The 144,179-nt window shown below is 38.6% G+C and overlaps 2 protein-coding genes, 1 non-coding gene and 2 pseudogenes across 6 annotated transcripts in view; 2 read left to right on the top strand and 3 right to left on the bottom strand.

The window, feature by feature from the left end:
* EIF2S3 (eukaryotic translation initiation factor 2 subunit gamma) overlaps positions 1-8,599 on the top strand; it is a 19,330-nt gene extending 10,731 nt beyond the window's left edge. Inside the window, exons 10-12 of the mRNA XM_069464298.1 lie at positions 698-867; positions 4,384-4,556; positions 6,688-8,599. Of these exons, the coding sequence (XP_069320399.1) occupies positions 698-867; positions 4,384-4,556; positions 6,688-6,751 (407 nt within the window). The 3' untranslated portion in view covers positions 6,752-8,599. The remainder of the gene's footprint in view (positions 1-697; positions 868-4,383; positions 4,557-6,687) is intronic.
* Positions 8,600-27,142: 18,543 nt separating this feature from the next.
* Positions 27,143-27,616, bottom strand: LOC138378653 (DNA-directed RNA polymerases I, II, and III subunit RPABC4 pseudogene; annotated as a pseudogene).
* A 10,236-nt stretch (positions 27,617-37,852) lies between these two features.
* LOC138379296 (U6 spliceosomal RNA) lies at positions 37,853-37,956 on the bottom strand. The gene has a single exon (XR_011232071.1). It is a non-coding gene; the product is annotated as a U6 spliceosomal RNA (small nuclear RNA).
* A 22,763-nt stretch (positions 37,957-60,719) lies between these two features.
* On the top strand, positions 60,720-112,312 carry ZFX (zinc finger protein X-linked). Of its 4 annotated transcripts, XM_069464389.1 has the most exons (9): positions 60,720-60,768; positions 81,861-81,949; positions 85,114-85,461; positions 85,564-85,683; positions 108,411-108,560; positions 108,782-108,925; positions 109,298-109,450; positions 109,980-110,120; positions 110,965-112,312. In XM_069464389.1, exons 2-9 carry the CDS (start codon positions 81,889-81,891, stop codon positions 112,146-112,148), a joined length of 2,301 nt encoding a protein of 766 aa, XP_069320490.1. In that variant the 5' UTR covers positions 60,720-60,768; positions 81,861-81,888; the 3' UTR covers positions 112,149-112,312. The 4 variants fall into 4 exon arrangements, with proteins under 4 accessions (XP_069320490.1, XP_069320489.1, XP_069320492.1 ...); XM_069464388.1 differs by having other exon boundaries at positions 85,183-85,683; XM_069464391.1 differs by having other exon boundaries at positions 85,114-85,683.
* Positions 112,313-127,618: 15,306 nt separating this feature from the next.
* LOC138377948 (histone-lysine N-methyltransferase SETMAR-like) lies at positions 127,619-128,638 on the bottom strand (annotated as a pseudogene).
* Between the last annotated feature and the right edge of the window lie 15,541 nt (positions 128,639-144,179).

The raw sequence follows: 144,179 nt of genomic DNA, 5'->3' as shown, positions 1-144,179 counted from the left end.
TATGTAATTCATTTTTTTCATTGTATCCTATAATTAACAGTTTACCATATATGATGTCATCTTTGTTATTTTTTGTTAACAAGGAAATTCTGAAAACAATTTTTAAAATTTAACTTAAGGAACTCTTCAAACATAAGAGAGAATGCTGTAATGATAACCCCCACGTAGCTACTACCACTCAGCTTCAGCAGTTATTAATATTTCACCAATCTTGGTTTATCTATATATCTTCTTTTCCCTCCTTCCCTCAAGATACACAGCTAAAATATTTTGAAGTGGATCCCAGGAATCATATGAAGTCTTTAAACTGTCGTTTTTATCATCCTCCCGGGAGGAAAATGGCATGCAAATATTCTGCAAACTACTCATTATGAATTTTGTATCTTTTCAGGCTTCATTAAGGATATTCAGACTCATTTTGAATTAGGTTATTATTTGCCCTTTGTTTAGAATTTAAATCAAGAGAATCAATCTGTTCTCAATTGCTCAATCAGCCTATGAATTAATAATTCTCCTTCCTCAGATAAACAGGTATTTTGTTATGTCTAGGTAGCTATTGTATGAGTATGAAAATATAAGTATGTATTAAAATTTATAGATAATATGCTGTACTTGTTTCACTAAGCTCTTGGGTAAATAATTTATAGGTGATTTAGGAAATAAAAGGTTAGACTATGTACATCTTATTTTATATTAGGAGTTGGAACAAAAATTGACCCCACTTTATGCCGGGCTGACAGAATGGTGGGGCAAGTACTTGGTGCTGTTGGAGCTTTACCTGAAATCTTCACAGAATTGGAAATTTCCTATTTCCTACTTAGACGGCTACTAGGTGTACGCACTGAAGGAGACAAGAAAGCAGCAAAGGTAAGTGCTTTTTATGATTCTTGTTTCAAAAAACATGACAAATGGTGATGTTAAAACCAGTTTTGAGTGTTGACTCTTTTATAGTTAACATGAAATTAAGAAAAAAAGAAAAAGTAAATAAGTTTGACTTCCCAAAAATTTAGAACTTCTATATGGCAGTCAGTTTAAGGTTAAAAAAAAATACCCAAAGAGACAAAATAAACAGGGGAAAGTATTTGTGTCATATGTGACAAAGACATGATATTCCCAATACCTGTATGATTTTTTTTAAAATGTGGCAGTAAGATTACGTTGGCAGAGATGGGAAGTTGCTGGCACCTAGTGTTGGCAAGGATGTAGGAAAATAAGTCATGCTTTCTGAGAAAGTGTAAATTGGTGGTATTTTGAGACATATTTGGTGATATTTATGAACATTTTAAATGTGCCAACACCCTATCCCAGCAAATTTTGCTGCAGCATTGTTTTTTTTAAAATAGCATAATCTTTATTATGGGACTATCCATTCAGTGGGAAAATGTACCGCTTTAAAGCTATAGCTATAGAAGGGAACTTCAAAAAGTTCATGGAAAAATGGAATTAAAAGATAAAAATTATAAATTTTATTTCTCAACATAAGCTCCATCAAGGTCAAGATACTTTTGTAAGTGATAATAGCCATTTAGTTTATCCCTAAAGAACTGAAGGTCCTGAGAATTTAACCATGTCGATGCAGTCTTTTTTTACATTATTAACTGAGGAAAAATAAATGTCCTTTAAAAATTTTTAAGATTACAAAACAGAAAGAAGTCAGAAGAAGCCAAATCAGGACTGTAAGGTAGGCTGGGCATGGTGGATCATGCCTGTAATCCTAGCATGCTGGGAGGCTAAGGCGGGAGGATCACTTGAGGTTAGGAGTTTGAGACCAACCTGAGCAAGAGTGAGACCCTATCTCTACCAAAAATCGAAAAACTTAGCTAGGTGTGGTGGCGCACACCTATAGTCCCAGATGCTCAGGAGGCTTAGGCAGGAGGATCATTTGACACTAGGTGTTTGAGGTTGCAGTGAGCTATGATGATGCCACTGCACTACTGCACTCTAGCTAGGATGACAGCTTTCCTGGGTGTTTTTCTTTCTTTTTTCTTTTTTCTTTTTTTTTTGAGACAGTCTCACTCTGTTGCCCAGGCTAGAGTGCCATGGCGTCAGCCTAGCTCACAGCAACCTCAAACTCCTGGGCTCAAGCGATCCTCCTGCCTCAGCCTCCCGAGTAGCTGGGACTACAGGCATGCACCACCATGCCTGGCTAATTTTTTCTGTGTATATTTTTTTAGTTGTCCATATAATTTCTTTCTATTTTTTTAGTAGAGGTGGGGGTCTCACTTTTGCTCAGGCTGGTCTTGAACTCCTGAGCTCAAATGATCTACCTGCCTCGGCCTCCCAGAGTGCTAGGATTACAGGTGTGAGCCACCATGCCCGGCCCCTGGATGTTTTTCTGCTCAAGCTTCACCTGACTTTCTCAAAACACTCTCATAATCACCACTCCAGAAAGTCAACAAGCAAAATGCCTTGGGCATCCCCAAAACTGTTGCTATGGCCTTTGCTCTTGACCAGTCCACTATTGCTTTAACTGGACCACTTCCACCTCTTGGTAGCCATTGCTTTCGTTGTGCTTTGTCTTCAGGATTATACTGGTAAGGCCATGTTTCATAATAGCTCTTCAAAGAAATCCTTCAGGATTTTGATCCCACTTATTTAAAATTTCCATTGAAAGCTCTGCTCCTGTCTGCAGCTGATTTGGGTACCCATCAAGTAGAAAGTTTGCTCAATTTTAATTTTTTAGTCAGGGCTATATAAGCTAAACCCATTGAAATGCCTATGGTGTTAGATATTATTTCTGCTGTTAATCATTGATCCTCTTCAATTAGTGCATGAACAAGATAAATTTTTTCCTTACAAATTGATGTGGATGATCTGCTGCTGCAGGCTTCATCTTCAGGGTCTCATCCCTTCTTAAAACTAGTTATCCATTTGTGAACTGCCAATTCTTTGGAGGATTGTTCCCATAAACTTTTTGTAAAGCAGCAGCGATTTCACCGTTCTTCAACCCAAACTTTACCATAAATTTAATGTTTGTTCTTGCTTCAGTTTTATCAAAATTCATGTTGCTGCTGATAGGGGCTCTTTTAAAACTGGTTTCTTATCCTTCTTAGTGCCTCAAACTAGATCCTGTTCAGACATGTTATAACAAGTTAGTCTGAGTTTATTTTGGTACAAAAAAAATTTGAAATCCATGCATAGTTTTTTTCTTTTTTTTTTTTTTTTTTTTGAGTCAGAGTCTCGCTCTGTTGCCCGGGCTAGAGTGAGTGCCGTGGCATCAGCCTAGCTCACAGCAACCTCAAACTCCTGGGCTTAAGCGATCCTACTGCCTCAGCCTCCCGAGTAGCTGGGACTACAGGCATGCGCCACCATGCCCGGCTAATTTTTTCTATATATGTTTTTAGTTGTCCATATAATTTCTTTCTATTTTTAGTAGAGACGGGGGTCTCGCTCTTGCTCAGGCTGGTCTCGAACTCCTGACCTCGAGCGATCCACCCGCCTCGGCCTCCCAGAGTGCTAGGATTACAGGCGTGAGCCACCACGCCCGGCCTAGTTTTTTTCATAATTTCATTTTCTATGAACTTTTTGAAGACTCCTCATACATGTTGACATAGAAAGAACTCAAAGTTACATTAACCTAGGAGAGAAAAACGTGATAGAAGAGTTATAGAATTCTTTATCAGTTATAATGCTGGGCCTTCTATTTGAAATCATGAGTCTCATGGTGAAAAATTCACAGAGCACAAATAAAATGACAGAAAAAGTTATTTTCATGAGAAAGTGATAACGAAAGAAATTTTGACTGTGAGCCACATGCCTGTAAAACTTTAGGTTTTTCATGTTTTTCAAAATTCCTTTAATATTTTTTCTCATCTGACTTTTAATAAAGATATGAAGCCATTAAAACAATGATCTGAATTTGGGCATTAGGCTTTAATTGGGGAAAGTAGCTATAATAGGAGTAGCTTAATTAATTCACTTAATATTCAAAACAACCATGTATGGTAAGTGTTAGCCAATTTTGCATAGGCTTAGAGAATTCTATTGACTTAGATGAAATTGGACCTTCAGAACCACCTTATTAACTCATGTAGCCATCGTCCTGCCCTCCCCTGCCTGCTCCCAACCCCTGCCCCACACCCAGGGAAATTTTTTACCTCATTTTTACTATACTGCTGCTTCAGAATTTTAAAAGGTTCTATGCTATGGTTACTAGCTGAATTTTTAAAAGTAGATCTTGTGTAAATTCAATGGGTACTAAAATAAACCTTCTATTTGCCACCTTTAGGCTTATATATAGTTCAAATCCCTTTACCATGAAATTTCTTTATAATTTTTTTTCTTTTATAATTTATTTCCAAAAGTATTTGGTAAATTCCCACTTATTTTTGGAAAGCATTTTCTTGATTTGGGGGTTTATTTTTCCCCAATTTATTTCCCTAGGTGCAAAAGCTGTCTAAGAATGAAGTACTCATGGTGAACATAGGATCTCTGTCAACAGGAGGGAGAGTTAGTGCTGTCAAGGCAGATTTGGGCAAAATCGTTTTGACTAATCCTGTGTGCACAGAAGTAGGAGAAAAAATTGCACTTAGCCGAAGAGTTGAGAAACACTGGCGGTAAGTTTATTAGCCTTTGCCACTGTCTAATAAAAAGACATAGTCAATTTCCTTAAGTTCTTGGTGATGTACACATAAGTGCACACTCTTTGTTGAACACAACAGTTATTGTGGCTTTCACTATCAACTAGTTATTTGGATGACTTTGAAAACTGCACTTCTAGTTTTGATTTGTAGTCCATACTTTAGTCCAAATACATTTGGCTTCCCTTCCTCTTAGGCATGACCTATGCAAAAAGCAGTGAATTTAGGTTCAGTATGTCTGTTATCTTTGACTTTGGAAATAATTTCACACTTAATGAAAGAATTGCATTGTACAGAAAACTCCTATATACCCTTTCCCCAGATACACATACACAAATGCATTTATTTACATATATAAACTTTTTTTCTGAACCATTGGAGGGGTGGGTTGTATATATCATTCTCCTTGATCTTTTACTACTTCAGTGCATATTTCTCAAAAAAGAATATTCTTATATAACCACTTCAAGAAATTTATCATTGATAACATACTGAAATCTATAGTCCATATTTCAGTTTTATCACTTATCCTCATAATGTCTTTTATGTCCCTCCAATCTGGAATCATGCATTACATTTAGTTTCATGTCTCTTTGATCTCTAATCTGGAACTTCTTCAGCCTTTCTTTGCCTTACTTGATATTGACAATTTTGAAGAATACAAGCTAGTTACTTTATAGAATGTTCCTCAATTTTTGGTTATCTGATGGTTTGGAAACCTAAGATTAGAGATTAGATTCAGATTATGTATTCTTGGCTGGAATACTTAGATAGGTGGTGGTTTCCTTCTTGGGGAATCACAACCAGAAGCATGTGATATCTGACTGCTCCTCCTTGTTAAGGTTCATTTTGATTATGTGGTCATGGTGTTGTCCAGTTTCTCTTTTATGCAGTTACTCTTTTTACCCTTGCAACTGATAAGCAATCTGTGAGGAGACCCTTTGAGCTTATGCAAATAGCCTGCTGCTCATCAAATCCCACCTGCCTGGATTTAGCATCCACTGATGATTCTTTTTTTTTTTTTTTTTTTTGAGACAGAGTCTCACTGTTGCCCGGGTTAGAGTGCCGTGGCGTCAGCTTGGCTCACAGCAACCTCAAACTTCTGGGCTCAAGCGATCCTCCTGCCTCAGCCTCCCTAGTAGCTGGGACTACAGGCATGTGCCACAATGCCCGGCTAATTTTTTTTTCTATATATTTTTAGTTGTCCAGCTAATTTCTTTCTATTTTTAGTAGAGACGAGGTCTTGCTCTTGCTCAGGCTGGTCTTGAACTCCTGACCTCGAGCAATCCTCCTGCCTCGGCCTCCCAGAGTGTCACTTAGTTTTAATGGTACATTCCCTAGATTCAAACAGATTTTAAAACAAAGAATCTTTGTGTCTGCCCACTAATATTATAAGAGGATTCTATCCAAATGAAATTTCAGACTTTGCTTCAAAATTAGCAAGTATGTTAAAATTCTTAAGAGAACATCTGAATGATCCTTACATTCTTCTGAATTGTGGTTTTTACCCATGTTTAGGTGGGTTTTGTCCTAGAAACTATGGTTGAGATAGCAGTATCCAGCCTGGTTCTTTGAAAGAGGGAGCGGAGGTCCCTTTGCTATTGAGAGTAATCTGCTTATGTAAACTGTTATGTTCCTTTAGATCTTCTCTTATTTTCCTTTACCAGCTAAGATCATGCTAAAGGCATTGTGATCTGTTGAGGTGCTATGAATGATAGGAAAGCATTTTTCAAGGAGAAAAGGGTAGAGAATGAGGCTTTTAAAAAAAAGACTGAGGTGGTTTGTGTATTGTCATGGTTCCTCAGGTGGACTGAAGGGCCCTTGTGTGATTCTGAAGGAGTAGGTATGTTTTGATAGAGTGAAGATGAGCATATTTATGGTAGCAGCTGTCTGTTTACTTTTCCTGTCATTCATGCTGGCCAGAGCCCATCTGTCTGGTTCTAAGAATCTAAGAAGATAGTGTGGGCTGTCTTCATGGCGAAGCAGGCTTTGAGAACAAATTTGAATTTAGAAGATAGGCAAATAAAACTAGTTCTATCATATGATTGTGTGGTAATGATAATGAAATGGATGTAAAATTCATGGTTTCTTTTCTTTTCATTTGCAGTTTAATTGGTTGGGGTCAGATAAGAAGAGGAGTGACAATCAAGCCAACAGTAGATGATGACTGAAGAATCCCAGTTAAATAATACATTTGGATGGAGTTGGAATTTCTCTTAACCTAGGGGTATATTTTCAAAGCAATATTAGGAAATTGAATTTCACAGCTCATTACCTTAGTAGGTAGCTAGCTGTAAGGTTATTGTCATTTTTGATGATGAGAATTTAACTTCTAGTAATAAAATAAGATCTATAATAAATATAAAAATTGGCATAATGTTGGGTTGAATATAAATTTTAGCAGAAGTTAAGCATTCCAAAGTAATATCTAATTTATAATGTCAACACAGGTTTGAAATGAAACTGCTACAACCAGCCTTTGTTGTAGCATACACACATACCACTGAACCTGTCTGAAATAAAATTTTTCTTCTTCTTTTTTATGATTTGTCTTTGAGTAGCTCTAGGCTGAAGGACTGTTGTACTATTAAAAACTTGAAGACACAAATTCTCCTTGAAGACTAGCTCCCTTTTGTTTGGCCACATATTTTATGTTGCTTTATCTTTGAAGTTTTGAGTGAAAAGGAAATTAATAGGTTAAAATGAAATTGTTCTTCAGAGCATGAGTACTTGTTCCCATGGACAAACCTTTCTCTCTCCTTACTCTTTTCCTGGACTGGAACACAGGAAACCAGAGCCAGAAGTTCTGTCCCTTTGCCTGTGCTGCCCTGGTATTATTTCTGTATTGGTTTATGCCTGAAACCTAATAGTCTTCCCCCATTGGAAAATATTGTTAAACCAAATGATTCTGAATGAGTAACAAAGATGGCCATTATTTTATGTGTTTTCTTAAATGTTTAATTGATAATAATTATGACATAGATTCTAATATTAGTAATCTTTGGACCATTCAAAAGCTCAAGAGATGCTAGAAAACGTGATTCCTTTTGATTTTTAACTTATTCTCCGTGTTCCCATACTTTTCCTATGCTGTTCGTTTTTATTTTTATTTATTTATGTTTTTGCTTCACAAAAGATTCTGTTGAGCAGTAATTCCCAACTCTGGCTGACGTTAGAATTGGTGGGGAAGCTTAAAAAAAAAGACGCTCCACAGAGATTCTGAATTGGCTTGGGGTAGAGCCTCGGTGTTGAGATTTTTAAGTACTCCCATGTTGAGAATCAAATTTAGAGATTTGAGAAGTAGATATATGAAATAATGGAATCTTACTGAGTTTTGTTAGTCTGATAATACTCTAGTTTGCTTTTCTTAAATTTGCATTGACTTGGGATTTGATGCCACAGTCATCATATGGTGCTCATTTACACATTGACACTGCCTTGTCAAAGTTTAGAAGCTGTGGCTATGGGTCATTATTTAAGCTCATATGCTTTAGGGAAGCATATTAATGTTTTAATATATACTTGGTTGACTTTGAAGGGTTGTGTTGTAGCATGAGGAACACATTTAAATAAAACAAGGTTCTAAACGAAACATTAATTTTATTTATATCTATTATATCCCCATGTGTTTTGTAAGCACCTTTTATCAGAAATTCTGGAATAAGACCCAAAGTATTTACCAATTTATTATAATTAATCTCATGTCAGAACTGAAACCATATATCTATTATAATTAATTTCAAACAACCACATGAATTTCAACAAATTTGCAAGACAATGCTTAGTGTAATTGAGTATATACAGATGAGAAAACAAGAGAGCTTATTTTCATAGAATTTGAAGCCAGTGCAATGATTCTTAGCAAAAGGTATATCTCGTTGAGATCTGCCTATAAGGTGACATTTCTGATGAAAGTATATTGCATGCATAAATCTTCTTGGCTGTGCTGTCAAGGTATTTTCAAAATCTGGCCAGTTCTCATCACCTCTAGTGCTACCACCCTGGTCAGAGGCCCCCCCCCCCCCGTGGCTCTCACCTGGACTAGCCCTTCTAACACCACCTCCCTGCTTCTATGCTTGCCCTGCTGCATTCTTTTCTCAACACAGTAGCCAGCGTTACCCTGTTTGTAAGAGAACACTGTGTACAACTCTATGATAATAAACTGTAAAGTTGGTCTCAGAAATGATGGGCACGAAGACAGTCTAACTGTGACATCATTCAAATGGTTTCCAGGCTGAGCTAGAAAGCTCTCTACATTTTACTCCTTATATGTTATCTCCAGAGATGATGTGTATGTGTGTGTTTGTGCTTGTTTTTGCAAAGGAAAAAGAACTAATATGAGTGTGCAAATAACTGCACACCCAAAACTTCTGAAATCGCATTTCTAGAAAAACTTAATGTGGTGATGCTTCCAGTGAGATGGATGCTTTTCTGGAAATTTGTAATTTTTAAAAATTACCAAAAACAAAGCAGATACTCTTAGGAGATTGATAACCATAAAACTGAGGTTATTACATTATATCTCCAAAAATCTCCACAGACTCACACATTCTGCCCAATTTTAAGAAATAGATAATTGTTATGTTATTTAAATTGCTCCAGAATATAGGAAAAGAAAGGGGGAAAAAAGACATCCTAACTCATTGTTCAAGATTATTGTATTCCTGCTACCCAAACCTGGAGAGAATACTACAAATAACAACAACAACAAAAAAAACTAGAGACCATTCTCATATATAGATGTAAAATCTGTACTAAAATTTAATAAATCCAGCAATGTACTAAAAGAATAATGTATTCTTGTGCATACACAGATTGTTTTATAGGTTGAACAAAAAAAAAGCTCCTTGGAGATGTATTTAATACAATTCAAAGTAATTTTTAAAATGTAGGTAAATGTGAAGAAGGAAACTATGGACGTCATGTAGTGTACTAAGCAAAGAATTACCATAATCATTGTTTTTAATGATGAAACATTGGAGCACAGTAACATCCTGCCATAATTGCCATAGGTGGGGTAAAAATCTCAGTTGGGTAAAATACAGGGTTATTGTGAAGTTAATGAAATAACTAGAATGAATCTCCCAGAGTGGAAGCAATCATCGATTGCATTATGTCAGAATTCATATTGTATGATTTCTCTATATTCTCATTAAGGCCTGAAACAAGAATGTCAGCTACTGCTTCAGTTCTACAACATTGTTCTCTGGGGCTTAGGAGATGAGATATAAATATTGGGAATGGAAGAGACAACATTTTTTACAAGGTATAAAATTTTCCACCTAGAAAATAACCCAGAAACTGAAAAACTGAAACTGGTAAGAGAGTTAAATAAGGTGACAGTTCAAGATAAACATGCAAAGTTTTTAGTTTATATATTCACCACATATACACAAATTGAAATGCAATGGATATAAACTGTCCAGGTATACATTTAACAAGAATATGTGAGATATGTATGAATAAAGCTAACATTTTGCTAAAGGACAAAAGGAGATATGAATCATAAGAAAGATAATCTTGGATGGGAACATTCAATATTCTACAGATGACTGTGTCTTCCATTTTTTCCTACAAATTCAGTGCAATCTCAATCAAAATTTCAGTAAGGCTTTTAAAAGAACTTGTTGAGCTGATATTAAAGATTTGGAAAAGTAAATTCACAGGAATAGTATATAAACATTTGAAAAAGAATTGTGATTAGCGAGTAAACATAACATTTTAGAACATATAAAGCCACAGTATTTATAAGAAGTATGGTATTGATGTAGGAACAGATCAATCATTGGAACAAAGTTTACAACCAGATATAAAATTTTAGTAATTTATGCTGTAGGCATTGTTTGATGTCAGTGAGGAAAAGTATTTTGTAGTCAAAATGGCTAGCCATTTGGGGATTAAAAATCTTTTATTTAAAATTGTATTTAAGATTTAATTTTATTGAGAGAAAATTTTGAACAGAGAAAATGTAGGAGGTTGTTTTAATAATTCAGGTGAAGAAGGCAAAACAAGAAACCCAAAAGCTGTAAGGGAAAAGTTGACAGATCTGATATGTAAAAGTTCAAAACTTCTTATGGCTAAAGATATCACAGATTTAAAAGTGAAAATACCTAAAAAATTTACATGAGGATTCATATCTGTGGTACAAATCAGTAAGATAAGGAAATAGAATAGAAATGGAGTTAAAATATATATTGCATCCCTTTAGTAGGCTAAAGACTGGCAGGAAGAGAAGCCTCATGTATACACACACACACCGAATGCTACGATTGATTTGTGATTTGGGCAAAAATACACAAGTTAGTGGCAGTGAAATGGTTCTACACATTATCAGTATGGAGTTTTTGTGCCCCAGACTAACAGGGAAGGGTTGTGCTGCTGCCAGTGACTTTATTACAAGGTAGGGTCTTGCTGGACCAGAGAAGATGGGTTTTATGCTGGGGACATTGTATTTCTGTACTCAAGGATTATATCTCTGTTCCGGAAGAATTTAGACAAATTTAATGTTTCCATTTAAGGGGATATATGCAAACATTGGCCATCAGGGAAATCACACTGTGTTCTGGGAAATAAAGCAGCATTATTGAATGATACATCTGACTTCAGCTTTTCGGCAACAAGAAAAATACATCTCTTGCAAATATGTGTAGGCAATTTATAGAAGAAACACAAGTCCCAACACACATTTGTGAAGCGCTCAGCCTAGCTAGTAATAAGGAACAGGAAAACTAACAATGATGTGATATCATGTCCACTCAGAATTTGCAAACGTTTAAAAGATTTATAATGAATGTTGAGGATATATTATTGGTGACAAGTGTAAACTACATTCTAAAGAGGGCAGTTTGAGTATATCTATCAAGATTTAAAATGTCTCACCCTTTGACCCAGAATTCCATCTCTGGGAATGAATCATAAAGAAGTATTTACTCATGTTCACCAAAACTTATGTAGAAGGGTGTTCAATCCAGTATTGTTTATTATAACAACTATTGTAAGGCATCTAAATGTTAGAGGGAATGATTAAAAACATTTTGTGGTATGTTTATTCTAATATGAAAAAAAGCTATTCAGCTACCTTTGATTTAGCCCTGGTTAAAATTAAAGGTGCAAATACTGGTCCCAAAGATATTTTACGGAAATCACTGAGAGGAAATAATCTTTTCGATGTACGGTGATTTGAGAATTCAAAATACAGTACTGGTTCTTGCTCACTCAACAAAAAGAAGGAAGAGGAGTGTCAGAGGAAGAAGTTCCACATCAGTGTTAATATTGACTCTGTCAGAATCACAACTTTTTTGCTCTTAAACACCTTTATAGGGAGAAAGCCAAGACTAACGAATTTATGCCACTTTTATATTAGTGAAATTATACATTAATCACTATTGGGTTAGTGTGTCCATTACAATTTATTTTCCTACAACAAATATTTTCAAATATAGTTTCCTATTGCAAATGAACAGTGAATAATATATTCCCCACAACAAATATATAAGAAGACTTAGCAGGAACCATACTTTGAGTATTACACTCCAAAAGAGATAACAATAGGTCCACAACAGTGGCTCATGCCCTGTAGTCCTAGCACTTCAGGAGGTTGAGGCAGGAGGATTGCTGGAGGCCAGGAATTCGAGACCAACCTGGGCAACATAGGGAGATCCCATCTCTACAAAAAATAAAAACAATAGCCAGGCATGGTAGCATGTGCCTATAATCCCAGCTATTCAGGAGGCTGAGGTGGGAGGATCTCTTGAGCCTAGGAGTTCAAGGCTGCAGTGAGCTATGATCATGCCACTGTACTCCAGCCTGGGTGACAAAGCAAGACTCAGTCTCTAAAATAATAATAATAAAAAAAGACCAACACTATGGTTTGAATGTCCCCTCTGAAACTCATGTTGAAATTAAATTGCCGTTGTAACTGTGTTGAGAGGTGGGACCTTTAAAAGGTGATTATGGCCATGAGGGCTCTGCCCTCATGAATGGATTAATGCTATCATCTCTAGAGTGGGTTAGTTATTATGGAAGTGGGTTCCTGATAAAAGGATAAGTTTGGCCCCATTTTCTCTCTCTGTCTTGTGCATGCACTTCTTTGCCATGTAATGGCTTCCACCATGTTATGACATGGCAAGAAGGTCCTCACCAGATGCCAACCAGATGCTGGTGCTATGCTCTTGGATTTCTCAGCCTCCAGAACCATGAGCCAAATGGATCTTTTTTCTTGATAAATTACTCAGACTGTGGTATTCTGTTATAGCAGCAGAAAACAAACTAAGGTAACCAATTTTTGACTTTGTTAAGTCTATTGTACTTTTAATTTCATTGATTTCTTACCTTTATTATTTCCTTCTACTTTCTTTGGATTTATGCTATTTTTAAATTTTATTTTAATATTTTTCTTTTTTTTAGGTTTCCTTTATTATTATGCTATTGTAAATTTTATGTATATATATATATTTTTTTTATTTTTTTATTTTTTTTTTTGAGACAGAGTCTTGCTCTGTTGCCCAGGCTAGAGTGCCGTGGAGTCAGCCTAGCTCACAGCAACCTCAAACTCCTGGGCTCAAACAATCCTCCTGCCTCAGCCTCCCGAGTAGCTGGGACTACAGGCATGCGCCACCATGCCCGGCTAATTTTTTCTATATATATTTTTAGCTGGCCAGATAATTTCTTTCTATTTTTAGTAGAGATGGGGTCTCGCTCTTGCTCAGGCTGGACTCGAACTCCTGAGCTCAAACGATCCGCCCACCTCGGCCTCCCAGAGTGCTAGGATTACAGGCGTTAGCCACCGCGCCCGGCCTATAGTATGTTTTTTTAATTTGATAACCAAGATGGGGAAGTGACTGATGGGCAGATAGTATATACAGCATGGATACACTGGACAAAGGGATGATTCACATGCCAGGGAGGTCAGAGTGGGATGGCATGAGATTTTATCATGCTATTCAGAATGGCACACAATTTAAAATTTATGAATTGTTTATTTCTGGAATTTTCCATTTAATGTTTTTGGACCACAGGGAGGCCGAGGTAGGAAGATCGCTTGAGGTTGGGAGTTCGAGACCAGCCTAAGCAAGAGCAATACCCTGTCTCTACTAAAAATAGAAAAATTAGCCAGGCATGGTGGTGCACGCCTGTAGTCCCAGCTACTCAGGAGGCTGAGGCAGGAGGATCGCTTGAGTCCAGGAGTTTTAGGTTGCTGTGAGCTATGATGATGCCATTGCACTCTAGCCAGGGTGACAGAACAAGACTCTGTCTCAAAAAAAAAAAAAATTTTTTTTGGACTATGGTTGACTGCAGGTAGCTGAAACCACAGAAAGTGAAACCATGTCCAAACTTTCAGTGTGTTTACTAAAATAAAAATAAAAAAGAAAGTGAAACCACAGATAAGGAAGACTACTGTATAACCCTTCTAGAGGGTAAGTAGTAGTATTTTATTGTGGTTTTCCTAATGACTAATGATGTTGAGCATCTTTTCATGTGCTTTTTAGCCATTCATATTTCTTCTTGAGTTAAATGTGTATTTAAATCTTTTGCCCATTTTTTTTAGAGGTAGGGTCTTGCTCTGTTGCCCAGGATGGACTGCAGGCTGGGCTCAAGTGATCGTCCTGACTCAGCCTCCTGAGTAGCTGAGACTACAGGTGCGCACCACCATGCCCAGCTAATATTTTTTGTTGTTGTTGAGATGGGGGTCTTGCTATGTTGCCCAGGCTGGTCTTGAATCTTCTTCTTAAGCGATCTGCCTGCCTCAGCCTCAAAAAGTGCTGAAGTTATAGGTGTGGTGTGAGCCACTGTGCCCAGCCTCAGTTTTTTAAAATGATATCCACTAGCCATTGAGCAGAGAGTTTATTTTTTAAAATAGATGTACATAGTTTTGGGGTATGTGTGATAATTTAATACATTCATCTAATTTGTAAAGATCAAATCAGTGTACTTGGGATCTCTATCACCTTAAATATTTGTCTTTATGCTAGAAACATTCAAATTATTCTCTTCTAGCTATTTTGGAATGTACAATAGATTATTGTAAACTATAGTTTTGCCCTGCTGATCTATCAAACACTAGATCTTATTTCTTCTATCAAATGGTATATTTGTACTCATTGATCAACTTATTTTTATCCCCCCTCCCTCCACCCTTCCTGGCCCCTGGTAACCACCAATCGATTCTCTATCTCCATGAGATTCACTTTTTCAGCTCCCACATATGAGTGAGAACATGTGATATCTGTCTTTCTGTGCTTGGCTTATTTCATTTAACATAATAATCTTCAGTTCCATCCCATTTTTTAATTGGGTAGTTTGTTTTATTATTGAGTTGTAAGAGTTCTTTACATATTCTGGATATAAGTCCTGTATCAGATAAATGATTTGCAAATATTTTCTTTTATTTTGTGGCTTATCTTTTCATTTTTTAATGATATCTCTTGAAGTTCAGAAGTTTTTAATTCTGGCCAAGTCCAGTTTATTTTTTTTCTTTTATGGATTGCACTTTTGGTGTCATATCTAAGAACTCTTTGCTTACCCCAAGGTCCCAGAGACTTTCTCCTATGTTTTCTTCTAGAAGTTTTATAGTTTGGACTCTTATATTTAAGTCTATGATCTATTTTTAGTTGATTTTTTTATGGTATGAGGTAAAGGTCTAAGTTCATTTTTTTTAATATGGATATCCAATTGTCCCAAATGATTTGTTAAAAAGACTGTCCTTTCCCCACTGGGTTGTCTTTGCCCCTTGATGGAAAATCAGTTTGCAAAGGTGTAGAAGCTCATTTCTTGAATTCTATTCTATTGACCTATATGCCACACTGTCTTGATTACTGTGGCTTTACAGTGAGTTTTGAAATTGTGTAATTTAAATCCTTCAACTTTGCTGTATTTTTCTCAAAACTTTTTTGGCTATTTTAAGTCTTTTGAATTTCCTTATAACTTTCAGAATCAGCTTGTCAGATTTTTTTCCCAAAAAATCCTGCTGGAATTTTGATAGGGATCATATTAAATTTCTAGATCCAGTTTGGAGGGGAATTGCTATCTTGACAATATTGATTCTTTCAATTCACAAACATGGAATGTCTCTCTATTAATTTAGATTTTCTTTAATTTTTCTCAGTAATGTTTTGTTAGTATTCAGTGTGTAAGTCTTCCACTTCTTTTGTTAAATTTATTCCTCTTTAGTTATTACTATTATTATTTTTTGTAGAGACAGAGTCTCGCTCTATCACCCAGGCTGGAGTGCAGTGGCTTGATCATAGCTCACTGTAACCTTGAACTCCTGGGCTTGAGCAATCCTCCCACCTCAGCCTCCCCAGTAGCTGGGACTACAGGTGTGCACCACCATGCCCAGCGAATTTTTAATTTTTTTGTAGATGTGGGATCTTGCTATGTTGCCCAGGCTGGTCTTGAATTCCTGGCCCAAGCAATCCTGCCACCCCTGCCTGCCAAAGTGATGGGATTACAGGTGTGAGCCACCAGGGCTGCCTGTTTATTTCTTTCTGTCTCTCTCTCTTTCTTTCTTTCTTTCTCTTTTTTTTTTTTTTTTTTTTTTTTGTGACATGGTAGCACTCTGTTACCCTAGGTTGGAGTGCACTGGTGCAATCATAACTCACTGCAACTTCAAACTCCTGGGCTCAAGCGATCCTCCTGCCTCAGCCTCTCAAGAAGCTAGGACTACAGGTGAGTACCACCATGCCTGGCTAAGTTTTTTCATTTTATGTAGAGATAGGGTCTTGCTATGTTGCCCAGGCTCTTCTCAAACTCCTGACCTCAAATGATCCTCCAACCTCAGCCTCCCAAAGTGCTGGGATTGCAGACATAAAGCACTGCACCTGGCCTGGAAGTTCTCTTCTGTTTCTTCTTTTTTGAGAGTTTTTATCATGGATGGATGATGGATTTTGTGAAATATTTTTTTCTGCATCTATTGAGATGATCATGTGTTTCTTTGGTCATTTATTCTTTTAAACATGATATATTAATTGATTTTCAAATGTTACATCAACTTTGTATTCTCTAGTTAAATCTCACTTGATCATAGAATACATTATTTTTATGTGTTGCTTAATTCAGTTGGTTAATATTTTGTTAAGGATTCTCACATTTATATTAATGAGGGATGATGATTTTTAGTTTTCCTTTCTTGTGATGGTTTTTTCTAGCATAGGTATGGGGCCTGACCTCATAGAAATAGTTCAGAAGTGTTCTATACTCTTCTACTTTCTGAAAGAGTTTTTGAAGGATGGGTAATACTTATTCTTTAAATATACATTTACATTTTGGTGAAGTTTAACGTATCCATTTTTCCTTGTATGGTACTTTGGGTGGTTAAGTCTAAGAACACTTTACCTGGCCCGAGATCAGGTGATCTCCTGGTGGTCTGCTGTTTTTTTCATTTTTCTAAAAGTTTTATAGTTTTATGTTTTACATTTTAGACCACAGTCCATTTTGAGTTAGTTTTTCTATGAGGTGTGAGGTTAGGTTGAGTTTCATTTTTCTGTCTATGAATGTATAATTGCTACAGCACCATTTATTGAAAGGGCTATCTTTCCTCCATTGAATAACTTTTGCGCTTTTGTTAAAAATCAGTTGGGTATATTCACGTGGGTCTGTTTCTGTCCTATTCCATTGATCTATGTCTATCCCTTTGCCAATATCGCACAATCTGTATTACTGTAGCTCTATTGTAAAGCATGAAATCAGGTTGACTGATTGCTTCCATTTTTTTCTTTTTTTCCCCAAAAATTAATTTAGCTAATCTAGTTCCTTTTTCTTTCCATATAAATTTTAGAATAAGCTTGTCTATATCAATAACATCTTGCTGGAATTTTGATAGGAATTATATTAAAGTTGTATATCAGTTTGGAAGAGATGGATCACTTGAGCCCTGGAGTTTCAGGTTGCAGTGAGCTGTGATTGCACCACTGCACTCCAGCCTGGGTGACAGAGGGATATCTTGTCTCAAAAAAAAAAAAAAGTCCTTTTTCTTTAGAGAGAATTGATATCTTTTCTATGTTGAGTCTTCCAATCCATGAACACAGAATGTCTCTCCATTTGTTTAGATTTTCTTTTATTTTTTTAATGAGTGTTTTGTAGTTTTCCACACATAACTCCTATACGTGTTTTGTCAAATTTACATCTACGTATTTCATTTTTTTGAGCAATAGTAAATGGTATCTTATTTTAAATTTTAGAATCCATGTATTCATTGCTAATATATAGAAATACAATTGAATTTGTATGTTTATTTTTATTTGTTTATAAATTTTGTTTTAGAGATGGAGTCTTGCTCTGTTGCCCAGGCTGGAGTGCCATGGTACGGTCATAGCTTATTATAAGCTCGAACTCCTGGGCTCAAGCAATCCTCCCAGCTCAGCATCCCGAGTAGCTGACTACAGTCTCGTGGCACCACATCTGGGTCATTTTTAATTTTTTGTGGAGATGGGGGTCTCACTATGTTGCCAAGGCTGGTCTCAAATTCCCAGCACCTCAAGTGATCCTCCCACCTTGGCCTCCCATAATGCTGGCATTACAGGTAAGCCACCAGGCCTGGCCAATTTTGTATGTTTGTATCATATCCTGTGACCTTGAGGAACTCACTTATTAGTTCTAGGATTTCTTTTAGGTATTTTCTACACAGACAATTATGTCATCTGCAAACAGGGACAGTTTTATTTCTTTCTAATCATGATGCTTTTTCTTTTCTTTTCTTTCTTTCTTTTTTTTTTTTTTTTGAGACAGAGTCTCACTCTGTTGCCCGGGCTAGAGTGAGTGCCGTGGCGTCAGGCTAGCTCACAGCAACCTCAAACTCCTGGGCTCAAGCGATCCTCCTGCCTCAGCCTCCCGAGTAGCTGGGATTATAGGCACGCGCCACCATGCCTGGCTAATTTTCTATATATTTTTAGTTGTCCAGCTAATTTCTTTCTATTTTTAGTAGAGATGGGATCTCGCTCTTGCTCAGGCTGGTCTCGAACTCCTGAGTTCAAACAATCCACCCGCCTCAGCCTCCCAGCGTGCTAGGATTACAGGCGTGAGCCACCCTGCCCAGCCATTATGCTTTTTCTTTTCTTGTTTTTCTTTTTTTTTTTGCCTTGCTACCCACTCTCTGGGAGGCCGAAGCGGGAGGATCGCTCGAGGTCAGGAGTTCGAGACCAGCCTGAGCAAGAGTGAGACCCCCGTCTCTACTAAAAATAGAAAGAAATTAGCCGGGCATGGTGGCACATGCCTGTAGTCCCAGCTCCCCAGGAGGCTGAAGTGGGAGGATCACTTGAGCCCAGGAGTTCAAGGTTGCAGTGAGCTATGATGACGTCACTGCACTCTAGCCGGGATGTAAGTTTTTTTGTAGATATTCTTTAGCAAGTTGGTGAAGTTACCCTCTAATTTCTAGTTTTCTGAGGATTTTTATCAGGAATGGGTGTTGAATTTTGTCAAATGCTTTTCTTTGCATAAATTGATATGATTATGTGAGCTTTCTTCTTTAGCTTGTTAAGGGGGTGGATTATATTGATTGATTTTTGAATATTGAACCTGATTTGCACGTGAACAAACCTCACTTGGTCATGGTGTATGATTCTTTTTTTTACAAAAAATGTTACTGTAGTGAAATACACATAGCATAAAACTTCCCATGTGAGCCACTTTAAAGTGTACAATTTATTGACATTAAGTACTTTCACAATGTTGTGAAACCATTACCACGATCTAATTCCAGAACATTTTCATCACTCCAAAAAGAAACCCTAAACCCCTTAAGCAAGTTAATCCCCATTCCCATTCCCCCCAGCCCCTGGAAACCACTAATCTGCTTTCTGTTTATATGAATTTGCCAACTCAGGATAATTCATATAAATGGAATCATACAATATGTGGTCTTTTGTGTCTGGTTTCTTTCACTGAGCATAATGTTTTCAAGGTTCATCCATGTTGTAGCATGTGTCAGTACTTCATTTCTTTTTATAATTGAATAATATGCCATATTTTGTTTATTCATCTGTTGATGGACATTTGGGTTGTTTCCATGTTTTGACTATTGTGAATAATGGTACAATGAACATTCATGTACAAGTTTTTGTTTGAACACCTGTTTTCAATTCTTTTGGGTATATAGCTAAAAGTAGAATTGCTAGGTCATGGTAATTAAATGTTTTAACTTCTTGAGGAACTGCAAAACTATTTTCCAAAGCTGCTACACCATTTTATATTGGATTTTTAAGAGTAGGAATTCAATTTCCTTAAGAGATATAGGACTATTCAAATTATGTATTTCATATTTGGTGCATTGTGGTAGTTTGTGTCTTAGAGGAATTGGTGTGTTTCATCTTAGTTGTCAAGTTTTCATTTGTACAGTTGTTTGTAGTATTCCCTTATTATCCTTTGATGTCTACAGGGTCCATGGTGACATCCCCTGTTTCATTCCTAATATTGGTAGTTTGTGTCTTCTCTCTCTCCCCCTCTGTCATCTGTCTTGCTAGAGGTTTGTCACTTTTATTGATCTTTTTCAAAGAACCAGCTTTTTGTTCCATTGATTTTTCTCTGTTATTTTTCTGTTTTTACATTAGGTTGTGCTCTTATCTTTATTATTTCCTCCCCTGCTTTGATGGGATTTATTTTGCTCTTCTTTTTCTAGATTCTTCTATTGGGAGCTGAGATTATTGCTTTGAGATTTTTTCTCTCAGCACTGCTTTAGTTAGTGTTCTGAAAATGTTGATATGTTATATTTTCACTTTCATTCAGTTCACTGTATTTGTTTTTATTCTAGTAATAGGTGATATATTTTTTCTTTCCGGTTTTTCTAAAATATGTAAATGTGTTTACATTTTAATTGTGATAAAAATATATAAAATTTTCTACTTTAATCATTTCTAAGCATACAGTTCAGTAGTGTTAAGTATATTCACATTGTTGTGAAACAGACCTCCAGAACTTTTTCATCTTACAGATCTGAAACTGTTTACCCATTAAACACAACTCCCCTTTATTCCTTTCTCTTAGCCCCTGGTAACTACCATTCTACTTTCTGTTTCTATGAATTTGACTAATTTAGATATGCCATAAAAGTAGACTCATACAGTATTTGTCTTTTTAAATTCACTGTATTTTAGAAATTTCTCTTCAGACTTCGTCTTTGACTCATGAATTATTAGAAGTATGTTTAGTTCCCATGTGTCTAGAAATTTTGATTTTTAGTTTGATTACATTGTGGTCAGAGAACACATTGTGCATGATTTCAATTCTTCTTTCCTTTCTTTTGAGACAGAGTCTCGTTTTGTCACCCAGGGTAGAGTGCAGTGGCCTCATCATAGCTCACTACAACCTCAAACTCTTGAGCTCAAGTGATCCTCCTGCCTCAGCCTCCTGAGTAGCTGTGACTACAGGCGCACCCACCTCACCCAGCTTCGCTTCGCTTCGCTTCTTTTCTTTCTCTTTCTCTTTCTCTCTCTCTCTCTTTCTCTCTTTCTCTTCTCTCTTTCTCTCTTTCTCTCTTTCTCTCTTTCTTTCTTTCTTTCTTTTTGAGACAGCATCTCACTCTGTTGCCCAGGCTAGAGTGCCATGGCATCAGCCTAGCTCACAGCAACTTCAAACTCCTGGGCTCAAACAATCCTACTGCCTCAGCCTCCCGAGTAGCTGGGACTACAGGCATGCACCACCATGCCCGGCCAATTTTTTCTATATATTTTTAGTTGTCCAGTTAATTTCTTTCTATTTTTTAGTAGAGATGGGGTCTTGCTCTTGCTCAGGCTGGTCTCAAACTCCTGACCTCGAGCGATCCTCCCGCCTCGGCCTCCCAGAGTGCTAGGATTACAGGTGCGAGCCACCGCACCTGGCCTCAATACTTTATTTATGTATCTATTTATTTTTAGAGACAAGGTCTCACTCTGTTGCTCAGGCTAGAGTTCAATGGCACCATCATAGCTCACTGCAACCCCGGACTCCTGGCCTCAAGCAATCCTCCCAGCACAGCCTCCCAAAGTGTGCTAGGATTACAGGTGTGAGCCACCACAACAGGCCTTTTATTTATTTATTTTTTTGGAGACAGAGTCTCGCTCTGTTGCCTGGGCTAGAGTGCTGTGGCATCAGCGTAGCTCAGCAACCTCAAACTTCTGGGCTTAAGGAATCCTTCTGCCTCAGCCTCCCGAGTAGCTGGGACTACAGGCTTGTGCCACCATGCCCGGCTAATTTTTTCTATATATATTTTTAGTTGTCCAGCTAATTTCTTTCTATTTTTAGTAGAGATGGGAGTCTCACTCTTGCTCAGGCTGGTCTCGAACTCTTGACCTCGAGTGATTCTCCCACCTCGGCCTCCCAGAGTGCTAGGATTATAGACGTGAGCCACTGTGCCTGGCCCACAACAGGCCTTTTAAACTTATTTTTATTAAAATATATATATCTTTTAAAGCCAGGGGTCTCACTGTGTTGCCCAGGCTGGTTTTGAGCTCCTGGCCTCAAGGGATCCTCCCGCCTTGGCCTCACAAAGTGCTAGGATTACAGACATGAGCCACTGCACCTGGCCAATTTCAATTCTTTTAAATTTAATGAGACTTATTTTATAACTTAGAATATGGTCTATCCTGGAGAATGTTTTATGTGTGCTTGAAAAGAATGTGTATTCTGAAGTGGTTGGGTGGAATGTTCTAAAAATATCAACTAAATTAAGTTAGTTGACAGTTGTATTAGTTTTTTATTGCTGCTGTAACAAATTACCACACATTTAGTGGCTTAAAACAACACAAATTTATTATTTTGCAGTTCTGGAGGTGAGAAGTCTGAAATGTGTTTCACTGGCTGATGGTGAAGGTGTTGGCAAGGCTGCATTCTTTTCTGTAGGCTCTAGGGGAGTAACCATTTTCTTGCCATTTCAGCTTCTACAGGCTGCCCACATTCCTTGGCTCATGGCCCCTTTCCATGTTCAAAATCAGCAATGGGCTGGTTGTGTCTTTCTCATATCACATCATTCTGACACTCTTCTTCCTCCCTCTTTCACTTAGAAGGACCTTGTGATTATATTGGGCCCACCCAGATAATGCAGGATAATTTCCCCATCTCAAGATCTTTAATTTAGGCCGATCACCGTGGCTCACATCTGTAATCCTAGCACTCTGGGAGGCCGAGGTGGTAGGATCGCTTTAGGTCAGGAGTTCGAGACCAACCTGAGCAAGAGCGAGACCCCATCTCTACTAAAAATAGAAAGAAATTAGCTGGACAACTAAAAATATATATAGAAAAAATTAACCGGGCATGGTGGCGCATGCCTGTAGTCCCAGCTACTCGGGAGGCTGAGGCAGAAGGATTGCTTGAGCCCAGGAGTTTGAGGTTGCTGTGAGCTAGGTTGATGCCACGGCACTCTAGCCTGGGCAACAGAGTGAGACTCTGTCTCAAAAAAAACAAAAAACAAAAAAAAAAACCCATCTTTAACTTAATCACATCTGCAAAATTCCTTCTGTCATGTAAGGTAACACAGGTAACATGTTCATGGCTTCTGGGGATTAGGATGTGGACATCTTTAGGGGAGATTATTGTGCCTACCACAGTAGTGTAGTTCAAGTTTTCTCTCTAGTTCTATCAATTTTTGAGAGTAGGGTGGTGAAGTCTTTGCCTATTATTGTTGAATTATCTATTTCTCCTCTGAATTCTTTCATTTTTTGCTTCATGTATTTTGAGGCTCTCATTAGGTTTATATATAATTTATAACTGTCATATCTTCCTGATGTATTGACCCTTTTATCACTATGAAATGTACCTCTTTGTCTCTAGTAATATTTATTATCTTAAAGTCTATTTTGTCTGATATTGCTGTATACACAGCCTCGGCTAGGAGTGTGCTTGCCCCAATTACTATGGCAGGAGAGATGTTTATCATCCTCTTTCACCGTTTGCTGAAATTGTCACTTCCTCTGACAGTGCTACTGTGCACAGGCATCACCCACTTTTCCAAATTGAGTGAGACTGCTTGGACTGTGGCAACAAAGCCACCAGTCCTCATGGCAAACCCAGCCCTAGCAGAACCTCCATGCTAACTGAGCTGGGGGAATCTGGGAGCAGCCCCAGGGAAGAATGCCACGGACCCCCATTGTTCTTCCATATAGTTTAGCAATTATTCAAGCATAAACACTTCTTAGATTGCCGTATGGTTGTTTTGTCAATTTTGTCCAACTTTATAGTTACTTTTCTGGGAGAGGTTTTGCCTTCTGTCTTTGCTGGAAGTCTCACCTCTACTATAGTGTTGTTTTTTAAGTAGATTTCTTTTTCCAGATTAAGGAAGTTTCCTTTTAATTCTAGTTCTCTTGTGTTTTTGTTTTGTTCTATTTTAAATAATAATTAAATATTTATTGTCTCTTCTGTATGTCATGAGATGATTATATTTTTTCCTTTATAAAATATTATATTACTAGATTTTCTGATGTTGAACCCTTCTTGATACATTCCTCATAAAATTATGCTTAGTCATATCACATTACTTTTTTAATACATTGCTAAAATTTGGTTTGTTATTTATTTAGAAATTTTATATGCATATTAATAAGTAAGGTTACCCTAAACTGTTATTTTTTTTTACTGTTTTATGGGTTTGGCATCAAGTTTATATTAGCCCATAAAATGGGCTGAATAGCTTTTCCACTTCTTCTGTTTTCTGAAATATATCGTTTAATATAGAGAGATTATCTTGCCTTTGAAGGTTTAATAAGACTTTTAATAAAACTGTGTGTGCTTGTTATTTCTTATCATGAGAGACATTTGATTGTGAATTCCTATTTTGCTAATTTATATTTTTCTTGAAATCTTTCCATGTCATTTTAATTTTCAAATGTACTAGAATAAAGTTGGTTATAGTATTCTCATACGTTATTAAAAATCTCTACTATTACTCTTCATTATATTTCTTTTTCTGTTCCTAATATTTTCTATTTTCTCCACCCCCCCTTCCTGATGATCATACTTGCTGGAATTTTTTTTTCAGCATTTTTATCTGAGAACAAGATTTTGATTGTATTGATTGCCTTTTTCTTTGTTTTCTGTTAATTTCTGCTCTTATATTTTTTATCTTCCTACTTCTTTTGGGTTTATTTTTTCACCACAGGGTCCTGAACTGAATATATCTCACTTATTTTCAGGCTTTCCTATATTTGTTTTCACAACTTTTTTTTTTTTTTTTTTTTGAGACAGAGTCTCGCTCTGTTGCCCAGGCTAGAGTGCCATGGTGTCATCATAACTCACAGCAACCTCAAACTCCTGGGCTCAAGCAATCCTCCTGCCTCAGCCTCCCGAGTAGCTGGGACTACGGGCATGTGCCACCATGCCCGGCTAATTTTTTTCCATATATATTTTTAGCTGTCCAGATCATTTCTTTCTATTTTTAGTAGAGACTGGATCTCGCTCTTGCTCAGGCTTGAACTCCTGAGCTCAAGCGATCCACCTGCCTCAGCCTCCCAGAGTGCTAGGATTACAGGCGTGAGCCACTGCGCCTGGCCCTGATTTCACAACTTTTATTTTTTTAATCAAGCCCCTTGTCCAGGAGCCAGCAGGTTCAACATCTGACCACAACAGGGGGGGCCACTGGGCCCCGTCCTGTTACTTGAGGCTTGAGGTTGTTTTATTTTAATTGAAATACAATTTACATGCCATAAAACTCACCCTTTCAAAATATATAATTCAGTGATTCTTAGTATATTCACAAAGTTGTGCAACCATCACCACTATTAATTCTAAAACATGAAACCCCATATCCATTAGGCAGTCATTCCCAATCCTCCGTCATACACACATACCCACCCCCTGGCAACCATTAATCTACTTTCTGTTTCTATGGATTTGCCTATTCTAGACATTCGTGTAATGGAATCATCTAATATGTGGCCTTTTATACCTGGCTTCTTTCATTTTGCATAATGTTTACAAGGTTCACCCATGTTGTAGCATGTATCAGTACTTGTGTTAGTTTTCTAGGGCTGCCATAACAAAGTACCACAAACTGGGTGGCTTAAATAACAGAAATTTATTGTCTCACAGTTCGGGAGGATAGAAGTCAGAGCTCAAGGTGTCATCAGGGTTAGTTCTTTCTGAGGGCTGTGAGGGAGAATCTGTTCCAGGCCTCTCTCCTAGCTTCTGGTGGTTTGCTGGCAATCTTTGGCATTCCTTGGCTTGTAATAGATGCATTACCCTTATCTCTACTTTCATCTTCACATGGCATTCTCCCTGTATGTGTCTGTCTGTGCATCCAAGTTTCCTTTTTTTTTTTTATGTTTTCAATACATTTTCTTAATCTTTTTTTTTTATTTCATCTTATTATGGGGGTTACAGACCAAGTTTCCTTTTTTTATTTTTTTGAGACAAAGTCTCACTCTGTCACCCAGACTGGAGTGCAGTGGGGTGATCACAGCTCACTGCAACCTCAAACTCCTGGGCTCAAGCCATCCTCCTGCCTCAGCCTCTCAAGTAGCTAGGACTACAGGTGCATGCCACCACACTCAGCTAATTTTTTTATTTGTAGAGATGGGGTCTGGCTGTGTCACCCAGGCTGTTCTTGAACTCCTGGCCTCAAGTGATCCTTCTGCCTTAGCCTCGGAAAGTTCTGGGATTACAGGTGTGAGCCACTGCATCTAGCCTAGATTGTTTTTTTTACTTTCTTCATGGCATCATTTGCAGCTAAAAAGTTTTTAATTTTGCTGAAGCTCCGTTTATTTTTTCCTTTGTTGCCTATGCTTTTGGTTTTGCATCTAAGAAGTCACTGCCATATCTAAGGTCATAAAGAGTTACTCTTATGTTTTCTTCTAAGAGTTTTATCGTTTTAGCTCTTACATTCAAGCCTATGATCATTTTGAATTCATTTTTGTGTGTTGTGTAAGAGTTCCAACTTCATTCCTTTGCATGTTGATTTCCAGTTGTCTCAATGCTGTTTGTTGAAGAGACTATTCTTTCCCCATTGAATGGCAATTGGCATTCAATGGGGAAAGAATTGGCACCCTTCTCAAAATCAATTGACCACAAATGGAATGGTTTATTTCTAAGCTCTTAATTCTGTTTCACTGATCTAGATGGCTATCCTTATGAAAGTACTTCACTCTAATTTTGTAGTGAGCTTTTTTTTTTTTGCAAAATGACACTAGAGTTTATTAACAGTTGGTGATAAAGAAGAGTGGTTTCCAAGGAACTTATATAATCAGACTTTCAAAGGGCTCTAGAAATCTGCACTTTTAACGAGGACAGCAGATGACTTAGGTTTTGATTAAAAGTGTGGTTTGGGGAAGCACTTTTAACCTTTATTGTGTGTCAGATTACATATACAATAAAATTAAAAATCATGTAATTGAACAAAAACTTTCTTTATACAAAATATTGATACCTAAATACAATATGGTTTTAAAAACAAAATATGTATATAATTGTATTCATAAGTACAGTAGTCCCCCCTTATCCATAGTTTCATTTTCTGTGGTTTCAGCTACTCATGGTCAATCACAGTCCCCAAATAGATGGGTACAGTACAATACCATATTTTGAGAGAGACCAGTCACGTTCACATAACTTTTATTACAGTATATTGTTATAATTGTTTTATTTTTATTAGTTATTGTTGTTAATCTCTTACTGTGCCTAATTTATAAATTAAATTTTATCATAGCTATGTACATATAGGAAAAACATAGCGTATGTAGGGTTTGGTACTATCTGAGGTTTCAGGCATCCACTGGGGGTCTTGGAACATATCCCCTAAGGGTAAGTGGGGAGTATTACTATATGTCAAACCAAAAGCTATACAACTATGAGAAACATTAATGGGCAAATCCAAGTATAAATGAAGACAATCCTCTGAATTCACAGGTTTCATCTGGCATCAAAACCCACCAATCTTTTAGTCCTTTTCTTGTACATTATTCTGTATCCACACTCTCTGCATCTGATCGGATCCCTGGATTTTATTTCATTTTCTGTGTGACATTCTCCACAGATATATATCATTGGCTGGCTGCTGCTTTGGTGGTTGAACGTCTTTCTGGGTGTCCATTGTTAGTCCCTAAGCAGCACAGAGAAACTTCTCACTCCGCGATTCCAAACAAAACCCAAGTTTGAAGCTGTCTGTAGTAAGCTTTGAAATTGGGACATCTGAGTCCTCCAACTTTGTTCTTTCTCAAGATTTTTTTTTTTTTTTTTTTTTGGCTATTCTGGGTCCCCTGCTTTTTCTTTTCTTTTTTTTTTTCTTTTCTTTCTTTCTTCTTCTTTCCTTTCCTTTTCTTTTCCATTCTTTTCTTTTTTTTAAATGATACACCAATTGTGTTTATTCGTTGTAACCCTAAATTAGTTTCTGTTAAAACAGTAACATTTCATTTTTACTGTTTTATTTCCATTAAAGTAACACCATTGCACTGCAAAATTAACTATAGGCAATTAAGTACCTGATGCATGTTTTGCTATTTTGTTAACAAGTGATAGAAAAGATTACATCATCTCATTAAGAAAACATTTTCCTTAGACACCTTGTTTCATTTTGGTTTCCTTTAAAAGAGTTGTAGCAAAGGGCTATTTCAAAGGTTGGTTCTTTCTCCTTTCACCAGTCGAGCCCGGAACTTCCAAATGTCCTTCAAGGTGATGCTGTCATTGAGCCCATAGGCTCCAACTGTTATCCCCTTAAGTTCCTTCTTGATGTTTTCTTGCGTGGTGCCCTTCACATCGATGTAGTAGCCATCAGCACTGGTAAAATGGCAGGAAACTGCCTTCCGGAATCCTTTTGTTTTGTTTTGACCAGACCCATGGATCAGCAAAGGATGAAAGAAAATCTCCATCTCCATGTGCACATGGGCATCGTAGTCCTTGAAGTTCTGGATCCCGTGGGACATTATGTTAACTCCCCCCTAGAAGAAGAAGCAAGGCCAAGTCTATATTTGAGGAAACGCCATAGTTAAAAACCCATTCTTTTCTTTTTTGTTTTTTTGAGACAGCATTTTGGCCGGGTGTGGTGGCTCACACCTGTAATCCTAGCACTCTGGGAGGCCGAGGCGGGAGGATCGCTCAAGGTCAGGAGTTCAAGACCAGCCTGAGCAAGAGCAAGATCCTGTCTCTACTAAAAATAGAAAGAAATTAGCTGGACAACTAAAAATATGTAGAAAAAATTAGCCGGGCATGGTGGCGCATGCCTGTAGTCCCAGCTACTCAGGAGGCTGAGGCAGAAGGATCGCTTGAGCCCAGGAGTTTGAGGTTGCTGTGAGCTATGATGACACCACAGCACTCTAGCCCAGGCAACAGTGCAAATTACTGTCGCTTTTTTCTTTCTTTATTTTTTTTTTTGAGACAGAGTCTCACTCTGTTGCCTGGGCTAGAGTGCCGTGGTGTCATCATAACTCACAGCAACCTCAAACTCCTGGGCTCAAGTGATCTCCTGCCTCAGCTTCCTAAGTAGCTGGGACTACAGGCACGCACCACCGTGCTTGGCTAATTTTTCTATTTCTTGTAAAGATAGGGTCTCACTATGTTGCTCAGGCTGGTCTCAAACTCTTGACCTCAAACAATCCTCCCCTTCAACCTCACAAAGTGCTGGGATTATAGATGTGAGCCACCGTACCCAGCCACCATGCATTTTCATATGCATTTTATGACTAATTTGTCTATTTATGCAAAACAAAACAAACCAACCTGAGATTTTGATAGGGATTGTGTTGAATCTGTAGATGAATTTGGGGAGTATTGGCATCTTGACAGTTTGTTTTCCAATTTATGAATATATATGTTTTTCCATTGATTTAAATCTTTCTTAATTTCTTCCAAGTGTTTCATAGTTTCAGTATACATATCTTGTATTTTTTCCTTAAATGTATTCCTAGATCTTTTATTCTTTTTGCTGCCATTATAAATGGGATTGTTTTCTTAATTTGGTTTTTGGATTGTTCATTGCTAGTATATAGAAATACCACTGATTTTTGTGTACTGATTTTGTATCCTGCCACATTGCTGAACTTGTTCATTAGTTCTAATTGTTTTTTAGTGGATTCCTTAAGATTTTCTATATTTGAGACTGGGTCATCTGTAAATAGAGATAGTTTTGCTTCTTACTTTTCAATCCAGGTACCTTTTAATACTTTTTTTTTTTTTTTTTTGAGACAGAGTCTTGCTCTGTTGCCCAGGCTATAGTGCTGGGGCATGAGCCAAGCTCACAGCAACCTCAGACTCCTGGGCTCAAGTGATCTTCCAGCCTCAGCCTCCCGAGTAGCTGGGACTACAGATGTGCGCCACCACACCCGGCTAATTTTTTTCTATTTTTAATAGAGTCAGGGTCTCGTTCTTGCTCAGGCTGGTGTCAAACTCCTGACCTCAAGTGATCCTCTGGTCTCAGCCTCCTAGAGTGCTAGGATTACAGGCATGAGCCACCGTGCCTGGCCTTTTTAATTCTTTTTCATGCCTGATTGCCCTGGCTAGAAAGAACCTCTACTACAATGTTAAATCAAAGTTAGGAGAGCAGACACCCTCTGCTTGTTTCTGATCCTAGGGGGAAGGCATTTAATCTTTCTGCAACAATCATGATGTTAGCTGTGTGGTTTTCATAGAATCTCTTTATTTATCCCACTTTTAATGGGTGAAAATTGGCTATTGGGTTCAGGTATTCTCAGTGTGTGATCCCTCTGTTATAAAATTCCCTTTTCACCTTTCATCTAGAGGTTTTAACATCCTTTGATAATTGTAACTTAAATTCATAACCTCATTAGGAGTGGCAAAGTGTAGATTTCTGCACTTTTTGGGTTGGAATTCTTGCTTGTATGAAGAAGAAATTTTCTCCATTAATTATTTGGCAACCTTAGAGTTCTGCCTAGGGACAGGAATGCCATGGTAAATGTTTGATTCTTTTCACTTATCAGTTTGCAGAGTTATGAGATGGTGCTATAGGACAGTGACGTTTGTTAAAATCTCTGTGGGCTGTTGTATGTTATATATTTCATATATTTCAGCTGATTACAGTCATTATTATTTCCGTTGCTCAAGTTATGCCTTGTTTGGCCAGTGGGAGCCCCTTCAAGGTGACTCCTGTGCCTTCCTGATAGCATCTTTGCAAGTTGTTCCAGGTTTGTCTTGTACATTTCCTGTTCCAGATTTGGAATCAGCTGCAGTAGGGCTTTTCTTTTTTAAAAAATTAATCCATTTAAAAATAAAAAGTTACATCAAAATACTGATTTTGCTATATCCGATAAGTTTTGGTACATAGCACTCACATTCCAGTTGAGGTGTATTTTGTAATTTCTATTTTGAGTTACTCTTTTTAACAAAACAGCTTCATTGAGATGTAATTCACATACTATACAACTCACCCATTCAAAGTGTACATTTCAATGGTTTTTAGTATATATGCAACCATCACGACAATTAGAACATTTGAATCACTTCAAAAAGAAACCCCATACCCTTTGGAAATCACTCCCCTATTCCTCCATCCCTCAACCTCCAACCCTAATAACCACTAATCTACTTTCTGTCTCTATAGATTTTTCTACTCTGGATTTTTGTATGAATAGAATAATATAATATGTAGTCTTTCATGTCTGGCTTCTCAGCATCATGTTTTCAAGGTTCATCCATGTTGTATTGGTAGTTCATTCCTTGTTAAAAAACAATTTTATTGGTTGGGCGCGGTGTCTCACGCCTGTAATCCTAGCGCTCTGGCAGGCCGAGGCGGGCAGATAGTTTGAGCTCAGGAGTTCGAGACCAGCCTGAGCAAGAGCAAGACCCCGTCTCTACCAAAAAAATAGAAAGACATTATCTGGACAACTAAAAATATATAGAAAAAATTAGCCGGGCATGGTGGCACATGCCTGTAGTCCCAGCTACTTAGGAGGCTGAGGCAGAAGGACCGCTTGAGCCCAGGAGTTTGAGGTTGCTGTGAGCTAGGCTGACGCCATGGCACTCTAGCCCAGGCAACAAAGTGAGACTCTGTCGCAAAAAAAAAAAAAAAAAAAAAAACACTTTAAAAAACAGTTTTATTGAGATATTATATACCATATACCATTATACCATACAATTCATCCACTTAAAGTATACAATCCAATGGTCTTTAGTATATTCATAAGAGTTGTGCAACCATCACCATAGTCAATTTTGGAACATTTTTATCACCTCAAAAAGAAACCCCATGCCCTCTAGCTATCACCCCCTACTTGTCAGCACCCTCCCCCCACCCAGTCCTAAGCAACCACTGCTCTACTTTCTGTCTCTATAGATTTCCATGTTCTAGACTTTTGTATGACTAGAATCACTCAATGTGTGGTCCTTTCTGACTGGCTTCTTTCACTTAGCATAATGTTTTCAAGGTTCATCCAAGTTGTAGCATCTATTAGTACTTCATTCCTTTTTATTGCTGAATAATATTCCATTGTATGGCTAGAACACATTTTGTTTATCCATTTGTCTGTTGATGGACATTTGGGTTTCCACCTTTTGGCTACTATGAATAATGCTGCTGTAAACATTTGTGTACAAGTTTTTGTGTGGACATATGTTTTCATTTCTCTTCAGTATATACCTAGGAGTGGAATTGCTGGGTCATATGGTAACTCTATATTTAACCATTTGAGGAGCTGTCAGACTGTGTTCCAAAGTAGCTGCACCATTTTACACTCCCACCAGCAATGTATAAAGGTTCTAATTTCTCCACATTCTCATCAACACTTGTTATTATGACTTCTTTTATTATGATTATCATTATTATTTTTGAGACAGAGTCTCACTCTGTTGCCTGGGCTAGAGTGCCCTGGTGTCAGCCTAGCTCACAGCAACCTCAAACTCCTGGGCTCAAGCAATACTACTGTCTCAGCCTCCCGAGTAGCTGGGACTACAGGCATGCGCCACCATGCCCGGCTAATTTTTCTCTATATATTTTTAGCTGTCCATATAATTTCTTTCTATTTTTAGTAGAGACGGGGTCTCGCTCTTGCTCAGGCTGGTCTCAAACTCCTGACCTCGAACGATCCTCTTGCCTCGGCCTCCCAGAGTGCTAGGATTACAGGCGTGAGCCACTGCACCCGGCCATTATGACTTTTTTGGCTGCATTTTTTTTTTTTTAATTTTACTCTTCAGCAGGCTTTTTTTTTTTTAACTGATGTCTGTAATTTACATTAAGATTCACTTTTTGTTGTACATTCTATAGGTTTTGACAAATGTATAATGACTTGTATTCACCATTACACTATCATACAGAATAGTTTCCCTGCCCTAAAAATCCCTCCTTTCCTTTCTTCCCTCAAACCCCTGGCAACCATTGGTCTTTTTAATGTCTCCATAGTTTTGCCTTTTCCAGAATGTCATATATTAATAGTTGGAATAAAACAGTATGTAGACTTTGTAGTTTGGCTTCTTTTACTCGGCAATAGGCATTTAAAGTTTCTTCATGTCTTTCTGGCTTGATAGCTCATTTATTTTTATCACTGAATAACATTCCATTGTATGAATGTACCACAGTTTGTTTATCTATTCACCTATTTTAGGACATCTTGGTTACTTCCACATTTTGGCAATTATGAATAAAGCTGTTGTAAACATTCATGTGCAGGTTTTTATGTAGACATAAGTTTTCAATTCATTTGGGTAAATACTAAGGAGTGTGATTGTTGGATCATACAGTAAGAGTATGTTTACTTTTGTAAGAAACTGCCAAACTGTTTTCCAAAGTGGCTGTACCATTTCGCATTCCCACCAGCAATAAATGAGAGTTCCTGTTGCTCCACATTGGGTTGTGAGATTTGGGCTGTAGATCTGCAATTTCTCTTGATCTCAAAAGCCATTGTCATTTCAGTTTTCAAAGCCTTTACTCTGCTATTTTGGGCTTATTTCACAAATGGCCTATGTAGAGGTTAGCTTGAGTAGTGTTTTATATTGTAGTTCAGTTCTCAAAGTCTTTGCTATATTGCTTTGGGTCTGACCTCTGCATGCTCAGCTCAGAGGTAAACCTGGGATTTGTGTCATGTTCATACACACAATTAAAGGATCCCCTCTCTAGTTCTTTCCGCTTTGTGATTCCCTCCACACTTTCCAGTTTTGGGGGGCCCATTTTCTCAGTCCTCTGGCCAGAAAGATGAGGTTCTTTGGAGTTTTTCTCCTTGCACTGCCTGCATCTGCTCTGCTGGAGATCTTCTCTCTGATCAATGTTGGAAGAGAAAGTGGGGGAAAAAATATAGGTAAACTCATCCCTGTAAGAGTCACTTCAAGTTTTGACTTTCCTTCCCAATGCACCTGTTCTTGCTTACTTTTCAGAGTTCTCAGGTAGTTGCTTTTTGTGTTTTCTCCAGAGATTTTAGTTGTCATAAGTGGGAGAAATGGGCTATAGTGGGCTTACTGCATCTTGGCTGGTGACAGAAATCAGTATATCCACAATTTTCTTTTAGTGAGTCTGTGAGTGGTAACCTCTGCTACTTTGTGTATCTGTAACTGTCTCTATTTTGTCTTTACTCTAGAAAGATAATTTACCTAGGTATAAAATCCTAGGTTACTAATAACTTCCTTTTTTCACTTTGAAAATATCATTCCGCTGTCTTCTGGCATCAGTTGTAAGCGGATGCAAAATCTGCTAATGATCTTCTCATATCTTAGTGGTAATGCCTTTTTTCTCTTGTGGGTTTTAAGATTCTCTTTATCGTTGATATTTTTTAGCTTCACTCCAATACGGCAAAAAAAAAAAAAAAAAAAAAAAAAAAAAGTACGCACAAACTCCTAAAACACTCCCTGGAGGGCAGTATTGTCCCTGTTGAGCCCATAGCACTTCAGAGACAATTACTGTCTCTTGACTGAGGTTGATTTTTGAGCCAGAGACTGGTTGGGTTGTGAGATTTGGGCAGTAGATCTCCAGTTCCTCATGATCTCAAAGGCCAGACTAAACCCCATTTTATGGGCAAAATGACATTGATTGCAAATTTTTAAATAGGATTTGCACCCACAGTTCTTATAGTTCTCATTTCTGGGCTTATATCCTCTCAATACCTATTTCTTTCATTGATTCATGGAAATCTGCAGCTTTCATGAAGATTTTTACTAACTTTCTTCATTTCCTCATTACTTTGCATTTCTTTGTTTCTTTTAAGGTATTTAAATATATTTCAGAGTAACTTAAAGCCCCTTAAATCCATCTCATTGGATCCTTTGCAGGCACTTCCTCCCTCCCTTCCTTCCTTCCTTCCATCCTCCCCTCCTTCCTCCCTCCCTCCCTCCCTTCCTTCCTTCCTTCCTCCCTCCAATTATCCAATCATTTATTTAACATTAATTGAGTTAATATGCCAGTTAATAGGCCTGTGGACAGAGAGAGAAATAAAGCCCAGACTCTTTCCTCAAGGTTTCTCTCAGCCTCCTCAATGCATTATTAATCCAGAGAAAATAGTTTCATGACATAGAACAGAATTTTAAGGAACATGTGAAGCTATGCTAAAAAGTTTTTGATTTAAGTTAATCTCTTACTTGTGGGTATGATATTTTTGTTTAGAAGAACTTCCTCATTTTCTTCAAGCTTCTATAAAGCCAACTCAGCTACTTTCCAAAAAATACATTACAGTAATATTTATTGACCCTGTGCAGGGTGGTTGTGAGATATTTCACAATATTTGCTGTCAAGTATCATTCAATAGAGAAATTGTTACTGGAAATATTACTTTTGGGAAATGCTATTTTGTCAGGCTGAATTATTTGTTCTATTATATAACATCTTGTGCTAAATTATGTACTTGAAAGTAATAGAAGAGTATTCAAAATGAATCTGAATAATTTTTCTTTTATCAGTATTAATAACACAATTTCAAGTGGACATTTGAAAACAAATTTTTGAGCAGAAATATTAAAAATATAATTTTACTTGTATAATATTTTTAAATCATTACATATTTTTAAAAAGAAGTGATTGGTGTAGACGAGAGACGCCTTTGTTCATTATAAGTGGTTATCCAGCATTAGACTTTGAATTTCCATTTCATAAGTTTACCAAATATGAGAAAAAACAAATTATATATTTAATTTTTTTATTTGTATCAATTTAGGGGACACAAGTGCAGTTTTGTTACATGGATATATTGCATAGTGGTAAAGTCTGGGCTGTTAGTGTAACCATCACCTGAATAATGTACATTTTATCCATTAAGTAATTTCTCATGCCTCACCCTCCCAAGTCTCCAATGTCTATTATTGTACACTCTATGCCCATATGTACATGTTATTTAGCTACCACTTGCAAGTGAGAACATGAGGTAACTGACTTTCTGATTCTGAGTTGTTTCAGTAAAGATAATGGCCTCCAGTTCCATCCACGTTGCTGTAAAAGACATGATCTCATTCTTTTTTATGGCTGAATAGTATTCCATTATATACACACACACACACACACACACACACTACTTTTTCTTTGTATTTAACTGTTTTTTAAAAAAACATTGCAAAAGCATATGTTTATAGGAATAAATACAGTTAGTGGAAAGCAAACAATTTGTATAATTTTGCCTAAATCAAATTTCTGTTAATTAAATGCTATTCCAAAAATTTTTAGAGAAACTTTACATGAAAAATTCTTTTTAAACCATAAAGTACTACATGAACAGGAAATATTACAATTTAAAATAACAATTTAAAGGATTTCTAGGGCTAAAATTATTATGAAGTGCTTCCATAGACATAGTTTACATTTAAGTAAAGAGCAAGCCTGTAAGAGAATAAATATGAATGAATAAATGTTCCCCTTCAAAGAGGGGCAAGAATGGAAAAATATAAAAGAGAGGAGATCCCTCATTTTCAGTTTTTATATTCACAATCTGGTGTGTGGTCCTCCAGGGGAGAGCCCCAGTAGTTCCATTATTTATAAAAATATTAAGATAAAATTCAAGAAATTAAGGAAAACACTGTAATATTAAAATTGAGTTGAAAATATTCATATAAACCCATGATTAAGAATCATATTAAGGCCGGGTGTGGCAGCTCACTCCTGTAATCCCACCACTCTGGAAGACTGAGCTGGGAGGGTTGCTTGAGGTCATGAGTTCAAGACCAGCCCAGGCAATATAAAGAGACCCTCTCCCCACAAAAAATAGAAAAATTAGCCAGATGTGGTGGTGGCACACACCTGTAGTCCCAGCTACTTGGGAGGCTGAGGCAGGAGGATCACTTGAGCCCAGCAGTTGGAGGTTACAGTGAGCTTTGATGACACCACTGCACTCTAGCATGGGCAACAGAGTGAGACCCTGTCTCAAAAAAAAAAAGTCTGCAGTGAGTTTTACGGGACTAAAATCAAGGTATCAGCAAAGCTGGTTCCTTCTGGAGGCTCCAGGGGAGAATCCATTCCTTCCCTCTTCTGGCTTCTAGGCTGCTAGTGTTCCTTGGCGCAAGGCTGTATCACTCCAATCTCTGCTTCTACCATCACATCAACTTCTCTGCCTTCTGACCCTCATGCTTCCCTCTTATAAGGGTACTTATGATTACATCAGGTCCACTCACATAATCCATGATAATCTCCTCATCTCAAAATCTGTAATTTAGTCACACCTGCAAAATCCCTTTTGCCATGTAAAAGTTCCAGGGATTAGGTTATGGACATCTTTAGGGAGCCATTATTCTATCTACTACAGAATGTGTTTTTATATCTTATTTTTGTTTCTGCATTTGCTAATTTTATGTAATGTGCATGAATTACTTAAGATGCATAAGTTAAAAATAGAAAAATGTTACAGTTTAATTTCAAGTGACATGAAATGTGGTTATTTATAAACGTCTATACAGCTCAGTGTGAAGCTTGAGCTTCATGTCTAGTCAGTTATTTTCTTACTTTTTCTTTATGCTAAATCAGAAAATTCCAATTCACAATTATACATTGCCAGAAATGGCAGCAAGTGTTTGGTAGCTGGATCAGAGACTTCTTTCTGTACAGCCGATTGGACAGAGACCCATAAAATTGAGAAGTCATTTCTTCCATTCAGTGTTGCCCCAGATACTAAGTAGATGAAATATTATACTCAAATTCTCCAAAGTTGAATGTTTCACCTTAGGAGGGCAGTTCCCACCCAGGGGTGTGCTTTGAAAACATGTGGGGTTTTGTGGTTGTTATGGTGATTGACAGGAATCTCCTGGCAGGGATTTCCTGGGATTTAGTGGGCAAAAGCCAAGAATGTCATATGTCCTTCAATACATGTGACATTCCTGCAAGGAAGAATTTTCCTACATCTTACATAATTTTCAAATGTCCCCTTAGATATCGATGTATATGAAAAATCTATTTACAATTATTTGAGCCCAAACCTAACCTCATTTTAGATGTAAACTCAAAGTACTTTTTTCTTTTTATAAAATTTATTATTTTAATATTGAGTGTTTTCACAAATTTGCATGTCATCTAGCACAGGGGCCATACTTAGCTTCTTTGTATAATTCCAATTTTAGTCTATTGCTGCTGAAGCAAGCATAATAACTCGAAGTATTTTTTGCATGGTTTTAATATACATGGAATTTTCCAGGAATGGAACTGCTGTGTAAATTGAAAGGAGTGTGTGTTGTTTTGTTTGGAACTTTACCAAGAATGGCTTAATGTCTTAGAAAATCACACCAATGACATCAATGCCATTTATGGGCTGTGCTGGATATCTTCCATTTGCCCTTCCACACTCACTCCGCCCTTCTCTACCTGCTCTGTGCCCTGGGAAGGGAACATATCAACAGGTTTCCTTGTCCTCCAGCTTCTGGGTGGGTTCGCTCAATGGGAAACGTAGGCAGGAGGTCTGGAAGGTGAAAGGAGAGTGAGGTATGCCACTTGAAATGACCATTAGGAGCTAGGTTGAATGTGCACATCAGTATTCCATTAGAAAATGATAATGCCGTATATAAGTTTGGATCCAAGCTGGTTGGAAGGCACAAGTAAACTGTGTGAAGAGATGGTTCAGACTCCCATGGTACTTGCTCCTACTGGTTTCCTTCTTTAATTCACATCTGTAGCTTCCTAGAGAGTTCCCTATGGCCAGTTAGCAGAGAAAAAGCACAGGCCTAGTTTATGCACAGTTTCCTGGCACCGCCTAAAAGTGGGTGGTAGCTGCATTCTAGCCCCTGAAAGACAGTGATTGAAGGAAAATAGTCCTAGGGGCAACACTTTGGGCAGTACATCTTGGTGTCCACTTCATGTGGAAGGAGAGGGAGCCTGTTTTCTCTCTGGGCATACTGTTGTTGGGAGATGCGAGCCCTCACAGCCTGGAGCATCCCTCCTTGTTCTTGCTGGGCAAGAACACAGGGCCCTGACTGCTCTTTATCTGGGCCATTTCTCAGGGCTGTATTGCAGGGAACTGCCTTGAGGGATGAGGTGATATCTCCCTCTGGGACAAAGAGCAGAATTGCTTTCCCCAAGGCCAGTATTCCTTGGCTGCGGTGCACACATGCACCGTGTACATAGCACATCCACCTGGGCCCCTCCGAGTGGCCCTGTGGGACTTGGAGACTTGGGGAACCGAGGCAAATATGCTGTTGCTCATGCTGCTTGCTGTGCCCCTGGCATCCATGAAATGGATAAATGGATCCATAAAAGGCTAACATGTAAGCAGGGGGAAACCACAGACCCTGACAAATATTCGTTATAAACTTTACAGTCGGTTTTACAAGCTTTTGGACATTATGTGACTTGTACCTGATTTCACATTGAGGGGTGCAACTCAATTATTCCTCTAGTTTTGGTCCCTTGGAGAAAAATTTTGCCACTTTTGTGTTTGAATGACTTCTTTTATTTTTTTATTTTTTTTTGAGACAAAGTCTCACTCTGTTGCCCGGGCTAGAGTGCTGTGGCATCAGCCTCGCTCACAGCAACCTCAAACTCTTGGGCTCAAGCGATCCTGCCCCAGCCTCCCGAGTAGCTGGGACTACAGGCATGTGCCACCATGCCTGGCTAATTTTTTCTGTATATATTTTTAGCTGTCCAGATAATTTCTTTCTATTTTTAGTGGAGATGAAGTCTCGCTCTTGCTCAGGCTGGTCTTGAACTCCTGACCTCGAGCGATCCTCCTGCCTCGGCCTCCCAGAGTGCTAGGATTACAGGCGTGAGCCACCGCACCCGGTCATGACTTGTTTTTTCTTTGTTCAGGCAAAACTCCTGAGGCTTCACTGCACATCTGTTGGGAAAAACAAGTAAGTTTTAATGGCTTCTTGAAGGCATTTGACAAAGTTTCATAGCAAACAGTACTAAGGACTAAGGGTGAATGGCCAATATAATAAACCAGAAATTCAAATATTTATTGTCATATTTTTCTACTCATACTATAAATGGATAATGTTACATGCCTCATATTCCAATTGTTTATAAAACTATTTTGCTCCTCTCCTTTCCATAGTAAGTTTTAAGCTTCTCAGGTCTGTCTTTATTTCTCTCAGTTCTAAATAATGGAATTCCAGCATTTGGTCTGGAAAACTACAGTCCCTCCTGACTGGTGTAAGAAATCCCAGCAACAGAATAAGGAAAAGGTGATTTTCTGGTTTCTTAAAATGTCCTTGAAAATGTTATTTCTAGCAAAGGGGTCTTACAAGACATCTGGAACTTGGAGCCTGTGGCTTGTTCTATGAATGTAACCTTGGCCTTAAAAAGCCTGTAATTCCTTTGGTTTGTATTACCTAATAATTTGTTTCCCTGATAATAATATTTAAATTGACATCTCCACATCCTAAAGGCTATGAATACCTATGAATTTTCTTTAATAGCCAAATGAATTGAAAATTTATGGGCAGACAAAAACCTGTATGCAAATGTTTATAGCAGCTTTGTTTATCAATAATTGGAAACAACCAAGATATCATTCAACAGGAGAATGGATAACCAACTGTGGCACATGTATATAGTAGAACACTAGTCAGCGATAAAAAGGATCTATTGATTCACTCAACAATATGGGTGAATCTTTTTTTCAGTGGTAAAATATACATAACATAAACATGGATGAACCATAAATGCATTTTTTCAAGTGAAAGAAGCAGACCCCAAAGACCCAAAAGTATTGTATGATTCTGTGTATATGACATTTTGAATGAGGCAAAACTATAGGGATGTGTATTTAGTTTTCTATTACTGCTGTATCAAATTACTAAAAACTTATTAATAGTAGCTTACAATGACACAAATTTATTCTCTTCTATTTCTGGAAGCCAGAAGTCTGAAATCACTTTCATTAGATGAAAGTCAAGGTGTCTGCCAGGAGCGGTGGCTCACATTTGTAATCCTAGCACTCTAGGAGGCCGAGGAGGGAGGATCACTCGAGGTCAGGAGTTCGAGACCAGCCTGAGCAAGAGGGAGACCCCGTCTCTACTAAAAATAGAAAGAAATTAGCTGGACAACTAAAAATATATAGAAAAAAATTAGCCGGGCATGGTGGTGCATGCCTGTAGCCCCAGCTACTCGGGAGGCTGAGGCAGGAGGATCGCTTGAGCCCAGGAGTTTGAGGTTGCTGTGAGCTGGGCTGACGCCACGGCACTCTAGCCTGGGCAACAGAATGAGACTCTGTCTCAAAGAAAACAAAGAACAAAAACAATGTATTTTATTGTTGAAAATTGCTGAGAGAATAGATTGTAAGTCTTCTCATCACAAAAAAAAGATAAGCATGTGAAGTACTATATATATTAATTAGCTCAGTTTAGTCATTCCACAATGTATACATATTTCAAAACAAAATTTTGTACAGGATAAACATATACAATTTTCATTTGTCAATTAAAACTTAATACATAAAAAAATTTAATTGTATTAAAAATGTATGACATACGGGGAATGGACATGCTCGAAGCTCTGACTTGGGTGGGACAAACACAATATATGTAACCTAAACATTTGTACCCCTGTAATATGCTGAAATAAAAAATAAAAATAAAATAAATAATAAAAAAATGTATGACATAACTTTACTGAAGTGGATGGGGAAAAGTTGTTGATTAACTTTGAAAAAAAATGTTTCGACTAGATAGTATTAAGGCTAAAGACAAAAAGAACTATACTCTAGTTGGGAGTGTCAAAGGAAAAATTACAACAATTTTAAGATTTTAATTTGCTTTATTTCGAATTCTACAATCGGGCAACATTTTATTCTATAGAATAGAATAAGTGTTCCAGTGAGCTGAGCAGAGAAAGTTGGTTTTATAGACAGAAAAGAGTTGAAAAAAGCAGGAACAAAGAACAGATAGGTCATTTCAAAGTTACTTTCCTCATAAGGCAGGAACTCGAAACAGAACAATAGACAAATAACTGATTTGGTTGACATCAGGTTACTTTGTGTTACAAGAAGTAAAGCCGGGGGCAAGAAAATAAAACAAAAGAACTAAAGCCAGAGGGAACTTCATTATCAAGCCGATTGAAACTGGCTTGTTTGGGAAATTTGGCTGTTATGTCTTTTTCCTGATTTCTCAGAAGGACAGATAACAGCTCACTTGTGGTTTGGTGATGTGGAGCTTTAGTATGAGTGACTCCATTTTGGTTTCTAGTCTTCTCTGTTGGGGCCTACTGCAGGAGCTTAGTCCACAACAATGCCCCCCCCCATAATTTTTATTTAACAGGAGATAGATACAGAAATATAGACATATATGTGTACATAGGTTAGTATACATAGACATATTTCCTAGCTCTGACTGCTGAGATGGCCTAGAAGCAGTGACGCTCCAGCAGCAATGAGTACACCTAGTACCCAGATCTTTGTTTCCAAATACCATCCTCCAATAAATAAAACCAGAGCTCCTTGAAGAAATGGCTGACTCTAGGGTGAGGGCAGGAAAAATAGAAGATGCACATGGAACATATAGTAGTACCTGAAATATAGGACAGTAGGTCAGGTGCAGTGGCTCACTTTAAGCAGTGGATTAAAATATTATACATGACAAGATCTATGAGTTCATAGTAATACTTAAACTAAATAAAACTGTAGAATATGAAAAAGAAAAATTCACTAGAGGGGCTTAATAGTACATTTGAGCTGGCAGAAGAAAGAAACAGTGAACTTGAAGATTGATAGAGATTATGCAATCTTAAAAACAGAGTGAAAAAAAAGAATGAAGAAAAATTAACAGAGCCTCACAGAAATGTGGGACACCATTAAGCACACCAATACACATGTAATGGAAATGCCAGAAGGAGAGGAAAGACAGGAAGGAGAAGAAAAAATATTTGAAGAAAGAATGGTTGAAAACCACAAAACACTGTTGAAAGAAATTAGGCCCGGCTTCGTGGCTCACGCCTGTAATCCTAGCACTCTGGGAGGCTGAGACGGGTGGATCGTTTTGAACTCAGGAGTTTGAAACCTGCCTGAGCAAGAGTGAGACCCTGTCTCTACTAAAAATAGAAAGAAATTAGCTGGACAACTAAAAATATGTATAGAAAAAATTAGTCGGGCATGGTGGCACATGCCTGTAGTCCCAGCTACTTGGGAGGCTGAGGCAGAAGGATTGCTTGAGCCCAGGAGTTTGAGGTTGCTGTGAGCTAGGCTGACGCCATGGCACTCTAGCCCAGGCAACAGAGTGAGACTCTGTCTCAAAAAAAAAAAAAAAAAAAAAAGGAAAAGAAATTACAGAGAAGACCTGATGGAAAGACAGACATCCTGTGTTCTGAGATCAGAGAAGTTCCCAGCATGGGCTCAGAAGATCAGACTTACCTGGGCTCAATCATGGCTCTTAGATAAGTTACCTAACCTCCCTGGGCTTCAGTTTTCTCATCTGTAAAATGAGGATAAGAATTCCTGTCTTACAGAGTTGTTCATGGAGTCAATGACTCAAGATACATATATAAAGTACTTGGGGTGGGGGGCAAAAAAAATAAAGTACTTAGAACAGTGCCTTTCACATGGTGTGTGTTTAATACATGTTAGCTATTGTGAAATTGTGAAAGATTGTTTGGCAGAGTGTAAGAATCTCTTCAGTTATAATCATTTTCTCCAAAAAGTCTAGCTGTTCCTCCATTTTCTTCTGAAAGCTAATGTTGCAGAGACATCTGAAACCAAACTGGCTTTGTTCCCTTACAGCAGAGTGGTTGGGAGCTCTGGGGTTAGACTGCCTTGGTTTGTATTCTGGCTCCCCCACTGACTAGATGTGCAACCTTGGGCAAGTTACTTAACCTCTCTGATCCTTACTATTGTCATCTGTAATGTGGGGCAACCCATAGACCCTCCTTGTTGTGGATCCTTTGCATTTGTTGGCCAAACCATCCTTCCTCCCTTTTATCTGTTTGTTGTTTCTTTCCACTACAACCTTTGAACTCTGCTGGGACTTCCAATCACAGGAGCCTCACCCCCTGACCAATGATCTTACTCCATTCCCATGGCCACTGTGCCGGATCGAAGTGTTGAGCACGTAGCATGGAGACAGCCAGAGTCCTTCTCTGGGGAAACCAGGAGGGAGACTCTCTGTCTCTCTCTGTCTCTCTCTCCCTCTCTCCCCCCTCCCTCTCCTGGGGTTCCTGAGCTAGGATAAGTTGAGCCCAGGGCTGCCAGTGCCACATGTGGAGGAGGAAGCCTGTCTGCAGTAGGAGAGGCTCAAGTAGGTGCCGAACACCAGGCAAGCCTCAGAAAAGGATGATTTGTTTTCTCCCGTCTTAATGATTGCAGGACTTTTGGTTCTCCTGGCTGGGAACAGCGAGTGTCTGTATGTTGGCGCTCCATTCGCTGTTCTCCGTGTCTGTCATCTCTGATAACTGTCTCTCTCCTTCACTCTGAATGTTGGAGTCCCTCGGGGCTTGGCCGCGGGAGGAAGTACTGATCACAGCAGCAGCTGACTCCTTGTGCTACTCCCACCCCTCCTGGGCCATACAAGGCACAGGGGAGTCTTAAGCCACTGGCTGCCCCGAGCCCAGCCGCTTTCTACAGGCCACCCGAGGGAAGGGGTTTCTGCCCTTTCCGGGTCCCCTTTGTCTCGCTAGCAGCGGTGCTGGCAGGTACACGCGATATATGACTTATCGGTGACACGGACTTCATGCAAAGCCAGCGGGAGAAGCAACAGCTCTGCAGCGTCCCAGAGCCCCTGCTGTGGGACCAGCAGTGTCCAAAGGCATCACCTGGGAGCTTGCTGGAAGGCGGACTCTCAGGTCCCGTCCTGGAGCCCCATCAGAATGAGCATTTCCGCAACATCCCAGGGTGATTTGTGTGCTCATAGTTTGAGAAACTCTGCTTCAGAGCACAGCCTCAGTTCAACCCTTTTATTCTTAATCCATTTTTTTCCCACCCACAAAATAAGTCATTCTTTACGGTAAAAACCCCGGAAGTTCTCAGAAGACCAGTTCATGTAATGCTCTGACTCTCTTTACTGCTTATTTCGTTATCATATGACATTTTGCCTCAATACAATGTTATTGCCACAAAACGGGGGCTCTGTTGCCAGGGCACTTTGAAGTTTTGTATGCCCAAGTCAGACTTCACTGAAACTTTAATTTTACTCCGTCAGATTCCTGCTGTGTCCTTGGCTTGCCTCACCTTTGTGAGAATTACAAAACTTTCCACAGTTCTGCCAGCTGCTTCTTCCTGTTTTGTTCTCAATTTGGGATGTTTATTTCTTTTGCTTGATGCCTGTATGCTAAAAGAAATAAATAAGCAGAAAACATTTGTGGTTCATTCAAGCACAGGGAACAGTCCAAATTTGTTCCATATGATATTCTCTGACTAGGATTTCTTATGTCCTATAATTGTTGAGTATAGTTTTGCCTTAAACTGTTATGTTGAATTATCACTTCTTTGAGCAGATTTATTTAAATATATTTTGGGGGTGAAAAGTCATTATGTCATAAAAAAGGAGTCTGTTCAAAAAGTGGTAAAATTTTCAAGAGCTGCTTTGGCAAATGTTAACTGAAGGGTCATTATGTGGGGTACTTATGTATTATGTTATATGTTATATATATTGTATAAACCAGGGCTATTATAAATATGGTTTGTGGAGTGGTGCCAGTCAATGAATTGTTTGTTACTCATCTGTGACAAGATAAATACAGAAATTGAGAGTGTTTAGAGACTTTTATAACATTTGGCTGAGTAATTTTTATGTCTGCTGCCTCTAGCAGTAAAAAATTTGGCTTTGTTGTTTTATATGTCATTTAAAATTTTATTTTTCTAGTAATCTATTTTTATTATATTTTATAGAAATATCAGTGTACAATAGATTGGAAGTTTTTTAAGCTGGTCTTTCACTGAAGATGGTTTGAGCAGCCCTTATATAGAGCACGTTCTCTGATTTCAAGAAATCAAATTTGATATAAATAATATAATGAAGGCATAACCTTCCTCCACCCCCATTTCTAAATAATTACTGGGTTACAAAAGAAACTGAAATGAAACTTGCAAAATATTTACAACTGAACAGCAATAAAACAGAATCTATCAAACCTAGTGTGGTATAGCTAAGGTGGTATTTAGAAGGAAATTAACATTTTAAATGCACATATTAAAGAAGAAAAATATTTATAATTAATGATCTAATTGTTCAGAAATGGTAGAGAATAGTTAGGGTACAGGCTCAGTACTTTTATCAATGAGTCTCCAAAATATAAATACTTAAATAAGACAGAACTCTTTTTTCTACCCACAAAATAGTCCTGTGTTGGGTGGAAGATCCAGGGTTGGCAGGCATTCATGCCAAACTCAACATAAGTCTTTCATTTGCATTTCCAAAGCAGTAGTATCTGGTTGTCATCACCTTGCAGCCATCAGACAGTGAGAAAGAGTCCAAGAAGGTGCACACACAATTTTTTTAAAAATGCAAGACCCTGTAGAATCACACAATACCTCTTCCCCCATTCCGTTGGTCAGAACTTGGTCATGTGGTGACAGCTAGTGGCAAAGGGGATTGGGAAATGTGGACTTTAGCTGTGAAGCCATGTGTCCAGTTAAAATTCCTTTACTCTGAAGGAAAGGGAGAAAGATATTGGGGAATAATTACTAATCTGCCACAACCAACGTATTAATAAACTCAAAGAAAATTGAAGGAAGAAAACAGTAAGTATAAAAACAGAATGTTATAAACAAAGAAAACAAAGAATGATAGATGATAAACAAAACTAAAAGTCAATTAATTTAAAAGAATTAAAAATAGGCTAATCACTTGAAAGACTGAGAAAAATAAGATGCACAATAGACAATGGTATGAATGAAAAAGGGGATATTATGATAGAAATGGTAGTTTCCAAAACTCACAGGAGAGCATTATGAACCAATTATAGAAATACATTAGAAAACTCACAATGAAATAGACAATTTTCTAGAAAAATATAAACTTCCTAAATGAATTCAAGAGGAAATAGAAATCAGACACAGACCATTAATGAATTGACACAATAGAAAAGAGATTTAATCATCTAAAACACATACACCTAAACACACACACAAAATACAAGCAAGCCCAGAGTTTTTAGGAGAGTGTTACTCAACCCATAAGTAAACAGAAAATCCTTATCTTAATTATTCAAATAACATTAACAATAATAATAAAAGAGAATGCTACCCAACTCATTTAAGAGGCTACTTTAACTTTGTTTTTTTTTTTTTTTTTTTTTTTGAGACAGAGTCTCACTCTGTTGCCCAGGCTAGAGTGAGTGCCGTGGCGTCAGCCTAGCTCACAGCAACCTCAAACTCCTGAGCTCAAGGGATCCTCCTGTCTCAGCCTCCCGAGTAGCTGGGACTACAGGCATGCACCACCATGCCCGGCTAATTTTTTCTATATATATTTTTAGCTGTCCATATAATTTCTTTCTATTTTTAGTAGAGATGGGGTCTCGCTCTTGCTCAGGCTGGTCTCGAACTCCTGAGCTCAAACGATCCGCCCACCTCGGCCTCCCAGAGTGCTAGGATTACAGGCGTGAGCCACCGCGCCCGGCCGGCTACTTTAACTTTGATATGAAAATTGTAAAAAGACCTTGGAGAGAAATGGAAAGAAAATATAAGATAATATCACTTACAAACATAGATGCAGGGGTCACCATATAGATTAGTAGTTGAATACAAAAGTGTATTCAAAAATTATGACCAAGTAGAGTTTATCCCAAAAATGTATGGATGGTTTAACTAGGAAAGTAAATCCCTACAAGTACAGATTAGACGAGAAAAAGTATGATTATCTTTTTTTATTTTACTTTTTTTTATTTTTTATTTTTTGCGGGGGCTAGTCCTCTTCTGCAGGGAGAACTTGCCTCTGTTCTAACTTTCTATAGTTTCTGAATACATTTTGCTTTCACTTTATTTTGTTGGCTTGCTCCTGAATTTTTTCTTGCGTGAACCCAAGGACCTACTTGGACTTCAAGAGGCTCCCAGCGTTAGGAATCACTTTCCTGTGTCACCAGCATTCGATTGGCTGACCTCCAATGTATCCGTCTCCAAAGAATGGAAACAGGGGGATTAGGGGGAAGAAAAGCTGAGTGTCCCAAAGAATTACATTTTTAGATAAAGAGTATACCAGGAGACTCCTCCCCCACCCCCGCCCCGGCATCCAGCTGCTCCCCGGAGAGGCCCCACTCTGCTACCTCAGGCTGTCCTCTGGGAGGAATGACCCAGGGGCTGATGGTCACTAGACCCTCCAAGAGACTTGGCAGCTGTGGTTATATTGGGTCATCCCGAGGCAGTTATGAAACCCAAGACCAGGAAAAGATAGAATGTGGGCTGAGGACACATCACCCTGTAAAGTTTCCAAAGGGGAACCTCAACCCAAAGACATTTTTATAAGGAGTCTGTGCCTACAAAAGATAAAAGGAGAGGCACAAAGATTTTTTTACAGCAGATCGTCAGGTGGTTTTCTCTGCTTTCCTCTCATCTGAATTGTTGACAAGCAAAATAAGTCTTTTTGAAAAGACAACTATTGATCTGTGGAAAAATGATAAACAATATATCACAGTTGAATGAAATGTAGTATGGAGGATGACTAGTTGATAACAATGTTGCTTACTAGAGAGAAGTTGATGTTTGGGAATGCAGGGAGGGGTCTGGAAATTTAAGGATTTATTCCCAGTGCTAGGAAGCGCTAGGCTAGGGGACAGGCTGTGGGTTTGAGACCCTGCCTCATGTGTTTGGAAGACTCTTTGGAAAAGGGTCTCCCTCGAGGAGAACGGAGGGGATGGGGACCTCCCGCATTTCACAGGCCCTTCCACGCACGACCCCCACACACGGAGTTGGGACCCTCCCCTGAGGACCCTCCCGCCATCCGCACACAATCTGGGGACACGTGGGGCCGTGGCTGCGGAACTACCCAGAGAGGGCGCCGGGGCGAGGTCGCCACGCAGGGATGGCACAGGATGCCTGGGGGCCTGGCTGCGGCCCAGCCCCACCCGGCTGGCCAGAGAGACCGAGAGCCAAGCTTTGCCAGCCGCGGTGACTCGGGTAGCCCACTCTGGAGTGGATGGCTGGGAGGCCCGGGTACCGCCACAGCCGGTTCCGGCCGGTTACAACCAGCCCCTTCTCCAAAGTGTCGGGACCCCTACTCCACACACGCACCATTTTTCAGCTTCTGGGTTGTCCCTAGGTCTCCCTACAACTTTTGCAGTCAGTCAGGTCACAGCTCGAAAGCGCCTGCAGCGGAGCCACACTTCCAAGAGCACCGCAGATGCAACACCCAGCACACGTGATTATCTCAATTCAACATTAATTCCTGATGAAAGTTGTTTGCAAACTAAGGATAGAGGAACCTCCTTATGTTGATGAAATTTAGCTACCAAACTTTAGAGACTTTAGAAGTATTCCTGATAAATTCAGAAACAGGTCAAGGATGCCACCATCATTACTTTCATTCAACATCGTCCTGGTCAGGGCAATCAAACCACCCACCCAACAAATAAACATACAAACACAAAACAGATTTGAAGGCCGGGCGCGGTGGCTCACGCCTGTAATCCTAGCACTCTGGGAGGCCGAGGCGGGTGGATTGCTGAAGGTCAGGAGTTCGAGACCAGCCTGAGCGAGACCCCGTCTCTACTAAAAATAGAAAGACATTATATGGACACCTAAAAAAATCTATATAGAAAAAATTAGCCGGGCATAGTGGCGCATGCCTGTAGTCCCAGCTACTCGGGAGGCTGAGGCAGTAGGATCGCTTAAGCCCAGGAGTTTGAGGTTGCTGTGAGCTAGGCTGACGCCACGGCACTCACTCTAGCCTGGGCAACAAAGTGAGACTCTGTCTCAACAAAAAAACAAAAAAAAAAAAAAAACAGATTTGAAATGAAGAGTTAAAATTGTCATTATTTTCAGGGGATATGATTGTCTTCATAAAAATGGAGAGAATGTTCAAACTTTGCTACTGATAAGAGAAATCAACAAGGTTGAAGGATACAGTGTCAACCTGTAACAATTAATATAGGCTCATAATCCCTCAGTTACAAATCTAAAATAACAAAGCTCTGAAAGTAAAAGTTTTTTTCCTTGCACATTTAGTGCCAATATTCCTTTGGCAGTGAAACTCTGAGTCTATCTACAGTTGTAATTGATCCCATTTAATAAAATGCTTATAAGTTTCACTACAGAAATGTTAATGTATTTGATTCTAGGGCATGGCCCCAGACTCTGGCAGTATTACATAATATATGGTAAATGCACTGTATTTTTTTAATAAAATTTGAAAATCTGATTTTTTTTTTTTTTGAGACAGAGTCTCACCCTGTTACTCCAGTTAGAGTGCAGTGGCATCATCATAGCTCACTGCAACCTCAAAGTCCTGGGCTTGAGCAATCCTCCTGCCTCAACATCCCCAGTAGCTGGGAATACAGATGCTCGCCACCATGCCCAGCTAATTTTTCTATTTTTAGTAGAGACAGAGTCTTGCTTAATCTTGCTCACTCTTGCTCAGGCTGGTCTCAAACTCCTGATCTCAAGAGATTCTCCCATCTTGGCCTCCCAAAGTGCTGGGATTACAGGCATGAACCACCACACCTGGACTAGAAAATCTGAATTTTGAAACACATCTGGACTAAGAGTTTTGGATAATGGATTCTGGACCTTATCCTATACATTAGCAATACCTGTTAGAAAATATTACAGAACAAAATCCCTCATCCTTAACAAATCTATAAGGTACATAGAAATAAATCTAACCAAAGATGTTGGAGACTTACAAAGAAAATCATTATGAAGCATTATTATGAAGCATATATATATATATAAGAAGAAAAGAATAAATGGAGAGATATATTCATGGATGGAAAGACTCAATAAAGATAACACTTATTTTTGAGTAAATCTATAAATTCAGTGTAGTTTAAAAAATATCATCAGTGGCTCATGCTTGTAATCACAGTGACTCAGGTGGTTGAGTTGGGAGATTGCTTGATGCCAGGAGTTAGCTGGGCGTGGTAGTGCACAGCTGTAGAAAGAGCATAGAAACATTCTCATGCATGTATAAAACATATTATATGGCAGAGTGGGCACCACAAATCCATAGAGAAAGAACTCACTGTTTAACAATGATTTTGTACAATTGCTTTTACATATAGAAACAAATGAAATGAAATCCTTACCTCAGACCATACACAAAATAGATTCAAGATGGTTTAAAGAACTAAATGAAAAAATTTAAATTTATTAGTATGAACCCTAAGAGTCAATATTTGTGATCTTGAGAAAGATACGGATTTCTTAGGCAAGGCATAAAAACACAGGCTATAGAGGAAAAACTACAGAGCTGTAAATATAAAAAGTAAAGACTGCACAACCTACCATAAAGGTTTTTTTTGGTCAGCTTTATTGAGGTATAATTGACAAATAAAATTATATGTGCTTAAGGTGTATAATGTGATGCCTTAATATACATGTATGTATAAAGTTAGTTAATACATCCATCACCTCAAATATTTACTCTGTATGTGTGTGTGTGTGTGTGTGCTGAGAACACCTACTCTCTTACCAAAGTTCAATACAGTTTTAAAACTATAGTCACCACTATAGTCACCAGGCTGTACAGTAGATTCTCAGAACTTATTCATCTTATAGCTGAAAGTTTGTACCCTTTGACCAGCATGTCCCTATAACCTTCACCCCCAATCCCCTGGCAATCACCATTCTATTCTCTGTTTCTGTGTTCAACTTTTTTAGATTCCACCTATATGTGAGATCATAAAGTATTTGTCTTTCTGTCTGACTTATTTCACTTAGCATAACGCCCTCCAGGTTCATGCATGTTGTCACAAATGGCAGGATTTCCTTCTTTTTTATGGCTGAATAAATAATATTACATTGTGTGATATACATATACACTACATTTTCTCTATCCATTCATCTGCACCATAGATTTGCAGGTTTGACCTCTACCCATGGTAAGAAAGAAATTTTACACTGTGACCTGTTACAGCTCTCTATATATGAAATAAAACAATAACTTCACCAAAAAATACCCTTACTACCTGTGATGTACTCTATTTTCTATTTTATTTTATTTTATTTTAGAGACAGAGTCTCACTCTGTGGCTCTGGGTAGAGTGCAGTGGCATCATCATAGCTCACTGCAACCTCCAACTCCTGGGCTCAAGTGATCCTCTTGCCTCAGCCTCCCAAGTAGCTGGGACTACAGGCATGTGCCACCATGCCTGACTAATTTTTCTATTTTTTGTAGAGATGGGGTCTCGATTTTGCTCAGGTTGGTCTCAAACTCCTGAGCTCAAGCAATCCTCCCACCTTGGCCTCCCAGACTGCTAGAATTACAGGCATGAGCCATGGTGCCCAGCCTCTGTTTTATTTTATTTTAAGGAGAAGGAAAAGGGAGTTTATTAATGTCCAGCAAATGAGGAGGTTGGCAGACTCCTGTCTCAAAGTAGTAAGGTCCTGTTTCCGAGCATAAGTACAGAGTTTTTAAAGGTTCTGATTAATCCCATAATCTCATCTTTGGCTAAGAAAATATCATGACCTCCACCCAGATTCATCCCATCTTCAGCTAAGACAATCTCCTGATCTCCACCTGGACAATTTCCTTGAGCCATCTCTCATGGCACAAAGAACAAAGGACACTCTCCTGCCCCTCCTGACCTGAGGCAAGGATGTAGGTTTTTTTTTTTTTTTTTGAGACAGAGTCTCACTCTGTTGCCCAGGCTAGAGTGAGTGCCGTGGCATTAGCCTAGCTCACAGCAACCTCAAACTCCTGAGCTCAAGCGATCCTCCTGTCTCAGCCTCCCGAGTAGCTGGGACTACAGGCATGCACCACCATGCCCGGCTAATTTTTTCTATGTATATTTTTAGCTGTCCATATAATTTCTTTCTATTTTTTAGTAGAGATGGGGTCTCGCTCTTGCTCAGACTGGTCTCGAACTCCTGAGCTCAAATGATCCATCGGCCTCGGCCTCCCAGAGTGCTAGGATTACAGGCGTGAGCCACCGCGTCCGGCCAGGATGTAGGTTTTAATTCTCAAAAAGGGTGAGGGGGTTTTGAAGAGCGAGAAAACATTTTTACCCTTTTTTTTTTTTTTTTTGAGACAGAGTCTTACTCTGTTGCCTGGGCTAGAGTGCCGTGGCATCAGCCTAGCTCACAGCAACCTCAAACTCCTGGGCTTAAGGCGATCCCCCTGCCTCAGCCTCCTGAGTAGCTGGGACTACAGGCATGTGTCACCATGCCCAGCTAATTTTTTCTATATATTTTTAGTTGTCCGGCTAATTTCTTTCTATTTTTTTAGTAGAGACGGGGTCTCACTCTTGCTCAGGCTGGTCTCGAATTCCTGAGCTCAAATGATCCACCGGCCTCGGCCTCCCGGAGTGCATTTTTACCCTTTTATTTATGCCATTTTCTCTGTTACATATTCCTCTCTGTCAATTTTTACCCTTCCATATCTATGGGAGGAAGGGCAATGTAGTCATGGAGCTACTTCCTGCTGAATTGGGGCAGTGTTTTAGATCTGTGGTCCTCAACTCCTGGGCTGCAGACCAGTACCGGTCTGTGGCCTGTTAGGAAATGGGCCACACAGCAGGAGGTGAGCGGCAGGAGAGCAAGTGAAGCTTCATCACTTGCATCGCTGCATAACCTCCGCCTCCTGCCAGATCATTGGAGGCATTAGATTCTCATAGGAGTGTGAACTGTACTGTAAATTGCGCATGCGAGGGATCTGGGTTGCATGCTCGTTATGACAATCTAATGCCTGATGATCTGAGGTGGAGCTGAGGCAGTGATGCTAGTGCTGGGGAGCGGCTGCAAATACAGATTATCATTAGCAGAGAGGTTTGACTGCAAAATGAATGTAATGTGCTTGAATCATCCCCAAACCATCCTCCCCCCCCCCACCCCAGGTCTGTGGACAAACTGTCTTCCATGAAACCAGTTCTTGGTGCCAAAAAAGTTGGGGACCACTGTTTTACATGGAAAGTACAGATTATCAGGTGAAAAAGGGCATAGGCAGTAACTACAACCGTGAGTACTGACAAGGTGAAATGGACTGTTGCTTTGCACACAATGTCCAATCCAGGGCTGGGTTAGAAAAGAAACTTGGGACCTTTGAGTGCAGAGCTATTAGCTGTATACTGTAGGTGATCTGAGAGACCAGCTTCTGCAAATTCAGACCAAACAAGGTTTAGGATAACACACCCAGAAGCAAGACAGATCATCAGAAGAGGTGATAGCCCAGGGAAATCCTCACTGAGGAGTTGTCCCTCTATCTTATAGACAGAACCAAAAAAGATTAGTGAAAATATCAACATTTTCTTTTTTTAAAAAAACTGATACTTTAGATCACCTAAGGCTGGCCCCTCTACTCGGGGCTACACCTCTTTACTTTGCTATGATGAACCCAAGCTTTCACTCTGACAATTTTAATGAGGTGTGAGTTGTTAGAGGCACTTCTTAGGGTCCCTTCCACTTCTCTGCTTCCAAATGGGGCAGGGACCTGAAAGAGGCAAACTCATGCATAGTGGTTAGCACCTGACCCACTCATTTGACATGCTGCTCTATTTGCTTTTACTCATGGTTATATTACCATACTTACCTTGGGGTGCTAGGAAGGGTCTCTCATAAACTATTTGTTTAGGGGTTTAACTTAAGCCTTCTTCTAAAGAGCTACCCTTATCCAGAGGAGGGCAAGCAGCAACGCCTTATCCCACTTTAGGTGGGTTCCATGAAATTTCCATTCTAGCTGTAGGGCTTTGCTTACTTGTTGGGTTACTTCCACTACAAAGGAGGGTCCATCATTGCTCTGTATGGAGGAAAGGAGCCCACGAACACTTTGATGATGGTGGAGTCCACTGTGTCCAGCTTCTTGGAGAAATGGTTCACCAGGTTCCCACTGGGGGTCCACTCGAAGAAGTTTATGGGCAACCACAGGACACTGTGCAGTAGATCCAGGTGTAGACGGCAGGAAGCAAAGATTCCCCTGATGGGCACTGTCATCTAGTAGCCAAAGACGGTGATACCTTGAGCTGTTGAGCTGTCTCTGTAGTCGTCTATCCACAGCCTCCATCACCAGCATATTATTATTTTTTATTTTTTTGCCTTGTTAACAAGGTGTTTTTTTTTTAATTTCAGCATATTATGGGGGTACAAAAGTTTAAGTTACGTATATTGCCCTTGTCTCCCCCAACTCCCCTGACCAGCATGTTATTTTCCACTTGCTTGGCCTCTTTCCCTTGACTGTTGATGCCCGTCATCCCATCGTCCTCCGAGGCCTGTTCCTGTACATGTGTAGGAACTTGGCGAAGGTCCTGTCAACTCCTGATAGCAGCCCATCTTGGAGTGAGTTCCTTCAGAAGGATTCCGGTAACCTCAGATCCTCCTTTCTTTCCTTTGGGTAGGACAAGCCTATTCAAGTCGGCACATTAAAATTAACCATAACATCTACCAGATCAGAATATCTAGGAGTTGGGCTCCAGGAATCTGCATTATTGCCAAGGTGTTCCCTTGCAAATTTGAAAACAATTGCTATTATCTTAATCATACGGGGTCTAGTTTTACTTATTTCATTGCTTAATTATCCTAATCGTTTTGAAAATAAGTGGTGTTATATGGTCCACAGAAAAGTGAAAAAGGAAGCCATTTATATCTGTCATGCTTGCCCCACTCCAAAGATTCTTTGAAATTTGAAGGTAATTTTTTCTTTGTATATATACATATATATTTAAAACTTGCTATGGAACATTTTGAATATATACACAAAGAGAATAATCAACAAACCCCCACAGGGCCATCACCCAGCTTCAATAATTGTCTGCTCATAGCTAATCTTGTTTTGTTTATATCCCCCACCCACTTCACTCTCAACCCTATTCTACCCTCACTCCACCTCCTCCATGTTATTTTGAAGGCCATTTCTGATATCATATCATTTTGCCTGTAAATATTTTGGTTGTGTATCTCTAAAAGATAAGGACTCATTTTTAGACATAATCACAACACTATCATTACACCTAAATGAATTAACAATAATTTGTATATTTCAGCACATATCCAGTGAGGATTGACAAAAAATTCAATGTTCACATTTCTCCAATTGTCTGATCATTTTTTTACAGTTGTTTGTTTAAATGAAGTTCATACATAGTTATTGATTGACATGTCTTTTAAGTCTTTTCTAATCTATTGGTTTCCCCCCTAATTTTTTTCCTTATAATTTATCTGTAGAAAAAAGCAGCTCATTTGTCCTGTAGAGTTTCCCACCAACTGGATTTTGTCAATCACATCCCTGTGGTTTCAATGATACCTTTCTCTGTCCCCTGTATTTCCTGTAAATTGGTAGAGTTAGAAGGTTGATCAGGCTCAGGTTTGATATTTTTGGCTAGTGGCATCGTGTACTTCCATCCTGAGGTGTATGTCCTGTTGTCTTTCTGCTTAGCAGCAATTGATGGTCATTGCCAAGATCCATTAATTCATTAGGGGTTGTAAAATGGTGATACTCTAATTTTACCAGGCCTTCTTTTTATATTAGTTGGAATACTTCTATTAAAAGAAAGTTCCCCTCATCAACTATTTAGTTAGTCTGAGGAACAGTTCTTACAGAATAAATGCTTCATCTTTCCCTTTACTAGTTTTCAAAATAATGAGTTGGTTCCCTAGCATTGTCCAAAAGTGATAATTTTTAAAAATTGAGATAAAATTCTCATACTATCAAATTCACCCTTGTAAAGTGTACATACAATTCACTAGTTTCTAGTACATTTATAAAGTTGTGCAACCATCACCACTAGTTGATCATTTTTAAAGTCTTATAACTTCACAAACATATCCATTGTGTTTCAATCCATAGCAATTATTATTGTTTTGTTTTTTTTTTTTTTTGAGACAGAGTCTCACTCTGTTGCCCAGGCTAGAGTGAGTGCCGTGGCGTTAGCCTAGCTCACAGCAACCTCAAACTCCTGAGCTCAAGGGATCCTCCTGTCTCAGCCTCCCGAGTAGCTGGGACTACAGGCATGCACCACCATGCCTGGCTAATTTTTTCTATATATATTTTTAGCTGTCCATATAATTTCTTTCTATTTTTAGTAGAGATGGGGTCTCGCTCTTGCTCAGGCTGGTCTCGAACTCCTGAGCTCAAACGATCCGCCCACCTTGACCTCCCAGAGTGCTAGGATTACAGGCGTGAGCCACCGCGCCCGGCCAATTATTATTGTTTTGACATTTAATTTTTCTCAACTTTAGCTAACTGGAGCTTCTTCAAACTGGCTCCTGAGACCTTTTGATACATTGCTAGTAAGCTTTGATACTTTATTTTTTTGCTTGCAGCTACAAGGAGATGTTCCTGGCTCATCTTGTACTTTTCTGCTCCAGTCCAGCAATCAGTCATTTCTCCGAGGAGCCCTGGTGCCTTTGGTGGAAAATTGTAGAGGCCCCAGTCTGGGCACCAGGGGTGCTTATTGTTTCTAGGCCTTTATATTGATTTTTTTCTCTTTAGTGGAGCTAGTTTGTTTGCTGTGTCCTGTGATTTATAATTCATGAGGTAGAACTTGGCTATTGGTGATTTTCAGGAATTAAACAATGTCTTATTCAACTGATGACTCATGTGAAAAATAGTGCTTGAAAATCACCTATCAGTCATTGTTTATTTTAAAATTATTTTCCTTGGGGAGGGTGTACAGCTTAAAGACTCAGACTAAACATTCTTACTTGGCATTAATTATAGTCAACTGAATTCTGACAGAAGGTGCAATTTGCTCGTGTTAAGTGTAATCTAAGTATCAAGTATCAGATAAATGATTAATTTTTATAGGGCATGCTTAGTTCAATAAAACTAGGGCCTTTCTAAGGGAAGGTAAAATTTTTTTAACCTTTGGGATATAAAATAATGAATCACCACAACTTTATTTAAGAAGATCTATATTTGCTCATAAGCCAATAATTTATCGTTTCTTATTTGAATTCCCATCAGTCAGTGATGTGGAGTGAAAACCAACAGCTTCTTTTCTGACTAATCTTTCTCTAGAAAAATGATTGAAAGGTCTTCTATCGTTTCTGGCTCAAGGACCTATAAACATGTCAGAGATTTTTAGTTAAGTTATTAAAACACTGTCAAAACGTTGAGTAGATGCTTTTAACTATCTGATATACATTAACGGCTCTGAAGGAACAAATAAATTTTAGCACATAATCAAAATTCCTTTGACTGCTTTGAAACCAGTTATTTTGTATTCATAGCATATGCTTTTGAAATGTTCTGCTCTCAATCTCCCTAGATAAACTTTCCTTTTATTATGTGTTTATTTAAGTGAGAAAATGAAAGCACTTAAGAATGTTTTTATTCGCCATACACAGCCTCCTTATTTGAGTTCCCCAAGGGCAAGCACCACATCTTTGTTACTTACTCCCTGTGCCCAGAATTCTATAGGTCCCTAATGCTAAAACAATGATCAAAAGTATCAAGGCAAGATAGGCTGTAATAGGTCCTTTAAGTACAAGATGCCTGGTGCTTAATCACCCAGTGCTTGATTACCAAATGCTTTCAGTGATCTTAGGTGTTCTCAAGGTCCCATTGTGAGTACATTGTGTATTCATAAATTACATTTCGTATTTTATTAGAACATCAAACCGTTTCTGATCTCTGCTGTTTATACCTCCTATTCTAGTAAAATGATTTTTATCATTGCTCTTTTAACAGTTAACGCTGTTCTTTACAGGCTTCCATAAATGGATTTGAAGAACAAATTACTCTCCCTTTTTTTAAAACTCAAAAAAATCTAGTTAACTTTTTCTGTACAGTCATCTATAATCTGTTGTACTTTAATAAAAGTTTATCTAACATAAGTCATAGAACCAGGCCATCCTTTCCTTGTTTCCCACCAAAGTTAACAGTCTCTTTATGTATGAAAAGTAATGACAAGGGGCTCTTTGAAGGTATCAACACCTAAACTACTTTCTCTTTTAAATTGAGAAAACATCTTTTTCCTTTATGCTCTTTGGACATTTTTTTCTTAAGTGCTTTACACTGTTGGACTTATTTGATGGTAATTATGGAAAAACTAGTAAGAATGCTGACATTAGGTTTTTATGTTCTGAACATGCTTACGGTTGCCTGGACGATGTGAGTCCCATTCTTGACATACCATAGCATTAAACGGAGGCCCTTGGAAAATACTTAAACGCTGGTTATCAATTTTTTGAAATATGAATGTGGGTACACAAGTGATTTCTCATTTTTTTGCTTGAAACAATATTGCTTAGTTTTATTTACCTTTCTGTAAATACAGTCTATAGCACAGCCTGATGGCATTTTCTATAAACAATGAAGACATGTTGTCATTTATTATTTTTGAAAGGAAATTTAATCGCTTGGAAAAAAAAATCAAAGCTAAAGCCATGACAGGAAAATTACCATCCAGTACATTCTCTGAGATTTTTTCTTACTCTACGTTTGTTTTTCCTTTTTGAAAGCATTTTATGATTGTAAGATGTCTGAGGGAAAGGACAAATTGCACTCTGGGAGTTTAAAAGAGTTATGACAGTCAACTAAAATACATGGCCTCTGGATTTAAAGAGATTTCACACCAATATACTATTTGCTTTATAATTTTTGTGTTCTTTAATGTTTAAGAAAGTCTAATATTTAGTGCTATGTTGAAGAAGTATAGCATGTCAGATTTCAGATTAACGTGACGACTGCACTATTTAATTTTTTCCTAGTAAATTTTAAACATAGTTTGGGTCCCAAGTTCAGTATGGAAAGATAGCATAAAAATTTCAACTAGGAAAATGCAAAGTACACATTTTTGAAGTTTGTAGGTGCTGTTAATAAAATACATTTTCCCCTTCTCTCGCAAGTCTTTTTAAACTTTAAAAGGCTTCTTTAAGCAGTTTGTAAAAAAAATCCATACCCAATTCTGCTACTATTTATTAAAGAATGTGGAAAATTCATTATTTATGAGTAATTACCCAAGACTTACATTTCACAGGCTCCCAAGCAGTGAAACACAGGTATATACAAAGTATACATGAAAAATTCTTATTGACTGCAACACGCCAGGCCAGTTTCAAAATGTAACCTTTTTCTCAACTCCACCCCCTCGCCCCCCGCAAGCTAATAAAATCAGTTTGGCTCTCTTGTCTGCTTATTATTTTTAAAAAATTAAACAGCTTGGTAGTTGCTCTACGGATAACCCTTCTCCCCCCTCCTCTTGCCCGCACACCCATTTAGACTGGCAAGCCCGTTTTCATTTTATTTCAAAGATTTTTTTTTTTTAAGCAAAGGCAGGGGACGACGGGGGTTGCTAAATTTATCTTTCTCCCCGGCTACGGGGATGAAGAAAACACATTTACTGCGGGCGGGGGTCTGAGGGCCTGCAAACAACTCGAACTGGCGCCTCGGCCAGGACCGGCGCGGAGAGGCGGTAGGTCTCCGGGGAGGCCCCCAGGGGCGGCCGCGGCCCACGGGAGATGGTGGGGGGTGGCCCGGCCGCCTGGCTCTCCGCGGGGTCTGCGGACCGCGGCCCCGCGCGGGCTTTACGGCCGAGGCGGCAGCGGCGCGTGTGTGGCGGCGGCGGCGGCGGGCGGGAGCGCGGAGGAGGTGGAAAGAAGGGGGGCGCTGTCACGGAGACTCCGGCCGCCGGAGACCCCGCCGCAGCGAGGCCACTGGGCTCCCCGGTCGCGGGGCGTGAGCGGCGCCGACCCGGGGCGCCAGGGAGACCCACCGGGCGGAGGAGGGGGCCCATCTACCCTTCCGCATTTTCCTGGGTCTCTCTCCCGGGCGGTGACGTGACGTGCTGACGGCGGGCCCGTGCCGGGGAGCTGGGCCGCTTTTTGTCAGCTCCGAGCTCGGCCCCTCCTCCCTCCCTCCGCCCGCCCCACCAGCCGGAGCCCGGCCCAGTGCTCCAGAGAAAGGCCGGCCTGCAGCACCCGCCACCGTCGCCGACCGCCCGCACGCCCGTCCGGTGAGTCCCGGGTGCCGCCGCGGCCGTGGGGCCTAGCGCGCGCGCGGCGGCCTGGTCTCGGCCTGGTCGGCGGCCCGCAAGGCGCCCTTCCGCGCTAGGCCGGGCGGCGTGGTGCGCCGCGCCGAGCAGGCCCCGAGGAGGCCGCAGTTAGGCCCGGGGAGGAGCCCGGCTGCCCCGAACGGCGGCGGAGGCGCGCTCCGTATGCGGGCGGGGATTGGGGGAGGGTCGCCCGGCGGTCCGTGAGGCGGCTGAGGGGCCGCGGGTCTGCGTCGCGGCCGACCTGGGGCACCGCGCGGGGGCGAGGCCTGGCGAGGAGGCGAAGGCTGCAGGCATGAGGTGAAGGCCGCAGGCCGGCCGGGCCGATTTTCGCTATGTAAATATCGGCGAGGGGGGGAGGGACGGGGGACAAGATGGCGGCGGCTCGGCGTCTGCTGCAGGGGACGATTGAGGGGGTTGCCGGGAGGGGGAGCCGCCATCTTGAAGGCGGTGTCTGGAGAGAAAATTCCGCTACAGCCCGTGAGAGGGGGTGGGAGAGCGGGCGGCGGCAGCAGCGGCGCCGGTGACGGGTCCCGGAGGCCCGGCGCGGCCGCGTGTGCGCGCGGAGGGGCGTGCTCGCTCCCCACAGCGGCCATTGCCCTTGCCGCCATGATGCGCGCTCGGGCTACTGGCGCTCGGCGGCAGCGCCACCTTCCTGCCTTGCCTCCTGTAGCCCCGTGACTGGCTGCTGTTTCCGCTGCATTTCAGCTGAACTGCCGCAGGCGGCCAGCGCCGCCGCCCGGGCGTAGGGGCCATTTCGCCCCTCAGCGCCCCCGCGCCTTTCTCCAGCGCTTGTAGCCTCCCGGGGGCCATCGGGGTGGGTTGGCAGTCCGGGGACCTGGGCTCACCAAGGCAAATGGGACCCTAGGAAGTTTTATTTTTGCTTAAATAAAATCTTACCTGGCTTAGGGTACCTTCGGTGCGGTTGTTTTCCAACAATCATTGCCTCCTCGAGTATCTGAATAAAGAACTAAAGATAAAAATTGATGGGAAAGTTCTCACCACTCTTTTGTCCAATAGGGAAAAAAGTGCAAATTGTATAGCATAAAAGTGGAGGAATAAAATTTCGAAGGAGTCATTTGTATTTATTTATGTGGAAACAGTTTTCTTGAAAAACTGTATTTAAGCTATTAGTGATCTGTTTGTGGTATTTGCTTTTTTTGAGGAATAAGAAAAGGGCAGATTTTTTTTTTCATTTTCTTATTGGAGGACAACATAATGTGCATATTTATTGTGCATTTGTCTGTGTTTAGATATTTTATTTGTGAAGTTTTAAGGTGGAGTTCCATCCCCTAAAGTACTTTCGATTGCATACTGTACAATTGTCCTGGTAAATGGGAACTCAAGTGTTAGCGATGCTCCGTGGTAGATGCTAAGAAAGATTAAAAAGGTTCTTGTAGTGCCAGCGATGGCTGCAAGAAGTTCATTGTTCCGAGCCAGGTAGATGGGACAAGGTGAAATGAACTAAGTGCTGCGGGCAAGGTACAACTAATGACCAGTGTCAGAGGAGGGCAAGATTTCCATTTGGAGGATCCAGAAAAGATACTTGAAGTAGGTGGCATTTTGAGAAGGTTACTGAAGGATAGGTAGGACTTTAGGTGTAGCTGTGGAAAGGGCATTTCAAGGGTGAAGCTTCTTCAGAAAACGGTAAGTATAGGCCTGGCGAGGTGGCTCACCCCTGTAAGCCTAGCAGTCTGGGAGGCTGAGGCGGGTGGATCGTTTGAGCTCAGGAGTTCGAGACCAGCCTGAGCAAGAGCGAGACCCCATCTCTACTAAGAAAATAGAAAGAAATTATATGGACAACTAAAAATATATAGAAAAAATTAGCCGGGCATGGTGGCACATGCCTGTAGTCCCAGCTACTTGGGAGGCTAAGGCAGGAGGATCCCTTGAGCCCAGGAGTTTGAGGTTGCTGTGAGCTAGGCTGACACCACGGCACTCTAGCCTGGGCAACAGTGTGAGACTCCGTCTCAAAAAAAAAAAAAAAAAAAAAAAAGAAAGAAGGAAAACGGCAAGTATTTACAGTTTGGTGGAAGTGGATGGTTTAGGTAGGGGAGTAGTGAGAATTCAGACTAGAAAAGGTGGATTGCAGAAGAGCTGGCTTGTCAGTGGAGGGGCTTTATACTCCATGGGCAGGCAGCAGGGGTGCCCTTAATTAGCAGAGCAATGACACCCCCAGCTGTGTTTTATAGTCACTTAGCAGTTCCATTGGACTAGGAAAAGTTTTAAAGTTGAGAGATAACGACAATATTAAGTTGATCAATATTTTCACTATCAGAACGATTAAAAGAATGCCCAGAAGTTAAGCAAATGTTGCTACTTTTTGAACGGTCCATCTCTAAAAGACAGCTGCTCCTTTTTTTCTATCCTAATTCCTCACCCCAAATAACCTTTTGCTCAGGGTTATTCTAATTTCTATAGTAAACAAATAGGGAGAGGTTTCTAACATTTCATTTACCATGGTTGAAAATTACAGGACTAGTGCTGTGGGTTACTTGACGAAAATGAGAAATGAACCTATCAGTATTACCATGGTAATTTCTTAAGAAGTCAGTTTTGAAAAATAGGTTGGAAGAGCGATTGTTAAAAAGGCAGTGGCCTTCAGATGGCCTGTTGCAATCTGGTTTCTTCCCCCTGGTGAAAGTAACAGCCGTTTTGTTTGAGAGGGTAACTAAGGCTGTTAGCTAAGCCTCACCTTCCAGCTTGTGTTTTGATTAATATTTGGCTAACCTAGATATGTGTCGGGGGAATGTTTCCTAGAATTTTATGTCGTAAACCTTGAGGTAGCATAGGTATTCACTTTCAGTTTTTCCGTTTTTCTAAACTGCAACAGGTCAGTGCTGCAATGTTCCATGAAAGGACTGGAGGGAATGAGAGCCTCGTGTTTGTTATAAGGGGCTATGGTTTAGAAAAGTTTCAAGAAACCGTGCATTGCGTGAGGCCGGCTAGAAAGCAAGTTAAGTTGTTAAGGTGGGCTGTGGTTGTTGAGGTGTTAAGGGTCAACAAAGACTTAGAAGAACCAGTTGCTTTTATATCTTGACAGCTGGGAAAGATATAGAAAAGCTATAAAAAAAGATAGAATTGTATTGCTGCACAGTACAGCAACAGTGGATGATCAAGATTAAGATTAAATTAGACTCAAGTTTTATAGTTAACACAGATATGTGTATAGTTTGGTTTCTAGTAGAAATGGTTAAATATAAAATTCTTTTTGTCTGAAAGGATAGACCTTGATACTCTGGAATAAAGTATTCCATTTGGGTAAGTGGAATACCTTACAACCCAAATATTTTGGATTTTAAAAGAGGTGTTAGTTTTTAAATAATGTATTTTTTAGATAGTTGCAAATTTCCTTTTTCAAAAAACATACGCATTAAAATTTTTTTTCCACCTTTTTGTAAATGCTTACTTTTTAACCCCATTTAGACTGGTATTGTCACTGATGATCATCTTTGTATTATTTGTGCTTGTGTACACTGTCAACTCCAAACTTGCTTTTTCACTCTTAAAGTCCTCAATCAGTCCTTGAAATCTGTCACCCTGAGCAAAGATGACCTAATCTTTTACTTCACTAAGAGTGGTGGATGGCCATCTGATTTAAACAGCTGAGTCTCCCTCCTTGTGCTTCATGCCTTTCCTCTGTCCCCACCTAGGCCTTCCTCTTCTTCCTTTTGCCGCAGGAAGGATTGCTCTCCTTCAAGCCCCACTGCTCTGCTCCTCACCCTGGTCTGCCTCCTTAGGGACTGAGCTCTGGCAGCCATGGCCGTCTCTTGCATCATTACCCTTGCCTTATAAATATTCCTAGGTTTGCTCATCTTACAAAAACCTCATCTGCCTTCTCTTTCCTTTTACCAGTAGTTTTATTTCTTTTCACCCCACTTATTCCTAAATTCAGTATTTCTTGGGAAACTTGCACAGCATGTTAATAATGGGTGTGTCATATAAAAGTGTTCCGTTTCAGAAACTTTGTATACCTTCTCTGTCCTCTATGGTGAGATTTCCCTCAAGGTCAGGCCTCTATCCTTTCTTCTCTGGAATCTTCTCCCCTAGCTTTGTAGTCCCTTACCATGCCCGCCCTCTCTTCTAGTTTCTCATCTAGCAGCATTTCCAGTTGCCTACTGACCATCTCCACCCAGATGTCTTAACTGTCTCAACATGGCTGAAACCAAATTTATCTGGCACATAGTAGATGCCCAATATTATTTATTGAATTTTTTATTATTACCCAGAGCCCCTAAAACAACTCCTGCTTCTCCGTTTTTTTTATGTTAATGGTGCCATCGTTTTATCAGGCACGTTCTTTCTTTTCTGTCCAGTAGAGCAATGTGGACATCTTTAGCATTTAATCAATTATATTTTAACTGGGTGTTTATATTTTGGTCTTCCAAACTGTGAATATAGAGACAAGTTCTCATTTATCTTTGTTCCCAAGCAGTACCTGGTACATGGTCCGTTATCTCCCCAATTATTTCAATTGTTGGGTGCAGAGAATTTTATATAGTTGAATAGTTTTCAGCTATTCAAAATCAAACATCCAGTCAGTGTGTTCTTTTGACCAAGGAATATACATATAAAGGCACACCTACCTCGTTAGGGCACCAGGTCAAGAGGAGGAGCTGAGTCACCTCCTCCCTTATCTGATTGGAATATGGCCCACCTTTCTTGCGCATGTCAAATTATTTTTCCAGACAGCATTTTATAAAATCCAGGTGTCTTATAACTATTTTATTCAAATGGAAATATACTTTAAGGAAACTGGCCTTGATATACGGCCATTATTAGACTTTAAAAAAGTATATTTAAGAAGTTTAAAATTATGAAATATTTCAGAATTACTGAAAAGCAGATATCACTTAGATTTAACAGATCCGAATATTTTGTTATGTATTTGCTTCATCTTTTTTGTTATTATTGTTTAAAGAAATAGTCTCACAGATCCAGTTAAAGGATGAGCCCCCCCATTCCTGATTTTTCTTTGCCAGAAGTAAGCAGTATCCTAACATGTACGTACCAAAACAATATCAAATATTGCTTTGTATGTTTTAACTTTACGTAAACAATGTTAGAACTGTGTGTTTCATTTTATATATTATTTTCACTTAATGTATTTTTGAGATTTATGTATATGTTTATCTAGTTTAGTGGATTTCAAAGTGTGCCCCAAGGATTTTTGGTGATCCTTAAGATTCTTTGAGGGGGTCCATGAGGTCAAAACTATTTTCATAATACTTTTCCCCTTTCACCTGCATTCTCCTATACACTGAGTACTGTACATAGGCTATATGATACATGATGTCATAATAGCTGCAGTGTAGAAACAGTTACTGGAATCCAGCTGTCCTCTATTAAGCCAGACATTAAAGAGATGTTTAAAAATGTAGAACGATGCTACTCTTTTCCCTAATTTTTTGTTTTGAAAGTTATTTTAAAATAAATATTTATGTTTATGTGTAGTAGGTTTATTATTTTTTATGAATTAATAAATGTTTTTAAATGTCTCAGTTTTAATTTCTAATATGGTAAGTATCTATAAGTATGACCTCCATAAAAACTCTTTGTGGTCCTTAATTTTTTTTTTTTTTTTTGAGACAAATTCTCGCTCCATTGCCCTGGGTAGAGTACAGTGGCCTCAGTATAGCTCACTACAACCTCAAACTCCTGGGCTCAAGCAATCCTTCTGCCTCAGCCTCTCGAGTAGCTGGGACTATAGGCGTCCACCACCACACCCAGCTAATTTATTTATTTTTTCTATTTTTAGTAGAGAGAGACAGGATCTCACTCTTGCTCAGGCTGGTCTCAAACTCCTGAGCTCAAGTGATCTTTCTACCTCCATCCTCCCACCTCGGGCTCCCAGAGTGCTAGGATTACAGGTGTGAGCCAACGCGCCTGGCCTGTGGTCCTTAATTTTTAAGAGTGCAAGGGGTCCTGAGACCAAGAAGTTTGAAAACTACTGATCTAGTTCATTCATTTTACTTGTATTTCAACATATAAATATGCTTTGGCTTACTTATCTATTCTTATGGGGGGACCAGTAGGCTATTTGCAATTTTCTGTGATTTCAAACAATGCTGCTGTGAACATTGTTATACAGGGTTCTTCTCTCTTGGGATTATAGTAGAAGTAGAATTGCTTCGTTGAAGTCTGTGCATTGTCAGCTTTACTGGGAATTGCCAAAATGCCAAATTGTTTTCCATTTGACACTCCCACCAGCTGTGTATGAGCCTGTTTCTCCAGACCACTGCCAAAAGATTAGATTTTGCAATTTTTTCCGAACTGTTCAGCATAAATGGTATCTCATTGCTGTTTTCATTGTGCATTTCTTAGATTATTAGTGAGGCTGACCGTTTTTTCCCATGTATTTTATTGGCTATTGTGAGTTTTCTATGAATTGCTTTTGTGTATCCTTGGTCTGTTTTTTTCTGTTGGATCATTGTCTTTTTCTTATTGGTTTATGGATATTTTTATATTCCAGATACTAATGATTTGTGATTATATATCTAAAAATACCTTTTCCTAGTCTGTGGCTTAGCTTTTAGCTTTGTCTATAGAAAATTTTTTATGTAGGCCTTCTTAATGTGATGGTAGCCAGTTTTCTCAGTTTTTTTCATTTATGGCTTGTGTTTTCTAGTGTCTTCAAGAAGTTCTTCCCTTACCCCAAGGTCATAATTGTACTGTGCTTTTTCATATTTAGGTCATTAATTCATCTGGATTTTTTTTCTCTGTTGTGTAATGTAGGGATCTAATTTTATATTTTTCATATGGATTTATCAAATGGTTCTGCCTTTCCCCCCACTGATTCATAATGCAACTCCTGTGGTATATCGTATTCCCACATATACACATCTGTTTTCAGTTTCTCTCTTCTGGTTTCATTGGTCTGTTTGCCTATCTATGTCACCCTGATTTAATGTAAGCTTTCTAATTAAATCAATATATATTTTTCTTCAGTATTGTTTTAGCTATTTTCCTCTTTTTGCTTATTTTAGGGTCAGTTTGTCAATTTCTATGAAAACTGTTGGATTTTTGTTGTATTTGCATCAAATTTATAGATTAAATATATAGATTCATATGGATATATACTAAGTAGTAGAGCAGGGATTTGAATCTGGGTATGTGCAACTGCTTTTCATAAAGTTCTTGTACAACTTTTGTTAGTTTTTTTTTTTTCTAGATACCATGTAATTTTTGTTATTGTAAATAGGATTTTTAAAAGGATAATTTTTATTTCAAAATATTAGGGGGTACAAGTATTCTTGTTGCATGGATGAACCATATAATATTGAAGTCAGGGCTTTTAGTGTGCCCCTCACCAGAATTGTATAAATTGGACCCAATAGGTGGGTTTTTATCCTTCTGTTCTCACCCACCCTCCCCATTTCTTAGCTTCCAATGTCCTTTACAGCACTTTATGATCATGTCTACCCATTGTTTAGCTTCCACTTATTAGTGAGAACATGTGTTTATTTTTCCATTTCTGAGATACTTTGCTTAGGATAATGTTTTCCAGTTCCATCCAAGTTGCTGCAAATGACATTATTCCATTCCTTTTTATGACTGAGTAGTATTCCATGGTGTGTGTGTGTGTATGTATGTGTATACACACACCACATTTTCTTTATCCACTCAGCAATTGATGGGCACTTAGGTTAATTCCGTATCTTTGCAATTGTGAATTGAGCTGCAATAAACATTCAGGTACAGGTGTCTTTTTGATATAATGATTTGTTTTCTTTTGGGTGAATACCCAGTTGTGGGATTGCTGGATTGAATGGTAGGTCTACTTTCAGTTCTTTGAGGAATCTCCAAGGATTTTTCTTTTAGTTATAATTTTTATTTAATTATCACAGATGTATAGGGAAAACTATTGACTTACATGTATTGATCATGTAACCTTGCTGTACTCTCATATTACCATATTTCATAGATTCTGAGGTAGCCCCCCCCCCATTTTTGACATCTCTGAAATCAAAATAGATCTCCAGTTGATGGTGTCCTGTAATCACTGTTGTTCAGGCAGCAGTCATGATATAGTTATCAGTGCTTGCACATCCACAAACTTGGTCAGGGCTCTTCATTTTGTCATGGCTTTAAATGAGAATGTGTATTATTATATTGTTATTTCATGCCAAACGATACAACTGAAGGCAGAAGAAATTGCAAAGTGTGTGCCTGCCTTTGAAAGAAAATCCAATAGATAATAATGGAGCATTTTAAGAAATGCTGCATCGCCAACACTTTTGTTGGTAGAGGGCAGTATTGTTAGGAACAGTTGAACAACTTTGAGTAGAAAAGCCATCTACAGTAGGAGCCTGAATGTGAAGTTTTAGGAATACCCTACCGATTTCTGTTGCTTCTGTTTTTCTTTATACATTCACAAGATACTATAAAAATGTGTCTAAATAAGTCTGAAAGAATTGTTCTGACTGGGCACGGTGGCTGGGCACGGTGGCTCACGCCTGTAATCCTAGCACTCTGGGAGGCCGAGACCGGAGGATTGCTTGAGCTCAGGAGTTCGAGACCAGCCTGAGCAAGATTGAGACCCTGTCTCTACTAAAAATATAAAAATTGGCTGGGCATCATGGTGTGTGCCAGTAGTCCCAGCTACTCGGGAGGCTGAGGCAGGAGGATCACTTGAGCCCAGGAGTTTGAGGTTGCTGTGAGCTAGGCTGATGCCACGGCAAGCTACTCAGGGCAACAGATTGAGACTCTCTCTTAAAAAAAAAAAAAAAATTGTCTTGATAAGTCTAAAATGAAAATCCTAGATAATGAGAAAATATGGTATCATTGGCAGTGTTTTTTTCTTAGTTGTGTGTAAAATAAGGGTGTATCTTAAAATTGGTGGTATCTTTAGAGTCAGTGAAATGTGGGAGTAAGTAATATCAGTTTATAATTATTTTGTATTTTCCAAGTAGTTATCATGTCTCTGAATAATGCATTTTTTTTTTCTTTTCTTGTTTTTTTGAGACAGAGTCTCGCTCTGTTGCCTGGGCTAGAGTGCCGTGGTGTCAGCCTAGCTCACAGCAACCTCAAACTCCTGGGCTCAAGCGATCCTCTTGCCTCAGCCTCCCGAGTAGCTGGGACTACAGGCATGCGCCACCATGCCCAGCTAATTTTTTCTATATATATATATTTTTTAGCTGTCCAAATCATTTCTTTCTATTTTTAGTAGAGACGGGGTCTCGCTCTTGCTCAGGCTGGTCTCAAACTCCTGACCTCTAGCGATCCTTCCACCTCGGCCTCCCAGAGTGTTAGGATTACAGGCGTGAGCCACCGTGCCCGGCCAATAATGCATTTTTATTTCTTCTTTTCCATTCTTTTTGCCTCCTGTTTCCTATTCTGATCTGTACTGCATCGACTGATGCCTCGAGTAAAGTGTTGAGTAGAAGCATTGATAATGGGCATCCTTGTCTAGGTACTTTAATGGAGTGCTTCTGATGTTTTATCATTAAGTATGATATTGTAGTGGGCTTTTTGCGGGGGAGTACAGATATTGTTTTTTAGTTTAAGTTCTCTTCTATCATTTTAGAGTTTTTACCTTGAACAGGAGTTGAATTTCTAATGCTTTTGCTGCATCTATTGGTGTGATGAAGTACATTAATGGATTTTCTATTTTAAACTGTCTTTGGATTCTCTGGTTATCTGCATCCCTTTGTTGTTGCCATGTACTTTTCCTTTTTTATGTAATCTTTGTCATGTTTTGGTAACAATGTTATGTTAACCTCATAAGGTGAATTGGGGAATATTCCCTCTTATTAAAAAACAGTTCTGTTTGATCGAGATGATCTGTGTCTTCAAAGTTAGAATCTGTGTGAGTCTGTCTGTAATTGGTGTCTTTTTTGTGGATAGAGTTTTGGTTTTTGATTTATTAATAGTTTATTTCATGGCGATCAGTCTTTTTGGCTTTTCTTGAGGTTTTTTGTCATTTATACAAAATGAACAATTTTCTAGAAAGATACAAATTTTCAAATGCATTAGTATAAAATATGGGTTTCACTGATGACCTTATAAAATCTTTATTTTATTAATTTGCTCCTTTTTTTCTGATCAGTATTGCCAGTAACTTGCCTATATTATTAGGCTTTTAAAATAGTTCTTTTTATTGATTCTGTCTGCCCCTATGGTTAATATTTCTTTCCTTCTGCTTTATTTGCATTTATTCTGACATTTTAAAATTTAAATTGGAGGCTTAGCTCATTAGTACTTAATCTCTATTTCTATGATATATACATTTAAAACTATAAAATTTCCTCTAAACTATAACTTAAGGCTATGATTTTTTTTAAATTGACATGTAATAATTATACATATTTATGGGTACAGAGTGATTTTCATACATGTATATAATGTATAGTGATCAAATCAGGATAATTAGTTTATCCATTGCCTCAAACATTTATCATTTCTTTGTGTTGGGAACATTCAGAATCTTCTAGATATTTGAATATATACAGTAAATTATTGTTAACTATAGTCACCCTACAGTGCTATAAAACACTAGAACTTATTCCTCCTTTCTACCTGTACTTTTGTATCTGTTAACTAGCCTCTCTCCCTATCCTGGATACTGTGATTTTGACATGAATTGATTTTTGTTATTACTTCTAAATATATTACGATTGCCATAATTTTCCTATTGTGCATTAACTTATTTAGAACTTTGTTTTCAAATTTATGGGATTTTGTTTTGTTTTGCCGTTGTTATCTCTTTGACATTTATTTCTAATTTTATTGCGTTATAGTAGGGGAACATTGAGATGCAGAAATTAATTATATTTCTCTATACCAGCAACAAACAATTTGAAAATCAAATTTAAAAACTAGGACAATTTATAATAAGGTCAAAGAACATCTAATACCTTGAAATAAAACCAACAAAGCATACTATAAGACCTTTAGTAAAAAACCTTGCTAAGAAAATTGAAAGAAGACCTAAATTATTGGAAGAAGGTAACAGTGTTCGTTGGACTGGAAATGTCAGCGTTGTAAATTGATATATAGAGATTCAGTGCAATCCCAATCAGAATCCCACTGGACTGCTCCTTCTTTCTCTTCCTTCCCCATCTTTTTTGGTAGACTAGTTCTCAAATTTATATGGAAATACACAGAGCCAAGAATGACAATGGCAGTCTTGAAAAAAAGTTGGAAGACTTACACTACGATATATCAAACCTTATTATAAAGCTACAGTGATTAAAACAGTGGGCACAAAGCCAGATTGACCAATGGCACAGAATAGAGTCTGAAAGCAGATCTATCCTTATAAGGTCAATTGATTTAAAACAAAGGTGTATTGGGATTTTGATTGAATGTAGAGGTTAATTAAGGAAGAATTGATACTGCTGATCCAACGTATTCAAGAGCAAGATTGGTTTCTGTATTTATTTGTCTTTTTTTAAAAAAAGAAAATCCCACATAGTAGAATTTTCAGTTACTCTTCCCAGTGTGATTTTCCATTCTTAAGTGTTATATAAGAAAGCTTTTGTCTTCAAGTATATTGATTTTGTACGAGCACACTTTTTGAATTCATACTGATTTTAGTTTTTCAGTTGATTCTCTTGGATTTCCTAGATATATATATATAAGTTTAAGTTTTTTCAAGTAATAATTATATCTTACATTTCATTATCTTACCTAATTGCATTGGCTGGCAATTCTCATACAGTCTTAAATAATAATAGTGTTAATGGGGATTCTTGTCTTAATTGTGATTTTAGAGGGAATACTTCTAGTGTTTTACCTTAGGTTTAATAGGTGTCTTTTTGTCTTTTTGTTATAAAGTGATACTAACATCATTCTTATATCCCAAAACATATGTTCTGACATGAACTGATTTAAGATTGCATATACTTGTGTATTTTTTCAACAGCTTTAATGAGATAAAGCTGTTATTATAATAAATGTACCCTTTCAAATGTACAATTCAGTGGTTTTTAGTAGGTTCAGAGTTGTGCAACCATCACCACTAATTAGAACATTTTCATCACCCCAAAAAGAAACCCTATACCTATTAGCAGACATTCCCCTCTCCCCACTCTTCTCAGCCCCTAGCAACCACTAATCTACTTTCTGTCTTTGTGGATTTGCTGCTTCTTGACATTTCATATAAATGGGATCCTGTAATATGTGGTCTTTTGTGTCTGACTTCTTTCACTGAACATAATGTTTTCAAGGGTCATCCGTGTTGTAGCATGTGTCAGTACTTCATTCCTATTTATTGTGTTTTTTAACTGTTAAGAAAATACCTGTCTATTCCAATTTGAATAGTTTGTTTTAAATCAAAAGTAGATAGTGAATTTCAACTTTTCAGCATCTATTGAGAATATCAGGGGTTTCCTTTTGACCTATTGATTTGGGCCATTATTTGGCTCCATCCTTGGATTCTAGAATAACCATACTGTGTCAAGGTCTATGTGTGTGTGTGTGTGTGTATGTTTGTGTACATGGGTGTGTATTTTTTTTTTTTTACACGATGAATCACATTTGCAAATACTTGACTTGAGATTCATAATTAAGTTTGCAGCTTGGTTAAATTATTTTTGTTAGGTTTTGTTTTAAATGGTAAATGAGTTTTGTAAAAGGAATTGAATAAGCTTTCTTCTTTATTCAGATAGCTTTGGGGAAAGCCTAGAGCTTTTTGAAAGGGGTAACATTAGATAACTTTTCTCCTTTTTTGTTTTTCTTTTTAAAATTTCATGGTGATTGGGTTTTCTATCTCTTACTGAGTTAATGCTAGTAATTTACATTTCCCTCAATGTGCTAGCATAGAATTATAGACTCTTTTCTTAGAAGTTTTTTTCATATTTTTTTTTGTATCTGTGTTTTTCTTTCTCGTTGCAAATTATGTATGCTTGTGCTTTCCCTCAGTCCCCCCCCCAACCTTAGATTATTATCTAGTGGTATTTTATTGTCTCTCCAACCCCCTGAAAAAAGCCATGTTTAGAGATTTTTTTTTTTGGTAAAAATTAGCTGGCTCCTTAGCTTTGCTCCAGAGACTGATCATGAAATTAATGCTTGCTGATGCTCAACCTGGAGTCATGCCTATTGTTGGTCTTGTGAGAAGCAGGTAAATTTATTACAAACCAGCCCCTGCATTGCCCAGCCTGTTCTTTTTTTTTTTTTTTAATGATTAAAGGATTTATTAAGTTATATGTGCAAAAGCACATTGCTAATTGTGTTAGCAAAAGAGCAATGTAAAAACACTCCTCAGTTCTGCAACTGGCAATTTAAAAAATTTGTTCTAGTTGTTGAAAGGTCAAATGTTATATTCTTTCGAGTGCTGCACTGAGTTTACAGAACCTCACAGACCCAGAGTAATGTATTTTGGAAAAGCAACAATAGGAAGCATGTATTTATGTAGGTAGGATAAAGAATAGGGTCAGTATTAGTCAAGTTAGCGTTGGTGATCTGGCAAGACAGTGACGTTAAGAAAGTTTGTAGTTTAAGAACATTTAAAATGTTTAAAAAACTATAAAACTGTAATACATGATTTTTACAACTGGTTGCCAGAAAACTAAGGAAAACACTTAATGGCTTGAATAAAGTAACATGAAAGCGAGAATGTACTAATAAAAAAAAAACCCCCAAATTCTAATACATTATCAGAAAGATTTTCTAATACAAGGAGACATACTGCTCATTGAGAAGGAGTTTGATAAGAAAAAGCACTTACTAACAACTATAGGAATGACCAGTTCAGAGATGAATTAAATGCCCAATTTTGGGAAAGATGTCAGGTGCAAGAAAAAGGAAAAGTGTAAGAAAGTAGTTTCTGATAAGATTGACCTTTCTTCATCATATACTACATTTGACAGAAATTAATCTTTTAAAAATTTTACCTGTGACAGTTTTATTTCGTTTATTTCATGTACAATGTAGTCTAAATTAATCTCCACTTCACATGTCAAAATACTGTCTTCATCCTTTGATCACATCAAGTATTTCACACACCACTCCAGTACACCTGCAGCTAAAGGCAGAATACTTCATTAGAGGAAACGTGAATAGGATTTCTGTTCAAAATTTCAGCAAAAGCTAATAAGCTATTTTTTGAAAATTTCCTTACGAAATAAAAAATGGTGATCCAGAGAGTTGTTATCATCTTTCCATTATGATATACAGTAGAATGTTATATAATGAGCATGGATATTGATAAATTATTGAATGCATTAAATGGCAATATTTTATTAAGGAGGCTGTACTGCTTTACACATCTCAAAACTAGATAGAAAGTGTATGCATTTCCTAACGTCAAGCTAGTCTTAATAGTTTTCATAGCTCATCAGTGCAACTAAGTTTAGAGGGTATTTTGGCAACTCCTAATCTGAGCAGGAATAGGGGCTGTGGAAAAATAAAGCCATATTTGTCATTTTAGGGCCAAATTTTAATAGATTGTGAAAGTTTGGACTCTCAGACTTTAAATAAAAAAACCTTTAAATAAAAAAAACGTTGAAGTTACTGATCGGCTCAGAATGGTTTTATGGAAAAACTAATCTGTAACAAAAACTTGGCATTGAAGTTTTGAGCAAAGCATACAAAAGTTCCAAGTGGGACAGGGTAAGGAAGGATGGGGTTCTGATATTTACAACAGCAGATATTTTTTCTTCCTCTTCTTGACACAGGGTGGGCAAGGTTGTTTGAAAATATTCTCTTCTTAGAGGATGGAATTTGAATTACAGCTATTAGATGATTACTATTATTATTTCAGCATATTGTGGGGGGTACAAAAGTTTAGGTTACGTATATTGCCCTTCCCCCCCCCCCCCCAGTCAGAGCTTCAAGCGTGTCCATCCCCTAGACAGTGCTCATGGCACTCATTATGTATGTATACACCCATTCCCTCCCCGCCCACATCTGTCCGACACCCGATTAATGTTATTCCTGAACGTGCTCTTAGGTGTTGATCAGTGAAACCAATTTGATGGTGAGTACATGTGATGCTTATTTTTCCATTCTTGGGATACTTCACTTAGTAGAATGGGTTCCAACTCTATCCAAGAGAACATAAGAGATGCTATATCCTCATTATTTCTTACAGCTGAGTAATACTCCATAGTATACATATACTACATTTTATTAATCCACTCATGTATTGATGGGCACTTGGGTTGTTTCCACTTCTTTGCAATTATGAATTGTGCTGCTGATTAATATTATTAATTATACACATCTTCTCTTTCCTTACTTTTTGAGTATTTAATCTGGCATTGATAGAGTTGTAGCCTTCTACGATTGATTTTTTCCCCCCAATTTCTGTCTCATAGGTCTTTTTTGTTTGTTTTTTTGTTTTTACATATTTCCATGCTGTTTTATTGGGCACATAAAAATTCATAATGACTTCAAATTCAACATAAACTAGAGAACACAAACATTTACTTTTCCTTTCTCCCAAAATCACATTGAGGAAGAAATAACAAAAATCCAGAGAAGCAAGAAAACCTAAGAGGTATGAATCAGAATATGATGAATTTCTGGTTGAATAAAGCAATTGGGAGTCGATTAATGGCAAAACCCAAGATAGCTTAGCGAACCTGTGGCCCTATTCAGAAAAGTAGGAAGGCCCATCCAATAATTGGCATCCTGCAGTACTGCCAGCGTCAAAAGCTGGGAGGTCCCTGGAGAATGAGCAAGCTGTGGGCACAGCCAGATAATTAAAGCTATGGAAAGCTAAGCCGTTTACCTGTCAGTATAGATGTCTCTAGTGGTTTTTCTGCTAGGATAATGCCCAAAATTCAGCTCTCTGAATTGCACATTTGTCCATAGGAAATTGCAAAGTGAGAAAGTTAAGGATAGAGCTTTTGGTAGCTTGCAGCTATCCTGAGGGATAGTGAACCTCCAGCACCTGGAAGGTGGGATACTCTCCATTGTTAAAGCAGAGCCTGGCTGGGTTACATGGTTTCTTTCCTATGGATTCATTCTAGGCAGGACTCCTGTGGTGACAATTCAAGTTCATTGTTAGGCAAACAGGGATTCTCACTTGGGGTGAGGAAATTCACCCCAGCTGTGGGAATGCAACTCTAGTCTACACCCTCATTTACAAATGTGAATGGACCAGCCCAGAAGAACCATGCTTTTGAGGAAAACCTGCAGTGTGAAAGAGTGGCACCAAATTCCACCAACTGAATAATGAAACATCAGAGGAGATAGTTTAATATGGGGTACAGAATAAACTCAATTCCCAGAGATATTTGGGAAGATACCATGTCCACCAAAAAGACAAAAGATTGCTGTGAAAAAAGTACTAAGTTTATTTTGGGATTAAAATATCTTTTAAATAAAAATTAATTAGGTGGGGTGAAGATCAAATTAACTGGCTTCGAAGAAAAAATTCAGGGATTCTTTTAGGATATAGTAGAAAGACAAAGTTAAAAAAATAAGAGAGAAAAGTTAAAGCGGTATAGAGGCTAGATTTAGGAGTCTTTACATCCTGGCATAGAAATGCTAATAAGAATGAAAGAAAGTATAGAAACAACAGAAGAAACCTAAGTTCAAGAAGGGCTCAAGTCTTTTGATTGAAAGGGCTCACTGGGTCTGCATGTGAGAGAGGTGAGCTTGTTAGAGTGGTAGCAGTGAGAATAAAGAAATGATGAATTTTACGGGCCGACATGGTAAGAGAAGTAAAATATGACTCCAGATTTGAAAATGAGACATCTGGAGAAATGACGGCTAACATTGAACAACATAGGGAAAGAATTGGGAAAGAAACGTAGCTTAAGAGGGAAGATATTAATTAGCTTTTAAATGTAAATTTCCACCAGTTCCAATTTCTCCCTAAGAACAATTCTATTATATTAATAGATTTGTTTTTGTTTGCCTTTACTGCAGCTTGAGCAATTCCATCTACCATGTATAATCAAATTTGGTTCTTTGAGCGTGACTTAGGGAGAAGAATTAGAGTTGAGTCATAGAATTAAAAGGCATTGAGTTTTTGGAAGACTAAAGGCAGAAAAGTGATCTTTCTTTGCATATCAGCTGCAAAAAGGCAAGTGAATATACAAGCATCCTGTTAACTTGTTCAAGAGGGAGATCTTGGAAGTGTATAGGCATTAAGAGATATAAAACAAATTATCCCTAATTTAGGATAGATACAATGCCATTGCTATACCTGTTAACTTTTATTGCTTTATTTTAAAGAATGGAAGGAAGTTCTTATGAATTTACTGGGTTTCTCCCAGCACATTATTTCCCTTAAAACTGTATGTTTTTCCACTATGAATTCTTTCGGAAGTATTTTCAGGATCATGACTCTTGCAGCTGAGAAGGGAATATTTTATTGAGTTTGAGGTATTAGTGGAATCCCAGAAATATTTTGAGGGTATTTGGTAATTAGACTAAATATTAATGTTAGCACTTGTTCACCCAAATTCTTAGATTCTTGGTTCTCTCAACCATTCTGCTTATTTGTCTTTAGGTTAAGCTGGTCTCTGAGCCTGATTCCTACTGCAAAGGCATGGACACTTTCAGTTACATTAATAGCGTACCTTCTTCCAGCCTTACTTTATCACAGTCTGAGAACTCTTTTCCAAGTAACTTCCATTCTAAGAACATGGTTTCATTCTGATTGCCAGAGGGAATTAGCAGTTCTAACTCCAGAGGAGTCTCTGCTTGGAAGTAAAAAAATGTTTGAGTTTTTATAATGACAAAATAGAAGGGAAAATAACGAGTCAAAACAATTCTTTGTTGAACAATTAGTGTTCACTTAAGTCAAGATAAGTGAGTAGGCACCCCCCATGTAGGCCAGAATATCTGCTAGGAAATGCACCTGATGTAAAAGGATGGGAAGAACAACAAATAAGTTTGTTATGGTAGTTTGGGTTAATATTGTAGAGCCCCCTGAATATTGGGGAACTGCTGAAGTGTTCTGAGAAGGGGAGTACCATGATCAAACAGTGCTTTAAAAGGATTAATCTGCCTGCAGATTGCAGGAATGCCTTAGTACTTGGCACCAGCCCTTACTTCTGATAGGGTTTCTAGTCATTTGTTGTGGGAGTGGCAGAAAGCAGCAAGGCCAGCCCAGAGGCCATTTTCATCCCCCGGGGACCAGGAAATAAGAAGCTGAGAAGGAATGGTGACTGGGAATAAACAGAAGGGGACAGATTCCTGAGAAGTTGAAGAGAAGCAATTGAAGAGATCTGCAACCTGACTAAATGTAAGCAGGGAAGAAGAAAAAGGCTAGAGCAGGCACATCAGGAGAAAGCTGGGTTTTATCCAGATGAAAATATTCAACAGATAGTCCGGTAGACGTGTTAGGTTGGTTTTGGGAATCATCTTTATGTAAATAGTAGTTGAAACCATGAGAATAAAGGGAAAGCAGAAGAGAAGTGGGCTGAGTGCACAACCCTGGGACAAGGCTGCAGGAAGAGGAGGCAGCAGATAGGAAGGTGGGAAGAGAACTAGGATGTCACTTAAAGAAACGGAGGAAGGAGAGAACTTCAAGACTGAGGGAATTGATTGTCTGTCAAACTCTAATAGAAAAAGCCAAGGGGGATGAATGCCAGGAGGAAGAGTTGTTCTGTAGGATGATAATTCTTAGAGCTGATGGCATTAGGTTTTTTTTTTTTTTTTTTGAGACAGAGTCTCATTCTCTCACCCAGGCTAGAGTGCAGTGTGGCCTCCTCATAGCTCACTGCAACCTCAAACTCCTGGGCTCAAGGGATCCTCCTGCCTCCGCCTCCCCCTGAGTAGCTGCTGGGACTACAGGCATGCGTCACCTGGCTAAGTTTTCTTTTTCCTTTTTTTAAAAAAATTTTATTTATTTATTTTTGAGACAGAGTCTCACTCTATTCCCTGGACTACAAGTGCATTCCACCACACCTGTAGTCCGGCTTATTTTTTCTACTTTGTTTTAGTAGAGATGGGGTCTTGCTCTTGCTCAGGCTGGTCTCGAACTCCTGACCTCAAGTGTTTGATCCTCCCTCCTTGGCCTCCCAGAGTGCTAGAATTACAGGTATAAGATACTGTGCCTGGTAGGATTAGGTTTATGTAGGGAAATTTGAGGGGTGACGGGCTTAAATACCTTAATGAATAACCTTTATTGCTTTTTTAATTGGCTTAATTTCATGTAGTAGTATTTTATTATGCTCAGAAGATTAATTTACATTTATCATTTTTAAAGGGGGAAAAAGAATTGTATAGCCAGAGGTGGTTTTGGGGAGGGTGAGGACAGTGACAACTTATTCAGAGCGTGTACGCTTTCCGTTTTCATGGTTGAAATTTTTTTCATTAATCTAGCCATCATTTGTTTTAATTTGAAGCATTTTGAATAAATAACATGAAACATGCTATTTCTTGAAAATGAATAGACTATGTTTCAGAGTTGACATGTTGACAATCCATTTGTTTACTTTATAAATGTTGATTGAATTTCTCATGGATCTTTAAGGACTGTATGTAATTTAGTATCTGAAAATAAGACAGATGTAAATAACCATAATATATGACAAACCAGTATAATAAGAGAAGAAAGATAAAGAGCTGTGGCAATTCAGAGGAGGGAGAAATTCTTTCCAGCTGTTTCTTTTTTAGTGGGGAAGGAGATTTAGGAGAAAGAGCAGAGATAATAGGGGAAAAGTGTTCCAGGTAGAATGAACCCTGAACTAAATATAGAAATGGGGTTTTAAAAGGGACATTGGGCATTTTTGTTTGGCTGAAGTGTGTGTTTATGTGTGTGTGCACAAGTGTGGTCGTAGAAGGAGGTGCTTGAAGGAAGGTAAGGGGAGATAATGATGGAAAGGTAATTTGGGGCTGGAACTTAGATGACAGGAGTTTGAACTTTATTTGGAGGCAGCAGGGAGCCATTAAACGTTTTTGAAAAGAGGAATGATGTCACCTAGCTGATGCTTTAGAAAAATGACTCGTATTTCTGTTATGTGAAATTTTAATAAGAGGCATGTAGCATTTGTATCATCAGCAAAAAAAAATGATAAAGGTAACATTATTGGTTAATGTTCTTTTTAATGTAAGTTTTTGGCGTAAGTAGAAAAGGGAAAATTAAGGTCATTGGGAATTCTTGCAAAAACCCAAGGCAGGAATATAGCTGGAATATAGCAGGAATATAGATCTAGAACCAGGAGCTAAAAAGCTGTTGATAAGCCTCCCCTCCCTGCTTCCGCTACTGTTTCTCAAGGCATTCATTGTATTCTTTTTATTTTTTCTTTGTAAGTTTTATCTCACTAGTTAAAGCCGAAGTTGGAAAATGACCTTCCTCAGCTCCTATGATGCAGCCCCCAGGAGGGGGAGTGGCGGGGAGGAGGATGGGGAGGCGATGGGGAGGCGATGGGGAGGCAGAGAGAGAGAGAGAGAGAGAGAGATTGCTTTTTGTTCATTGTTTCAGATTCTCAAGGATGGGACTTTGATTTTATTGTGCTTAAAGATGAACTTATTTTTACCATTTTATAGCTAGTGTCAATCAGCTATGGCCAGGAGAGTATAAATACACTGTGGGAATTTACTTCTGTAGATGAGAGGCTTAGTTAAAGAGAGGTTAGGCAGAAATCCCAAAGGGTGTTTACTACTAGAATTATGCATTTTGAATTTTTAACATTATTTAATTTATTGTTTGAAAGATAGCAGATTACGTTAAATTTAGAGAAGCAATATAAAAATCATGCAGAAATTTCTCCCAGTAAGCTACAGAATGTGTTTTTAAGTTGAACATTAACCAGTTGCCCTTATGGGAGCATGGAAATTACAGACTGAGAGGAGACATGAGTGCTGGAGTCCTGGAAATGTTCTCTATCTCGATCTGGGTAGTGATTACAAAGGTTTATGTCTGTGTCAAAATTCATCAAGATACGTACACTTGATGTATGTAAGCAATACATTTATTGCTTCAGTTTAAAAAGAAATCTAGGCAAAGTTGACTTGTTTGATTTATCTACCTTGCCTTGTCATATAGATGCCCATATATCATTGTAAATCAATTAAGTTCCCATTTATTTTAGATAGATACATTTTTGATAGATGTTCATCTCTGAGTGTCTCAGACATGAAAATATGATATTTTTAATGCATGATATAAAAAAAATTAATGACTTGGTTTACTTTTTCCTCTGATTTAGGAGCTGTGACTGATGAGAATTAAAGGCCATGGATGAAGATGGACTTGAATTACATGCACAAGGGCCAAACTCATTTTTTGATGCAACAGGTATAACTACTTGGATTGTTCCACTTACATCTACCAAATTTGGAGTTGGTTATCATATAGATGAATTGCTAGACTGTCACATTGATAGTCACACTTAGATTATCTTGTTATCCTGTCAAAATCTACAGATACTAAAGTGAGCACTTTAGTACTCCCCTCCTCAAAAATTTGGTTCCCTCACAACCAACTCTCATGTTCTTGTCAGTAACAGAAGCAATATCAAAACCTTAGTGTTATCAGTTATTCTCATCTTGACCAGTTATCCCACTAAAAATATTCTCCCTTTGAAAACACTCCATGTTTATATTTGTTTATCTTCATTCTACCTCCTACCACATAGACAGGCCCTGTCATCTCATTCTTAGTCTGCAATAACTTTTGCGTAATTTTCCTTATCCTTAGTTTCTTTTATCTGGCCCACCGATCAGATTATTCCTTGCAAAAGAACATGTGGATCTTGTCATTTCTCTGTTCTGCATCACCCAGCAGATAAAGAAAGTCCTTGACATTCTGTCCCTGTCCTACTTTTATAACCATCTCTCTCACAAGTTCCTAAAAGGGGCCTTCTGCTTCAGGAAGATGAAGTCTTACCTCATTCTACAAAGTATACAAGGAAAATTGTATTCATGAAGTTCTAAAAATAGGAAAAAAAATATTCACAATTTTAGATTACCCATGTTTCTAATTATATAACATTGTAAATTGATTACACTTGGTTTTATAATGTAAAATGGTTTTATGTCATACTAGCTACCTTTATAAATAAAATGCTAACAAGTTTTCCATTGGACTATAAATGATCAGATTGTAGTATATTAAAGAAACAGCCGTTAACTTTTTTTTTTTTTTTTTTTTTTTGGGGACAGAGTCTTACTCTGTTCCCCGGGCTAGAGTGCCATGGCGTCAGCCTAGCTCACAGCAACCTCAACCTCCTGGGCTCAAGCAATCCTCCTGCCTCAGCCTCCTGAGTAGCTGGGACTATAGGCATGTGCCACCATGCCCAGCTAATTTTTTTTTCCTTATATATTTTTAGTTGTCCAGATCATTTCTTTCTATTTTTAGTAGAGACGGGGTCTCGGTCTTGCTCAGGCTGGTCTCGAACTCCTGAGCTCAAACGATCCTCCCGCTTCGGCCTCTCAGAGTGCTAGGATTACAGGCGTGAGCCACTGTGCCCAGCCTTGGAATATCTTTTAACTCAAGTTTGGTAATTTCAGTTTGATAATGATAAATGCAAAGTTTGTAATTCTTTCTTCATTGGAACATGAAATATAATTAATGTGCTTGAAAGAGAGACTAAGCTCTTTGGAGAAAAATGTACAGTATTTATTCACTTAATCTTGCCACAAACATGCCTGGGTCATGGGCTAAGTGGTAGATTGAAGGGCTATTGCATTTTAGTCCTGGTCGTTAACACTTATGGTATTTGTTTATCTTTGAGCAAGTCACTTAATCTGCCAGGGCCTCCGTTTTCATATGTCATAATAATAATGAAACCTCTCATTACAGTTTTTCAGAACACTTCCCATATATTCCCATTTGATCATCACCACAGTCCTGTGAGGTATGCATGGCAGATACTACTGTCCTCATTTTACTGATGAGGAACCTGAAACTCAGAGGTTAAATGACTTGCCCAAGGTCACAAAACTAATAAGTGTCAAACCCTGTTCTCTGATTTAGATTTTTTAACTGGTGCTCTTGCCACTAAATGCTTTCATCTATCTTCATGTCTGCAAAATGGAGATTATAGTGATCTATTGCTTGATGGTAATATTGAGAATATTGAAAACAAATACGTATAAAGCATTTTATAGAAGTTCTACAGAAAGTAAACATACTCTTTTTATTATTTCTAGATGTAATTAAAATGGATATTAATTGACTTTAAAGACTTCCTATCATTTTTAATATTCTTTGGCCCTCAATCATTTTGGTTGGTTGACAAAGCCATGTGTTTCTCTGAGGGCCTGGCCAGTGACACACAGGTATTGAGTTAGGCATCTGCTTGGATTCAGCCTGGTCTGAGTCACAACGAGAAGCACTAATCTACTGAATAGCTTTTTAGGTAAGACTTTTATAAAACTTTCTTTGTAGGAGCCAAGATACTAGATTTATTTCGTTTTATCTTGTTTTTGGTAAGGACATATGATTTCTATTCCCATTTGTGGCATTCATTCAGAATAATATTTACTGAGCACCATACACTATACAAACTGTGTGATCTTGGTTAAGTCATTTAATCTCACTGGGCTTCAATTGATTCAATCCTCTACCTTCATTCCTTAACTGCAAAATGGACTAGAGTAGGGTTTCCTATATTCTGAGAAACTGCCTTGGGGGGGTGGGGTCTTGGGGGACGGGAGGAGGCTAGATGGAGGCAGAGTACCCTGGTGAAGTTGGGGCAGGCCCTGCTCCAAATACCTCCACCTTCTGCCACCCCAGTGCAGCTGTAGTTTTATTTATTCATCTTGTTTAGCCCTAGAGCCACCCCAACCAATTGTCTTTCATCCTTAACTGTGGCTTTCTCTCCCTCTTTTCATTTATGTGCTGATCCTTTTACATCCTAGATTCAGAAGATGATTTCTAAATTTTCATAGTCATAGATGGAGGATATTGGTGGTATATTGCACCAGAACTAAGGGAGAAGAATGTGAAGGGAGAAAGGGAAAAAAAATGGAAGGGAAGTAAAAGAAATACATGGGAGAAATGGAAAGAAGAAAAAATATGAGTTGAGCAGAGGGAGATGGAGCAAGAAGGAAAAACACACGATGAAGGAAAATGATATATTTGCCATCTGAAGTTGCATTACTCACTTAATTTTTACAGTCCTCCCTGAAGTACCTATGTATATGAGTTTAATTTTAGTGTGCCTAGAATTTTACTTTTATGAATATATTTCTTCTGTGATTGCCTCAATTGCTTTGTTCTCCTAGTATTTTTTTAATCTATTAATTGATTTGGGATGAGTACAAAAGTTCTTGTGTTAAAAATGTCTTTCAAATATGATTCAAAAATAGATTCTCTATTTCTTTAATCTGTCTTAATGTTTGAGAAAACTGTGAGGAGCTAGACTGTTTTCCTGGTAGAAATTAAGTAATATTTACATTAATTGAGGTAGTCATGCATGCCTACCTGAAATTTGTCATTTTAATTTTTTTTTAAAGGAGCTGATGCTACACACATGGATGGTGATCAAATTGTAGTGGAAGTACAAGAAACTGTTTTTGTTTCAGATGTTGTGGATTCAGACATAACTGTGCATAACTTTGTTCCTGATGACCCAGACTCAGTTGTAATCCAAGATGTTATTGAGGACGTTGTTATAGAAGATGTTCAATGCCCAGACATCATGGAAGAAGCAGATGTAACCGAAACGGTCATCATTCCTGAGCAAGTGCTGGACTCAGATGTAACCGAAGAAGTTTCTTTAGCACATTGCACGGTCCCAGATGATGTTTTAGCTTCTGACATTACTTCAGCCTCAATATCTATGCCAGAACACGTCTTGACAAGTGAATCTATACATGTGTCTGACGTTGGGCATGTTGAACATGTGGTTCATGATAGTGTAGTAGAAGCTGAAATCGTCACTGATCCTCTGACCACTGATGTAGTTTCAGAAGAAGTATTGGTAGCAGACTGTGCTTCTGAAGCGGTCATAGATGCCAATGGGATCCCTGTGGATCAGCAAGATGATGACAAAGGCAACTGTGAAGACTACCTTATGATTTCCTGTAAGTCTTGGGGTACAGTGATGGTCAAAGGTGTTTTTGAAGGCTACCTTTGCTAACTTACATCAGGGGTGAAATTTTCTTGACTTAAACGTTTATAAAATGAAAGTAAAACTCATAGACCTACCTGAATTGTTTCAGTTTGGAGTCCATAAGATAACTCAAAATTAAGAAAAGTGAAATTGTGCAGAGTAAAGAGTTGATTTTATGTAAGGACTCAATAGGAAGATGAGATTTCTTCAGTTTAGAAAGACAAAGGCTGGAAGGAATAGAACTGAACTTTGTGAAATCATGAAGGATGTGATTAGGCTGTTACCAGCCTTTATTAGAAGTAAAAACCGTTCCTCTTTGAAACTTGAAAGGAGTTCAACTTGGGGAAAACACGGATAACCAAGCTACTTATATTCTTGTATATGGATACACAGTACTGATTATGTAATACTTATGTACTCACTCTACTTATATAATATGTAAAATACTACTTATATAAGAGATAGCATGAAAAAGAGCTCTGGCATAGTATTGAAACATGATTCTAAAACATGATTTCAAGTATGATGGATTCATATTAGGTTATTGAAGAAAAGTAAAGTGTTTCGGGACACACTTCTAAATGTTTATCTTAGCATCTGGGAGGACAGCTGTGTCTTCTTACAACATATTTCTTGGTACCACTTTCAGAGATAAAATTCTGGGTTGAATAGACCACAGTTCTGACCCAGTATGGAAGTTTTTATACTTTAAGGAACTAAACTTCAAATAAGTAAAGACTTAGAGACTATTTATAAATTTACAAGAATATTTGCTTTACTGAAATACCTGTTTTAATACAGGAATTTATTATAACATATTGGAGTCCACCAGCATTTTAGGAAATACCTTTTAAAAAGGTTCTTGAGATTTTGAAAATCAAAGAATTCTTTGTGGAAGGAGGAAGAAAACGCCTTTATTCACCACATGTTTTTTTGGACCCTTCCTATGTATCAGATGTTGTAGGTAGTGCAGATACGGTTGTGTGCTAAATAAATACATACGTCAAACCATTGTCCCTGGAGAGTTTACAGTCTACTGTGGGAGAGAGAGATGTGATACAGAGGTGTGACTAAATTGCTGTGGAGACAGGATGGAGTAACTGACCTTTGAACTCAAGGATGAGTTCTTGTTTTACAGGATGAAGAAGGGCATGGGTGGCAGGAAGACGTTCCAGGCATTGGTATAGTCTGAAAAAAGAAAACAAAAAGGTTCTGGCCTTTTCTGGGAATGATGGGAACTTCATGATGCACTTGTATATCTTTGCGTACTTTATGTTTCATTTCTTAGAATAAATCTAGAAATAGAATTGCTGGATCAAAGAGTATACACATTTATAAGTTTGGTTATATTGCCTTGGTATTTTGCCTAATATAATTCCCCTCACCAAGTTTTTGAGATTGTCCATGTCTCTACATTCTAACCAACACAGAATATTATGTTCCTTATTAGTTTTTGCCAATCTGATAGGGAGAAGTATGGTATCCTGTTTCAATTTTGAATTTATTTTAGGAAGATAATCCAGGTAGCAGTACAGAGTAAGAATAGGTGAGGGAGAGATTAGTGGCAGAGAGTAGTTGAAATGGTTCATGTATGCAGGTCTCATTTAAAATGATGATGAAGCAGTCCTTGTTCTTTTTCTTTTCTTTTCTTTTCCTTTTTTTTTTTTTTTTTGAGACAGAGTCTCACTCTGTTGCCCGGGCTAGAGTGCCATGGCGTCAGCCTAGCTCACAGCAACCTCAAACTCCTGGGCTCAAGGGATCCTCCTGCCTCAGCCTCCCGAGTAGCTGGGACTACAGGCATGCGCCACTGTGCCCGGCTAATTTTTTCTATATATTTTTAGTTGTCCAGCTAATTTCTTTCTATTGTTTTAGTAGAGACGGGGTCTCGCTCTTGCTCAGGCTGGTCTCAAACTCCTGAGCGCAAATGATCCTCCTGCCTCGGCTTCCCAGAGTGCTAGGATTACAGGCATGAGCCACCGCGCCTGGCCAGTCCTTGTTCTTTATGATGTCATGGTAGTGTATATAAACACAAATGCTCTTTGTCACAGTATAGCTGCCTTTGAGGTCAAGATGACCTTTTTATCTAGTCTTTGCACTCTAGATGTTATGATTGCTTTTAAATTGATTGTATGTTTCTTGAGGACAGGAACTGTCCACTGTGTCTTAGCTGCTTATATATCTTTCCTATCAAACCATATGCAATATTAAGTGTGAAATAAATACTTGTTGAATAAATGAATATATATATGAGTGTTATAGCTGAAAGTTTTTGGACATCATGCCTCATCCAAGGTATCAGTGATACATTTCTTCTCTGCCAGTAGCTATTGGCTCTTACTTGGTTCTGGTCAGATTAGATATGGTGGTACTGCTTCACGGCCTTTAGGAGTTTTCTGGCTTTCTGAGAGGTGGAGAGTTTGAGTCATCTACTTGTTACTCAGGTTGCTTCTTAATTCTCCTTTAATCTGAGGCAACTGTCAGACTGTCCGTAATTTCTTTGTAAGTAGTCTTCAGCTTCCTGGGGTTTCACTTTGCAACTAGATAGTCAAGATGCCATTTTGTGCAACATCAGTTTGTACAATAGGGCAAGTTAGAGAAGATCTGGTGTGATGAGTCAGGTACTGCCTTACAACAGCTGCAGGTAACAAAATATTCTTTGAGTGCCTCTGATATTAACATGATCAGTGTCAATCATGAGAGGTATCATTTCTTAGATCTTATTGACATCTCCTATGCCTTTTAATTATTAATAGTACAGTTAGATAGAAGATGGACAGGAGTTAGGTGTTCTTTTCTAATCCTAGATTCAACTTAAGTGTTGAAATAATTTTTTTAAATATCTTTATCAAGATATAATTTAGTACCATACAATTCACCCATTTAAAGTGTGCAATTCAGTGGTTTCCAGTATATTCACAAAATTGTGTGACCATCATCACAATCAGTTTTAGAAATTTTTTCATCACCTGAAGTAGAAACCCCGTAGCCTTTAGTTGTCACTCCCACCAACCCTCTCCCTCCCCTCCAAACCTAGGCAACCACTAATCTACTTTCTGTCTTGATAGATTTGCCTGGAATTTTTGTGTAAATGGAATAATGTAATATGTGGTCTTTTGTGATTGGCTCCTTTCACTTAGCATGTTTTCAGGGTTCATCCATGTCATAGCATGTATCAGTACTTAATTCCTTTTATTATTAGATAATATTCCATTGTATGAATATATCACATTTTAGTCCATTCATCAGTTTGATGGACATTTGGGTTGTTTCCACTTTTTGGGTATTATGAATACAATATGAACATTTATGTATAGGTTTTTGTATTTTCATTTCTCTTGGGTATATGTATAGGAGTGGAATTGTTGGGTCATACGGTAATTATGTTTAGCCTTTTGAGAAGCTACTACACTGTTTTCCAAAGCAGCTGTACCAGTTTATATTCCCACCAGCAGTATATGAGGGTTCCAATTACTCTGCATTCTCTACAGTACTTGTTATTTTTTGATCGTAGTCATCCTAGTGGATATGAAATGATATCTCATTATGGTTTTGATTTGCATTTCCCTGATGTATAATTTGGACATGCTAAAGATTTATTTACGAGGTTGCCACATACAACAGGCCACTGTACAACTATAATGTAAATGGACCCCTGAAAATGTGGACCAGGGTAGCCTTGGCTATCCAGTTTACGTGTTTCAACTGATGGGTCTAATTTTAGCTCCTAATTAAACATGACGTTTGTTCTAGTAGACATCCAATAAAAAGTGGTTCAGGGAACAAATGAATACATAAAGTCCAAACTCCTATGTTTAATGCATAAACTCTGAGGGGCAACACAGTATAATAGTTTATTCATTCTAGGGGCTATTAGCACAGAAGAGATGGTAAAATATTTACTCCTTTGTTCTGTGGGCTAATTATTAGATATGTGTGCATCTTTTTATGTATGCACCCTACTAGTTTTATTTTTTAAACCATTTGATAAAACAAAGAATAAAATTTGGGAATTTAAAAAGTATATATCAATGCGGGAATATTTCTGAAATATGAGAAAAGTCTTATTTACTGAACTAAGGATGTTTTAGAGTAGATGAGTTGACATCTTTTTATTTTTTATTTTTAGTTGCCAAATAGGAACTATATATATTTATGATGTACAACATGGTGCTTTGAAATATGTGTACATTGTGGAATGGGTAAATCAAGCTAATGAACATATGCATTACCTCACATACATTTTTTTGTGGTGAGAACACTTAAAATCTACTCAGCGATTTTCAAGTGTACAGTACATCATTATTAACTATAGTCAACTTGAACATCTTTTTAGGGCTTGTTCTGATAAAATTCGAAAAGAGGTTTCTTTTAATCCATCTAAAATTAGTGTCTTTAGGCACTCTGAAATTTATTTAGAAATCAACACTAAAATTAATGAATTAAAGAGTTGTCAGTATAATGTTCAGTTTGAGTGTTGGTTAGGTTTTTATTAAGAATAAAGCAGCCAAATAAGGCAAAGGTGTTTTAGCTCTTTGTCTCCTCACCAAAAACAAGATTGGGTATCTTGAAAGCATTTTATGCAGTTGGAGCTTCGGACTAGCCTTGTGGTTAATATTTACTGTTTATCTGTTGGGACCTAGACAAAATTGTCTGTAACCTTGCCCTTTGAACAGATAATAGGATTATTTTGTGACATAATGGGGGTAGAGGAGAGCAGAGAGAGAGAGAGAGGGCAGAGAGTGCACATGCCTCTTGCAGGATCTTAGAGAAGCCATGTGATAAATGGAAACAACTGCAGCTGAAGAGTCTGACAGCCTTGGATATGAATGCCAGCTCTTCTGCTCACTAGCTGAGTGAATTTGTGCAAGTTAACTAACCTCTCACCCTTAGTTTCCATTTTTGTGAAATGGCAGTAATACTACTTGACCTGCAGGGTGGTTGTGAGAATGAGAGATCCAGTCGGTGAATAACTGCTAGCTGTTGCTATTGTTAACATCCACAAAGAGGCTTTCAGTGGATGACGCCCATTGGGCTAGCAGTGCTAATCTAGACTAGCTTCGTTTAATGACCTTTCTGTTGTCCCATCAGTGAATTCTTCTTGGGTAAGGGCAGGTACAGGGTGAGATTGTAACAGTTAAGAAATCAGTTCTTCAGCCAGGCCCAGTGGCTCATGCCTGTAATCCTAGCACTACTCTGGGAGGCTGAGGCGGGAGGATCACTTGAGCTCAAGAGTTCAAGACCAGCCTGAGCAAAAGCAAGACCCTATCTCTACTAAAATAAAAAAAAAAAAAAAATCCAGTTGCTGGTTAACTAGGTTTAGTCGACCATGTTTTAGACCAATTCAGTGCAATTTGCCAACTATTTTTCATTACTTATATCTCTGACACCATGCTACGGATCACTGTAACTTTTTTTCCTTTTCTTTGAGACAGAGTCTCACTCTGTTGCCCTGTAACTTTTTTTTTTTTTTTTTTTTTTGAGACAGAGTCTCACTCTGTTGCCCCGGCTAGAGTGGCTAGAGTGCCATGGCGTCAGCCTAGCTCACAGCAACCTCAAACTCCTGGGCTCAAGTGATTCTCCTGCCTCAGCCTCCCGAGTAGCTGGGACTACAGGCATGCGCCACCATGTCTGGCTAATTTTTTCTATATATATAATTTTAGTTGTCCAGCTAATTTCTTTCTTTTTTTTTTTTCTTTCAGTAGAGATGGGGTCTTGCTCTTGCTCAGGCTGGTCTTGAACTCCTGAGCTCAAACGATCCGCCACCTCAGCACTCCCAGAGTGCTAGGATTACAGGCATGAGCCACCGAGCCCAGCAGGATCACTGTAACTTAGGACAGGCACTTGAATGGCTGTGATCCTTTAATTCTCCATCTGCAGAATGAGGCTAATTTCATTAAACTTTAAACCTTTCCAGGAAAGTTTCAAGAATTAAAAGAGATCAGATTGCAACCAATTCTTTGAAGTCTTTTATAGGCCATGTTAAAAATAAGGTGGAATTTTAACCCCAGAAAGAAGGTTCCTAAGGAGGAAGTTAAGAGAGGAAGTTCTAAAAGTGAAATTTAAATGTATTTATCTATTGATATTAGAACACTTGCCTGCTTGACAGTATGCTTCCTGCAAGTTACTTAGTCTTTTAGGTGCTCTGGTTTCATGTGTATCAAATTGTTAGTGATTTCATAATAAAATGTAGGCAAACTACTTACCACAGTGCCTGGGACATAATCATTCCAACCATTTAGGAGCAAATACCCATCTTTGGTATCTTCATTGGGTATTAATAGCCACCCACCCACCCACACAGAAACCTTTAGGATGTTGAATAATATCAATTCCTTATTCTACAGTTTTTCTTTTGATTGGTTTTTGGATTTAGAGGTTTAATAAAAAACATTGAGGTGATTAGGTAGTAAGACTATTAGACTTGTCAGAGTAATTTAGAAGAGGCTCATGGTTCAAAGAACCTAATTTTCTCTTAAACACCAATACTACAGTGTATATTGTGAAAGGGCCTGGTTTCCCTCCTTGACATCAACCTCAAGATTCACACTTGTGAATCTTGTTAAACCTTTAGAAAAGATTTGTATGTTCAGACTGCCCCTTGAGGTAACTTATTTAGGAAGTAAAATTTGTCTTTATTTTTTTTCTCATGTTGGCCTGTTTAAAGATCTGTCAGGTAGCTCCCAGTTTTGGGATGCTGGGATTTAGTTAATGAATCCAGTTTTACCTTGTGGGTAGTGGCCATAGGTTTATAGACTTCAAGCTTAATTAGAATTGTTCTTTGAAATTGATTCTGTCCTCATAGTGTAGATTTTCCATCTTAACTATGCCTCCTGGATAATTTCAGTTGTTCTCAGGACCAGTACAAGATCTTTTAAATCTTTATTGAAATGTGGCAATCAGAATTGCAGTGTTAAGATTTTATTTGAATTTATTTTAATGACCCTGTTTAATGACTCCTAGCATTTATATAACCTTTGTTAGCTTTGGGAAGCACACTGGGCTCATATTGTATGGAAATAATATAAAAATATTCTTGAGGCCTCTTTTCTGGGTTGTAGTTAAGAGATCATTTCTCATCTTTCAGTTTTTTTTTTTTTTTTTTTTACACCTCGAAAGGCTTAGTATTTCCATATTATTCCCTGTTCCTGTCAATAGCAGATTGACACTAGTTTATCATCTTTTAAATGTAAAACCAGATGGGCTATTGAAAATGTGTTCACAGAAAAACTAGTACACAAGCATTCATAGCAGTATTATTATTTGTATTAGCCAAAAAGTGGAGACAATCCAAATGTCCATGAGCTGATGAATAGATAACTAAAATGTGGTATATCTGTATGATGGAATATCATTCAGTCGTAAAAAGGAGTTAAGTACTGTTACATGCTACAACATGGATGAACCTTGAAAATATTACACTCAGCGACAGAAGCCAGACACGACCATATACTGTTTGATTCCATTATATGAAATATCTAGAATAGGCAAATTGATAGAGATAGAATACAGATTAGTGGTTGCCAGGAGATTGGGGGAGGAACCATTTGGGCCTGACTGCTGGTGTTTCTTTTTGGGGAATTAGATAGTGGTGATGGTTGAACAACATAGTGAATATACTAAAAGTCACTTAATTGTATACTTTAAAATGGGGAATTTTATGTTATATGAATTATATCTCAATGCTAAAAGCCAAATGGGCCAAGCAACAATACCCTAGAGCCCTTATTATTAACTTTTCTATTTAGAAAAATCCCTGAATTAGTTTTTCCTTTGTAGGCAGTTACTTTTTTTGATAAAATATTCCCCAATATCACGGGGATGGGAGGGCATTTAAAAAGGGAGAGGTGATGGTTGTGAGTTGTGCCAACAACTTTAATTTTTAAAATTACATTTTAATTGTAAAATATGCATAAAATTTACCATCTTAATCATTTTTAAGTGTACGGTTCAGTGACATTAATGCGTTTACATTGTCATAACCATCACCACACTCATCTTGCAAAACAAGCTCCATACCCATTAAACACTAATTCCCGGATACCTGACCCCCAGCCCCTGGCAGCCAACCTTCTACTTTCCTTCTCTTATGAATTCGTCTACCCTGGCTGCCTCACATAAGTGGAATCATACAGTATCTGTCCTTTTGACTGGTTTATTTCACTTAGCATAATGTCTTCAAGGTTCATCCATGTTGTAGCATGTGTCAGAATTTCCTTCCTTTTAAAGGCTAAATAAGAGTCCATTGTATGGGTAGACCACATTGTGTTTATCCATTTATCTGTTGAAAAGCTTTATTTTAAAGCATTGATCTTTTGCCTTACCTACCTCCAGTCTCACCTTCCCTAGGCAGCAACAGCAGATCCTGGAACAACATCATTTTATTCAAAGTTGTTTCCTTATAACATTGATGAGAAACAAATTGATTCCAGGTGGGGGCTACTGTCTGTGTGGAGTTTGCACATTGTCCCCATGTCTGTGAGGGTGCTCTCCAGGTGCTCCGTTTCCTGCTACATCCCGAAGATGCGCATGTTTGATGCATTGGCGTGTCTACATTGTCCCAGTGTGAGCGAGTGTGGGTGTGGGTGTGTGCACGAGCACACCTTGCAACGGGATGGCGCCCTGGCCAGGGCTGGGTCCTGCCTAGTGCCCTGAGCTGCCAGGATGGGCTATGGCCACCCAAGACCCTGAACTTCAGCAGGTAAATCATTATCTTGTTTTTATTCATCTTTCTTAAATGTAGATATAGCTAACATATATTTTCATTTCCATGTTTAATATTAGAAGTGTTTTGGTCTTTATTTAGAAGTTTGGTTTTTGTGACTAGAAGTATGCCATAGGGACTTAACTCTTATTAGCCTGTGGTAAAACTGGTTTCGTTATGCATCATTTTGCTTACAGTCACAGTTTCCAAGAACCTATTGATGACACTGACTGTACTTCTCTTTTATCTATTCCTAATGGTACTTATCTACATAATTTTAAATAATATACTTTCATGATTTTTATTATTTCTGTTTTATCCTTTCCTCACACTCTGTTATGACAGATGACAATGTTGCTTACTTTTATTCTCACCTCCCTTTCCCACAACTTTTTAGGGTAGTTATGCTACAATTTTTGGTTTTTTTACCTTTCAAAGTTTAAATCATACATTAACGTGTTTATTTCTGATTCCATCAAATGTGGACAATATCTTTTGACTCCTGCTTTCTAAGATGAGGATGTCAGTACCCTTACCACCCTTCGTTAAGCTGTTCTGCTTACCTTCCAACCTGTGTTCATTTTGTTTGGTTGAGGCTAACAACATCTGTGTTCAATTCTATAACCATTAGTCTTCCAGTGAAGCTGAAAATCAATACTTGGTGATTACATTATTTTGATTGCGAAAATATCACTTGCAGCATAACTGTTGATCACTTTGATTCATTTCTGCACATAGCTTCTTTCCTCTGGAAATTCTAATTGCCCTTCCCCCGCCTTGTGTTACTTCTGAGAAGTATATCCTCAAGCTTGACTTAATTCTCTGTCTAATTAGTCCTTTCTTTGAGTCCCCTTTTCCCCAGAGACTTCCTTCTTGAAGCTGTTTGTCTTTCTGCTCCATTCTGGGGTAATTGTTTTCTAGGCTTACTGTAATACAGACATTTTTCTGAAATATTCCGTCTCTCATTTCCTGAGATTAATCTATTGTTTGCTGGATCCCCATGCCACCTTCTTTCTTGATTTACTCCCTTATTTTGCTGGACTACATGTTGAAGTAACTTCCTAAGGATTACAGATTTGTATATTAAAATCTTTTTATTCTACCCTCAAACTTGATTGATAATTTGGTTAGGTATAGAATTCTAGGTTGAAATTAATTTTCCCTGAGATTTTGTGATGGTGTGTTTCATTGTCATTTAGCATCCAGTGTTAAAGTTGAGGAACCTGATGCCATTTTGATTCTCATTCCTTTGTAGGTATTTCCACCCCCACCCCCCCACCTTCTGGAAGCTTTTAAGATCTTTTCTTTATCACTATTGGTCTGAAATATCATAGGGCTGTGCTTAGTTACATGTGGGTCTTTTTTTATGCATAGTATTTTTATGTATGGTGAGTCCTTTGAATCTGAAGATTAATGTTCTTCAGCTCTCTGAAATATTCTTTTATTTATTGCAAGAAGGATTACTAAAAGAAATAGAGCAAGAATTTATCTCAATGATTGTCTAAATCTGTGCCCTCTAGTAGCCACTAACCACATGTGGCTAAGTAAATTTAAGTTTAAATGAATTAAAATTAAATATATGGTTCCTATGTCACTCTAGCCACATTTCAAGTGCTTGATAGCCACACGTGGCTTGTGCAGATATAGATAAAGAACATTTCCTTCACTGTAGAAAGTTCTGTTGGTTAGTGCTGTTCTGTAGGCTCAACGAAATTGCAAACAACATGATCTCTTTTTTAAAACTCAGGACATACAGAGGTTCAAAGAATATATTACAAGACAATAGAGGCAGTTAGAAAGTAAACCAACAGAATTCAAAGGAGGAGCTGTAGAGAAAAATGTTATATGATCAAGGTAAAAGCCACCATAGAAGCAACAATAACATAAAAATGTACAATAAGATAACAAATATATAACCAGAGACAAAGGGACTGGGCTTTAGGAAATCACACAATAAGAAAAATATATAAAAAAGATTATAGAGAAGATGTATAGATGAGGGAGACAAATAAAGGAGAACTCCAGAAGAAGAGAACAACTAATGAACTAGAGAAACATTTAAAATGGAAGAAAATTTTCCTGAAATAAGATTAGAAGCTTCCAAGGAATTTTCCTGACGTAAAGATTGGACTCTTTCTTGTTCCAAGAAATTGACAAAATGATAAAATAACCAAATAGTAGTGAATCATAGTGAACTTTAAGGATCAAGAATAATAGAGACATTCACATAGAAATACTTAATGCTAGAAGACAATGGAACATTATCCACAAAGCTTTGAGGAAACTGTTAACCTGAAGAGTTTTATACCCGGCCAATTAGTTCTTCAAGTAAAGGCTATGGACTGACATTTTCTTTTTTTTTTTTTTTTTTTGAGACAGCGTCTCACTCTGTTGCCCGGGCTAGAGTGCCATGGCATCAGCCTCGCTCACAGCAACCTCAAACTCCTGGGCTCAAGCGATCCTCCTGCCTCAGCCTCCCGAGTAGCTGGGACTACAGGCATGCGCCACCATGCCCGGCTAATTTTTTCTGTATATATTTTTAGTTGTCCATATAATTTCTTTCTATTTTTAGTAGAGACGGGGTCTCGCTCTTGCTCAGGCTGGTCTTGAACTCCTGAGCTCAAACGATCCACCCGCCTCGGCCTCCCAGAGTGCTAGGATTACAGGCGTGAGCCACCACGCCCGGCCTGGACTGACATTTTCAAGTATTCAGGAACTCAGGGACTGTAGCAACCATTAGCCTCTCTTGACAGGGATGGGGGAACTATTTGTTAATGAATCTAGCAGACCACAGGATCAGTCAACAGAAAGAACCCTAGAATGGAAAAATTGTGGTTAAGAAAAATTAGTAGTGAGTATTGAATTCACTTAATATAAAACTAACTATGAAATATTTGGGAAGGGGAGATGTATAAATGTTAATTTCCAAATCTTTTAGAGTAGGGTGGCAGTAGATGCTGGCTATAAAATTGATTCACGTGTTTTATAAGCAAAATATGATTCTTAATGCTTTTGTAATATTTTTTCTTACTTTTAGATGGTTAAGAACTGATATCTTTTTTTTTTTTTTTTTTGAGATAGAGTGTCACTTTGTTGGCCTGGCTAGAGTGAGTGCCGTGGCGTCAGCCTAGCTCACAGCAACCTCAAACTCCTGGGCTCAAGCGATCCTACTGCCTCAGCCTCCCGAGTAGCTGGGACTACAGGCATGTGCCACCATGCCCGGCTAATTTTTTTCTATATATATTTTTAGTTGGCCATATAATTTCTTTCTATTTTTAGTAGAGACGGGGTCTCAGTCTTGCTCAGGCTGGTCTTGAACTCTTGCCCTCGAGCGATCCACCCACCTCGGCCTCCCAGAGTGCTAGGATTACAGGCGTGAGCCACCGCACCCGGCCAGAACTGATATCTTAATGACTAAACATTTAGTTGAAGATGAGCATTCTTATATTTAACAAGTTAGTGTTGCATGCTTACTATATGCCAGGCAGTGTCATAGACACTTAGGATAGATACATCAGTGAACAAAAGAGATGAAAGTTTCTTTCCCTGGTGGAGATTACATTCTAGCAGAGGTACACAGACATAAATAAGTAATAATAGTATATTACAAGGTGATGATACATGCTTAGGGAGGAAAAAAAGTGGTATATGGAGGATTTGGGTTACAAGTGTGGTCAGAGTTTGGTGAGAAGATAGTATTTGAGCAGAGACACGTACAAATCTGAGTTTGGGAGACATGTCTAGAGAGAAATAAATTTGGGGTTTGTTGACATACAGATGAAATTTAAGCCATAAGACAATCATCACTGAAGGAGTGATTGCAGATCAGCCAAGACCAAGGACTGAGCCCTGGGGTTTGCAGCATTAAGAGGTGAGAGGAGCCCCGTGTCCCCCCCCATCCTCCCCAGGGCCTGAGGAGGTGTGGCCAGTGAGGTGAGAGGAAACTAAGAGCTTGGGGCATGGAAGCCCAGTGAACAAAGAGAATCACAGAGGAGAGCAAGCACGTGTCAAATGCTGCTGCTAGGGCAAGTCACGTGAGGGCTGAGAATTGGTTGTGGTTGACTTTGATGAACAGTTTTGGTGAAGTTACAGGCAAAGAAAGGCCTGACTGAAGTGAGGTTAGAACATATGGAATCAGGCGAATTAGAGAAGTGGAGGTGGTAGAGAAAGGGGCGAGAAGTTTTTGCTTGTTTTAAGGGGGGAAAAAAGAATAGCTTGTTTGTATGCTGATGAGGATGATCCAGTAGGTGTAGGGAGAGGGGAGAGGTGCTAGAGCAGTAAAGAGGGAGGCTTCATAAAGAGGAGCTGGGCATTAGTTCAGAACACATGGCTTATGGTAACAGGTGGGGAGCCAGTGTTTGTGGGTTTAGTTGCTGGTGGGTGGATAAGAGGTGGTAGTCAGTGAATCTTCTGAGTGTTTCTCTTGTTCTCAGTGAAGTAAGGAGTAAGGTCAGCAACTGAGAGTGGGGGTGGGGAGGTGGTATTAGAGATTAGAGGGTAAGGGGAGAATATGTAAAAGAGGAGAGGGGAAAGTAGCAGAAAAGGTCCACTTTAGGTTCAGGGTCATGAATTTAAAGTGAAGCCATCAGTGGGTGTGTGTGTGTTTTTCTATGTGTTTCCAACCAGATTTAGCTACACAGGTACTGGTCAGAGGCAAATTGCCAGGTTTGTGGTTCTGCCAAGCCTGAGTGATGAAACAAAAGAGGGTAGGGCAAGGGAATCGAGGGCCAGTGCCAGGGAATGGGATCACTGTGGAGTTAAAGTTGTTTTGTTGTTGAGTTCAAGGAAATTCTAATGTAATTATTTTTGTTTAAAAAGAGCATGTTAAATATCCAATTTTCATTTAAACAATTTCTGTTTATTCTTCTTTCTATCCTTTTGTTTGTAAATATGTGTGGAGACATGTCTAATGATCTGTAAATTCTATTAATAGTTTTGTGTGGTGGGATTTTGAATACATTTAATTTCCTTTTATACTTTTTTTTTTTTTTTTTTTGAGACAGAGTCTCACTCTGTTGCCCAGGCTAGAGTGAGTGCCGTGGCGTCAGCCTAGCTCACAGCAACCTCAAACTCCTGAGCTCAAGCGATCCTCCTGTCTCAGCCTCCCGAGTAGCTGGGACTACAGGCATGGACCACCATGCCCGGCTAATTTTTTTTCTATATATATTTTTAGCTGTCCATATAATTTCTTTCTATTTTTAGTAGAGATGGGGTCTCGCTCTTGCTCAGGCTGGTCTCGAACTCCTGAGCTCAAACGATCCGCCCACCTCGGCCTCCCAGAGTGCTAGGATTACAGGCGTGAGCCACCGCGCCCGGCCTCCTTTTATACTTTTTAAATACTTAAATAATAAGCCGTATCATTTCTCCATCAAGCAGTCCTTTTTTTTACATTATTTATTTATTTATTATTTTTATTTTATTTTTTTAATTGTATCTCTTTTATTATTTCTTTTTAATTTTTCAAAACTTACTCATTGTTTTATACAATGTACTGCAAAAATGCACGTAAAGTCTAACCAAATGACAGGTATTAAAGAGAATAAATGAGGTTACAGAATATTATCAACTAATGGGATGTATTAATACTCATAATGGAAAATATTTGGCTTTGACACTGACCCGGTGAAAATGGAGGAACCATTTGCATCCCTAGAACCACTCTGTCACCCAGGCTGGAATGCAGTGGCCTCATCATAGCTCACTGTAGCCTCCAACTCCTGGGCTCAAGCGATCCTCTCCCCTTAGCCTCCTATGTAGCTGGGATTACAGGTGTGTGCCACCACACCCAGCTAATTTTTCTATTTTTTTGTAGAGATGAAGTCTCCTTATGTTGCCCAGGCTGGTCTGGAACTCCTGGCCTCAAGCAGTCCTCCCACCTTGGCCTCCCAAAGTGTTGGGGTTACAGGCATGAGCCACTGTTCCCCGCTGCCACTGCTTTTTGGGCAAAGTTGAAGAAGCATAAGGGAATGGGAATAAAAACATAATGTTTAAGTTTAGGGCACATGGGGGTCATATGGGAGCTTCTGGGAGAGATGGGACAGAAGGCAGTTTAGCCAGAGGTCAGTTGCTAAACTGTGTAAGTTGTGTTTTACTTGGTAGGAAATGGGGCATTCTTCTGTGTTAGAGAGTAAGGTGCCTGGATCTCTGCTTTACGAAGGCTGGCTGAGGGCAGTGTTTGAGGGTGTTTGGTGGGAAACCTGGGGAGAGGGAAATCAACTAAAAGGCAATTATTTTGTTCGTTTGGGAAGGTAAATAAACTTAACTACAACCTGATCTTGAGAGATTAGGCAATTTGAGTAAATGGAGAGACAACCAAGAACTTGCATGAGAAGACTGAGAATGATAAAGACATCTTTTTTTATTATGTAAATTTAGACAAAATGTGATTCCAGTGCAAATCCAATACTATATATATTTTTTATCTTGGCAAAATGATAATGAAATTTGTCTAGAAGCTTAGAGAGATGAGAATAACAGAACAGTATTTCTTATTTCATAAGGTTGTTGTGAGGAGTAAATGTATACTTCAAGGGATTGGCATTGTGTTTGGCACTTGGTATGTGCTCAGTAAATGTTTGTTGTTCTTGTTATCCATCATTCCTTATTATATAGGTTTGCCACGAGATGCTATTCTCCATATAAGAACTAGCTTTTTTTTTTTCATTAGATCACCATTCCTTTAATAATTTACTTGAAATGGTGTGTTTCCCCCCCACCCACAGCTTTCTTTGCCAAAAACTACTGGGTTTTGTGAAATCTTAATGAACTATACTTTTAGATACCACAGTATCTTTGAGCATTGCAAATAATCATTCCCTACTTTTCAGTCTTCAGGGGTGTTTACTGAAGCTTCCTTGAAAAGCAGTGTAGCATTAAATATTAACATATACCTCTATTTTGCTATAGTTTCTATTACTAATGAGATTGTTGAGAAATCAAATTTTCACTTCAGTTTTGAGGTTTAAAATGTTGGATGAGAAATAAATATTATTTAATATATAAGGCTTAAGGAAACACTGCTGCAAATTTTATTTTTTAAAAAAGAATACAAAAAGATGGGAAAGGAATTTACTAGCATAATGATGCAATATCTGGTTGGTGGGATTATTGGTAATTTTTTAATACTCAATTTTATACAGTGAACATACATTTCTTAAAAAATCAGAGAATGAAAATAAAGGTCTGGGTTCTAAAGACAGGCACCTTCTCGCTTTCTCTCCCAGCCCTCACTTGGTAGCTCATGGACTTTGGGCAAATCACATACCATCTCAGAGCCTTTATTTCTTTATCTGGAAAAGATGAGAATCAAGTGAAATAAAAAATAAGTAGAAATGCTAAGGAAATTGCAAAATGCCATGCAAATGGTAGTTATTATTAGAAGTAGTCTTAATTTCCAGAAATTATGCTCTTCTATTTTAGAGAGGCCTTATTCTAAAGCTCTAGTTCTTCATTACTACATTAGAAGAAGGCACTTATGCAGAAATCATACGTATGATGACTCAATTTTATTGAAGCCTTCTTTGTCTGTTTTTAGAAATTCATTTTTAATGGTAGCTTTAAAATCACAGTGAAATTTTGAGTACTTAACAGGACCATCAAAGTGTCTTTTTAAGAATAAATCACTTCTGTAATATTTCATATTCAGAATAATTTTATAGGTTGAGTTAGTGGGGCAAATTTTCAAGGTGAACATCTGAAGGTGAATTCTGTATTTGTCAGATAATTAATGGAATAGCTTTGCTATCAGGTAAGCCTGTATATTTGAAATGTGTTTTCCCACACATTTATGAAAACAAACAAAGGTCTTTTACTGCAAGTTACAGGGAAATGCGTGACATTTTGCAAGCTCTAAAGTGATTAGATTTTCCAGTCATAAAAGGTTTTATCTTAAGGGTACTGACAAACTGGCATATGCAAAAACAGCAAGCCTGGCCTTGTTCTTTGTAAACACAGGGACATTTGATTTTCCAGTACCTGTTAGAATCTGTTTTGACAAACCTTGCCAAAAGAGGCCAGCTTTATCAACAATATCAAACTGTTCAGAGTTATTCTCTGAAGATGTTACAGATTTATTCTGGACTCTTCTGCCTGGTTTGGTGAGCTCTTCATCCTTCTAATGCTACCTCAGTTTGAAATTCCAAACCACCTCTAAGAAAATAACCTTGGCCCAGTTAGCTGGGTGCGTCATAAAAATATTTAGCTTTGAAAAAGGGTAAGTACACATCAGGCCGGAAATAAGGACATAATGTCAACTCTTTCCCCCTACAAACCATTTTTATAAAATGTAATCAAGATACTTTAATTTAGGTGATTATGTTCAGAGTTCAGAGAACCATTTATTTGTTTGTTTTCAACTGCAAAGAGTTTAACCAGCTGGACTCTTTGAACCTTCATATCATTAAGCTTGTCCTGGAACAGCTCATTTTTTCTAGCTTTTCAAGCTCTTAACCCAGTCAGCCATTCTTTCACTGTTTACCAAAGTCCTTAGCTTCCATTTCATATCTATGATTGAAGCTACCAGCCATGAACTCTCAGTGTTCTATATTACAACCTTCCCCCTTCCCTAAACACGATGTAACTATGTTCTCACCCAAGTCTCAGAAGGATAGTGTGTTTTTCCTCCTATTTAAGGAAAACTGCTTCATCTTTGCTCATAGTCCTCTGAGATCTGGATCCAGAAATTTCACCATATCCTCTGGCTCCAGCCTCACTTTCTATTGTTTTCTCCCACAAACTGAGCATGCTTGAGTATTTTTATTAAACAGAAAAGTCCTTGAACCTGCAACCCATTATAGTCCGTGCAGCTTTGTTCACCTTTTTAAAACTAGACTTGAAGAAATTCACAGCTTTCAGTGGGTCCTCGACTCACTCCAATGTGGCCCCATGCAGCCTTCATTTCACCACTTTTCACCAAGAGCACCAGTGACCTTGGGTTACTACAGTCAGTGCAGACATTCCTTCTTGACTTATGTGCATACTGTATTATTGCCGTGGGCTTTCCTAGGGTTTCTGTGACTTTTAACTCCCTAGTTTCCCTCATGCTCTTCCACCACCCTCTCCAGCTTTCCCTTCTCAGGTTCTTTTATGAACTCTTCTTGCCTCTCCTTTAAACCGTGGCATTCCCAGGACTCTGTCCTGACACTGCAGATTCTCCATGTGTTGGCAAGTCTCAGTTAACACTGAGTTGATGGCTCCCAAATTTGTGTGTCAGCTTTCAGTTTTCAGACCCAAATATTTAGCATCTGGCTTCACATCTCATTCATTCATTGAATCATTGCTTCATCAATATTTGAAGTGTCTACTATCATCAGACTCTGTCTTAGAAGAGTAATGAAAATACAGGTTCTGCTATATCAATGGGAAAGGTAGAAAAACCCGATAGTGACAGCACAGTGAATCATGTACTCTGAGAGATGCAAGCAAGGGATCCTGTGAGCACAGAGTGGTAGGGACAAGCACTGGCTCTGAGGGTTTTGGGGGATGTTACCCTTGGGACCTTAAATTAATTAATTAAACATGGAAGAAGAGAGATCCCTTTCCTCATTTCTCTCATATTGCTTACCCCATTCAGTCACCTAAATCAAAACCCCCAGAGTTATCCTTGGCACCTTTGTTACATTTGGTTTTCAGCTGGGCACCAAGTCCTGCTCACCAAGTCCCAAGATAGGCTACAAGTCCAGCCCACTTCCCCATCTGTACCACCTCTGTCCTGATTGAAGGTCTCGCCATCTGCCACCTGCATTATTGCAGTAAGCTCACAAGTATTCTCCCAGCTTCATGTCTTGATCCCTTCGGATCCACCTTTCCAAGGCCAGCAGGGGTAGTGTAGCAAAAATGGGCATCTGACCTTGTTGCTCTGCTTAAAGGTCTCCCATCACCTGTAGCAGATGTTTTCAAACTTCTGATCAGAATCCCAGGGGCAAGGTACCTCTAAATCTGTCTCTGTATATCAGGCCCCAGCCCTGCAGATTCTGATTCTGTAGAACTGCTGGGCTGGAGCCTGTGTTTTTAAGTTCCCCAAGAGATTTTGACACCTGACCAGACTGAGAAACCTCCAGCCTACCAGGATCAAGTCTGGCCCCTTTCCCTGTGCATGAGGCCCTCCATGACCTGGCTTCAGCTTCGCAGTCAACTGCACTTCCTGCCACGTTCTGTGCCACGCTTTACCCTTACATTACAGTGATACCGAAGAATGCTTTCCCTTATTGTCACGCCCTCATTTGTCCCTGCTGTATGCTTTACCTGAGATAAATGTCCTTCTCTTTCAGCATGAACGAGGTGTCCTTCCTTTGTTCCCATGGCAGCTATCAATGCACAGTGTGATGTTTGCCAATCATCTCTGACTCCCTAATCCTCTTCCATGCTCTGTATCAATTTATTATTAAAGATTGCATTGGAGAGTTCAACTTTAATATCATCTTACAGTGTACATAAACAAGCTTTTGCTTTTTTCTCCTAAGTGACTTCATTTTAATTTACTTTAAATTATGTAAGGAAAAGTATAATTTATCAAGTGTATTTTTAGGTGACTTGTTTGGTTTCAAAACTGAAAGCACGTTAAAATGTAGTTTGCTATTTAATGAGGCTAACACTGTCAGAAATAGAGCAAAACAACTGCTTTCAGTGGCCTAGAGTTTTGGATTTTTGCACTTTGCATCTGAAGCAAGGTGATTAAATTGTATAATTTTTATGTTTGTAAATGGCAAATAAAGGTTTGGGGATGCCGTTTATGAGCAGTTCTCTGAAAGCAGTTTATTCGGGATGTGGATGAGTCTCAATAAGTCAGAAGCCAAGCTGATAAGTTATCACTATACTCTTGCTTTTTTAATTTTTTTTTTCTTAATTTTTAATTTTTTTTTTTTTTTTTTTTTTGAGACAGAGTCTCACTCTGTTGCCCAGGCTAGAGTGAGTGCCGTGGCGTTAGCCTAGCTCACAGCAACCTCAAACTCCTGAGCTCAAGCGATCCTCCTGTCTCAGCCTCCCGAGGAGCTGGGACTACAGGCATGCACCACCATGCCCGGCTAATTTTTTTTTTCTATATATAATTTTAGCTGTCCATATAATTTCTTTCTATTTTTAGTAGAGATGGGGTCTCGCTCTTGCTCAGGCTGGTCTCGAACTCCTGAGCTCAAACGATCCGCCCACCTCGGCCTCCCAGAGTGCTAGGATTACAGGCGTGAGCCACCGCGCCCGGCCACTCTTGCTTTTTAATGTTGGCTTTTGAAATACTAGGTTCATCTTGATGTTCTATATAAGAATTTTGGTTAGATAAATTCAGATTTTGGATTTGATGGAGCATGTGACAGGACTTTACAGAATTATCATTTCAAAGATGTCAGAATCTGAGTTCTATCTTAGTATAATGGGTGCAAATTACGTAAGGGATGACGGAATTTAAACAGTTATAGTGATCAAAACCACCACCACCTAGCCATGGTTGCAGTACTATGCCTGCCTAAGTCATGAGCACATTCATCTGATTTCCATGAAAAGCATCTTTAGATAGTTATATAATTTTTTGATTTTTCAAAAATTACAGTTGCCTCTACCAATTTAAACCCCATTCTCCAAACTCCAGAAGTTGACAAACTCTGGGACTCACGTGGCTTGAGATTTGAATTCTGTGTGACTCCAGATAAGTTACTCAACAGTTTCCTCTATTTTAAAATGTAGATAATACTGTACCACCTCCCTCACAGGGTTGTTGTGTTAAGTAGTACTTACCACAAGCACTTTATGAATGAATGGTAGCTGCATTATTATTACTACATTTAAAAATAATCATCTGTTTATTTGTCCAATTTCCCACTAGATTGTAAACTTCTGGAGTCCTTGACTTTTTCATACTTGTATTAATATCTCCACTAGCCAAGAGTCTAATATATAGCTGTGATTTACTGTTTGCTGAATTCAATAAAACATAAATGTCCAACCAAAAGGAAAACAAATATATCCAGCCGAGGAACATGAGAAAGGGAACTTAAAGGGACAAGGGAAAATGAAAAGGCTCATTGGGGGTATTAAAGGCAAGCTAAATGAGCCTTCTTTTGTGGGCCTCGGTCCTGCTCCATTCTGGTGGATCTTCACTGCCAGATAGGCCAGCTGGGCCTGCAGCAGAGAGAACATTCCTTTAGTGTTTCTCTAATGGGCTCAACATTGATAAATCCAACTTTTGTGATAAATTAAATTGTACTGGGTGATAAGCTCTCATCATTCTTGGCCACACTTTCTGTTGTGCTAGAGATATCAGTCAATGCCAATAAGTGATGTGTAATGTAAAGTTACATTATATGGGGATTATATTTTTGATATTTATGCAAATCCAGAGTCTGTTATTTTAAGACATAATTCTTCTTGTTTTATTTTTCAAGTCTTATGCCTAATAGCACACTTATTTCCTTGGCTACTTTTATAAAGCTTTAAAAAATGTGATCTTTGTTGTATATCCCCTGAGTTTCTACTACTGGAAATCATGTACACCTCTCTTTTCTTTTCTTTTGTTTTCTTTTCTTTTCTTTTTCTTCTTTTCCTTTTCCTTTTCCTTTTTTCCTTTCCTTTCCTTTCCTTTCCTTTCCTTTCCTTTCCTTTCCTTTCCTTTCTTTTCTTTTCTTTTCTTTTCTTTTCTTTTCTTTTCTTTTCTTTTCTTTTCTTTTCTTTTCTTTTAACATAGGCTGCCTTCATTAAGGAGGGCAGTGGGAATATGAAAATATGTTTGAATTTACATATTGCTGCATTTGCCAGCAAGGACCTAGACTCATTACTGTCATAAACTGAAGTTGTGTGTGTATATTATATATATATAGATAGATAGATAGATAGATTATGTGTGGGTGTAGTGTTTTGTTTTTTGTTTTTTTTCTTTGAGGCTGAGTCTTGCTCCGTTGCCCTGGGTAGAGTACAGTGGTGTCATCATGGCTCACTGAAACTTCAAACTCCTGGGCTCAAGCAATCCTCCTGCCTGAGCCTCCTCAGTAGTTGGGACTACAGGCCTGTGCCACGACGGGGTCTCACTCTTGCTCAGGCTGGTCTCAAACTCCAGAGCTCAGGCAGTCCTCCCATCTCAGCCTTCTAGAGTGCTAGGATTATAGACGTGAGCCACCACTCCTGGCCGTGTGTGTGTAGTTTTAAGTTTAAACAGATTGAATTAAAATTTCCACTGGCCATCTCACTGCAGTGTACCTTTCTGGCAATTGTGATTTGATTATTTTTAAATGGATTATTCTAATGAAAATAGATCAGATGATACTCAAGAATCATGGCCATGAAGTAGTGCTTATGAAATATTTATATGAAGATTGTATTTTTTACTGTATATTTTACTACTAGGACATTCTTTTAAGCTCTTCACTTAAAGTATTAAAAGAATATCGTTGGCCAGTCGCAGTGGCTCATGCCTGTAATCCTAGCACTTTGGGAGGCTGAGGCAGGAGGATTGCTTGAGGCCAGGAGTTTGAGACCAGCCTGAGCAATATAGTGAGACTCGGTCTCTACAAAAAATAGAAAAATTAGCCAGGTGTGGTAGCATGCGCCTATAGTCCTAGCTACTCTGGAGGCTGAGGCAGGCAGATCATTTGAGCCCAGGAGTTTGAGGTTGCAGTGAGCTATGATGATACCACTGTACTCTAGCCCAGGCAATAGAGTGAGACCCTGTCTCAAAAATAAATAAATTAATTAATAAATAAAAATAAATAAGAATATCTTTAATGTAGGAATGCTTCTACCTTATGGCTTAGCAAAGGCTAAGTCTATTATTCTGTTACTTATAGTTTTCTAGGCTATATCAGTTTTCTCTATATAGTATTTTTCACTTATGTGACCCCATTTTTAGAAGTCTTTAGAAATATATTTATTGAATCTTGTACTTGTTTAGGTAGAATCATCCAATTTTATGTGAATCAAGTTATAGATTATATTTTTAAAAAGGACTTTTGAAAATGGTATCATTTTATTTAAGTTATTTGCTGTTATTATTTTTGACATGTTTCCTTCCTTTTTAGTGGATGATGCTGGCAAAATAGAACATGATGGTTCTTCTGGAATGACCATAGATGCAGAGTCAGAAATCGATCCTTGTAAAGTGGACGGCACTTGCCCTGAAGTCATCAAGGTGTACATTTTTAAAGCTGACCCTGGAGAGGATGACTTAGGTAAGAGGAAACATTAGCACATTACACATCCTCATCTAAATGCTTCAACCTGATTACTTTTGGGTTATTTAGATTGAGAACATTTGAAATCTTTTCCGAAGATAACTTTCATACAAGGATTCTAATGTAGTAATAGAAAAGTATGTGGAAAGTATATAAAAAGAAACAGGTGGAAATGAAGTTTTCAAATACATTCATGGAGCTGTCTTCTTCCCTGATAGGTGGAACGGTAGACATTGTGGAGAGTGAGCCTGAGAATGATCATGGAGTTGAACTGCTTGATCAGAGCAGTAGTATTCGTGTTCCCAGGGAAAAGATGGTTTATATGACTGTCAATGACTCTCAACAAGAAGATGAAGAGTTAAGTAAGTAGGTGGCCATTTTGTGGGAGAAAATTTATGTGTCTGTAACTTTTTTTTTTAATGGCCAGTATTTGGAGGAAATAAGTAGCATTATTTTAGAGATTACTGTGCTACCATATTCCAAGGGAAACATCAGTGACTCTTTCTATACGCTGAGAGTGTTGTTTTAAAACCAAATTATGGTGATGAAAGCCAAGAAGTTAATGAATCATTCAACAAATATTTATTGAGTGCTTACTACGTGAAAACTGTGTTCTGGGTATGTAATGTTTGGACCTTCTTTCTTTTTTGTCTATTAACTGAATTCAAATAAAAACATCTTTCCCATCATCTCTGTAAACCTGGTCACAAAAGTTTTTATAACTTTCTATTTAGATGTTGCCGAAATTGCTGATGAAGTTTATATGGAAGTGATCGTAGGAGAGGAGGATGCTGCAGCCGCAGCTGCAGCTGCAGCCGTTCACGAGCAGCAAATGGATGACAATGAAATCAAAACCTTCATGCCGATCGCATGGGCAGCCGCTTATGGTAAGTCGCCCAGCAGTTCTTAGGATTGATCGAGTTGGCTCATGAACATGAATTCATGATTGAAAAATGGTTTCTGTGGTCTTAGGTTTCAGAATCTGAAATTCCAGTACCCTGTAAGGATTACTTGATTTAAACAAGAGTAGAGGAAGATTATAAAGTCTACTTTTTGTCTTTAACAGGATTTTCCTTCATGTGTATATTACATAGAAGGAAGTACTACAAGAAGTACACAGGCTTTCAAGCTGCAATTTTTCATCTTGATTATATCTGGCCCATGACTTTACAGTTTTGGGAGACAACAAGGGAGGCCATGGGGCAAAATGCTGACATGTGTTTGTTGGCTTTGGAAGCTAGGCGTTTCCTATGTTCTATAATAAATGTGCTCATAAAACCCATTACCTAGAATGGGGAATTTCTGTCATTCATGAGTATCATGGCTTACTTTTCGTTGTTATTAGTTAATAAAGAACTCCTAATTCTTTAGAATTTATAATACTGTATAATTTTGTTTTTTAATACGCATTGTTAGGTAATAATTCTGATGGAATTGAAAACCGGAATGGCACTGCAAGTGCCCTCTTGCACATAGATGAGTCTGCTGGCCTCGGCAGACTGGCTAAACAAAAACCAAAGAAAAGGAGAAGACCTGATTCCAGGCAGTACCAAACAGGTGAGGGCGCACGAGTTCCACGGCGCAGCGTGCTCTGCGAGCTCTCAGATGAAACTCTAGCATGTATCCACAGGGGTGTCATGATGGCATTTTAGCTGCTAGACCACATGTAGCTTTTGTGTATTGAATTTGAAAATATAATTTTCAGAATTCAGTGATATTCATGAATGATTTCCTTAGATAAAAAGAAACAGGAGATGAATCAAATGTGGATAAAAAAAATTCAAAACTCGAGTGATTTTTATAGGGAAATGAAGTCCCTGAAATATGTTATAAGCGTTAACTTTTTAAATAAATAAGTTAATATATTTAGAGAATCTAATTATGTCAGCATAAAGCAGGCATAATTTACAGAGCAGCAGGATAAGTACTTCAGTTCATATGACATATTCCTGTCTATTCTTGTATAATGATTAGCATATTAAAAATTTTATGGGTATATTTAAGCTTTACTGAAAATTAACATAAATTATGTTTTTTGGCATAACTAGCAGAAATTTTGATTACAAAACTTTATTTTTATGAATAAATTTTCACCAATTTCTAAATTGCTATAGCTTTAATCACTACTTGATAGAAGTTACATATTTATTCATTAATTTTTTTAAACTGGAGGGAGTGAGGTTGGTACAGTACTACTGAATGACGTTTCCAGACCAGTTTCTCCTTATGACTAGGTTGCTGTGTCTCTCATGTTGAAAAATGGTAAAAGAGATGTTAAGTAGCAAATAGCCTAACTTAGGAGTCCTTGGCCAACAGTGGTCAGAATATACACTTTAAATGCTTGAAGAAACCAGAAAGAACTTGGTTTGATGACTCACACTTCTTTCTTTTCCTTTCTTAGCAATAATTATTGGCCCTGATGGACATCCTTTGACTGTCTATCCTTGCATGATTTGTGGGAAGAAGTTTAAGTCAAGAGGTTTTTTGAAAAGGCACATGAAAAACCATCCCGAACACCTTACCAAGAAGAAGTACCGCTGTACTGACTGTGACTACACTACCAACAAGAAGATAAGTTTACACAACCACCTGGAGAGCCACAAGCTGACCAGCAAGGCAGAGAAGGCCATCGAATGCGATGAGTGTGGGAAGCATTTCTCTCACGCTGGGGCTTTGTTTACTCACAAAATGGTGCATAAGGAAAAAGGAGCCAACAAAATGCACAAGTGTAAATTCTGTGAATACGAGACAGCTGAACAAGGGTTATTGAATCGCCACCTTTTGGCAGTCCACAGCAAGAACTTTCCTCATATTTGTGTGGAGTGTGGTAAAGGTTTTCGTCACCCATCAGAGCTCAAAAAGCACATGCGAATCCATACTGGGGAGAAGCCGTACCAATGCCAGTACTGCGAATATAGGTCTGCAGACTCTTCTAACTTGAAAACGCACGTGAAAACTAAGCATAGTAAAGAGATGCCATTCAAGTGTGACATTTGTCTTCTGACTTTCTCAGATACCAAAGAGGTGCAGCAACATGCTCTTATCCACCAAGAAAGCAAAACACACCAGTGTTTGCATTGTGACCACAAGAGTTCGAACTCAAGCGATTTGAAACGACACATAATTTCAGTTCACACGAAGGACTACCCCCATAAGTGTGACATGTGTGATAAAGGCTTTCACAGGCCTTCAGAACTCAAGAAACACGTGGCTGCCCACAAGGGTAAAAAAATGCACCAGTGTAGACATTGTGACTTTAAGATTGCAGATCCATTTGTTCTAAGTCGCCATATTCTCTCGGTTCACACCAAGGATCTTCCGTTTAGGTGTAAGAGATGTAGAAAGGGATTTAGGCAACAGAATGAGCTTAAAAAGCATATGAAGACACATAGTGGCAGGAAAGTGTATCAGTGTGAGTACTGTGAGTATAGCACTACGGATGCCTCAGGCTTTAAGCGGCACGTTATTTCCATTCACACAAAGGACTATCCTCACCGGTGTGAGTACTGCAAGAAAGGGTTCCGACGACCTTCAGAAAAGAACCAGCACATAATGCGACATCATAAAGAAGTTGGCCTGCCCTAACAGTACTTCTGCAGACATTTATAGAGATGTTGGCCTTGAAACCGAAAATTAATTTTAAAGCCAGTCTTGTTCACATACAATACTGTATATTGATTTATGCTGTGTACAAATAGAATTATTGCTTCTAGTTGACTTTTTTTTTTTACATTTTGTTCAATAGTGTGTTCTGAATTCTATTCAGTTTGTTTAATAAATGGGGAAAACGGCAACAAGCTAGTTGCTTTTAATAAAGTAATCTCTTATTCTATACTGAAGTTTTCTATCTTAGAAGTTTTATATTTATTTAAATATTTACCTGGCTTACCTTGATGGTACTCTTCTAAGACCATTTAACTTAAGGTAACTTTAGATTGGTAACTCTGAAAGTATTCATGTTGACTCATTTTGTTTCCCATAAATTTCTCACAATAAAATTGTCAGAGACATCTAATATAAACGGGAGATTTTTTGGTCAGGTCTAATTATCATAACATGGAAGTCATTTATTTGTCTTAATATTTTCAGACCACATGACAATGAAAGTTTCCATTTGAGCTTTTGCGTCCCTGGCGTTGCTGAGTAAAGAACAGTGGCTGGGTTCGTGTTTACTTCTCATTTTGTTTAGCAGACAAAATATACTTCTTTTGGCTTTCTTTGGACTATTTACATCTTTTGTCAGTGTAGCAAACTTTAAGAAAACCTTGTTGAAAAATTTTGCTTGATCCTGTTGTATTTTGATTATTCTGTCCGTGCTGCTTTGTCTTGGAATGGTTGTGTGCTACAAATGAGACTTATTGAGGACTGCGTTTTGGAATCTCCTAGAGGTAACTCGTGGCTTATAGGATCTTTTGCAACTTTATATATGTAAATGTACCCTGAATTATATATATACACATATATATATAACATGTATCTGTGTGTATTGCTTATTTTACATATTTATACACACAACCCCAAGTAGTAGTTGTTTAAAATCTATAATGAAAAGTATTAAATTTACAATAACATGAAAGATCCAGGGATGCATGAGAGAGCATTTTGTAAGTCATGCTCTTCAGAGAGACTACTCAGGTGAAGAATTAGAAGGAAAATAAGGACACTAGTATTTTTGAAGAGTAAAGGTATTTTCTTTTAAATATCTTTGGTAATTAAAAGATAGAAATTAAGATGTTTCTAGATAGAATGTTTTCGTACAATTTCAGCTCCATGCCTTTATATTTTTCTGAAAAACTAATGAGTATCCAGACATAACTCTCACAGTTCTCTCTGAGACAACTCTGTCTCACCAAGTGAGGGGGACAGAGAGGAAGCGATGGCTCTGTGGACCAGAGAATGGGTGCTAATTACGACTTACACGTGGCAAGTTCAGCCTGCTCTGTTATTTCTGAATCACAGTCAGCAAACTTTAAAATCTTAACCTCAAGTTGGCTTTGATTAGAAGATAAAAGCATGTTTTAAGTGCATAAGGAAAGTGTGAGGCCTTATTTGGAACATCACCAAGTCTTTCATAGTTTTGTCTTTGAGAGTTGGCATTTTTTAACAGATAGGTCTGAATCAGAGTCATAAATTCGTAAAATGAAGTTGGTTGATTAGAATTTGGTAATGTTAAGTTGAATCTTGGAGAACAGAAACAGTTTTGGGGATCCCGTAAATTGGCTCTTGGCCCTTATGTATCTGGCACAATGTGGGAGATTTAGAAGTTTTCTTCCCACTTGATAGCTGCCTTGCCACCGCCTTATGGTGCTCCGTTCCCTTTGGGCTGTTAGGTTTTTACCTTTCGTCTTTCTCTTTGCCATCAATTTTTTTTTTTTCTTTTTCAGCTCCTATTGAAACAGAATTTGGCATTGATTTTTGTATTCAAGAGTTATATTTTTGGGCTAGCAATCAAAATATTCGGTGTTTGGCAAGCCTCTGAAGTGCTAGATTGATTTAGTCTAGTTCTAAATCAAATGCTTTATTAGGCTGGTGTGAACTCCGGCCTACATGCCAGTCAAAGCAAGGCATGGGTTTTCCTAGCCTATCCCATTGGGAATTCCTGTGTCTTCTTGGCCCTCATAATGTACTTCTCTTTTTCTCCTTTAAAGTACTTACACTTGGTGTGATTCATTGCCCTGCTACTCTTGAAAGCTCTGTCTGTTTTTTTGTGAGAACCTTTAAAATCTCCCTTAATTTTTATTTTTCCCAGAAAAAAATGTAAAAGAAAACACTTAAATGAAAATGGAAATTTATTAATTTTAAAACATCATGTAAAATTAATACAGAAAAGATAAATGATTGGGTCATTAACTATATTTTTTTAAATAAACTGAAAGATAAAGAACACAACACTTTACACACTTTATATTTCTCTTACATACTCTGGAATCATACACAGTTCTTTTCTTTTTAAAGCACAATATTGAAACCTTTAAAAGGTATTTAAGGGTTTGGTCAAGTGAATATGATAAAATGTATTTGTCTGTATAAAGAGAAAATGAAATTGTAGTCACTGTTATGTACTGACATTAGTTACAACCTAGTTTTAATTCTTAAAACAATTTTGATTAGCAAAGCTAAAAAAAATGGATGTTTCAGTTAAATGTTTTAAAGAGGTACAGATTTTTACAAGGACATAATATAAGTTATTGTTCTGTAGAAATATCCTATTAAATATTGTATGTCCCTCCCTCTGTATACTTTGTAAAAAAAGTAAAATACATAAAAAGAAAATCATATAGGGATGTGTGACATTATTGTAATTGTGTACTTGAGAATAACGTGCAAAAATAAAAATCAGAATATTTTCCTGTTAATGAATGTTTAGTCTATTTGATACCAGTACTAAGTTAAAGCTTTTTCTTAAGAAAAAGAAATGTACAGTTTTTGTAAACCTAATAAACATCAAAAGCAATGGATTATTTTCATCCCCCCATTTCTTAATTCCTTTTATGCAGCAGCGGAATGCAAAATGCTTGATTGCTTTGAATTTTGTGACTCAGATGCAAATACTGATAATATTTCAGTCCTGTGAATTTGCAAGTAATATTTCAGAGAAGTTAAGAGGTGATTGGTGAGTCCTTTGATGAGCATGTCCTTGAAATTCATTTTTTTCTTTTATCTTCATAAAGGATTTGTTTTATTAGCATCTCCAATTCCTCTGAGATAAATTACCCATGCATAAAGTGGTTTTTGAGAGCACTTAAAGTTCATTTCAGGATCAATTCACTGCACATTTAATCAGTGGGGATTGCCACCGTCTCCACAGCAGAAGCCCTGTCCTCGAGTTACCCGTTTGTGCTGAGTTTGGAGGACTCTAGTAAACACTAACATATTAGAGAATGGTCATTGCCATAGTAAACATCGGAAATTAGTAAAAGTTACTGGGAGTCAAAAGAGAGCGAGTTCTGCCATCTTTGATTTTAAAGATGAGATTCTGCAGTTTAACTGTACGAATGAACAAGTGTTTGCCTAATAGTTTAAACAATCAAAATTTGAGGCAAATGATCAAGAGAATGTGGTGAATGTCAGTGTTCAGGGTCATAAATCAGAAAACCATAGCATGCTGAAAAACTTAGTTGTAATGGAAAATCCGAGACAAATGTGATGCCTACCTAGTCTGTGATGCCAACCAGGCAGATAATGTGCTACTCTGTTCTCTGAGAATCTTGGTATTAGCAATTTCATTTCCCACAATTTCTAGGATTCATGTAAGGAAAAGCATGGCCAATAAATATCTTAAAAGAGGTGACAGAGCAGTGGTTTTCAAGGTGTGGCTTGGCAGCAATGGCAGGATCATCATCACCTGGGACTTTATAAAAGATGCAAATTCTCAGTCCCACTCCAGTCCCACTGATTGGGAAACTGGGTGTGGGACCCAGCCATCTTTGTTTTAACATGTTTTCCAAGCGATTCTGATGCATGCTCAGGTTTGGGAAACACTTTTAGAGCACTTGAGGAGCTTAAAAGATTACTGGTGCAATGTTTTGTGTGGTAAGATGAGAAGAACACAAGAACAAAACAAAAAACCAGAAATGAGCAGTGAAAATAAAATAGGACCCAGGCAGTTTATACCTTCGGTTTGCCCTTTTTAAAGTGTGAGCCTGCCAGCCAATACGTATATCCTTTAGTGCACATGTACACAGCCTGCATTTCCAAAATCTTGTATGGCCGCATTCCTTAAAGAAAAACAGAGTTCAGAGGAAGATTCAACAAAGTAAAAGAGAAGGGCTGAAATGCATGTGCGCGTGTGTGTATGTGTGTGTATGTGTGTTTAATTGGCCAGGGTTACTTAAGTAATTCATACCCAAAGATCATTTTACCACATTCTACAGCTGTTTAAGGTCAAAATTAAGTTTGCCCTATGGATTTTGTTTTCTCTTTTGTTTCATGTATATATTGTTTGCCTTTTTCATAAAATAATTCTTGGATTTGTTATATATTGTTCCTGTTATTTTTGACATCTTTGCTATTGTTGTAAATAAATTCCTATTTTGTTTTAAGTTACCCTAGTGGAGTGTTGGCTATAGACAAGATACACACACATACACGGAAATGAGGAGGCTTAAATCACAGTTAATAAATCCCCAAGTCATTTTAAGTAGTTCTACACTTGTAGCACTAAGGGACGCATCACTGTTGCATATAGGCATAGCATCTATATATACCTACTTGGATTTTAAAATAATTTTCAGACCTCCGAGATGGAAATACTCCATCAAGTTTGAAGTCAAAATCAAGAATTATTTCCCTTTACTAGGTTTCTCCTGTTCAATCAGTCTCCTGTATTACTTGTGTTGCTGGTCTTGGTGAACACAAAGGATTTGGCATAGTGACCTGCTGATACTGTAAAGCCACTAGGAGACTTTGCTGCTGAAAACTTACTTAGGACTTAGATGTCATTTAGCTGTGTGAACTACCACAGAAATAGCTAAACGCATTGACCAAAGCTATAGGATAGTTAACTAGATCTGTATTATTTTGCTTTCCAAAAAAAGCCAGTTTCTGCTTGTCCTTGATGCTTGTATTTGGCTTTAAGTGCAGAACCCATTTCCTTTTGCCTGAGATTCTTTGAAATAAGAGGAAGTATTGCAAAGCCATCTGTTGGGGTTTTGGATGTTCTAATCACACCCATCCTCCCCTCTGGGTTCTAACCACGTTGAAAATAGACACAAGAAACCACCAACCGAGTGTGTGACTTATTCTAGTAAAGCTGGACTGGAGACCCAGAGGCTGAGTTGAGTCTGCCTCCCATCTAGGCCTTGACTGATGCAGCCAGTCACTTGAAGGCATGGGGCCTATCTTCTACTCCCTTGTGAGCTGCAGAGAGACCAGTTGGTCTCCCACCAGAGAAAGGAAACATCTTCCCCAGCCCTCCCAGGCTGGGATATAGGAAAAGCAGGGGAAGGGTTCCGTTTTGCCATCCTAATAAAGCTTAGTCCAATTCTGGATTGCCCTCTGGCATTAGCACACTAGCAAAATGTGAGGGTTTTCCCTTTAGCTTTGCATATTTGTGTCTGTTTTTCTTCTATTGATTTTTACTGTTCCCTCTTGAAGTGGTGACTGTGGCAGACTTTCAAAGGCCCAAGGCAGCATGCTTTAGTTGTTTTGCAGAAAAAGGATTTTTAAAGGGCAAATTTACTTACTATACAAAGATGGAAATCTTGCAAGTTATTTTTATTGCATGCTTTCATAACAAAAATCGGGAAAATGATCACCCACAATGCCAACTTCTTTATTAAAGGGATTGCTCGTCTTTGTTCTCTTCTGATCTGAGCCCATACACATAAATCCTTTATCCATCTTGTAACCACAGCATCGATTTTATTCTAGGTTCAGCGATTTTTTTTTCCAAACATCGAGTGTATTTCCATATCTATTAGCTGCCTCTAAACATTTTTTAAAATGCACATTTTGGAAAGAATATGGAAAATTCAAAGTGGTACAAAGAAGAAAGTAAAATGTCTTGCCCCCTCACTCCCATCACCTGGAACATTATTACCCCCTTTATACTGAGTTTTAATTTTATTAGATTTTTTCAATTGCAAAGTACATGTTCTTGTAACAAATGTTGTACAATACAAAATAAATATAAAGACAGATTTAATGATCTCACTCTCATACTTCCTCCAAGCTGATTTCCTTGTACTCATAGGTAACAGACTGCACACCTTTCCTCACGGTCATGTAACTTGTACAAAGATGGATACATAAAGAAAGCTAGAGGAGGCTTCGGGGGCATTTCAGGTTTTTTGACCAAAATGAGATTACCCATCTTTATAGATTCACTTAATATATCATGTCTATCCCTCCAGGACATTAGACCAAGCTCTAGCACGCTCTCTCTCTCTCGCTCTCTCTCTCTCTCTTTGAGACAGAGTCTCACTCTGTTGCCTGGGCAGTGGCATCAACTTAGCCCACAGCAACCTCAAACTCTTGGGCTCAAACAGTCCTCCTGACTCAGCCTTCTGGGTAGCTGGGACTACAGGTGTGCGCCACCACACCTGGCTAATTTTTAATTTTTTTTGTAGAAATGGGGTCTTGCTATGTTGGCCAGGCTGGCCTCAAACTCCTGGCCTCAAGCAATCCTCTCGCTTTGGCCTCCCAAAGTGCTAGGATTACAGGTGTGAGCCACTGCACCCAGCCTCTTGTTCTCTTTAATAGCTGAATAACATTCCAGAGATTGGACCTACCATAATTTAGTTAATCATTCCCTTTTGATGGACATTTAGGTTGTTTCCAGTTTTCTGACACTACAAGAATGCTGGGGTAACTATCCTTGTTACGTAATTCTTAGATACTGTGCTTTGATTTCTGTAGAATGGATTCCCTTGAGATGTGATTGCCAAGTGAAAGGTTATGTGCTATTTTAAAAATATTACTAGACATTATTGAATTATTTTCTGCTAGAATGTAAATTCCAGGAATGCAGGGATTTGTGTCTGTTTTGTTCATTGTTCACCTAGACTAGATCAGTGCATAGCAGGTGCGGAAGAAATATTTCTTGGATGGTGAAGTTTGTAGGACTGTGGCAATTCACACTCCCACAACAACATATGGGAGGGTCTGTTCCCCTCAGCCGTTCCCTTTAGCTGTAAACAGTGGGTGTTATAGCTAATCTCACAAGTTAAAAAAGGAAAGACTCTATCATCGTTTCAATTGCTTTGACCGAACTGCAGTGGAGTTTAATACCTTGATATATCTAATAGCCCTTTGAATTGTCACTCTGATAAATTACCTGTTCAAATCCTGTGCCCCATTTTCTATTTGGAGTCCTTTGTACATTAGGCCTATTAACTTTCTAATACATTTGCTGTACATTTTCATGGTCTATGATTTATCTTGTTTATATAATGTTTGACATATAAAAATCTTTAATATTTGTGTGATCAAATGTTTATTTTTTTCCTTTATGATTCTGGGGGTTTCTTGTCCTGCTTAGAAAGGTCTTTTCTACCCTAAAGTTCTACAAATATATACCTAGGTTTTCTTTTGATATTTTTATTGTTTTAATTTTTATACAATTAAAATTATTTTGGTATATATATGTTATTTGGTAGGGAGTCTGATTTCTCTTTTCGCTTGGATAGAGAGACAATTATTACAGTATTATTTATAAAGTCACTCTTTCTTCCCCCACATGAACTGAAATGACACTTTATGTGGTGATCATATATATCCTTGGATTTATTTGTGAAGCCTACTTAATATTTTGTTTTACTGATTGATTGATTTTTCTTTTACTGATGCCATATTGTTTTACTCACAATCATCTGGTGAACTTGAAGGCAAATCCCTCTTTAGTTCTATTCTTTTTCATAGTTTTTTTTGACATTTATTCTTCCACAGGAATATTAAAATCATTTTACCCAGTTGCCCTTAAAAGCCCCATTGGGATTTTTGATTCAAACTGCATGAATTTTTAATATTACATTGAGCCTGACATTTTCATCATATTGTCTTCACTTCCATGTTCCTCCATTTATTCTGGTTTTGTTTTACATTCTTTCATAAAATATTATTGCTTTCTTCATATAGGTCCCATACTTTTCATAAGTACATTATAATTTTTGTAGCTACCTAGATACTTCTAGAGTATAGAGAAAAGCTTTTGATTTTTATATATTTTTTATGTACCCTGTTAATTTACCACATTATCTTCCCAATTCTAATTGTGCTTTAGGAGTCTTGAATTTCTATGTGTGTAGTCATACCACAAAAAGATGTCAATTATTTCCTTTTCGTGTGTTATATTAGCCAGAACTTCTAAAACAATGCTGCATAATGTAATAGCAGGCATTTTTGTGTTACTTCTGATTTTAATGGCAATACTTCAGTATTTAACCATTTGAAATAATACTGGTTTTGGAAAATAGCATTTACCAGGGTCAGATACTTTCCTTCCATTATTATTTTATTTAGCAATTTTATTAGGAATGACTAATATAATTGTCTCTTACCACCTATTGAAATAATTACTTGGTTTTCCCTTTTTGTTTGTTGATATAATGAAGTACACTGAATTACACTGATAGATTTTCTAAAGTTAAACCTACCACATTTCTAGGATAAAAGTACCCTACTTAGACAATTTTAATTGTTCTTTAAATATGCTGTTGCTTAAATTGGCTAGCATTTTATTTAGAATTTTTTATCTATGTTCATAATTCTGATGTTTTTTCATTTTGTACTATTATCAGGTTTGAATAGTAATTATTCAATACTAATAATATTAAAAATTCAGTTTTAATGTAACACTAGCTCTATAAGGTAAACTTGGAAACTTTAATCTCCATTGGTTTAAAAACCAGAGGCATTATCTAATTTTTAAAGATGAGATATAACGCATTTGTGAAATCATTTGGATCTGATGCCTCTTTATAAATGGTAGATCTTTACTTTGCTGGTCTCTTCTGCATTAATTGATCGATCAGCTTTTCTTCTTAAATTTTGGTATCTATATTTCCCTTGCAAATGTCCATTTTCTCTAGATTGGTACTTCTCATATATAAATGTGCATATACATCATGTGGGGAAGGTTGTGGATATGTTCATTCTGATTCAGTGGGTCTGGATTCTGCATTTCTTGCAAGCTCCCTGGGGATGCTTCTGGTCCACGGTCAAGCCCTTTAGGAATTCAGTGGTTCTCAATTTTGCTCGAACAACACGATCACACAGAACAGAGCCTTTGAACTTCCCAGTGCCCAGGTGACACCCCAGACCAATTAAATTAGAATCTCTTGGAATGGGTCTTAGGCATTGTAATTTTTCAAGCTTCTCAGGCGAATACAGTGTGTAGCCAAGGTCGAGAGCCACTCTTCTAGATTTTCTTTTTCTTTTTTTTTTTTTTTTGAGACAGAGTCTCGATTGTTGCCCGGGCTAGAGTGCCGTGGCATCAGCCTAGCTCACAGCAACCTCAAACTCCTGGGCTCAAGCGATCCTCCTGCCTCAGCCTCCTGAGTAGCTGGGACTACAGGCATGCGCCACCATGCCCGGCTAGTTTTTTTCTATATATATTTTTAGCTGTCCAGATAATTTATTTCTATATTTAGTAGAGACGGGGTCTCGCTCTAGCTCAGGCTGGTAGATTTTCAGTTTATTGCCATAGCGATGCACACAATATTCTCTTATTTGTTATTTATTAGTCTCATTTTCTTATATTTCTGGTTGTATCTCCTTTCTCATCTTAATTGTTGTATGTTTTGTTCTCTCTCATATTTCTTTAAACAGCCTTTCAGAAGTTTTGCTAGTTCATAAATAGTATCAAAGAAACTGCTCTTGATTTAGTTTTGTTTATTCTTTATATTTTTTGGTTTTCTGCTTAATTTTCTCTTTCATTGTTATTAATTTTCTTTTCTTATTTTCTTCTGGTTTACTTTGTTATCTAGTTATTAATAAAATGTCTTATGTTTCATACTGTATTACTTTTCATTTTCTTTTAAAGGAAATCATTGAAAGCTGTATATTTCCTTTGGTATACAACTTTAGTTATATGCGATTGCATATTAATTGTTCTTTTTCATAATTCTCCAGACAGTTTTACATATCAGTTTTGATTCTTTCTTTACAGTAGTGTTTAACTTCCAACTAGTAAAAATTTTTTATTAGTCTCTTTAGTGTTGATCTCTAGTTTTATTGGTTTGGGCTCAAAGTATGGCTTGTATAGCCTCTCTATTTTTTGGAATTTTTGAAGTTTTCTTTTTGGGAAAGGCATGATATGTGTGTTTTGGAAATATAACATGGCCATATTAGTATAATAGATATTTTTCCATTTATAGATAAAATTGAGCTTGTCGATTTTATTATTCAGATCCTCTAAATCCTTGCTATTTTTTGACTACTTGATTTTTGGAAAAATATTGAACTCTCCCACCATAAGTGTATTTTATGCAGTTCACTTGTATTTTAAGTTTTGCTTTATGCATTTGACTTCTATAGATTTTTGTCACATAGATGTTTGACAGATCTTCATGATTATGCTTTTTACAGGGTATCTATTTTTTTTTTTTTTTTTTGAGACAGAGTCTCACTCTGTTGCCCAGGCTAGAGTGAGTGCCGTGGCGTCAGCCTAGTTCACAGCAACCTCGAACTCCCAGGCTCAAGCAATCCTCCTGCCTCGGCCTCCCGAGTAGCTGGGACTACAGGCATGCGCCACTATGCCTGGCTAATTTTTTCTGTATATATTTTTAGTTGTCCAGATAATTTCTTTCTATTTTTAGTAGAGACAGTGTCTCACTCTTGCTCAGGTTGGTCTAGAACTCCTGAGCTCAAACGATCTGCCCGCCTCGGCCTCCCAGAGTGCTAGGATTACATTTTTTTTTTTTTAACAAAAATGTCAACATTTTCATTTTTCCCTTTTCCTTTAGTGATATTTTAGATCGACTAAAGGCCAGCCCCTCCACTGGGGGCTTGGGTCCTCTTCTTCCATGGGACACATATTTTCTCTGGTATAATGGACCCGAGGTTTTCATTTCTGACAATTTCAATGAGGTGTGAGCTGTTAGAGGCACTTCACAGGGCCTCTTTCACTTCTTTGTTTCTAATCAGGGCGGAGACCTGAAAGAGGCAAACTCATGCATGGTGCTTAGCGCCTGACCCACTTGTTTGACCTATTGCTTTACTCTGCTTTCTTTACTCATGGTTATATTACCACACTTACCTCGGGGTGCTAGGAAGGGTCTCTTATAAACTACTTTTTAGAGGCTTAACTTAAGCCTGCTTCTAAACGGCCACCCTTATCCAGAGGAGGATGAGCGGCAATACCTTATCCCACTTTACATGGGTTTCCTGCATCAATTCCAGGATGTATGCAATTTCCATTTTAGGTGTAGGGCTTTGTTTCCTTGCTGGGTTACCTCTGCAACAAAGGAGGGTCCATTATCACTCTTGTGAAATGCCCGGGACCCTGTGGAGTAGATTCTTGGGTTCTGTTGACAATGGCATGCCTGCTGACTTCCTCACTGTAAGAGGAGGAGCTGTCGAGCTGTCTCTGCAGCTGTCTGTCCATGTGCCCATCACTAGCATGTCATTCTCTATCTGCTCCGCCTCTTTCCCTGCACTGCCCAGGCCCATTATCCCATCGTCCTCCGAGGCCTGCCCCTGCTCTTGCTCCGCGCTGGCCTATGTGTGCAGGAACTCAGCGAAGGCCCTGTCGCAGGCCAGCAGCTCTTGGTAGGAGCCCATCTCGGAACCTCAGACGTTCTCTCTGTTCGTGCAGGACAATTTAACTTAACCTCTACCCAGCCTGAAAACGTATCTACTAATACAAGTCTAGTCATCCGAGTAAAGCTGCCAATCATGGAAAGGGTGGACCCCCACATGTTGGGGTCCCTGTGTAGTAGGTCACCTTTCTGTCCTTGGACTTCCTTGAGCATATAAACAGTTAGTTGCAAATGGGGTCCTCTCAAATGAGGTCCCACCAAATCCATGAAGGCATCACACTCCCAATGTGTGTATTCATGTAGGTGGCTCATAAGAGGCCAAACCAAAGCTTCGGGTAGGAGAACTAGCCCATGAGAATTCTGTCCCCACTTAGCTGTGTCCCAAATATCAGAGTCTCAGTCTTTAATTTTAAAGGGGATCTAAATCTAGCCAGGGTTTCAAGGCCCCAAGGAACAGATCCGCTCCAGCAGCCTTAGCAGCTCTGCCAGTGGCCTGACTTGTTTTTGCCAGGCTGGCCACCTGCTTGGGTTCGGCCACAGCCTGTACCGAGCCCATTATTTCAGCGGCACACTTCATATTCTTATTTCCTGCTGTCAGGAGACCCTTTTTCTTTCACATGACACTATGAGCATGCGCAATCATAAAAGCATATTTAGAGTCCATATAAATGTTCACCTATTTCCCTCTGGATAACTGCTCTGGTTGAAGCAATCAGCTCAGCTTTCTGGGCTGGGGTCCCACGATCACCACCTATCCAGCCCCTCATTGTCCATAAAGCTACTTCGTCAGTCAAAAAGATCCCAATCTTGCTGTGGCATCGGCTGATCTGACAGACCCATCCTGCTAGAATACAGCCTCCAGGACCTCTAAATAGTCATGTTGTAAAGGCAAAGGGGTGGCAGGATTGAGAATAGACACAGTCAACTTACAAATAGCTGTTACTACCTGGAGGCGAAGACGCCGTCCTCTAACAATATTGCTCAGTGGCATTGATGCCACTGGCATGAGACCAAGGCTTATTTCTTGTTTTTCATATTATTTACAAGTCAGGCAAACCCAAAGAGAGGCTATCATAAGCTGTCCTCTTAAGGGCCCCTTACAAGGGCTTTACCATCAGTCCGAAGTCTGGGATTCAGGCGCCATTTCTAGGAACCCCAGATAAGCTAATACAAGTTTATAAATCTGTCCGATTGTAGGTTCTGCAAGTTCCCTGCTAAGCTCCTACCAAGCAGAGCAGGAGAGCCCTTTTAAACCCATGAGGCACCACAGTCCCATGATCCTGTCATTTAAGTGTAACTATCATTCAAGTTTCTCAGCCACTTGCCTAGGGCTGCCTCACTGCTCCCTGTCCCCTCCCCTACCACTCCCTGTCTGGCTGGACACAGCTGGTGCCAGGCTCAGGCTGTGACTGGGGGAAGGGCCTCCCCCCCCACCACTTCCGTCCACGCAGGTTGGCGCCAATCGAATCCCCATGTCAATCTTTCCCAGGGCTCCTGTGGGGATATTTGGAGGCAGGGGGCTCAGGCCCCCTCCTTTGCTGTCTGAGTCCTGGACTTAAAAAAAATTTTTTTTCTCTCTTGGGGGCTTCTTGCTACCTGGAGGCTTGTGCAACTTTTGGGCAATGCTCTTTCTAATGTCCTTTCTTTTTACAAAAAGCACACTAACTGTACATAAATTGTCCTCCTCTGGTTACGAGTACCCTCTGGCCAAATTGAGTTTGCTGTAGGGAGGGAACATTCCGAACTCCGAGTCATAATTTACTGGGTGTGAGACTGAAGAATTAGTTCAGGCAGTTCCCTCCCCAGCCCCTCCCACGGTGCCAAGATGGCAGTGGTGGCAGGCGTTCCTACCCCCTCACTGTGTGCTGCTCGGTGGCTGGCCACGTGTGCCAGTCCTCCATCCTGCTAGGTCTGCCCCTGGGCTGTGACCCCACCTGGCACCTCACCCTGGCCAACTGTGGGGATTCTGGCAGGGGTGAGAGCACCTCATTTATCAAAAATCATACAAACACCAATCATTTTGTATACCATAAATGTGTTTGTCTCAAGCAGAGAGCTTGAGACTCAACATTTTAACTCTATGGTGGCAGGTCGACCATTTGAGCTCTGAATTTTAAAAGACCAACAGCTCACAATAAACCACAGACCATCAACCACCACTTTTCCTCATGCTGCAGACAAGTGGTGCCACAATAATCTTTAGACATAGGTACAAAAACTCACCAGACAAAAACAAACAATATAGGGAATTCCCAACACAAATAATCTAACATGCCACGGCCTATCCATCAAATGGGAATTTTCATTTAACAGCCACTTGCCTCACACTCCAGCATGTACATTGGATTATAATAACACCATTCTCTTTACACATAGGTTCGTAGCTATAAGTGTACCATTCAGCCAAAGTTTTTCCCAAGGGGCTTTGAGATGGAGCTTCCTTATGTTGCAACAAAACTCACAAATAACAGACAATAGGGGGGATTCTCAACACAAAAATGCCAGGGCCTATCAAACAAAGGGGAATCCAAAGGGGACAAACGCCACCCCAAATGGCACCTCAGACGATGCCTTAAATGCCCTTCCATAGGGCTGCATGGTTCACAAATGGGAATCCAACAAGGATAAATGCCACCCTAACTGGAAGGTTCAAAACCCTCTCCAAATGGGTGGCCTAATCCCCGTGTTCCCTGGGCCTCCAACAAATGCCTCACAGAGCTGGAAGGTTCAAAACCCTTTCTAAATGGGTGGCCTAATCTTCCCATTCTCTGGGAAACCCTCCCAAAATGGTGACCTAGTCCTCCCATTTTCTGGGAACCACAAATGAGCTCTGAATTCAAACCAGGTTCTCTAGTTTGACTCAACCTTGTGACTTCCACCCCCAAAAGGCACCTCAAAACAAACAAAACCAACAGGAAGGTCTGGAACCCCCCCATATGGGTGGAATCAGGGTCTCAGCATGCACATTGGGGAACTTACTCAATAAATAAATGGCCGAGGCTGTCCAGACGTTTCCAAATCCATTTCCTTATCCTCAACTCAGATTGTGGGGAGCTGCTTCTGCTTTGGGGAGACAGAAATGGAAGTTCCCCAGAGCTAAAACAAGCTCCAGCATCTGCTGGGGCCAGCCCTTGCTCTCTCACCATGAAAAGAAGTTGCTCCTACCTGGGAGGACCCATGGCTTTGACCTGGGGCTGCTGCATGCCATTCTACCAGGGTGCCAATGGCCCCACTCAAGGATGCCAGATTCTGTTACTAAAAGTTCAGCACTTGTCCCCGAGGCTGCATCAGAAGAATGAGGACAAGTGGTTTGAGGAGAAGGAAAAGAGGAGTTTATTAATTTGCTGGCAAATGAGGAGGTTGGTAGACTCAAAGTACCAACATCCTCAGGGTATCTATATTTGTCCTTAAAATATTTGGTCTTGAATTCTGCTTTGTCTGATATGTGTTTTCTATCTCAACAAGCCTCTCTTGTATCTTATATTACAGATTCTCAGTCATATTATCATAATTTATTTAGACATATGTGTATACTGCAGGACTTTTTGCTACTGCTGTTTCTTGTGCATTTCATTTTACCCCATTTGACATCTCTGTGCTGAATAAATTTTCATTTGATTGATGTATACCTCATGTTTGTTCCTTCATATCTGGTATGTGGGTATATATTCTTTCTGAGGCCCTGACTACCCCAAAACATCTGCTTTTGCCTTGACAAATGATCTTAGTTGGGAGGTATAAACTTTTGGTCACAGTTTTTTTTCTTTCACAGTTTATATTAGGTTGGTGCAAAAGTAATTGCAATTTTGGAACGTGAATTTTAAATCATTATAACTAGGCTCAAGCACATCTTTATTAATCAAAATAGGAACCATTCCAATCAACACATTTTTGCCAACGAGAAATAAGTTTGTTTATTCCTGTAGCATAAAAGCTCTGCTTCAGGATTCAACAAACTCTTGGAAAGCATTTTCTGCATCTTGCTGGTTGTGGAAGCGTTTTCCCTGCAAAAAGTTGTCAAAATGCTTGAAGAAGTGTAAGTGGGTTGGTGAGAGGTCAGGTGAATATGGCAGATGAGGCAAAACTTCGTAGCCCAATTGGTTCAACTTTTGAGGTGTTGGTTGTGTGACATGTAGTTGGGCGTTTTCATGGAGAAGAATTGGGCCCTTTCTGTTGACCAATGCTGGCTGCAGGCGTTTCAGTTTTTGGTGCATCTCATCAATTTGCTGAGCGTACTTCTCAGATGAAATGGTTTTGCTGGGATTCAGAAAGCTGTAGTGGATCAGACTGGCAGCAGACCACCAAACGGTGACCATGACTTTTTTTGGGTGCAAGTTTGGCTTTGGGAAGTGCTTTGGAGCTTCTTCTCAGTCCAGCCACTGAGCTGGTCTTTGCTGGTTGTCATATAAAATCCACTTTTTGTCGCACATCACAATCTGATCGAGAAATGGTTCATTGTTGTTGCGTACAAGAAGAGAAGACGACACTTCAAAACAATTTCTTTGATTTTTTCGGTCAGCTCATGAGGCACCCACTTATGGAGCTTTCTCACCTTTCCAATTTGCTTCAAATGCCCATAGAATGGTCGATGTTGAGTTCTTCGGCAACTTTTCGTGTAGTTGTAAGAGGATCAGCTTTGATGATTGCCCTCAATTGGTCATTGTCAACTTCTGATGGCCGGGCACTGTGCTCATCTTCAAGGCTCTTGTCTCCTTTGCAGAGCTTCTTGAACCACCGCTGCACTGTACGTTCGTTAGCAGTTCCTGGGCCAAATGCGTCGTTGATGTTTCGAGTTGTCTCCACTGCTTTACAACCCATTTTGAACTCGAATAAGAAAATCGCTTGAATTTTCCTTTTGTCTAACATCATTTCCATAGTCTAAAATAAATATAAAGTAAATAGCAAGTAATAAGTCATTAGCAAAAAAACTACAGCGAGAAATGTGCATTAAAATGATGTATATATAACATAACCGCATTTATTTAAGAATGTATTTCAATATCAAACAGCAAATTTCTACAATGCTAAAATCGCAATTACTTTTGTACCAGCCTTAATAGATGTTTCACTGTTTTCTAACGTCAGTGTTATGAAAAGCCTCTTCCTTTGTTTCCTGAAGTTTATGATTTTTTCTTTATCTTTGGAATTCAGAAAGTTCATTAATATCTAGGGAGGGGTGTGTGTGTTTTCTTTTAATCATGTCCAGGATGTGTTATTTGTTTTTTTTTTTTTTTCTTCTTTCTTTTGGCTGTCAGGAAAATGTGGATTTGTTATTTGTTGATCCCTTTCTTTCTGTTAAGTCTCTCTTCAGCTGAAGGACATTTTCTTACATTTTGTGTGTAATTATTACTTCTCTGACTGGCATTTTGCTTCTTTGGGCATTCTTATTATTCACATATGAGATCTCCTGGATTTGTCTGGTTGTCATAAAATGACATGAAGATGAAAGAATCCCTTTAATCCCACACCCTAGCATGTGATTATTATTGTATTGAAAAATTTAAATGTTTGAAACCGATGTCTCTTGAAGAAAGAATCAAGAGACTGGTAATGTATGTAAAATGTGTAGCTTGGCTGAGGGAGTAACAGTGCTCCTGAGTTATTTCTCCCTAGTAGAAGGAACTTCAGCCAGAAGTTTCCTTTCATAGAATAATAGCATTCTGGGTACCTCCTTTGCCTCAAATTTAAATACAGAAAAATGTGAAAAAGTCTTAACTTAATGCTTAGTACATAATAGTTCTGGGTAAGAGTTCCCCACCTCTTCCTTCCCTTGCATGTTACAAATCTTGTTAAACTAGCAAGAATGAGAGCATTATTATAGCAGACATCACCATTGTCCCTGAGTGTTTTTCCTCACCTTACTCAAATTTCACATGCAATGCCAATCTTTGTTTAAATGGACCAATTTGCACTCTTACCAGAAAAATTGGAAAACATCAACTTTTGGTGAAGGTGTGCAGCAATATATGAGAATATTGTCACACTTTTAAGTTTTGCCAATTTTGTGCATGTATTACATTGAGGCTTTAGTGAACATATCCCTAATTATGAATAATATTGGGCATCTTTTCTCATATTTATTGATTATTCATGTTTCCTCTTTTGTGACATGTCTGTATAGATTTTTTTGGCCCATTTTCCATTGAATTGCTTGCCTTTTTCTTGTTGATCCTTAAACATGCTTTATATATTCTTGGCCCATTGTAAGTTATCTGTAATTTTAAAATCTCTGCAAATACCTTCTCTTGCTCTGTGGCTTGCCATTTTACTCTTTCTGTTGTGCCTTTTGATGAACAGAAGTTCATCATTTTAACATAGTAAAACTGAAAACTTTTCATTTTGATTAGCACTTTATGTCTCTTAAAGTGTCTCTATTCTTCCTTTCCCTATAGTAATGACAATATTCTCAGTTCTTAAAGAAAGCTCTGTAGTTTGACTTTTCACACTTAAGTCTTTAACCCACATGGAATTGGTTTTAGGATATAATGTGAGTTAGGCATCCAATTTACGTTTCTTCAACTTCAACTTGATACAGTTCAACTCTTTATTGAAAAAAATACTTCCCCCTACTAATTTGCAGAGCAAGCTCTGTGATATGTAAAATATTCTTTTACGTATGTGGGTCTGTTTCTAGGATCTCTGTTCCATTTGCCATTTGTCTTTGCAACTGTGCCACACTATTTGAATCACCATAGTTTTTTTTTTTAATTTCTATTGAGTTATAATTCACATACCATAAAATCCAACCATTTAAAGTGTACAATTAGGCCGGGCACGGTGGCTCACGCCTGTAATCCTAGCACTCTGGGAGGCCGAGGTGGGCGGATCGTTTGAGCTCAGGAGTTCGAGGCCAGCCTGAGCAAGAGCGAGACCCCACCTCTACCAAAAATAGAAAGAAATTATATGGACAGCTAAAAATATATATAGAAAAAATTAGCCGGGCATGGTGGCGCATGCCTGTAGTCCCAGCTACTCGGGAGGCTGAGACAGGAGGATCCCTTGAGCCCAGGAGTTTGAGGTTGCTGTGAGCTAGGCTGACGCCACGGCACTCACTCTAGCCTGGGCAACAGAGTGAGACTCTGTCTCAAAAAAAAAAAAAAAAAAAAAATAAAGTGTACAATTAATTTTAGTGTATTCACAGAACTGTGCAACCATCATCATGATCTAAGTTTAGACTATTTCATCACCCCCTAAAGAAATCCTGTACCCTTAAACAATCACTCCCCCCATCCCCCACCCCCACCCCCATCCTCCCAGCCCCTGGCAACCATTAGTCTACTTTGCTATTCTGGTCATTTCAAATAAATGGAATCATACATTCTGTGCTCTTTTTGATTGGATTTTTTCACTTAGCACAATGTTTTCAAGCCTTATCTATATTGTAGCATATAGCAGTACTTCGTTCCTTTTCATGGTCGAATAATACATTATATGGATATATCACATTTTGTTTGTCCTCTCATCCATCAGTTGATGTACATTTGAGTTGTTTCACTATTTGGCTGTTATGAATAATGCCGCTATAAGCATTTGTGTAAAGTTTTTCTGTGTATGTATGTTTTCACTTCTCTTGGCTGTATACCTAGGGGTGGAATTGTGGAGTTATATAGTAAATTGATGTCAGACTGTTTTCCAAAGCAGCCACATTATTTTACATTTCCACCACCAGGGTATGAAGGTGCCAATTCCTTCACATTCTTACCAATATTTGTTATTGTCTGTCATTTTATTATCACCATCCTAGTGTGTGTAAAATGGCATCTCATTGTAGTTTTGATTTGCATATTTGCATGACTAATGATGTTGAGCATCTTTTCATGTGCTTGTTGGCCATTTGTATATCTTCTTTGGAGAAATGTCTATTAAATCCATTGCCCATTTTAAATTGGGTTATCTGTCTTTTTATTATTGAGTTAAAAGAATGATGTATTCTGGATACCAGTCCTGTGAATGACTATAGTTTTAAAATAATTCTTATATTTCTTAGGGCAAGTCCACCCATTTTCTTGTTCTTCAAGGATGTCTTGGCTTTCTTGGTCCTTTGCAATTTCCATAAATATGTTTTGGGGACTTATCATGTGCTTACAAGTGTATAATTCTTAACATTTTCCTTTTTAAAACATCTTTTTGCTTTTAACCTCTTGGTACCCTCATGCTTTAGATTAATAACTTATAAAAAGTATATGGGGGGACTGGGTGTGGTGGCTCATGCCGGTAATCCTAGCACTCTGGGAGGCCGAGGCAGGAGGATTGCTTGAGGCTAGGAGTTCAAGACCCGCCCGAGCAAGGAGGAGACCCCGTCTCTACTAAAAATAAAAATTAGCCAGGTGTGGTGGATAATTTCTTTTGACTTACCTTCCAGTTCAGTAATGTCAGTATGGGCTGCATATAATCTCTTAACCCTTCTATTGTTTTTTTTTCTTCTCAGTCATGTTTCTTTCACCAAGCATGATATTTTGAGATTCTTCCATATTGCTGCATATATCAGTAGCTCATTCCTTTTAATTGCTGAGTATTATTCCATTGTATGGATACACCACAATCTGTCCATTCACCTTGTTGATGGACATTTGGATTGTTCACAGTTTGAGGCTATTACAAATGAAGCTGCCATGAACATTTATGTATTCATGTAGACATATGTTTTCAATTCTTTTGGGTAAGTGAAATGACTAGTTTGCAGAGTAGGTCTATGTTTAACATTTTAGACACAGCCAAACTTTTTTTCCAATGTATAATAGTTGTACCACTTTACAATTCCAATAACAGTGTTAAGAGTTCTAGAGGCTCTACATCCTCACCAGCACTTGTTAGGGTCAGTCTCTTAAAAATTTTAGCCATTATAATAGGTATGTAATTGTGTTTTTTCTGCTTTTATTTTACTTTTAAATAATATACAGTAAAATTGACCTTTTTGGTGTACATTCTATGAGGATTTAGAAATTAACATATAGTAAAATTGACTCTTTTTTTGTTTTTGGTGTAAAGTTCTATGAGTTTTAACAAATGTGTGTATTTGTATAACCTCCACTACAAACTGGAGATGGAAGAATGCCATCATTCCCAAAATGTCCCTTGGGTTGCCTTTTTGTAATCACGCCTTCATCCCACCCCTAAGCTCTGGCAACCAGTCATCTTTCTCCATCAGTATAGTTTTCCCTTTTCCAGAATGTCATATAAATAGAATCATGCAGTACATAATCTTTGAGAGTGGCCTCTTTCACTCAGCATAGTGCTTTTGAGATTCATCCATGTCATTATGTGTATCAATAGTTTGTTCCTTCTTATTGTTCAGTACTATTCCATTATAAGGTAATACCACAGTTGTTTATTCTTTCACCCATTGAAAGGCATTTGGGTTTTCAGTTCTTTGCAATTATCGTTTGAGCTGCTATCAATATTCATGTAAAGGTTTTTGTGAACATAAATTTTCATTTATGTAGAGTAAATACCTAGAAGTGGCACTGTGGGTAATGTGGTAAGTGTATGCTTAACTTTATAAGAAACTGTCAAATTATTTCCTGGAGTGACTGGACCATATTGTATTCCGATCAGAAATACATGAGTGTCTCAGTTGTTCTGCATCCTTGTTAGCACTTGATAGTGTCAGTTTTCTTTTCTTTCTTAGCCGTTCTAGTATGTGTGTGATGTTATCTCCTTGTGGTTTTAATGTGCATTTCCTTAATTACTAGTAATGTTGAACATCTTTTCATATGCTCGTTTACCATCCATATATCCTCTTTGGTTTAGTTAATGCATTTTGCCCATTTTTCATGAGTTATTTTTTTTTTTTTTTTACTGTTGAGTGATGAGTTTCTTTATATATTCTGGATACAAATCTTTTGTTGGGTATGTGATTTGCAAATATTTTCTTCTAGTCTTTATCTTGGAAAAGTTTTGCCTATTATTAATCTACTATTAATCTGATCCAGTATAATTTCAGCTCAGACATTGTAATTTTCATCTCTTGAAGTTCAACTGGGGCCTTTTTTCTTTTTATCACCCACGTCTTAACTTTTTGAACATATGAAATGCTGTTATAATTCTTTTAATGTTCTTGTCTACTACTTCTAACATCTGTTCACTTGGGGGTTGGTTTTGATTGATTTATTTCCCCCCCTCATTTTGAGTTGTATTTCCCTGCTTCTTTCTGTGCCTAGTAATTTTTGACTGGGATACCAGATATTGTGAATTTTACCTTTGTCGGGTGCTGGATAATTTTGTATTCCTATAAACATTCTTTAGCTTTAGTCCGGGACACAGTTAAATTACTTGAAAACAGTTTGAGCCTTTCGGGTCTTGCATTTAAAAATCTGTTAGGCAGGACGAGAACAGTGTTTAGTCTAGGGTTAATTATCCCCCAAACGGATCCAACATTCTTCTGAGTACCCTACCTAATTCCCTGTGAATTGTGAGGTTTTCCAGTCTGGTTGGTGGGAACAGGCAGTATTCTTGGTCCTGTGGAAGCTCTGAGTACTGTTGCCTCTAATCTCTTCAGTTGCTTTGTTCCCTGGCCTTGGGTAGTTTCCTGACACGCTTGCACTGATTAGTGCACTGCTGAATACTCAAGGGCGACCCTCTGCAGCTATCTGGAGTTCTCTCTCTCTTTGCAGCTTTCTCCTCTCTGCTACTCATTACTGCACATTCCAGCTGCATTGTCTCCCCGGATTCTCAGCTTTGGCTCCTCAACTCAGGGATTTTTTCAGGCTATGCCTGAGTTCTTCCTTCCCTACACCATGATCTGGAAACTCTTTCAAGCCAGCAATGTGGGGCAGTCTTAGGGCTTCCCTTGTTTGTTTCCCAGCTCTCCCCATCACTGTCATTTGTTGCTTTGTGTCCAGTGTCTTGTAACCCACTATTTCATTTATTTGTTTTTCATCTTTTTGGTGGTTTCAGATGGGAGGATAAATTCAATCCTTTTAGTTCATCTTGGCCAGAATCCTAATTTTTGCTTGAATGTTTGATGTTCCACATGAAAAATGATACAGATAATTTGATTCCCTGTACAGTGTTATTTTCTTGTAGAACAGTTTGACTTTAGCTTCTGGCTGACAGCTGAAAGCGGGGCAGTTCTTAATCCAATCAGGGATTAAACTGATTTGAAGCTGGGAATAAGTCTTTTTGAGGGCTTACGCATTTCTTTTCTTTTCTTTTTTTCTTTTTCTTTTTAAATTTCGGAATATTACAGGGGTACAAATGTTTGGGTTACATGGATTGCTTTTGTACTGCTTGAGTCCAAGTTATAAGTGTGATTCACCCTTTTTCCTAATATATAGCCCTTCAGAGATTCCAGCTGAAAACATGGAGTGTTTATCAGGGTCTCTTTTTCTTAGTGGACCGAAACTCTAATTTCCTCCCTATCCCTCTGAGGCTATGAGAAGCACTGCACAGCTCCTTAGTCTGTGAATCATCACTTTCTGTTAAGCTTCTCAGCCTTTCAGCTGCTGCTTTAAAATCAATTCCTTGAAGGGAAAAGCAGCACTGAATGTTGGTTTCATCTTTGTGTATTTCTCACGACTTTTTTATCTTGACTCTCAAGTCCTCATTGCATTGGTAGCTCTATGATACCTTCAAATGCATTTTAAATAATATCTTACCTAGTTTTTCTGGTTGTACTTAGTGAGAAAGTCGGTATGCAAGAAGTTAGTCCACTTTTGCTCGAAATAGAAACTCTACCTTTCATGTTTTTGTTGGTTACTTTATTTTACTTCGTCAGCGTGTTTGCTATTTGTATCCTATTCTATAATCATAATTTCCACAGTTGTTTAGTGTTAGTTCTAAACTTACATGGCTGCAATGTTCACCACCGGTCATTTCACCATTGCAATGCTATTTTTTTTTAAGCTCTTTATTTTAATTCACCATTTGGTTGGTTGGATTTTATTCAAACATTTTTTTCTCTGGGACCTTCCTTCCTCTGTTCAACTGGCTTGATTTCTTTCCACGTCTATTTGTGCAGCTGCTGTCCTTGAATTACTTCTTATTTTCCTGATTATATTTACTATTTCTTTAATATTATGTCTTTCTCTTTCTAGGCTTACACAGTCACATGCTGGAACACACCCTCTAAATTCCTGAAAAGGGTTTGGGGAGGTAAACTTTAAGTCATTGCATGTCTGGATATGCCTTAATTCTGTTCTCATTTTTGAGAGTTGAAGCTATATTTTCCATTTCTTACAGCATTTAGAAATACTGACGAGAATTCTAAGGATAATCTTATTCTACTTTTGAAGTGTATGTTTTTCCTGTTTGGAAACTTTAAGGATTTTTTTCTTTATTCTTGGTGTTCTGTTAATTCACCACAATAGGTCCAGATACGTATTTTAAAATTTATCTTCCTTGGATTTGAGTGACTCTTTGAATATGAAAACTGGTGTCTGTTTTTCACCTCTGGGAAATTTGTATCTCATTTTAAAAATTATTTTTTCCCCTCTATTTTTTTCAGATCCTTTGGAACTTTCATTAGATCAGTGCTGATACTTCTGGATCTGTCCTTGTTCTCTTAACATTTCTTTTTTTTTTTTTTTTATCTCTTTTGTTCCCCCTTTGCACTGTGTTCTAAAAAAAAAAAAAAAAACTCGGGAAAACTTGTTCTCCAGCTAGAGTTTTTTGATATTCAAATTTTTATTTTCTAATCTTTAATTGGTTTGTTTCTTAATAGCCGATTCTTGTTTTATGAATGTGATAGCCTTTCTAATCTTTCTCCAGATATTAATTATAATTAATTTGAAGTCATCTTCTATTTGCTACATCTACCCTTAATAATTTTCATGTAAGTCAGGGCCTTATGTGATTCATTTATTGCAAGGCATCCATCCAAAGAAATCTAGGTCAGCAGCTAAAATTCATGACAAGTAATTTGCAGCTTTATTTTCTCTCTTGAGAAGAGCCAAAGAGGAAATGCATTTTTAATGTCTGCCTAACACCTTAAATATTCCTTCTCCCCAGTACAGTCTACATTGCTGGCAATAGAGCTCTGAAAATCTCTTCCACGAGCCCTTCCCAACCCTCTCCAAGTGCCCTCTAAGATCTGGTTCATGCAGCTTCTTTTTTTTCCCTCTTTGCCCATCTTCGTCCAACTTGGAATATCCAGGTTATTTACTTAAAAGAAATCTCTTCCTGTGAATTCCCCTGTGGATTCTCCAAAACAAAGAAAACCCAGGAGCTGTAACACGAAGAATCTTTCTCCCTTAGAAACTGAACATAGTGGGGGAAGGCTGTGAATAGTCATGCTACAACATTTTTGTTCCTGTTGCACTTTTCCCAAGGAAGTCTTTGAAAGTCCCTCTAAATAGAATCCTGGTGGTGCCCAGAGACTACTTCTCCTCCAGTTCTGTCTCTACCCTTCTCCTTTTGGAGTGAGTTTAATTACTTTGTTGGCATCCTGAAGTCCCTGCCATGCTGAGCCTGACGGAATTCATCATGATTCCTTCTCACAAACTTCCGAGCCAGGGAGCGGTAGACACACCACAGTTTCTGCCCTATGTAACGTGAAAATGAGGATATGCTCACCAAGTAGTCATCTTCATGTTTGCAGGCTGCTGCTTCTTTCTCTACAACTTGAAGCAAACCCAGAGCATACAAAACCTCCCAATGTTTGGAGGTAGCATTTTAGGTTTCACTTTACATTTGTCTGGTTTCCAAAATGCCAGGGTATGAGTGGCCAAAAACTCAGTGCCACCCGCCTTCTAACTCATCCTGCCCAACTGAAATCAAATTAGTGGGTGCAGTCTTCCAACTGAACTCTTGGGAGGGGGGCCCTGCTCAGGTTTCAGACCCTGCTTATCCAAACCACTGGGATCTTGCTCATCTTGGGTCCAGTCCGTGTTTTGAATCACTTCTCTCCCTTAGATCGCCACGAGACTCCTCCATGTGAGCTTTATTATTTAATCTTGCTTTTGGAGAACAGATATGGTAAACGTTTCCTCTTCCTCAAATTAGCTGCACCAACAGTGAGAAGTCTGAAGATGATGATGAAGTCCAAGATGATTGAGTACATCTCCACTATAAATTAGGATTATAAGCCCTTAATCTAGATCAGAGGGTCTCAGCTCTAGCGCACCTAGGGATCATTAGGCTCACCTGGAATCGTTTTAAAAGTTCCTCCGTGCAGGACTTAGGCCAGGCTAATTGAACGTGAATCTCTGAGGGGGGCGGGGGGCGGGGAGCAAGCATCAGTATAAAAAGCTTCCCAGGTGACTCGGTGTGCAGCCATGGTCGAGAACTACTGCTCTGGTGCTTCTGGCTTCTTTCCCAGCGGATGCCTGCTGGGATAGTTGTTCCAGTCTGAAGAAATGGGGCGTGTCCTTTTCTCCTTCTCACCAACACATTCTGATACATTGGGCCTACGGATTGCAGCAGTCGTCCGTCCGTTCTGCTATTCTCTCTAGGGGTGTGAGTTAACCCTCAAAAAAAAAAACAAACAAACAAAAAAAAAAACAAAAAGCAATTTTGGTGACCTAAGGTTCATGCATGGGAGTAACTTAATTGATGCTCAGATCTTGGGGCTTCCACGTGTCTACCATTTCATTGGCATCTCTAATCACAGATCAAAGTCTTTTGATCTGGTCCCTTAAGAAGTATTTCTCACTAATTTATTTTGTTTCTGGCAAGCTTATATTGTCACAAGCCTCACAGAGGCTGCAAAATCCCAGGAAGCTGATGGCACTCGTGGAGCTTAGGAGGGCTCTGAGTGAATACAGGCATGTTGGTCACAGATCCCCTGTCCCCATCCAGGAACAACTTCAATTTCTTAAGAAACTGGACATCTGTGGAGGTTAGGTTTTAAAGGACACCTGATTTACAACTTCACCTTTTCTCAATTTGGTAGACTTACATAGTGTCACATCTGTAACATTTGTCTCTGGCAGATACAGTTCTAACAGCATATTCTCCCCAGATTTGCCACTCTGACTTCAGACTTCATGAAGTCCCTCTCTTGAGCTGTCTCAGGTTAATGTTAGATCTATCATGGCTTGGATCTGGGCAACTCGTTCTTTGACATCATTGTTCTGACAGTCTGACGTTCATGGTGAAAAATGTTTCCTGGTTCAGGTTAGCATGAAAGTTTTAATCTGAAGTTCAACTGAATATCACACTTTAAAACCCAAAGATGGCTAATAGCAGTCCAAATGTAATCTACGCCCTATGTCCCTTGCTTCTTTGGGGAAAGGACAGGACAGTCAATTACTATCCCATGCATGACCTTTTCCTCTCTTTGTCTTGTACTTGGGAAAAAGCAAAGTTTTACGGGTGATTGGAGAGGTAAAAGGTGTAGCATGCCCACACCCTCAGCCAAGCAAACACACGAGGTTGATTCTTTACTTCATAATCCATGCCATATGGAGTCTAAAGAAGATCTTGGAAGGTTGTCCCTCATCCACTCAACTCACACACCTGTGTCCGGTCCTTCAGCTATTAGAGGGCAACCTCCTTGAACCACTCCCCTCACATCTTCACCTCTTCTATATTCCTTGGTCTTTTTATTACCTTCGATTCCCCTTCCATGTTCCTGTCTCCTCTTCTGCCATTGGCTGTCACTTATATTATACTCCATCCTCTTCCCCCCTTGGATGGGGGAGAAAGCTCGAGGTTCTGAAGGTAGAAGTGGACAGTGGAAGTATTCTTCATGGTGCTTGACCTGTGGGTGAAATAGCTACAAAGCAGCCAGACATTTTGTATATTTTGAACCTAGTTATGCTGAGAGTTCACATCCCCTTTTCAGTATTGAATATATTTTTACTTTATTTTATTTTTTTAGATGAAGGGGCCTCGCTATGTTACCCAGGCTGGTCTTGAACTCCTGGGCTCAAATGATCCTCCTGCCTCGGCCTCCCATGTTGCTGGGACTACAGGCACAAGCCACTGAGCCCAGCCTAACACATTTTTTTAAAAAAAGCCTCTCCTTTTATCTCAGCCTTGAGATGTGGCAGGCTCCTCAAGCTGGGGTGGAAAGAGAAAAAACACACAAAACTATCCCTCCATAAATACCAGAGGAAATGCTGATATTTCTTGTATTTGTTGAGCTTGGTGCCTGTCTTTGATGGCAATGGATTTCCTCAGATGTTCTGTGATTTTTGTCTGTGTGCTTGTGTTGCTGTTTGAGAACGAGAGAGAGAGAGAGAGAGAGAAAGAGAGAGAGAGACTCCACATGTAGTCTTCAAATTAACCACCCAGAAGATTGCTCTATGACTCCCTCATGCTCCTTTTATCCATTGCTTCCAGACTTTTCCAGTCCCCTTCCTCAGTCCTTTCTTGGGTTTGTTTGGGTCACAAATTTGATCTCACCTTCTATTTTTGCTTCGAGAGTTTCTCAAAATTTCTGGTTGGCAGTGTTTGGCTTTCTAGTGGTGTTATTCATAAATAATTGAAATTTTTTCTGTTATTTCCAGCCTTTGTAAAGGATTTAGGTGCATGTGATCAGTTTGCAATTTTTATCTAAATGCCAGGAGGCTGCCTTGGAAGGGAGAAAGCTCCCCATCATTACAGTAGAGGGGAGATGGAGAATATTCAAGTATGTGATAGGGAATCTCTCTATGTTGATGAATTTAAAAAATCTGTGACATATAAGAAGAAATACATTTTACACAGAAATTAATTCATGATGCACACATCATATACACATGTAACTGAATAAGAGTTTCAATAAACAATGTTTACTCTATTTGTGATGAATTGTGGTTTTTCTATTGTATTTCATTAAGACATTTATTTATCTAAATATGGCACCAAAAGCACAAGAAACAAAAGAAAAATAGATAAACTGGACTTCATCAAAATTAAAAACTTCTGCGTTTCAAAGGACACTATCAGGAGACTGAAAAGACAACCCACAAAATGGGAGAAAATAGGCTGGTCCGAAGGTAGTGAGTTATCTCACTTGATTGTTCATAGTCAGTTACAGATTGAACTCCTTGTTCTACTACTTTCCCCCTCCTCACTACTGCACTTGACTAGTCTTAAAGAAAAGGGAGAAAATATTTGCAAATCATATATCTGATGAGGGTTTAGTATCCAAAATATATTATATAAAGAACTCCTACAACACAACAACAAACAAGCAAACAACCCAATTTTAAAATGGGCAAAGGACTTAAATAAACATTTCTCCAAAGAAGATATACACATGGCTAACAAGCACATGAAAAGATGCTCAAATCATTAGTCATTAATGCAAATAAAAAACCCCACCACAATGAGATACTACTTCATACCCATCAGGATGGTTATTATCAAAAAAATGGAAAGTAACAGGTGTTGGGGAGGATGTGGACCAATTGGAACCCTTGTACGTTGCTGGTAGGAATGTAAAATGGTGCAGCTAGCTGTGGAAAACAGTTTGACAGTTCTCAAAAAGTTAAACACAGAATTATCATATGATCCAATAATTCCAGTCTTAGGTATGTAGCCCAAAGAATTGAAAATAAGAACTAAAGTTATGATACATGCTACATGAACTTTGAAAACATGCTCGGTGAAGCAAGCCAGGTGTAAAAGGACAAATAGTATATTATTCCAGTTATATGAAACATCCAGAATAGGCAAATTCATAAGGACAGAAAGTAGAATAGAAGTTATCAGGGGCTGAGGGGAAGAGGGAATAGAAAGTTATTGCCTAAACTACAGTTTCTGTTTGGTATGATGAAAAAGTTCTGGAAATAGATAGTGGTGATGATTAAACAACCTTTTAAATATACACAATGCCACTGAATTGTAACTTAAAATGGTTAAAATGGTAAATTTCATATTATGTGTATTTTACCACACAAAAAAATTGTGATATAAAGAATTTACTTGGTACAATCCACTAAGTTGATTTCATGATTAATATGTCACATACTATAGGTTGAAAAGCACTGATAGATGACCCTTAATATTTTTCCCTGCCCCCCTGATCCTTAATTATGATAACCTAGATTTTTCTTTTTTTGAGACAAGGTCTTGCTCCGTTGCCTGGGCTACAGAGCAGTGGCATCGTCATAGCTCACCGCAACCTTGAATTCCTGGGCTCAAGCAATCCTCCCACCTCAGCCTCTTGAGTAGCTGGGATTACAGGTGCAAGCCACCACGCTGGCTGAGGGACCCTTAATTTGAAATGACCGCTGTCTTAGAAAAACTCAGATCCTGGCTTACATGCAAAAACTTTATATGCTGTTATGATATAATTTACCACCATCCATGTCAAAATGTGCAACATAATTTTAAAAAGAAAAATCACAGAAATCACTTAGAATGGTAGCAGAATTGTATTATTGTTCTTTGAAAATTACTCATCAATATGGTGTATGTGATAATTATCTGTGAACAAGAATATTTGATTGGCTGCTTAAATCTCTTTATTCCCAGGGGTTGCTGTGCCAGGTGCCGTTCTCAGGGGGATGGGTGCCACCTACTGGATTTACTACTATTCTTTCTAACAACACCAGGCATTCTCTTTCAGGACTCTTTTGGACACTAATGTTTCCTCCATTCCTGGAGCATTCCCCCCATCCCACTGCCCCCATTTTAACAGAGCATAAAAAACAGAGCTCTCATGGGGCTGGGGCAGGCAGCTTCTGAACTGGATCCCCTTGCGTGTGAGCCACACTAGGCAGGGACTTGCTTCTAAGGAACAGCGTATGACAAAAGTGATGGGATGTCCCTTCCAAGATTAGGGTACAAAAGACTGTGACTTCTGTCTTGATCCCACACTGTCTGTCTCTGGTGCCTCTTGCTTGATTGCTCTGACAAAGCCACCTACCATATTGTCAGCGACCCCATGGAAAATCCACTTGGCAAGGAGCCAAGAGCAGCCTCTGGCCAACAGCCACAGAGAAACGGAGGCCCTTAGAGGAACCAAGGCCCTTAGTCCAACAGGTTGTGAGAAACGGAATCCTGTCAATAATCACGTGAGTGGATTTGGAGGCAGATCCTTCCGCTGTGAAGCCTTCAGATGAGACTGCAGCTCTATGAGAGAGACCAATTCCTGCACCATAGACCTGTGAGAAAATAAGTGTGCTGTTTTGAGCCATTACATTTTAGGACAACTTGTTATGCAGCAGTAGATAACTAATTCAGGGGCCAATACTCACTAAATCTGATGGATTTGCAAAGGGTTTAGAAGTTTCCTGTTTGAATTTGGCTTAATAAATCTCAGTAAAGACTTTCTAGCATGCCTGCCTGTATAACCCGTTAGACCTTGCGTTCTTAGGAGAGTACTCCTGGAAGCTTCTGGGGCCACTCAGTCTGTAGTCCTGCAAAGAGGATGTCACCAAAGGCAGATCTTTATCATATACCATGTGACTGAGCATTTGAAGGTTAAGTATACTTTCCAGAGTAACATGCATTATTTATTATTACTTTTCAGGTGTAAGAATATAATATGAACACATTCTCCTTATGAAAATAAGTACATTATAAATAGAGTCCTCTTTGACAGTAACCCAATCTAGGTCCCTCTCCTCCTCACTCCTCCCCACCCTCTGTTACGAGTTTGGAGTAAATCCTTAATAAAAAAATTAAAAATGAAATAAACATGCATGTGTTTTTTTGTTTTTTTGTTTTTTTACAAAAATGATACTCTCCTGCCATATCACTCACTTTTTTCACTCCTCCTTGCTTTATTCTACTCGACCCTCTCATCCCGTTTTGAAATCCCTGTTGGTATGTGTGGCTCTAGTTCATTCTGAGCTATAAAATGAAAACATCACATTTTATTTATCTATTTCCCTACTGATGACCTTTAGATTGTTTGCAGATTTTCATTACCCTACACAATGCTGCAGTGAACATCTCCTCCCTGTCTCTGCTAGAGTGCATTTTTCTAGGGCAGACACCTAAGAGGGGACGTGCTGGGGAGGGGAAACAGCGTGCACATGTTAAAGTCTTGGAGACACTGCCAAATTGCTCACCAAAACGACTGTGCCAATTGATACTTCCTGCGGTAATGAAAGTACCTGTTTGCCTTAAACCTTGCCAAAATGTCATATTTTCCAGTCTGGTAGTTGAAAAATGATTTCTTGTGGTTTCAGTTTGCATTCCCCTGGCTATTAGTGAGGTTGAAAATCTTTTCGTATATTTGTTGGCAGACCCTCTCCCTTTTTACAGGGCTCCTATGAGAGGAGTTTTGTGTGTACGTGTGGGGGTGGGAGGTGGGGAGTGGATCTGAGCCTTGGTGCCAGCGACTCAGCGTGGGGGTTACATATCAGTTCTGCCCTTGCTGATGGCACTGGGAGAGCTCGTGAGAAACTGAGATCACGTACAGCCTCTCCCTCTGGGGTGAGGAAGAGCCATTGGTTTCAGTGAGGTCACTAATCTAGGGAGAGCCCCTGGGGTCGTCCGGTACACAAACTGCTTGCCTCATCTCAATAGTACTGTGTGAAAGCAAAGACAAGGGGGTTGGGACATAGGCTTGCCTCTGATCAATGCAAAATAACTT

The sequence above is a fragment of the Eulemur rufifrons genome, chromosome 30, assembly GCF_041146395.1.
Source record: "Eulemur rufifrons isolate Redbay chromosome 30, OSU_ERuf_1, whole genome shotgun sequence".
Classification (NCBI taxonomy): Eukaryota; Metazoa; Chordata; class Mammalia; order Primates; family Lemuridae; genus Eulemur; species Eulemur rufifrons.
Note: the sequence above shows the minus strand (reverse complement) of the source record. Positions and strands in the feature narration are given on the sequence as shown.

Bases quoted from the DNA above. Each gene is read 5' to 3' on its own strand.
- ZFX (XM_069464391.1), top strand. From the start codon at position 81,889: ATGGATGAAGATGGACTTGAATTACATGCACAAGGGCCAAACTCATTT. The intron at 81,950-85,113 runs GTATAACTACTT...TTTTTTTTAAAG, and splicing joins CTCATTTTTTGATGCAACAG to GAGCTGATGCTACACACATG. The intron at 108,926-109,297 runs GTAAGTAGGTGG...CTTTCTATTTAG, and splicing joins ACAAGAAGATGAAGAGTTAA to ATGTTGCCGAAATTGCTGAT.